A 109,483-nucleotide genomic window follows, 5' to 3' on the forward strand; every position below is an offset into this window, starting at 1 on the left:
TCAGAAAACTTTTCTTAATAATTTGTTGTTGCGGTTTAACATGAGTGATTGCAAATCAGTTGCAACTCCTATCGAATGTAATTTGAATTTAGAGAAAGGCAAAGAGAACGAACGAATTGATAAACCGTATCGGGAATTGATAGGCTGTCTAATGTATGTGGCACTAACATCCCGTCCAGACCTATGCGCAGCAACGATTTATTTTAGCCAGTTCCAAAGTTGCCCTAATGAAGAACATTGGGTACATTTGAAAAGAATACTGAGATATATTAAGGGAACGTTAGATTTAAAATTGATATACGATGGAAATATGGATAGGGAGATATTAAAAGCATTTGCTGATGCCGATTGGGCTAGCAACAAGTTAGATAGAAAATCGTTATCAGGATATATTTTCAAGGTCTATGGAGCAACAGTTTGTTGGCTCACAAGGAAACAATCAACAATAGCATTGTCGTCCACAGAAGCAGAATTAATTTCTCTTACTAATGCAGTATGTCACGGAGCTTGGTTGGAACGATTGCTTGAAGACTTAGGTTGCAAGCTAAGTAGTCCAGTTCCTTATTATGAGGATAATCAGTCCACAATACGTGTAGCTGAAGATGAACGAAACTTAGGTCGGCTGAAGCATATGAGTGTGAAGCATCTTTTTATAAGAGATAGAATCCAGAGCGGAAAGATCGTTTTAAAGTACATTGCTTCAGCAGAACAACAGGCTGACATAATGACGAAAGGTTTGCCTAGACAAAGTTTCACTATGCAAAGAATGAACTTAGGATTGTTAGGGATATTGAATTGAGGGGGAGTGTTGAGATACCAATTCAATACGTGGAAACCGTGCTTAATGTATTCACATATACAACTGTACACTTGTAAATATCTTGAACTAGAATGTAGAATAAAAACCTCAGTTGAGCATTGGCAATCGACAGCAACGGTTGTGTTTACTGCGCTCGTTCAATACGCTCAATAGATACCCACGTATCTGACCACACGACCATTCATATAGATTTTTGCTCGGAAAGTTAGAAGGCTTTATAGGTCATAACTAAGATAAGATGAAACTTGTCGAAACACATTGCAAGAAAAGGATAGCAATATATTGATGAGTTGTAATACGCCATCTATTGATCAAACCACCCTACCAGCATTAAACGGCTTTGAAGGCATTCAGAAGGCATTTAAAGCCTTAGTCGCCTTAGAAGGCGAATAAAGATTTCAACCGAAACTTTCACGGCTGAAACGGGATCTCTTCGAAATCTTTCAACTTTTTGATTCAACTAGAACAGATAACTTGCCACCATCTTAGCTTGTTTATATGCTGGTTTTGCACCCTCACTAATGTAACTGCCAACTAGAGTAGTGACAACGCTTTTGGTTCCAAACCGAGAAAGCGTGTGTTCAAATCCTAATTTTTATGATCTTTTTTTGTGTTCATTTCTTTTTAAATTAATATTTTCTTGCTATAATTAGAACAAACCAAATTTATGTAAAGCGAAATTTTAAAAACACCTTTTAAAAAACATAATAATGACTATGTTTACCCTTCATAATCAGGATGGGAGAAATATGTATCTCATTTCTCCTTTTACTAAAGTTATCGAAATAAGTTTGATATATTAATACCTTTCAACGAGTTGGTCTTTAACAACCGAATAATGCAGACCATATTTAATAAAGTGAAATAGCTCAGAGCTTAACGCAAGAGAACATAACACGTAAATCGTGCTATCGAATCTCACGCTCATATCTAGGAACTCTACATCAGTGGAGTGCTGAAGAAGCTTGTAAGGTTTTTTTTTGACGGTTGCAATTTCAAATTTCAAATGAAAAGCGAAATTTTTCATTGACATATTTCAAAGGCATTTAATTACTGCTAAATGCACTGCTGATCGCCTTCAATTCGCCGGCGATTACAAGGCGATTAGAAGGCATTTAACGGAAATTTGCGGGTAGGGCAATGAAGCTGTGTAGCTTTCATTTTTTTTCTATGGATATTCAATTTTCCAGCCGTTTAAGCTTAATCTGTGGCGCTTGGGTTAATTTCCATCACAATATTTTTTAATTTCTTCAGCATGATTTTCAACACGACTCATGCTGGATGGAGAAAACCATGTGTTTAAATGGAAATTTCATTTTGAAGCAAATAAACTATTTGACAGCTGTTGAAAAACATCTTGGATGCGGTAAATAATTATTTGCAAATTCAAAAGTGAATTAGAAAACCCTGCATCAACAGATGGCAAAATCTTCCTTTTTCAACATTATAAAACGTATACGTTTAAATACCGTTAAACGGCAGCCATTAAGATTCCATTCAGATGGAATCCTTTTGTACAAACGACTTTGTGAAGGATGCGCTTTAGATGTTTATCATACCTAGCAGATTAAAATATTAGCCGAAATGACGGGTAATTACTTCGCTACCTTCCTTTCCTGGATATTATTCTGGTTGGAAAACCACGGAATGGATTGAACAATCGAATACATAGTTGATGTATCAGAATGTCGAGTTTTATTATTAGTGGTAAGAACGCTATCAAGCGCAAGCTTATAAAATGAGCAAAATAATTGAAAAGAAAAACAGTCATCCCAAGCGCCACAGATTAAGCTTAAACGACTGGAAAATTGAATATCCATAGAAAAAAAATGAAAGCCCCACAGCTTCATTGGTTTGATCAATAGATGGCGTATTACAACTCATCATTATATTGCTATCCTATTCTTGCAATGTGTTTCGACAAGTTTCATCTAATCATGACCTATATAGCCTTCTCACTTTCTGAGCAAAAACCCATATGAATGGTCGTGTGGTCAGATACGTGGGTATCAACACCAACGACCATTACTCAAATCTCACTTGCTTCAGGTGCTGGTGGTTTCGGTTGGAGTTTAGTATTTAAACAATCGTATCGCCGTTCTAGTTCTAGCGATGTATTACAGGCGGTCCCCGAGATACACGGTACCTCTTATACGCGGATTCGGAGATACGCGGTTTTCTAAATTTGACAGTTCTTTGAGCAAATTGTACTGATTTGACACATCAATTGTAAATTGCCAAATAATTTCCGTTTCGATCGAATGTTAAAAACTATTTCAAAAGGTTTAAAACTGTTATATTCAGTCAGAATCAAATCAAATAATTCATAAAGTGACTGAAACCGCCCCCTACTTGCAAAATTACACAAAAATTAGTGATATTTTAGCTGGAAATCACGAGATTCGACTTACGCGGAAATTCGAGATACGCGGTATTTTGCGGCCGTTTTCGGTCCCCATTAACCGTGTATCTCGGGGACCGCCTGTATAACTTCAATGAGAAACCATACAACAGTATAGAGGAAATGAGAAAGCTCTCCTCCAAGCGATGAAGCTCAACTGGTTGGGGTATCCCACCAACAGAGAGCGCCACCAGCTTTTTCGCTATTTTTAGAATGCATGAGTCGTTTGCCGTCTGCTAAACGAAGTCTTTCTATATTCCGTTTAGGTAGAGAACTTGAGTCGTTTAGAAGCCGTTTAGTGGTCGTTTAGTGGATTTGTGGCACTTGGGATATAAACGCTTCTATATGACGGCTTAGCGCACAACCTAAAAATTTATTATTTGGGATGCGGCGAGAAATGTGCTAAAATGTCGATAGTATTTTGTTACTTGGGCAAATGCTAACAGCGAGAAAAGCAGACAACAGTATATCTCCAAACTATTCTTCTCTTTCTAGACAACAAAAACGATCTGTAGATTGTCGCAATGTGAGAGAGCGAGAGAGGCGACCAGAGCTGTCCAACTGGCAACTGTCATGCTAGTGTTTGTTCCCTTCAAATGCAAACCAGCGTCCGAAGAGAGCGTACGTTGCGTGTGCAGTGCAGGAACGGATTGTGAAAAGTAGTTGTAAATGAAAACTTTGAATCAAAAGAAACAAAAGAAGGTAAACGAATCGTTAGTGGACAGTTCCGTTTGTAGCAATCAATTGCACTGTGTACAAGAATATACAAAGAGCCTTGCTTGGTGTTCGAATGGAAGTGAGCAAGCTGGAAGGGGAAGACTAAGCATCTCAAGACCCCCTCAAGCCGCTACCATTCCAGTTCTGTAGCAGAATTATATGTGCATGCGAGCGTGTGTGTGTGTGTGTGCGTAACCTTTTGTGGTGGCTTTGCAGAGGCACGGAAAACAAGTTTGCGATTGTATTTCCTTCGCCCGTTTTGCAACCACAAGAGTCTTAAAAATGATCCTAAAAATTCGTGCGTGAGTTCTGTGCATAGGTGTGTAAAATGTTACTTCACCCCGTCGACGGTTAGAAACTCCCGGCAATGACAAAAATCCCGTTCCGCGAAAGGAGTGTCCCGGTGCCCTTTTCCCAGCCAAACGCAAAATCCTAGTGAGACGCCGACGGCTTGGCTCTCTTTCGATGCCTCTCTCTCTCTCTCTCTCTCTCTCTCTCTCTCTCTCTCTCTCTCTCTCTCTCTCTCTCTCTCTCTCTGTCTCTCACATCTCGTTTGCTCTCAATGTAGGCGTGTGTGCTGTTTTTGAGTCTCGCGATAGTGTTGTTTGCTCTCAGGACAACAAAATTAATTCTGCCCGAAGGGCGTCCAGGGGGGTTGGAGGCATTTTTGCGCAAGTACCGCACCCCTTCTAACACACTGCAATCCTCCACCGGTGTGTGTGTGTGTGTGTATACGTTTATGCTGTGAAGCAGAAGAAGAAGAGGCAAGGGCACAACTGAAGTGCGTCGGTGTGTGCGTGCGGCTTTTGTTTACACGGTGTTTCGCCGCCGGGACAACGTCCGCGCGAAGGGAACCGCCGCGTACTAGCAGCGTGCGAGCGGCTGGTAGTGTGAAAGAGACACAAACAAAGAGGCGCGCACGAGTGAGAGAGGGCGAGTTGTGCTCGGCTCTTGTCAAAATCGGGATCGGGAACACGGCACAACCACTCGCACACTGTTTACCTCTCAGCCAGCGGTAGAAGGCTGTGCGTTCGCTTGTTGTGTGCATTCGTGAAGAAACAGTGCCGTGTGCTGAACTGCTGGAGTTGTGCACTGGATGTTGGTTGTGTTGAAAAGGGAAGAAAAACGTGAATTCAAATTGCATTTCAGGGCTGCATTGTGGATGCATTTCCCTCCGAATCAATGTGTGTGTGTGAGTGTGGGAAATGAAACGCTGCAATTGAACGCACTCTTTCACGTCCTTTTCCTTCTAAGCCGACGCCACCGGGTTCCCCTTCACTCATCCCGGGGACCGTGGTGCGCTGATAAAGTGTGAAGCAGCAGCTCCTCTTCTCAAGTGCTGTGTGGGCACCCTTGTTGGTTGTGCAGCAGAATCGCGGCATCGAATCGCGATATGTTGTTGATGATGCAGCCGTGGATATGATGTACTGGGTGCGTGTGTAAGTGGGTAATTTTGAAGGGTGTGTGTGTGTGTGACGAATAATCGTATGTGCCCGAAGGAAAAGGAAAAGATAGATCCCACACCACCACTCCATTCTTGTTGTGCGCTGTATAATTTCGAATGTATGTGTGTGTGTGTGCGCGTTAGTGTGTGCTCTGGTGTGGAAGGTTTAAAGGGCATCTTGTAAGTTAAGCGGGGCTCAAAGAAGGTATTTAATAGTCGTGGCTCGAAACCCGAAAAACCACTCCAGAAGTTTTCACTCCGTGTTACGCCCGAGTGTGAATTGATGTGTGTATGTGTGCCTATTTATTTAATGTGTGTGTGTCCCTTTTCCCTACCCAACAGTAATAAGGATGATACGGTGCAGTGTGTCTTAGCCAGGAAGTGAAGATCGAAAGGTTTTGTGCAACGTTTCGATCGAATTCAGTGAGGGATCGGTTGGAAAGTGTATGTTACAGCCATTTTCACATCCTGTGTGAAGTGAGAAGAAGCAGAAAAAGCTGTTAGCTGCGCTGCCTTCACAGGTAATGGGATAAACATTTTTATTATTATTTATATTTTTATGTACAATACATCATTTAAAATAATTTTAACGAACTGCTACTAAGCCAAATCACTTTTATGTAAAAAAAAAAATATAAAAGGGCGGAACTGACAGTTTTTTTCTTCTTGCATTTCTTGCCGAGAGAAGTAGTGTCCCCCTTTCTCACTCTCTGTCTCTCTCGGGGAGCACACAGTGCCCACATCCTGCACTGATGTCGGTTTACGCACTACTACACCCATGCCTGTACGCACACGCAGCCGCACTCACACGGGAGCACGGCACCGCGGAGAGTATCCTTCCTTCCGTTTCTGTTGCTGTGGTGATGGTGGTGTGCGCCCACACACACACGTACGCAGCATCCTTTGGATCGTTGGCTGTATGGCTCCTCTATTGACGAAGGGCGCAGTGTGATGGAATCTCCATCGCAACCGTGTGAGCAGTATGGAAACGGACCGTAGTAGCACTTGTCTTTGTGCACGGGAAACCCTTTCCGCACGCTCCAGCCTAAATAGAAACTCAAAAGTCATCCTTCTGGGCCGCTCCCACTCCCCCCCTCTACCAACCCGTATTGAATTTCCTGTACGGGCTGTGATTTTCCAGCCTTTTTCTTCTTCTTTTTCCACGCTCTCCTTTTTGGGGAGGAAAACCCGGGGAGCTATTTTACCGGAAGGTTCTCGCCGTCGTCGCCCTGGCGCATGCGAAAATCTTCAAACATTTCTTCTCGGCACCGAGATGGGAGGTGGTTTTTGGGTGTGCAAATGCGTGTGTTTGTGTCAGGATGAAGATTTTTTCTATTTGTATAAAATTAGTGGTTGGAAAGATGAAAAAAAAAAACAGTTTTTTGGTTGGATAGAAAATACCGCCCAATCTGCTTGCCGGCACCACCATCTGTGATTTATCGTCTAACTCAATAGTTGAATAAAAATGACTCTCTCTTCTTCAAGAGTGCTTCTCCATCCGATATTAGATCCCTAGAGTGACGTGTTGCCAAGCGCATACGAATGTACTAACAGGCCGGGTCAGAATAATCGACTACCATTATTGACATGGAATCGTAATGATAAAGCAATTTAAAATGAGGCTATTAAGGTGTCAATGAGGGATAGTTAATAAATTAAAATTTAATGTAACAGTACTGCAGAATTTTGAGAAAAAACAACAAAATTTATCGATTTAATATTTGGTTTATTCTTAGCACTTCCTATTGTAGGTTCAGCAGCAGTTATAAAACGGACTTATCAGTCAATCATTTTTCATTTTTTACCTGTCCAACTCTAGAGAATGGTCCAACAGCATAAATAAAGTGTTCTATTAGTTCTGTGTCACAATGTTGCTTCAATTTCCACTGTTTTGCACAAAAACCCCTTGCTTGTGTGTTTGGGGTTTTAAACCGAACCGAAGAATGAATTTGAACATTAAACATTTACACCTAACACCAAGGTCGTCGTGGCAAGCCCTTGTATTAGAGGCTTTATTAGGGGTGTCTGCAAGCTACCATAAACTAACTAACTCTATGGCACGTTAAAAGAAACCTTCCGGTGGTCGTAGTAGCCCGGTTTGCGCCAAGGGCCTATCGCAGCAACGTCTCATTCCGTGTAGTAGTTTATGATGTTTGCTCATGGATTCTTAGCCACAACACAGTCGCGTTCCGTGCAATTGGGCCGCGCGAACCATCATCGTTTGGCCCTTCTTGGGGCTGGCATTGAAAATCCAGGGGCGTCACCCTTGTGTGTGTGTGTGTGTGTAGCTGTGGCAACTCGGAGGCCTAGTTTAATATAGAACGCACGTCTTGGTGTGTCGTTCTTTTTCCTGACCTCCAGCCCGAACGGGTGCCGAGTCCAGCCAGCAGGCCCGGCACGGCATTGCTGGTGGAGCTTATTTTTACCCGCCGCACAACCGAAGGGCTCTCTGTATCTGACGTAGTACCTTAATGTTCGTCATTGTCGGTGGGAGTGTGTGTGTGTATGTGCGGAAGCCACCTTTAGCTGGACGGTTGATCACGAAGCCGTACGAAAGTTGAAAGTCGACCTTGCCCAGCTATGGCCGGCTTCACCTGTTCTCTGCTCGGTCGATTGGTTGATCCAATGATCCGGTGGTCGATTTATAAACGTGGCGCATAATTCCACACCCTGGGTGCACGTGGACGTCCAAGGGGTTGGCGGGAGAGTGTGTGCCCGGTGAATGCGCAAGTGGTCCGAGGTGAACCGGAGCAGTAGTAATTATCGATGCGGTATCAAACCTTTTTTTTTCGTCCCTCGGGACGGTGTGGAGCTGACCTGCAATTTTGATGCGAATAAAAGGAGTGCCCAGAGGTCCGTTGCTATATGATGTCTACTTTAAATTGAGCAGCTCCCTCCCACCGTTCATTGAGGTATTATTTTGAAAATAGTTATTCTACATGGAACTGTAAAAGTGACGCAAAGAGGATGTGAAAGGATGTCAAACGAAACACTTAGTTTCTGACAATAAGTTGTATAATTTGCATATTACATGAATGTAAAAGACTCCGTCCTGGTGTGTGTAACGGTCTAGTCATTTACACATTTCGTGCCATGTTGGGTGTGTTCCGAATGTGGTTTGGGATTTGGGCAGCCCTTTCGGGGCTATGAATTTTAATCAATATCGTGTTTATTCTACTAAACTCTAGCAACATTTGGCAAGCAACAACAGTCAAATATCACTATCGACAGCTCACCTACCCATCTGCAAAAGGAAGAATTTAACGATTAATTTGCTAGAGAGTGTTAATTATGAGTGCCTCCCAAGGAGTGTTTTCCAAATTGGGGAGAGAAGGTGTAAAGTTTCAAAGCGTCATGGGGCGACGAGTAAGATTTTATAATTTCAAGGTGTATTGCAAGACAGAAATTAGCTATCGTTCATCTTTTTAAAAAAAATGACTCTTTGTTTGACATCGATCCAATTTAAAAACAAGGTTAATTGCAATTCGCCAATCTCCTTTATTAGATTGTTGGATTAAAAGTTACTAGTAGGGGGGGAGGTGCGAGGTTTTTCCCTCCTCTCTGGCCCATGTTAGTATCCAACTAGTGTGGCTTCCGATCGGTGCACTTCGGTTCTGTATCTCTCCATCTCCATTGCCAAGACACTCGGGCGAATGGCACCAACCAGTCAGTAATGTCAATATTTACCGACTTAAAAGTCGTACACGGACAGCAGTGGTCCGGAAATCATCGTATCCGCTCATGTTCGCCTCCCCTTTCGCTCTCAGTCGGTTTGTGCAACCGGTTTTGCAAATTGTGTGTGTGTGTGTGGTTCGGAAAGGGAGTAGCGAAAAGTGAGTTCGCCCCCCGATAACCCATAAGCGGATTAGACCGGCCCCGGCTAAAGCCGAGCCAGGATCGGATAAAACTAACGCCCCAGAAAGGAAAACTGCTTCCGAAGGTATAGCAAGTAAAACAAAAAAAAAAACTGGTGGAGCAACATCCACACGGTTGGGTCGGATTAGCCATGAAGCCAAAACGGTGAATCCTTCGGTGTCACATGAATCAAACTCGTCGAGGGAAGGAAACGTTTTGTGCGATGAGCTTTGTTTACCTTGTGCGGTTTAAGGTGAACTCTCCTCTCCACCGTGCTGGTGACCGTTAGGCTAGCGGAATTGGAAGAAGAGGTCACGTTGGAACGTTTGTCCCAAAACCTTTCCCCTGATTGATGGAAAAGATTAAGAGTTTTCAGTAAAGATCTGAAACCCTAATGTGCTAAATTTTGGACATCAGCGCTTTATTTTGGCACACCGGAAATCATGAGAAGTCTTCGTCTCCAGAGCGTCCTTGTCAAACGTTGGGATTCGAGGAATTGTGGGTATAAAAAAGCCCCTTCAAGTCTTCAATTTCATGGTCCCAATGCCCACACAAACTGCAGTGTAATACGATCGAGCGTGGTAGAGATGTGGTTTCCTCACACGCGCGCTGGCCACATTTAAAGGAATCAGTTTAAAGATCAAGGCCTTAAGAAGAAGTTGCCATTTACGATTTCCTGCGCTTGCTCCAAAAGCATTCGGTCAATCAATCACACTTTTTTTTGTTTGGTTTGGACGTTTAACTCCCCAGCTATACATCTTCGAACGTGGAAGTTGTTAGAGGTGATGGGAGTTGGCCAATAAACACCTGGACGTAAATCAGATTGCGCTTCCCGGGATGGGTAACTCGCTGGTACTCGATGCCTAACTAAACCTGCTGACGTCTCGATGGTTTGGAGGAGATGTGAAAACATAAAGCTATTCATGGTTCGTTTTCCGGCCTACCCTAGATGACCCTCGTTGCTCAGACGTGCTAGAAGCGGGTCAGTAATTTCTCGCGGCAACTTAATGCAAGCCTAAAGACATGGTTCACAGAGCGCCGACGGGGTAGGACCGTAAGTGCTATTAAGCTCTGGTGTGCATCTGTGTTTATGTTGAGTGATGATGGGCATAAAGCCTCGGATGAAAACGGAAGACCACACAGGTTCCGGTCAGCGGAAAACCTCTCGGAAGAGGGTGTTTCTGGGCTCTGTGTTCAATTTCATCGTGTCACTTATCAAACCGCCAGTGGCCAGTGAAGACCAGTGCGGCCAACTGAAACTGAAAAACAAAAGCCCCACACAAACCGTTCGGATGCGTTCGCTTTCCTGGTCCACTGGTTTGGTGGTTCAAGGCTTGGCCATGCTGGTGGTGATCTTCCTGGGGAGTGGTGAAGAAGTTGAGAGCAGAAGAGACCAAGAGAGAAAGTGTTTCGCCTGACCGCCGGGTTCCGCGGCAAAAGGTGGCACAAGCAGCGGTATTCGTGGTGGTTCGACTTTCGTGTCGATTAAGTTTCGGTACTGGTGTGTGTGTGTGTGTGTGTGTGTGTGTGTGTGTGTGTGTGTGTGTGTGTGTGTGTGTGTTTATGCGAGCTGGCCGCAACATGTTTAACATTTTATTTCTTCCTTCTTCGGCGAGAGAAGGTGGCTGGAATTTAGATAGCCTTATTTTATGCCCACCTGCCTCCTCGGCGCTTCCTGCCTCCAATGATTGGCATGGCTTGGCGATGGTGTGCATTTTTCGGCGGTAGAAAATGTTCATTGAATTTAACTATGCGGAGCAATTTCACAGTTCCATACCGGTGCAGGGGAATTGTTGATGGAGGCTTTTTACACACAACTGTTCGAAATCGAAAGTTATACACATTCCCATGCTCCAAAGCCTGCTATCAGTGATAAATGTTGGGGAAACAACGAGGAACTCTGATATCTTCTGGCAATGCTCGAACTTCTTGGACATTGATCAACGGCATGAATCCACTTTCTTTCTACGCTGAGTGCCAGTAGATGCTAGCAGATATGTAAAGACGACGCGATAGCAGTAAAATTTGGAGCCTAAACCAGTTCAGCCTCTTCAGACCGTCACCTGCCGGTATGGCGGGGGACTGGGACGTTACTGTCCGGGAACTGGTCTGAAAGTTGTGTCGGCCTTTTGTGGCGTCCCGAGTGAATCCATCAAAATTTGCCCTTTTTCTAGTGCTGAAATTAAACCGACGCGCTCGCAAGTAGTTAAGAGAGCGTGTAAATGAGAAGAAAGTTTTATAATGTTGTTAAAGTAGGGAAACTGTGAAAAAAACGGACGATGAAGTATCCTTCATAATGCACACGGCACGGGTAGATTGCATGAGGGAGAGAGAGTCAACACTGTTGAGTGTTTGTTGAAATGTGAACACAATCCTTGGGCACAGAGAGCCGACACCGACCGAGCGAGTTGACGTCAAAAGTAACTCCACAGACAGTGCAAAGTACATCATTAGTGGAAGAAGAGGGTTTTCGGCGAATTGAGACTTGCTCTTAGTTGCGCGCTGCGTTCGCATTGGTATCAATCTTGAACTGAGCTGAGGGTAAACTACACAACAGATACCACTTGACAGTTTCAACGGTGGTGGTGTGTCCCGTTGGAAGTATGGAGACACGAGGCATGATTCCTAATAAGAACATTCCGTGGTCGTCCCACGCGTCATTTTTTGTTTTGTTGGCACAAATCTGTAAAGTTTGTGATGAAAATATATATTTCACCAGCTATAAGCATGGTAGGCACATTGCAGACAAATTGGTGTGATTTATCATTCGTTTATGGAATGTACCAGGTTGGATCGAGGACTGTTCTCCCGGTATAGAGTGGAGTTAGGAGAAGGAGAAGAAGTGGTCCTAATACCCTAGAATAAGATATTGGCCGTGTGTCGTGTTGCAAAGTAAAGAATGACTCGTCGCTGATGATAAGAAGATCTTTCGCAAACAGTTTTGCCACCAAATGAAACGGTGCCACAAAGAAATACAGCGAAGATTATCATACTTATCTTATCGAGCGTGTGGTGTAAAACAACGGCCGTACCTAGCAGCGCGGTGATTGATGCGTTCCGGCATTGAGTATTGAGCATCTTGGTCCTGCAATGTGACTCAAAGACACGACATCTTCGATGTGATGAGTCAAACTTTTGCAGCGTTTAATTTGCCTCATTGTTTCGATTTTCATTTTAATTGGGCCACGTAATCCGTGTGCGTGTGTGTGCATTGAAATAAACTTAATTTAAACAATGGTAACGCAGAAATGTTCGGTTAGAGCCTCGCAAATGATCTTGCAGAGCCTTACAGCCTTACGACTGTGTTATGACACGCGGTATTAAGTTACCAATTTGTCATTACTTATTGCAAGTCACACACACATCTCCAGCCGCCCTATGTTGCTGTGGGCGATGTTGCCCCCCAAAATGGTTTCCATTTTCCCGTGCACGTTTTCCAGCGCACATATGGCAATGGTGCACTGGGTCGGCAAAATTTGATTGATGGATCAATTTCTATCAATTTTATCGTTGATCAAAGTCGCTATTTTATTCCATTTCGATTTCAAACATAAAAGCGCCCGTGCGAGTGACGCTGGCTTAACACAAACTGGGGGAAGTGATTTTCTTTCCCTCCTTCTCTGTGTGTACCTAAAAAAAGCAAATAGTTTCACTGTTCGGAATGATGAAATGGAAATCGCGTCATAAATGTTTTCCAATATCCAATATGATGACATTCGTTTTCACCATTCCAAGCAGTGGAGACGCGGATGTATGTGTAGTCGTAACGTTTTGAAGCCATTCGGCTGAAGCATATTGCGAGGTTGATTAGTACGTATGATGAGCTGCCAATGTGAGGCTCATGGCCGATGGTGTGGTATCCATGTAGGGCAAAGGCAGTGTGGGCTAAAAGCTTCCAGATGAACTCCAGACTAGTTTTATAGTTCGGTCTCATCAGTGTGGATTGAACGCTGCAATAGCAATGAAGCAATTCGGATCTTTGGCTCTGGGAGGGTTTGCTTAAAAGCTCTCCGTACAATTTATAGTCATCCCTAACGTCCACGTGGGATACTTTTTATTTATGGCTTACCGAGAATAGAGCCGCCTCCCGTCTCTGCATCTCGATGCTTAATTGATCAGTCATTAGTTTGTGGGTTTTAATCCTGCTGAGCGATGGTGATCGTTCTTCGTATAATCACACCTTTTTCCCCAATCGAAGAAGGGACGGCAAATTAAATTGAAAGCACAAATAAAATAGAACGTGGAAAGAAAGACAGATAAAGGCAGAACGTTGATTGGAGGCCACGGTAGAAATCGGGCTATTAGTTCGATTTAGTTTGAACATTAATACCAGTGTTAGACGATCCGAGATTTCCGAAAATAAGTGTCACTGAACTATTTTATGGAGGATGTAGTAAGCGTAAACACATAAAGCAATAGAAAAGCAATTTTCGTTCCTTCCTTTTCGTTGCACTGTGCATTGTATGTTGTACCGTTAAAGATCAACAATCTTATCTTTTCGTCTTTCGTCCAATAAACGAACTGCTCCTGCTGCTGCTGGTGGTGGCTTTCAAGTGCAAACGACGGCAGGCGAGCGATTTGCCATTTGCCAAAAAATCATTCACCATGATGTTGATAATCAACCGGCACAGGGCAGAAACAGGTTTGCTCAAACGAATACGTTGTTGTTGCTCTCCTCTCTGGCGTTTTTCGTCCATTTTCGCGTCGTCGCGTTTCACGTTGACTGACCTCGCGAGAGGCTCACAACTGGTCGCGCGCCTGGTCATCGTCCTCTGCAGCACCACACAGCGGCTCTGGGGTGTAAAACAGCGAGCGCGCCTGTGTGTATCTTGAATGGGTCAAACGGAACGGTAGATATCCGTTTTTTACCGTTAAAAAAAGAGGAGAGGGTCAATCGCGCAGGAGGAGAAGGATCGAAGAGGAAACGTAACACGAAATGCTGTACGGAGTCAGGAGAGAAGCTGTGCGGAGCAATCTTAAGAACTGGAACTCTAGAACCTAAACGAAAGGCGGTGAATAGATAGGAATGTCATCAGCTAATGAACAACGGACCTGTGGGTTGGAGGATAAGCTTGCCTTTTCGGAGGATTTCTCTTATCTTGCGAGGTTTCCATTTTGCGAATATCTATTTCGCTTTGCACTGTAGATTTAAGTTTTTGTTTTGATGTTGGATACTTCTTGGCAAAAGCACAATGGTAATGGAGAGGATGACCAATGAGTCGGAATAGTTGTATAACTTTTGAGTTTTTTTTTCCCAGAGGTCATTTGGTCTTTAAAAACAGATTGAAATTAGTTTGTTTGAGCAAAACGAGCCTGCTAACGGTTCTCCACTCAGCGGTACGTCTTGTAAATCCCTTGACGCGTAACCTACAACAATACCAAACACGGAGGTTCAGCTTGACTGATGTGGTTTGTATTCTACCTCGCTGCGTTCGGTTTCCGCTGCATACATGCACCTAATGGGCGATGTTTTGCTGGGAAATGTAGCAGCTGATGTACTGTTTCATGCTGTTCTGTAGATTGATTCGTATGCATGTTGATGAGTCTTAATGAATAGAGCGCTATGCGATCGGAACTATGCTTCACATCTGCCGCGCACTGGATGTAATAATTGCAAAAAGTTCTGAACTCTGAACGTAGAGTTTGTTCAGAGGATCTAGCACCGTTGGATAAGACGCTGACTGGAATTCATCTTTGTTGTTTAACAAAATGTTTTCGTATTCGTTGAAGTACGACACGGGTTTGCCGACTGCTGACAATCGTTCAGCAGTATAATTACTTATTTCTGATCTGCTGTAACCCTGAGACCGCAGAGAGAAGTGTGCGTTTGTCAATGACGCGTGCCACGTGGAGATGAAAGCAACGGGGCTCAGTTGCCTCTTTTCCCGTTCGTACAAAGAGCATCCCAGACCAGTACTTTTTGCATCATAACATCTGCCGACAGTGCGGTGCTGGTGGTCATTTGCATCCAACACCATCCTGCGGGTGCTGTTTCGGTGCGAGCGAAGAGCGAAAGTTAATGGAACGTCTGGACGATTCATCCACGCACTCTCGTGGTGCACTCGACACATACGCCAACGGGATGGGTGTCATCGTCTTTGTTTCGCAGCAGCGACGAGTGGCCCATCCATCGTGAATTGTGGTAATAGCGCCGCCGGCGGGAAGCCACGACAGTGAAACAAATTCTTTATCAGCTCATTTGCATTCGAGTGCAGCAAACTGCATCGCGCGACGACACGTATGGGTCTAGATGGGTGGAAGAGGAGTAGATCCTGGTGTGCGCAAGAGGTAGAAAGGTTCTTCGCTCGTTCCCACTATCTCTGCTCGGGGACAACTTCTAGACTTAGTAATCAGCTTGTGTTGAGCGCGACTTCCTTTTACCCCACCACACGAGCGGTGCAGTGAAGCTACGAGATGTAATGGTGTCTATTGCCCACACCCTCGCCAGCTTTATTACCGTTGCCTCCGTCTGTACTTCTGTCCACAAGGCACACGACATGGTCGAAGCTCCTTCGCTGTGATTTTGATCGATTAGCGATGATCATCAGTACTGCTGACTACGCGCTGGTATGTGTGATGTACGCCGGCACAAAGTCCACATCGCGGCCAGAGCGACCCGAGCTCATTGACATCCACCGGTCCCTCCCGGGAGCGACGACCATTAGTGTGGATGACTCTCGGGAATTCATGTGCGGAGGAACCGATGTTGATGTTTTGGGAGAGTTGAACGTGTGTGTGTGTTTTTTTTTTGTCGATCACTTTGCCCTACATTGACCCTGTCCGGCGGCTGGCGATACGTGTGCACGTGTGTGAATAGATAATCTTGAAACATGATACTGGGCATCTAGGAAGAAAGTGTCTGCGCTGTGATCGGTGAGGAGAACAGGTTTTTTCGTTGGAATTTATAAGTAAAAAAGAGAGTTGTTTTTTGTTGTACAATTTAAAGTTTAATTATTCGTTATTTTTTGTAGAAAAAATCTGATATCGCTTACTACAGCGTGTAACGAATGAAATTAGCGAACCTATGCGATGCTGACTTGCTTGTTTTTGCAGCTTTTATTAGCAATGTATAACGCTAGTTCTGAGACGACCGCATAGCTCCTATGCTAAACCGTCGGGCCAATACGGCATAGGTTGTGCGATCGAATCTCAAAATGGCGAGGACTGACTTTGAGAATTATTCAAGTGTGTGTATGATACAATAAAAGAAGTGCGATCGGCAATTGTTAAATAGAAAAGAACATTATTATAATATTTATATCTATTTTCATACATAAAGAAGAAAAAGAAAAAGCTTCCGCAGGGAAGAAGAACAAACAACACAAATGAATGAAACGCTTTCTTTGCTTGTGCGATTGAATTCTGCTGACGAACACCTCATCACAAGAGAGAGAGCAGGAGGAGAGAAGCACAGCGCTAATAATTTATTCCATTTGCAATTTATTAATGGGAATTTCAACAAATCTGACCAGCAGAGTGCATCCATGCAATTCTCCCCGTATGCTTGGGAAACGGGACGCGTCAGTTTGTGGGATGTTTATGAACCTTTGTTTTGTGTGTCGGGCTTGCACCAAGTGGCCGCCAAGTTGCAGTTGCAGTGGCACTTTTTATTAACACTTCAGCGTATTATTCATAGGAAACACGATGCCTTTTTGCGAATAAATTACGATGCAAGAGCTTCGGACAGCTTGCATTTTGTATTGCAAATCTGATTTTTTTTCAGGTTTAGTAGTAATTTTTATGATACTGTTTTATGGTATTTAATTTTTGCGAAAATAAGCTGTTTGCATCAGAATACAATGCTAATGGTGATTCAACTAAAATATTCGGTGGGATGTGTGTTTGACACGTTGCAGATCGTTTTGTTTTATGGCTTATGAGAAATGCATCTTAGACTCCCAACCATCTTGGTGGTCCGCATGATCCGGAAACTTGTTTCCACAACAAAAGAGATTATTTTTCGAAGGTGTAAACATTTACGATGCTGTCTATCATTGCAGTAGAAATGGCAAACTTTATTTGATTAATGCTCTATTGCAAACCCACTTCTTCACACATGCACACACCATTCACACCTAACGCTCATTATTTGGCCGATGCTCTCTCCCGCGCCCGTAGCCGACTGGATGCAGCATAATAATCATCATCTGTTGATTGTTTAAATTCGTTGCATCATTAGTCGTGGCGGCGCTCGATGCACGCGTGAAAGGGAAATCGCACCAGCAGGCTCCACATATTTGCAACAAATTTTTGATCGCTTTGCAAGAAACAAAGCGAGAAATGAAAACAAATCAAACCAACAAACATAAAACGGGCAGGCTAAAGTCGAATACGAAAAAGGCATTAAATATGGTGGCGCGCTGCCGCCCTGGTGCATGCACACACTTTGTCCAATTATTTATGCGCCCCTCTTCATTCCCCTTCCTTCTCCTTGCATTCGCACTGGGTTGGGTGAAAGTTCGCATTCGAAAACAACGCATCGTGCCCGGGAAGCTTTTCTGATTGTTTTTCGTTCGCAGTGCAAAACAATTTCCACCGAGCAAGACGCGGATATGTGTGTGAGAGAGTGTCTTATTGATATTGTGATTTGTTGATGCGATGATAGGAACGCCACAATCGGTTTGTTTAATGTGCCCATTGCCTCGGAGCATGTCTTTGCTTTTCCGTGTTTGTACACAACCTTTGCGTTGCAAACAAAGCAAAACTCCCCACGAGGCACGAAAAAGAAAGGCAAATAAATAAATTATCCAATAAAAATAAATCATAATTAGCGCCTACGGAGATATCATCGCACCTTTTTGGAGGGGGCGCGAAACTTAGCAAACGGGAAAAGCACACGGGCGCCCAACGCAGGCGACAACGAGGCCAAACAGGCTTTTGGGGGCCAGCTATGCAAACATGCTGGGCAGAGAGCTTTCCTTATATGGAGCAAATAACAACCGGGGCCGTCGGGTCAAAGGGGCCGATGAGCGGGCCGCCCGGCGCCCTGTGTGTGGCGTTGATTTATGGGACGGAATTTGTGCTTCTTCGGACGCAGTGACGGGTTTCACCCACCATTCAACCTTGAAGCCTATGTCAGACGCAGTTTGTGGCTGTTGGTTTTGAAAAATGATATAAGTTAAGGGTTTAGTTACCCAAAAAAAGTCAAGTGAATTGTTACTTGCTTGCCCATGAAATTCCCACGCTCCTTCCCAGCTTAAAGCTTGGTGGCAGGATGAGAAGTTGCACATGCGGTGCGGACTGATCTGGTCTAGCGAGAACGGCCCGACTAAAAAAGACACACTTTTGTGAACGGTAATAATAATATGTTTGACACATGTTGTTGCAGGAGCTCATGGTCGTCGGCTCGTTGTCACATGACGTTTTTTCGTTGGCGTTCGTCTACCGGTTGCGTAGCAGTGCAGCAGCGCGAACGTTCATCGTTAAGATTTATTCCGTCGCGGAAGAAGTGTAATGTCAAGTCTTGTTTTTCGGGAAACTCCCGCCTGCCCCGCGCTTCGTGCAAGTCAATATCAACCCCCCTATTTTGCTTGAATTAGACGCGTCGTGTGCCAACGAGCCGGTTGTTTGGCGGCCGTAAACAGGTGCTTGCAAAATTGCCCATTTCGCCAAACCCCCGCCTTAACCGTTGTTGTTCCTCACTTTAGCACACGCGACTAGACCCGACCCCGACCAGACAGACAGGGAAATGGTGGAAATTCCGTTCATATCCGTCGATTGAACCCCGTCCTCTCTGTGCAGTGCGCTCTGGGGTTGGGAAATGGGTTATTTATCGCTCACTCGCTACCGATTCCGTGGTCGCCCGAGTCTACCCTATCTACGGTAAACAGTAGTGAAATCAATCAAATTGGATCATTTACTGCATTCTCCCCCCCTATCCTTTAGTTTAGTTTGGTTTACACTGATGGGCAGGAAATCGGTTCCCTTTTTCGGTCGGTGCTCCTACCGTCTAACGATGCCATTTGTGCGGGGGGTAGGCTTGTGAAGGTTTTATGTGCGCGGGAGAAATTGCTGTAACCTTCACGAACGCCGGGCACGAAAGAAAGCACGTTATAGATTCCTAATTTGGTAAGCGAACGCGACAGTAGCACGTGATGGTGCAGCGTGTGGTGTGTGTTTGCCGGGAGGCGAAACTCAAGTCACAGACTAATTAATGGTTGTTGTCCTATTTTATGCGCTTCTTCATTCCCGTTTTGTCCGGTGTGTGGAGTAGAAGCAGTAGGTTGACAAAATCGCGTCACGTCCACGCTCAAGTGATTACTCGCTAAATGGCGGTTGGGGACTCATTGACAATGTCTAAGAGCAACGAGCTGCTGGTTGTAATAGTTGAGGTGAAGCAATGACTGCCCCGGGGGGGGGGGGGGGGGGGGGGCTATATCCCGAGACCCAAGTGGGCCAGTGGAAAGCCGGATGGGAAACAACTATTCACTTTTATTCTGTGTGTGTATGGTATGCGGTGAAAAGTGAAATTTCAGCCTGTCAAATGCAAATTTCTTGTCCCATGCTGTGTCCAGTGGTTTCGCGGTTGCAGAGTTGAATGAACTTTAGGCAGTATTTAACCAGCTTCGCAGTGGGGTTTGGGATTGTCGGGCTTTTGGGATTAGTATCTGGTTTTCATTTTTGTCATAAATTTTCACAAGCTGACATTTGTTTTGATAAGTGGGACGCTTTTCTTGTTATCAGAGTTTTGACATCACGCTGTGTAGGTGTATTAAATTGGAGATTGGGAGTCAAAAGATAAATGATAAGGTAAAAGCCAACAAAAAGGCAATGTTATCATGAATTGTGAATGTATGATTGGATTGGACAAAAAATATACAAGACAGATGATGTCTCGCTTTTATGCCTGAACCATCGCTTATTATGGATTCGAGAAAGTGTGACAAGTGCTTCGAATGGTTTCATCCACCTTTTAAACACATTATCTTCGGCGTAAATAGTTTTAAAGCTCAGTAAATTTAAAGAACAGCATTTTGAAAACAGTAAAAACTCCATTGCTTACCTTAATAAAGCCTTTAAAAACACATTGGCTGTGAGAATGTGTAGCCTCATTAGGTTAAAATGCTGCCAGCTATTGCCCTAAATGGCGACACATACTTATTGCCACCAATAAATTCTAACCGAGACCATGCGGATGCATCCTCCCCTCGTATCTGCTGCGGGGAATCTTGCTCAGCGCCTTTCTCCCAAATGGGGGAACAAAATTGCATCAGATGTTTACACAACATTTTCCCGTGTTTTTGCTTCACTTGTGTGTGTGGTGTCGTTCAGTGTCTTTCACCGTGTTGGGTTCTGTAATCAAATGCAATGCCGCATCGGTGCCGAGGAGCGCTTTGCTAGAGCGGAACCGGCAATGCAACGGTTCCTGGGAGTTCCCTTTGGCCGGAGAAGATTGTCATCGGTGGCCCGCCATTGTCTAATTTTAGAGAGCGCTTAGCCGGGGTCGTGTGCCGCTAAGGTACCGTCTTGACAATTCCGGAGCGGGTGGTACAATTCGTGGTGCACGAGATTTACAGCTGTCAGCATGGTAATGGCCTTCCGTATGTTGTCACTACTGTTGCAACTGGGAGACGACGATCGACCAGTGGAACGATTTCCGTCCCTCGGGTGACAATAGAAATGTGTGTTTGTGTGTGTATTCCAGTGTGACGTAAACACGTTGGAAAAACTGCAACCATCATCACCTTACGCTGTGGAGGATGCATGCTTTCTATTGAAAGATCTATTTACTATGAGAATGTTGTTTACATTTTACATTGAAACACACACACACATGCGCCAGTATGGTGATGAAAAATGACGTACGCAAACACAATGCAAGGTCGGATTGCGTAAGGAAATTATGTACGCACGAGTGCATTGCATCGACGATTGTTTGTAAGAAGGGCACAGAGAAGCCACACGAAAGGAAGCGGATTTCGTCGCTACCATTGTCAAACGCCAAAGCTTCGGAGCGCCCTTCCCCGACACAGGTGTAAAAGAAAGTTTGTCGGCTGATGGACCATTTTCTGCATAAAGATGTCAAAATCGGCTCCACGGGACGGCCAATTAAGTTGTCTAAGTGCCTGTTTTCACTACCGCGCGCAGCTAAGGGCAAATTATGTTGCAAGATGTTTCTTTCAAGCCAAGTCGGTTCCCACTTTCCTCCTCATTCTCCTCCTGTCTTGGCCACTTGGCAACGTACCGGAAGATGTTGAAGCTTGTATCCTGTGTGTCTGTGTGCTTGCTGCGCGCCGTTAGTGACAAGTGACAGCCTGGCGGCGACGGTAACTATGGAGCCGCGACGCGTCACGGGTCTGCTGATTGATCTGCGCGAAGCGTCCGTGAGAAAATGTCGACTGGGCTCGATCTCTGTTTTTGTGTTTTGTGCCCCGTTCCCAGTGCTATTAATTCCACGCAGCTCCTCCAGTGTGTGTGTGTGTGTTATTTTCATTCGCCACAGGAAAGAAAAAGGCACACGATTAGAATACTGATTAGAATACGATTAGGTAGGAATCGAATTCGAATTCTTCGCTGTCGGAGAAGTTATAGTTTCCTTTTAGAATTTTAAACGCTAAGAACTTTAAGAGCGCGCAGAAACACGAACCTGACATGGACATGGACGAAATTCTGAAACCCTCTTTACTTTCGAAAAAGCCGTTGAAAATCCGTTCAGTTAGTGTTTGTCTGCCGTTGATGGAATAATTTATCGAGTTCGACCGTTTGAATGGGGCGTGCGAAGAGTGTCGTCTACAGCTGAAAAGCATCGAAAGAAGCTGTTGAAAGTACACCAATATTTACAGCAAACCCACGGAGAAGAGCGTTAGGATTATCGGATTTACTGCCACAAATTGTGCAGCATTCGGCTGTGAGAGTAGGTTTTTGGGAAGCAGAGGGGTGGAGACAGGCTAAGCAGCGTCTCGACTGACGAAAGCAGACGATTTAATATTGATTTCTGATCAAATATTCTGCCAAGGGGTTGGGGTCTTTGAGGGTGTTTTTTTCGTCTATTACAGACACACGACCAGGTATATAACGCCCTCCGGTGAGTACTTTAGGCGGGCGCAAAAAATCAACTTCCGCCCTCGTTTTTGAAGGGTTGGGTTCCGGCATAAGGATGCCATTTTCGCCATCGAGTGAAATTGCGCTTACGCTTGGTGCGGTGTAAAATATTCGTACTGGTATTTGCGCCTCCTGGGTGGATCGTGTCGACGGATATTTGGCTTTGCGTTACCTTTTCGTTCTCTTTTGCCGGGAACGGAAACTTTGGGTTGGAGTTTTCACCGCCGGTTGCATATTTCCTTTTGCAGCCCGTCGGCAAGGTGTATTTACTGAAGGATAGCTTCACCGTAGCAGGAAGGCAGGAAGATTTAAACCTACATTTAAACGCCTGTCGTTCCAATCCGTGTAATGGTTGTTGGCAAGTCAACTTTAGGTTCAAATTTCGTAAGATTATTGGCTGTTAGTTAACCACAAATGTTAAGCCGGCAATTGGCTTGTTCGGGCTGCCTTTTTTGCTATTTTCAAGGCAATACAAATACATGAAATATAGAGAATTTATAGAGAGAGAGCTTACATAAGTCGGTTACTAAACAAATAGTAGATAACTAAGACTGTCTTTCGCAGCGATACGATTTCATCCGATAGCATCTTGAAAGGGAGTTGGTAAACATTTCCTTTTGGGGCAAAATTGAATTTAAAACCTGAAGCTCTTCGGCGCTGCTAAAACCCATTTCTCCAACTTTGTTTTCCCACATCCGGAACACAAACAAACGCACACACACATACTGTTCGTTGACATTCGAAGCGATATTTTTAGCTAAGGACGCGCAAGCGGAACGTTTATTAATAGTGAACCTTCGTCTCGCGAGCGAGCAAGAGATGCGGCACAACTCCACTTTCTTTTAATGTTTATGGAGCGAGCCATGCTCTCCAGTGAAGGGAGTGGGCGCCCTGGTCAGATTGGACCCTGGTGGGGCAGTGCAATGGCGGGGCGAGCGAACTGGCGAGATTAATCCAATTTTGATTATTGCACCGGGAGAAGAATTGTAAATTAAGCGGCTATTGTGACACACGGCCGGACACAAGACAAGGTTTCGGGAAGGCTACAATCACGTGGAAATGGTGGGTCTCTCAGCAGCGTTTTCACTTTCCTTTATTGTTATAATGGAACGAAATCGAGATGATGATGGGCGTGCTTTTGCTTTTTTTGTTGTTTGTTGATTGGGAAGTGTAATATAAGTTTATTGGGTTAGCCTTTATACAAGCTCCAAAATACTGTTTGTTGATCGGTTTTATAGCATTGTTAGGAGTGGAGATTCACGACACTTGTTTCGTAGAAAGAAGCCTCACAAGCTTTTACTTTGATATAAACTATAATATGCGAATGATTTGATCTTACTCCCGCTTGGCAACGTGCAATTCATCATCCGCGGGCAAGCTGTGTCCCCGTAATCTGTCGCAACGGTTTTCATTACCTACGGGTGATGTGAAAATGCCCTTAAAATATCTCTGCAGCGTGTAACAAACCATAGCCGCATAGCGATGGATGGCCCTCTGGCGAGCATGCTCCTCCTGTATATGGGTTCATTTGAGAATGAAAATTCGCGTGACGACGCAAAGCCACCAGACACACAGTCAGGGTGGAAAATTATACACAGCTTGAATGAGTCCAAAAAAGCATCCCTCGAAACGAAAGAGAGGAATTCTACCCCCTTTTCGAGTGTGAAAGCCACGACGCGTGGAGCGACAAATTGGCGCATCTGGATGTAATTAAATATGGCGCACTCACGTACAAAACAAACATACACTACTCACCCGATGTTAGCATGCCGTTGGCAACATTAACGAGAAGGATGATGGGAGAAAAGCTGAAGTAATGTGTGAGGTCGTGCCACCCAAAGCAGCATTATTTTAAAAGCAACCCGAACTATATTGGTTGCTTTCTAAGCGAATCAGCGTCAAGTGACTCTGTGGAACACAGTGATTTGCTTTGGTTTATACTGTGAGTGTGTGTGTGTGTGTGTCTGGTTTTGGTCATCGTGCGATACGGTTGATTGCATATGATTTCATGACCCAGTCGTACTCGGTAAGCCTGCATTTCCGGCTGGGAGCAGCGATATGGGCGAGGCTGATAAGCGGTACCGAAAGGTGCTGAAGAATGGACGACCAAGACGACACCGTCTGACCGTTGTGTACTTGATGATGATAATGCTTTCGAATATTGTTACGTTGTAACTGTGCACAAGAAGGGGACCTGCTGCTCCTTCTACCAGAGATTGCTGTAATGAAATTCAAATCAAAGTCTCAATGAAACTCTTGTACCATAAGCTGATATAAAACTGAGTTATTGGCCTTGACAGAGTACCCAGATTCAATTGGAGGCTATCTAGTGTCGTTTTGTTTTTTTTTCTGGTAGCCGCGCTTGCTAACCATTTTCGTCGTACAAACCATACTTCCATCTATACAAGGCACTCCATTCTAGGTCACGGTGGCAATGCTCTCGTAAAAGCATCAAAACTGCAAACTTGGCAACGTGATGGCGAACGATAAGATACGGTTTCGGATCATTCAGATTGACAGCGTCGTTTGTCAGAAGATCTCGGCTTCAAACCCTTTCCAAAAAAAAAAAAAAAAAAACACAACAAAACCACAAACAACCCATAGGTGCAGTGCACAGTGCAACCGCAACTTCTCATCCAACTTGGGCTTGCTGCATTTGGTAGCGGCGGCACGTGATTTTTCCTTCCATCACTACTAAGCAACCGCTGCGGTCGACGGTTAAACGTGTGCTCCAAACCTGCGCTGCCGTGTGGGGCCCTACTTTTGGAAGGAGACGTTGCATTGGGTAATCTCGCGTGAAGCCAATTGCAGCAGCAACAGCACAACGATTGCGGCTACTACTACTACTAGCTGCAGAGCTGTGCTTGCGACAGGGTTGCATTTTCTTAAGTCACCAATTTGGAGGTGAAGATGAGGGAGCGTGGCAACTTGGGCGCTGTTTCGTGTATATCAAGCATCAGGTTCGTGATTTTAAGCGTCTTTTTTCACACCGATTTCGTGTGCGAGGAAGCGAACAAACCTTCGAGTTATGTCACGCGCGCTTCAGCAGTTTCTTGTGATGGGGGAAAAAGGGCCGGCTTGGGGCGCTTTTGTTTTTCGGTGGATTGTTTCTGCTTTGTCTGCTCTGTGTGTTGTGATACATGTTTACCGATCTCTGGAGCCGCCATCGGAATGCTTAATCGATTTTTCTCACCCACAAAAGCTCTGTTTTGTGGCCAGTTATAATCCGATTTTTCCGGTAAGGCTTCTCTATTAATAGAGGCTGCCTGGGTTGTGGTATCGATTGAATAGAGTCGTTGTTGTATTCTTCTGTGGTCCATCTCCTGGCCTCGTAATAACTAATTAGCTCACACAAGCTGCTTAAAGGGATGGGAACTCCACGACTACTTTAATGAGCGTAGTGTGCGCGCGCACTATAAGATCAATATCAAATTGGCCAAAAGCAGCATAGCGGTTACGCTTTTTGTCATACACGCGCCCACCGTAATAAACTACCGGGTATAAAGCACGGTGATTTCATGCGCCACTTCACATCGCTGGTGCTACGGTATTTCAACAGCCCAATTTATTGGGTGTAGAGAAGAATTGGCATCGGTGCTACATCATCAATCTTTGCAGGAAGACTGCGGAGGTGTGTGTGTGGTGCGTGTTTGGTATCCAATCCCGCTAGGTCCTAAGGTTAGGGGGCGTCACGGCGGCAATCTAACGATCAGTTTTGTCGAGCATTCGATTAATGTCGACACTTATCACTTGATCAAATTATAAATATGGATAGTGGATTGTTTTTTGTGCGGTTTGGTGTTTAGCTTTGGTACGGATTCTCACATCCGCAGACGTAAGCAAGTACCACACCTTCAATGTACAGTTTGTCGGAGGACCTTCTTCACGAATGGAAAGACGGGGAATTGTACGCCGGGCGGGTGTTGTTGCACTGATTCTTTATGCCGTGAATGCGAAACGATTGCCGTCCGCTTGTGTGACTCTGCGTTGCCGTGACAGGCAGGCAGGAACCAAATTAGAGTGCGTCTTGGTCAATTAAGCACGGTAATTTGTAGGTTCTTGAATTGGAAACCGTCACCTCGGGCTTGAAGTTAACCCCGCTGAAGAAGGTGCACATTTAGGGGATCGGCTTGCTCGAGACGCGGTGCGTTTGGGGCATGGAAATTAAACATGAAGATGAAGTTTTCCATTTTTTTATCAGCTGCGTAATTTTATTAACATTGTAGATCATCCTGTTTTGGGGATGTGGAACCGAGTGAGAAGAATTTCTTTACCACGCTCAATTAACTTCTCGTCTGGCAACTCCACACAACTCCTCCAAGAAGCTCTCCGAAGTCTCAAAGATGTCTCTTTGTACACAACTAGTGAGAGCAAACGTTCGGAGCGGGATTGTTTATTAAGTAAGTCTTCATCTTCAACGGCATTAGTTCATTGGATGCACATTAATGATACGCTGTGTACCCTTGTCCCTACCAGGCACAAGTACATCGGAGCATAAAATCTATGTACCATGGTCTAATGCTGATGTACTTCATAACTGTGTTCATAAGCAGACACAGCCACCTATCGCTAATTTCATTATGTGATGGGAAGTCATTAATTTCTTCCCTCACCCGTGCATTTGCTGTATTTGCGTCCACGTGATGAGAGTGTTGATAGCTCGAATGAACTATTAGGGTGGTAGATTCCCAACAATTACCTCGATGTACTCTCGCTACTTGCTCTCTTTCTCTCTGCATCCAAACGTTGTTAACCAAGATATTTGATGGATTCGCGGTATAGCACCCGCGACACGTGTAGAGAACATCTGTAGATTACCTTTATAGTGACAAACTGTATATGCAAGAGAGCACGACTAGTGAGACTGAGAAACACCTGGACGAGTTTTGTTTAGATGCAAAGTCCAAACAATTATCCAGAGTCACTCACTCGATGCAGTAGCTGCCAAGGGTTACGTTGACGGGGTGGCAGTATTCTCACGTTGTGTAATCGACAAGATCTCTGTACGGTTTGTGCTGTGTCGTGTGTCGGCATATGTTATGTTGTCATTTCCGGTACAGTACGTTTGTTTGGTCGCCGCTTTGCGAGCGAATGTCTCATTGTAATGGCTTTAATATTTCCGGAGACATGGGATCTTCTTGAGAAAGTTAATCTTACCAGAGTTTCATTCTCCAGGAATACTTGAGCTATTTTCGTACTTTGAGCCTTCAATTGCCCACTTAAGAATTCAATAAAACCTTAATGTAAACGCACGTTCCAACGTTTTTATCCATCTTTTCGTAGTTGTTCGGCATAAATGCTCGTATCCTCGATTAAATTCGTCTGAGACGAACACATTCCGGCATTTGGTTATGAACAAACTTCCTTCCGGTAGGGCAAACAGAAAAGCCACCCGGTAGCAGGAAACTGCTCCTCACGGTGAGTGTTCCAATTTCGTACCGCAAACGGAACTGTTTTCACGACTTCAGATCTCTTATGACATCGTACCGAACGACCGAAAGATTTGTCGTTTTTTGTCCGCCTTAAGTCCTGCGTGTCTTGATAAAACTTTGTTCGGCAAGTATTCTGCTGTACCGCAGGGGGCATCTTAGGCGAAACGAGCTCTATATCTACATAACGGTTAAAAGTTAAACAAACGTACAGCAAACGACAAAACTGTGCGAAACTAAACCGCTAGCACTGTGTGTCTCGGAGCCGGAGGGCATTTTAGAAGGTTGACTTTGCGCGCTGTGCGATGTCGTCTACCTTTTTGGTTCAGGCCGTGCTGCTTTAATTTCGCTCAGTTAAACCGGAAGAGTTGTTTACTAGCGGAGGCAATGACACTAGATGGAGTGAGGCAGTATTATTCCAAGCTTTTTGTGGAGCTGCATTGAATATGATGCAGTAGCGAAGCTTTTTTGCCATTACTACACCTAGCATCTTGATGATTCCTCTCTAAACCGCCAACTCGACTTCGAGAGGGCAAAAAGAATCACTTTATGTGGGTGAACGGCCAGAAGATGAGTTCTCGAGTAATTGTGCAACGTACCCGATGATGGCGACCGATATTCTGGGTAATGGTGATGAACCTGGAACTGTGTGTGTGTTTTTTTTTTGCATTCCCTAACGATGTGATCTCCTCTCCTTTTGAAGCTGATACATTTACGAAAGGAGTGGTGAAGCTACTAGGGGCAGGAAAATCGATAACCAGACGGCTGGAACGATAGCTTACAACGAATGGGCCTTCATTAGCCCCCTCCTGACGTCAGATTTGGACTTGACATACGTGAGGGTCGGCCACATGCTTGCGTTGCCCTCCAGTTCGGTCGTTCTCCTTTGGAACTGGTCGTCGAGGTTCACTAACAACCGAGCTGTGGCCTGGAGCTACGGCTGTTTGTTTAGCAAACCGTTGGGAGTGTCATCAGACACATGGGCCAGCTTTGGGCTGCTGCTGCTAGGCTTCCGCTTTTCCCATTTGTTTTTTTTTCTGATGCTGCTGCTGCTGGTGAATTGAACGTTCCAGCACAATGGCGTACGGTGCGGATTTTATGCTTTCAATGGCGTCGCAGTCGATTCATTGCGGAGATGAATGGAGTACCGTTCGTTCCCTTGCATCTAGCCCTTCTCCTTCTTCTGCTACTCCTCCTCCACCTCCAGTGGAATGTTTTCAGATCATCGTACGATCCGCAACTAGAACAGGTGGCATATGTGTGTGTGTGTGTGTGCCGCTTTTGTGGGGATCGTATTTGCTCATGAAAAATTCAATCTCTCATGACGTTGTTTTGCTTTTGCCATTAAGGTCTCCTCTTTCTATCTCTCGCTCTGTGTATGTGTGTACATTGTGACGTAAAGAAGTGGACAGGTCGGCATTCGGGTCGTCTGAAATTGAAATCCCAAACTATCTGACCAACCACTGGGCTGAGCCCCGGGTCGTATTCATCGTTCCTGGTAGGCGCGCACGTTGCGCCCGCTGTGTAGGCTCTCTCTAATAGGCCCCTGTCATTATTTTTAGATGAGAAACAGGCTGCTGCTGTACCGAGGCACTTGAACGTGAACCTCAGGTGTAATTGCAATCATCAGTCGGCTCGAACTTGGCTGTATTTCCTCGTCCTCCCCCTACGTCCACACACCGTCTTCACTTGTCGGTCGTCCTAGTAGTCGTCTGGGCAACCTAATTCTTTCCCCTCCGTGCGTGCTTTCGGGGACAACATTCGATATCTGGCTTTGGTTTTTGCAATTTGCACTGCCGGTGGCCTTGTACAGGCGCATTGAACCGGTACTCGGAATTCCAGCACGCGCTGATGTAGTAACACTTCTGATGATTCCCTCCATCGTCGTTGGGCATAATTGGGCATAAAGGGAGGGCGAAAAACGACCGAGGGAAAGCGCATATTTTGAAATGGAAATACTGAAGAAGAGAGAGAGAGAGAGATAGATAGAGAGATGGTCTCAAAGGTTCGCAGAATGGATGCTGTGCTATTATGGGTTGGTTTACCTCTGGGGTGGTACCGACCATTGAATCCTCTGACAGAAGCAACAAAAAGGAGGTCAATAATGTATGCTCATGAATATATGGGTAGCTTCAATGGTTGATAAGTTGAAATTGAAATGCATATTGATGATAGTGTAGAGCGCCATCGGTCGTACTCTCTGAGCCAAGTCCTGAGCTCTGGTACTGTCGTGCCGTGTACGTGCGAGAGATATGATATCGATGATACACCATTGCTCCAGTGTACGCACACACACAAACACACTCACAGCATCGAGAAATTCACATCAGTCCCGGAAGAGGTATGAAAAATTGAGGAGAGAAACAGGCCGTTACCGATGGAAATGGAAAAGCCCAAAGCCTCGAACCAGCAGCGATCGAGAGGCAACAGCTTGCTGCGCGACCCAGTCAACAGGTTTTAAATGGCACGATTTGTGCTACTTATCGCTCTTGGCAGCTGCCGTTGCCAAACAGGCGTGGCTTTGATTATGAAAGCATAATACTAATGCTGCTAGTACTGGTAGTAGTAGTAGTGGTAGCAGTGCTTCACGAAAGTGAAGGCTTCGCTTGATTTATGATGCTGACGGACGTGGAGAAGTTGAACGATTTCTTTGGCGTGATTTATTTTGGGCCTGTTTTGCTGTGGAAGCTTGATGTACGTTTGATATTGTGATGATTAAAATTTTGAGGAGCTATTCGTGCATCACTAACATGTATCATCCTTCACAGAGCTTGATGAAGATTGAAGGATTTAATGTGCTGTGCAATCGATCGAACATACCAAAAATCTTAATTTCAACCTTTGTGGGAAATTGAACGATACTCTATCGTCTTATTTTCACTTCCACATTCCATCAGAAGCGCAACCGACGCCGGGATTATGCCAAATAGGTGCAACTTTATCTCTCCCAGCTTCCTGCTCAATATCTAAAGAGCTGGTCACGCGTTTGGCCTTGAGTACCGTTAGAAATGCAGTGCCCTCAATGTGTGCAGACCTTGTTGCTGGCGGGGAATTTTCTTCCTCTCCAGAAAAGGCGACAAACATGAAAACGAGTTGGAGGTGCAAAAAAGCTGTGGAAAAGTAAGTGGATTTACCGGTCACTCCCATTTCTTGCAGCTCGGAGGGATTAGAGAAGGAAGCCGGATGGAGAAATACCTACTATTTGTGCAGCACAAGTTTTGTGGCATTAAGCGCACGTGTCTTTGGTATGCAGAAAATTACGCGTACGTATTGTGAGTGTGAGCAGAAGAGTCTGTTATGCGTCCTTCGTTTCTTTACGCATCGCGATTGTAAGTAAACATTGTTGAAGAATATGAAATATAGCGCATTGGAAGTAGGACATTGATACATTCACGTCTACAGTTAAGGGCAAAGAGAGTCTAGCAGGTGCAATCATTCATCCATTGGTCGGGATTTTGTTATCGTTTTGAATAATATCTAAGACCGTCACGCAAATTATGGGTTCCAGATAGCAGGAAACGCCTCAGCTCGTCTTTCCAAAACAATTATTTTGCCCTAACCAGCAAATATATCGAAATCAACGTCTATGGTTGACCTTAAGCGTTTGCTATTCAATTGTTTGTGCTGAAATTAACTCTTGGCGGGCTAATTATCGGTTACTTTGCGATGTGCATACAGCTTAATTCCATATCGATCGACCATTTGGTCACGTTTGCTTGGTAGAGCTTGGCAAAGTACGGGGAACGTCCAAGAGGCGAATCCAATCGATAGCGAACGAGATGAAATCCATTTTAATTACGATAATGATCATTCTGCTTTGCGAAAGGTGACTTCTTGCGTGCGTTTCGGTTGGTCGTGTTCGTAAACGCCTTCTGGCAAACGTTCCGTTTCGTTACCAGAAATTATCGTATGGGAATAGTTCTCCCTTTTAGCTATCGTTAGGGAATAGCTGCTTGAACACGAAGCTATAGAAACCATTTCGCAGACAGCGCATCGTTCGAATTCTGTGCTCTGGACAGCACTTCGCTGGTAAGTGAGGAGAGTAGCTAAATCGAACATGATATAATTAGGTGTCGAAAATGGGCATTCTGTGTTTGCTTAATGGACGTTTATCGGCATCGATGGGCTTTTAGTTACATTTATAGAGAGAGAGAGAGTAGATTTACTTCTCTAGCGTATTCGGTACTCTGTACGAATGCTACATTTTTTACACAGATTAAAAATTTTGTTGTCTGATGACTGACCGCTACTCACGAAAAAAAAGTTGTTCTTGTTTCCAAGAACGATGACTCACAGAACTTCGCAAACACTTCTCATTCTAACAGGCTGTAAAGTTGCACCAATTCGTCACCCCATACCTTATACAGAACAAGTAGTGCAGTCTTAAATTTCGTGTGTCGATTGATACAACCATCTTAGGAGAGCTTAAAATTAATGGAATAAATTACAGGTTGGTTCCGCTGACGGTTAGTTCTGCTTGCACGTTGTATAATGCTACACAACTACCATTTATAGTTGCAAGTAAACTACATCAAAGCTTGTTATTTTTTGCTGGAAAATGACAATGTATTTTTTCTAGAAATGAATGTTATATTTACAAGAGGGTTGTATTTCGTTTTTTTTTTAATTTTCATAACGTGTGCCAACAGTGTTTGAGAATTAATTTTTGGATAAAGTTAATCCCCGGGACGTAACGAAAAAAAAAACTCCGAATCACAAAACGATTGATAGCGCGAACGAGATTAGCGGACAGTGTCATAAATATGCAATCGTTTGTGTGCGACGATGGGGGGGGGGGGACAAATGATGGGATCTAGCAGAAGGGGGACCAGTTATATTTCCGAACAAGATACATCTATATTTGCGGCCTGCAACGATACGGCGACCGTACGGTCGAAGTTAAGAAGAAATGGTCGTAAATCCATTTTGAGTCATTTGCATTATTCAGCAGCAAACAGTAGACGCTAGCGGCTATAAAGAGGGTCTATCAGGGAATTTTTGAGATAGGCTTCGTTGATGTGTGTGTGTGTATGTGACATAAACGATGAAATGTAATGTTTAAATAATTTACTAACGAATTTTCTAACGAACATTGTTTTATTTGTCGTAAACATGCAAAATAAAAACACAAAAAGCGAATTGTAAGCGCAAAGGTCAAGATTGATCGTTTGTTGGAGGATCTATTACAAAAAATTGAGGTTTGAAATGAAAAAAAAAACAACTACAACGGCCAAAAATATGCCAAGGATGAAGAAAATTTCATTTCTTAATTTTTTTCCATGGTTAGTACACACATACAAGCCGTTTAATGTTGCGGCTTCTTTTATACAGCTCAACCACCCTTCTGGTGCGTGTGTTTTTCTTTGCTTTGTTCTCGTTCCGGGTGGCTTCTCGCGTGGCTGGCTACTGGCCCCGGCCGGAGGTCATGGTGAAACAGAATTTTCTCCATTTTCAAAACAAAGAAAAAGCGATCGGAGGAGGAGGCGTACGGCTCGGTTTGTAGAAGGTTTGTTATAGCTTTGCGTCTAATTGCATCTTTTGAGGGTTGAGGGTTGAGGGTTGAGGGTTTTTTTAAAGCGCTTTACAAGAAGTTAAAGTTAGACACATCATGGCATCGCAGCTTATCGCATCTTGTACACTATCTCTTCGCGCTGTTGTGTGCCGCTGACGTATAAGTTCGCATCTACATAATCTTGTCCCCGCGAAAGAACATGTCATGGTCAGTGGGCACGTGATGCGGAAAAATGGTGTGCACCTTGAAATGAAATACTCTGTTGAAAGGTAATCTACCAAACCAGTAAGGCTGATGATGAAGGTAGAAGGAGAAGCCACGTTGATGTTTCAAACGATTTCATTCCGCAAATAATATTGTTCATTCGCCGATTTCTTCAAATACTGCCCTACCTTAGTAGCGCAAATGTTTTTCTTTTATTATTATTCTCCAAATTCGCCATATTTTCTACCCCCAGTTTTGATTATTAATCGCCAAAAACATCGCCTTTTCGTGCGTTTACGTGCTGGCTGCTGCTGAATATTTGTGTGTGTGTCCATAACAATAAATAAATAAACAAGCGTGTGCGCTGCAAACACTTTGAAGCGTAAATTGTGCCTCAAACACTTATCTCTGCCGGTTGCGGGCAGGGAGTGGATAGGCAAGGAGCAGGATGGTAAGGAGAACAAGTATAGAAAAGCACGGGGGGAAGGAATTGTGTTTCACGCTTCACCACGTGCGAAACACAACAGCAAAAGCTATCGAATTGGGGGAGAAAAATCAAACGAACCACTCGAAAGCAGAAGTGTATTCCCATGTTAAAAAGAGTTTAGTAGTTAGACGATCTGGTAGAAGGAAAAAAATGGGGAAAGAAAAAACGATAATAATGACTATCGTCGAAATAAATAGTGCAGATTAACGCTTACCACCACCCAACTGAATAGATCGTGAGTTTAATCGATGAAAAGCCTAGTTGATGACAGATGGGAAAATAAACTGGAGGGCGATAGAGAAAGCGAAGAATCATTAGACTCTTGGAGCTTAAAGAAGTTGTATTTGTGTTTGAAAGAAGCTGTAATTATTTGATTGAAATTTTATTGTACAAATTCAAACAAGAAGTCAATGCATTTGTGAACGGCAATATTTTAAATGTATTGTAAGACATTATATTTTATTTTCTGCACAAAGCTACAGCATACCGCACAAGTCCTATCTTGCCGACTTCTAAACATCGTCTATCTGCCCGTCTGACGTTTTCACCAGTGTCAAAAGTGACACACAAACTAAGGTTATTAAAGTGTGACGTGTGTAGCGAGGTTTATATAACTAGCGAGCTAAATTCAATGTTTACAGCTCGGCCGTTCCTGACAGTAAATTGTCCTCAATTTGTTTCTATAGTGTTGCTGGGGGTTTCAGTTAAAGGGTCAGAATTCACCGCAATCCACGACCTCAACTTGTCTGACTCTAAAACGCTATCATATGGTATCTGACTTTGTTTAAAACCATCGACATCACGGATTACGTAGCGATCATGTGGCAATCGTTTATGTATGACATATGGTCCTTTAAATTTAGCTACAAGTTTTTTATTTGTATTGGGAGTATTATCTATGTTACGGATGGCTACTAAGTCTCCTTCTTCAAACTCTAGAGCAGGGCGATGTTTCTTACAAAACTGGTTCATGTTTACTTGTTGTGACTTGATTATGTTTTCTGAGGCCTCAGAACGTATTTTTTCAAAATTTCTAGGGTATTCAATACTTCCATCAAGATATTCTGTCAACTCATCAATGACGGTGCCGCGCTGTTCAACACCAAACAAAAGAATGGATGGAACATTTTTTGTTGACGAGTGCACAGTGTTATTCAATGAATATTCTACCATTTGTAATTTTGAGCTCCAATCAGTATGATCTAAAGGATCAGAAATTTTGCTTAAAATTGGTCTTATTACTCTATTTACTCTTTCCACTTGACCATTTGCTTGAGGAGAAGAAACAGCAGTAAGAATGTGAGAAATATTATTATTTTCGAGAAATTTTTTAAATTCATTCGACGTAAAACACGTAGCACGATCACTCACTAGTCGTTTTGGCCGACTGTAATAGGCAAAATATTGTTTTAATGCATTACATACTTCTTTACTACTTGTGGACGTGGCTGAGTATAGTTTTGTGAATTTTGTAAATGAATCGATGACTACAAGTAGAAACTTTTTCTTTGATTGCAGGGAAGGTAGTGGTCCTAGATGATCTATATGAACTGTATCAAAAGGAATTGGAGCTTTGTATATATTGTGTAAATTACGCTGATCTTTCCGTGGTGGTGCGGAGTAAATTATGCATTTGAGGCAATTTTTTATGTAATTCTGCACATAGTTTTTCATTCCAGCAAACCAATAGAACTTACTCAGTTGGGCACAACATTTATCAACACCAAGATGGCCAATTTTTTCGTGAATGTTACGAATTAAGTTGGTTATCATGCCTTTAGGAACAAGCAGTTGCAATTTTCCTTGGGAAGGTTGACGGTACACAGTCCCATTCATTAATAAATATCCTTGTACCGTATTATTTTCAAGCCTAGTTTTTAGTGTTTGTATTTCGGGATCCTGTGACTGGGCAATTTGTAACTGGAAGTTGATGTCAATGTCGTCGACTGCTGCAGCTACATTGCTACGGCTGAGGGCATCAGCATGACTCATTACATTGCCGGGGCGATATTGCATTGAGTAATCGTAATCCTCCAAAAATAGAGACCATCTGGCAATTTTTGCCGAACAATTGCGATTCTTTAGGGTCTCTACTAGTGAATTGCAATCCGTGACTATTTTGATATGGATACCGTGCACGTAGGAATGGAAACGCTTAAGGGCATAAATTACCGAAAGAGTCTCCAGTTCGTAACTATGCAGGTTTGCTTCACTTGCAGAAGCAGTTTTGGAGAAATAAGCCACCGGGTGGAATTTTCCATCATCTTGCTTCTGTAGGAGAATCGACCCAAATCCTATTGAACTCGCATCACAATGCAATTCAGTCTCTCTGTTGGGATCATATATCGCTAGGACCGGAGCATTTAACAATTTTGTTTTTAATTTATTAAAAGCGTCTAAACAAGTTTCATCGAAAACGAATTTTGTGTTCTCCTTCAACAAGTTACTCAAAGGTTTAGCAATATTAGAAAAGGATGGTACAAAGCGTCTAAAATATGAAAAAAGACCCAAACAGCGTTGCACTTCTTTAGCTGTTGCGGGCAATGGATAGTTCTGGATTGCTTTTAAATGATAGTCACTTGGATGTATTCCCTTAGAATTCACATGGTACCCTAAATATTCCAGATCACTATGACCAAATTTGCATTTATCCAAACGCAGTTCAAGCCCGTTTTTCTTTATCGTTCGCAAAACGCTATTAAGTGTTGCTACGTGTTCGTCTATATTTTTTGACGCAATAATTATGTCGTCCAAATAAACTACAAGTTTCCTTTCATCTATATACTCTCGCAAAACTGAATTAATAAACCGTTGGAATTGTGAAGGAGCATTTTTCAATCCAAACGGCATTCTCACATACTCATATTGTCCATCTGGTGTAACAAAAGACGTATATTTAATGGAGTCCTCATGCATTCTAACTTGATGGAATCCGCTCTTTAAATCCAAGAGAGTAAAAACCTTCTTATTGCTGAGATGTTCAAGACACGTGTCGATTAATGGTAAAGGGTAGTTATCCCGTATCGTGATTTTGTTTAGAGGCCGGTAATCGACACACATACGAGTCTCACCGTTCTTTTTGCGAACTAATACTAACGCAGAGGCATATGGGGAACTGCTAGGGCGGATTATCTGTTTTTGTAAAAGATCTTGAACTATGTCTCGAATTTTATTTCGTTCAGCATAAGATAATCGCCTTGGTTTACAATAGATGGGAGTACTATTTGTGACACTAATGGTCATTGAATGAACGGGCTCCGTAATTGACTCTGTTGACACTCGCAAATAATGATTAAATACCCCAGAAATTATTTCCTGTGACTGTTCGTGGTTTAAATTGGAGCCTACATCTATTTTTGCCTCCTCGGAACTAATGTCGATCGCACATAACTCGCTAAATGTCGTGGTTATATTTTCAGAGACAGCATTATTATTATCATCAACCGAACCAATGGACTGCGAATGAATATCCTCCCCATTCTTACAAAAACCCCGCAAAATCTCTAAATGTTCAAGACGCGCTCTCATGTGTGGTTGAAGTTCGTTTTTATTTATGGTTTTGTAATTCATTAAACTTTGTTTGGAATAACGGTAACGTATGTAATGCAAATGAATATTAAATTTTTTTAACAAATCCCGTCCAATGATAATAGACCATGCCATTTGTTTCTTTGGAATGATGATAAATGAATGGTTAACATAAGTGTCACGAAAACGAATTCTTCCTTCTGCATACCCTAGCGATGTCAAAGGTTGATTTCCTAATCCGCGGAATCCAGAAAAACACGGATATTGGGCAAGAGTCGGGACAAGCTCTTCGCTGACAAAACTCCTAGGGCTACCCGTATCAAACAAAGAAAGTACACGTGAGGGCAAAATCTTGAACTCATTAGAGACTTTGAAAGCAACACTTACCTCCTGAATAGCTTCTATCTGAACTGCGCTTTCATTATAGTTCGGTTCGTGGATAACATTGTTTTGATTTGCTTCACTATGGTAGATGGCAGCCGACGTCGATTGAGTACGATGAGTGCAATCTCGAGCAACGTGTCCCATATTTCCACATAGGAAGCAAGACCCATTTCGCCGTCGTGGTTGCTGGCAGTCCCGTTGATGATGCCCGTAGTTCGAACAATTGTAGCATTTTATACCTCCAACATTGTCAGGTCTGGTCATTATCCTTGGTTTGAATGAAACTGACACCGGTTGTAAACGTATCGATTCGTATTTTTGCAGGGCTGTCTTAAGTTCGGTCAAAGAGTTTGCAGAAAAACGAATCGCAGCAGCATTCACAGGATCTCCAATTCCATCGATTATTATTGAAACTAGTTCTTGTTCTGATATTGTGGCGTTTTTAGCAATATTTTCCATTTCTAGCACATATCTTATGGTGCTTTCTTGAGGAAGAAGCTGTCTACGGCGAAGCTGATGATATACACTCTCCGGTGAAGGTTTAGTTGAGAAATTTTCCAGAATTTGTTGTTTTAACTCGTCGTAGCTTGTAAACACTATATATTTTGTCAGCATTGCAGCGGTACCATTCAAAAGTCGGCGCGTGATAATAATTTTTTCTAGTTCATTAACATTGAACAATTGAAAAGTTTGTTCAAGTTGCTTAATCCAACATTCGGCATTCTCATTCTTTTCGCCACTAAAACTATCAACTAGCCCTTCGATGCATTTGATTGTGTCCAACGGCAGTGGTTGTTGTATTTGCTTCATGTTGGCCATTTCTTGTTTAAGAAGCGAAACTTCTTTTTCCAGCTTCAATTGTTTTAATTTTGCAGTCAATGTCTCAATTGTACTCGCCGAAGCTTCTGTATTGCCTGACGCTGCTTCGGCACATGTTTCAAATTCCAGAGAAGATGGCGTGGTCTGGATAGTCGCCATTTTGCTTTCGGTGTGTGTTGCATCAAATAGCCGCCTGACTTGGGAGATGGAAGCTGATTCAGGCACGGTTTCGCCAACTTCTTTAAGAACACCCATCATTTTATCCTTCGAAATAGATGGCTCCATTGTTTTCTCGTTCGATATCCCACTTCTGAGGTTGTAAGACATTATATTTTATTTTCTGCACAAAGCTACAGCATACCGCACAAGTCCTATCTTGCCGACTTCTAAACATCGTCTATCTGCCCGTCTGACGTTTTCACCAGTGTCAAAAGTGACACACAAACTAAGGTTATTAAAGTGTGACGTGTGTAGCGAGGTTTATATAACTAGCGAGCTAAATTCAATGTTTACAGTATTCTTATTTCTTTTTCACTAATCAAATATTTCTTATCAAATTTTCATTCCAGATGTTATGAAAGACAAACAAAACATATACACAACGAGCGAAACGGTTGGAACAGTTGTAAGGTAACGTCATAGAAGGATGTAAACTACACGCAGCAGCAGCAGCAGCATAAACGACTGGTTATTCTCGCCATAATAAAATGGATCATATATTTAAAATCAACTAAACAAGGCCCGGAACATCGCAACGGAACGGTAGAAACGGAACCACGTGTTCCGTGTAAGCAAAGCATATCCGGTGTTAGCCGGCCTGTACGTGATTGATAAAGCACGGCCACGGACTTGGCAAGCTTGAATGGAGAAACACAGCAGCAGCAAGTAAAAGCAGCGTGAGTGTGTGTGTGTGTGTGTCAGTGTGAAGTGCTGCCCCACTAGAGATACCACTAGAACCTCCGGGGCCATTGTACCGGAGAAAACGAAACTGAGCTAAAGGGAGAAGAAGCTGTCGCTGCTGATTTATTTCCTGCGAGGTAAGTAGTATCCCCCCCCCCCCCCGCGTTTGGGGTGGAAAGGGAAAAGTACCTTTTATTGGGGATGGTGTCATCGGCACCAACCTGCCCCTTCGGTTGAGGTTGCAGCACTGTACTCTCCACCAAACCCCTGCTACAGTAGGTGACCGCTAACTGGATGTGTTTTAACTGGAGTGCTTTTTAACTGGATGTTCGCTAACTGGAGTGATTCTCAGTTAACGAACACTTAAACGTCAAAACATGAAACATCCGGAATCTCATGAAGATAAATTTGTCGCAAATGTGCATTTTTCAAACAAATTTAGGGTCTCTTGCCTACGTTTGCTATTAATTTATGTTATTACACGAATTACTATACTTTATATCAACATAAATGAGAAAAAAGTTTGGTATGTTTATTCCAGTCAACGCCAATCAAAACAATCAATCCATAGAAACGTCACTCCAGTTAGCGAACATTGTTCGTTAACTGGAGCTTGTTTACCTCTCAGTTAGCGGTCACCTACTGTATAAATCTGGACATAGCTTGTGTGAGTCGGTCGATGTGTCTCGGGTGCGCCGGACAAGATGACAAGAAGTTGTAATACAATGTAATTATGTCGTGGCTGCGGCTAGCCGTCGTCATACTCTGGTCGTGATTTAGTGGCTAAAATTAAATGTGTCACAAGTTCTCGGTACGAAGTGTGTACGCGCGCGAAGGTGAGGACGTTCTATTGTACCCGGCCATGTAGGGCGTGTTTGTTTTTCTGATTAGGCAATAAAGCATGGTATGGGTATGAGTGAAGGTGGAGAAAATTTCTCCAAAGGCAATAGAAAAGACGAAGCTTTTGTGTTGAGGATAGATAGTAGTTGTTGTGTTCTAGTCTTATTTACCGTTAAATTAAATTGTGCTTGTCATTGGAGACAAGAATCATCTTGTCTAGAGCTTATATTGAAGTCCACGCCTTTACAACTTCAATGACCCAATTAAACTAGTTGTATGTTGCTGCTCTATTTTTAGCCTCACAAAAAGGTGCAAAAATCCCCATTGAATGTCCTGCTCGGTAAACGGATTTGCGATGTAAAACATGCTTTCCAACATGTGACACGCTAACCGTAACCTTTCCGACACATTCTTGGCGCAAATATTGAACTCCCAGGCTACCGTTTCCACACTTTTGCTTCGATTGCACCATTCAGAGGGACAAGTTCCTTGAATGGTTTACTCCATTTTCTTTTGTGCCAAATGCAGTGAGCTGCAAAACTGGAACAGGTTTGCTTGAGCAGTGCCCCGATACCGCGTGTATTGGAAAGGTCAGGCGTGTTTGCCACCTAGCGGTCCGGTGGAATGTATCGAACGCTTGGACCACTGGGCGTCACTGGAAGCGAAAGCCTTTACTGCTTTAGTAGAACGAACCAACAGTAGACATGTGTGCTACAGAGTGGTGTGGTGTAGAGTTACCCAAATCATAACATATCGACCAACTAATGCGAGATGTGGTTCAGTGTTATGGGAAGGATACACTTACCCCTATCCCCTCCCGGTTAATGCATTGCCGCACCTTCACATCGCGCTAAGCGGCGGGTTCGGTTTCCAATGTCATCAACGGGATTTAGATTCTTTCGGTTTCGGGCTTGATTGTTCACCTGAGAATATGGGTGAGAACTAGCGTGTAAACAAACAACAATCGTAAGACGTAGGCTATTTTCTTGCGGCGGCATACACGATGATGTATCACGTATCAAACACAAACACATGCCGCATACGATTCATTTTTTCCAACGAACGTTTTAGATGTTTGTTGCGGGAGATACGGCGCTGGGGAAGCGAGCCAAGGCGGAAACCACCTCCACCACCACCACAGCAATCAGTCCTCGTCGTAGAAAGCGGAGTTGTAGATGAACTTATCGCATGACTCATTCGGTGCGACCTCCGTCGTTACCACGAACCCGTCGCTGTCGACGCAAAACAGTTGCCCGTTCTGGTCCTGGGAGTACTCGTAGTTCCCGTTGCCGCCGCAGGCCAGCGTGAACGGTATGCCCGCCTCCCGGTAGATGATCGTATCACGTGCACAATCTGGCGAGGCGAAAGATGAAATGATATTTGTGTGGACACCCATTGCCGCTTGCGCTACTTACAGCAGTTCACCGACGAGAGCATGCTGGAGCGTATCTGAAACGAGCCAATCTTCTTTCCGTCACGCCAAGTGCAATAGACGCTGTAAAAAAACGGGGGTTTGGTGGAGGTGGGTGAGTAAGAAACCATGACCGTGAACCGTTTGGACAGAAAGGCGCGCACCGACAGTGCTGCCACACCACCAAAACCGACCGCGTATCGGGTGAAAGTCATAAGTCACCTCAAGCACACAGCCAAAGTGCTCTTACGCGTCGAGGTGTGGTGCCACAAGTTTTTTTGCTGTTGTGACTGTGAAGGGCTTACTTACACTCCATTTTCCACCTTGTACCGGCCGTACGCGCCGTCGTAGTCGCACGGAATCTCGTTGAAGGTGACGCCAACGGTACCGCGCGCGTAAAACTTCTTCAGGATCAGCTTCTGCGCCTGGGCCGCACTTTCGCACTGGCGCAGGTACGACTCACCGTGCAGCGTGCTGTTATCTGTGCCAGAGGGAGCACGCCGGAAGATCAGAGATGATGGTCAGGCTCGGTAAAAGCGCAAGCATACTCACAGCAGGGCAGCAGCTCCCACAAGCTTTCGTGCACGACGGTCGTGCCCAGCTGGACACTGCCGGTCAGCTCGTCCGCACACCAGCACAGTCCCGAATCGCACTGCAGCTCCTCGTAGTTGCCGTTTTGCGTACAGTGCAGCGTGACATCGAACCGGCCCTCCTTCTCCAGCTTATCGCGGCGTCTGCTGCAGGCTGGCAAGAGAGAGTGGCAAGTGGCAATCTCAAACTTTTCATTTCCGTATACACTGACGCTGGTGTGTCCTTACCGCAAGTCATCCGCTCGGTGTTGCGGTACCAGTCCCAGCCGAAGATCCGTTTGCCGTCCTCGCTGTAGCAGAAGCAGCGACCGGACAGCCGATCTCCCCGGCACTGCTTGGCCGCGTACGTCCCGTCCAGGTTGCACTTCGGGATCCAGCCGACCAGATCCTTATCCAGATGCATCGTGTGCAGACAGGTGGCTGCGGAATGCAAACCGCAACTTCAACTAATGTCTTCAAAATCGTTTCCTGAAAGGACCCAACGGTAACTCACAGCGATCGTAGATACACTTGCGCCCAACACACTTCAGGCCGGGCGCACAGAGCCGGTCGGGAATGTTCAGGTTGCACACGGCCAGGTAGGTTCGACCGCCGCGGCAACCCGGACAGCAACCGTTGAGCGAACCGCCCGAGATCAGTATCTCGCCCTTGGCACAGTCCTCCTGCCGGATGGAGGAGATGCATCCGTAGGATGAATCACAGGTCGGTGGATCCACCGCAGTGGTGGCGGTGATGATGAAGCAGCAGCAGTACAAAATAAGCACCGGAATACGCGGGAACGTGAAGCAATGACCCATCGTGTTTGGTGGGGACTCGGGCGGAAGTTTCTTTCCTACTAAAAGAGGTGACAGTAACTACACGCTTGCCTAGCCTAACCGTCACTGGTAGGTGACTTCATATCAGTGTGATTTTTTTTGGGGAAAATTGACTTTCGATGTTAGTCACGATAAGATCTCACGACTCAGTGATATCGTTTCGAGAAGCGTACGCTTTCGTGGAGGGAAATCAGTAAACCATTTGCTGTGATCGATTGAAGATGATGGGCACGGTGGAGAATTCTCATCACCGTTCGCGACACTTATACTAAGCTTATACAGTTTATTTTCCTAATTCGATCACATCAGGCTTGCCCCGAAAATGTACTGCTCACAGTTGGTCTGTTCCGACACGTTCTCGGCCACCACGTACCCGTCCGGGTCGACGCAGAACAGCTCCCCGTTGCGGGACTGTAGCGGCACATAGTTCCCGTTGCCCTCGCAGGCCAGTGCCATTTCCCGGCCCGCCAGCATGAAAAGCTTTTCGTCGCGTGCGCAATCTGTGAACGGAAGGAGAAGAAAGACGCACGGTGGTAGTAAAGTGCGAAATAGCATGCGCTTTTAAATGAGCTCTGGTGCGGGAGGGCCAGGCTGGTTGGTTGAAACAATGTGTTGTCGGTTGTGTGTTGCCATCAATTTCCGTGCCATGGGGAGAGGGAGTGTGGCAAGCGGCCAAGCGGTTGTTGCGTGTGGAATGGTGTGTGGTTAGTCTCGTTAAGTAACCCACGTTAACGGGCAATTTGTTTCGCCGGGCATGATGAAAGCGAACTGCATCCTGTTGTGGCGGGTGTTGGGGTGGTGGTGGTGGTGGTGTGTGAATTGCTTGCTGTTGGCGCATTCTTGTGCCGTTTAGCTTTTGTTTGAAGCGAGCGCGCCTCAAAAAAGTCGTGAAAGCACTTGCGGTGTAGAGCAGATTGCATAGCGTTAGGCGCTTACAACGCAAAGCGTTTTAGAAAGCGTATCTAAGCGTTGCGCCTGAAGGGTATGCAATGTGATGTGTTTTTAAGTCGTGCTATTTCCACAGCAATGCCGAAAAGTATTTACTATGGAATGTCTGAGTTTTGACTGCGATAATTCAATTTGTATATCTAGAAACTATTAATACTTACTACAGTTCATCGCCGACAGTGTTCGGAGCGAAGTTTTATAAGGATTAAGCTTCGTCCCGTCATGCCACGTGCATGCAGCTCTGGGGGTGGTTTAAAAAATAAAGATCAAGTTTTGGAAATAATACTAAACCACTAAATTAAGCTCTGTCCATTCGGACCAACGTACTCTTGCCCCTCGATGATGTACCGACCATGGCTGCCATCGTACTCGCACAGTGTATCGGTGAACGTTACGTCCCTGTGCCCGCGGATGATGAATTGTTTGCGCTGAAGTATCTGCGAGAATGCAACACTTTCGCAACGCCTCAGATACTGTACGCCATGAAGTGTTTCGTTATCTGGAAGGGAACAGAGAGATAGACAGAGAGCGAGAGTGGAAAAAGTCAATTTCAAGCCCGTTGAATCATCCATCAAAATGGGGACTTTGGTTGTCTTGACACAGCTACTAACAGCACGGGAGCAAACTCCACAGCTCCTCCGGGACGGCCCGAGTTCCGGCGGTTTGCGTTCCAGTTTCCGAATCGGCACACCAACAGACACCCTGGTCGCACTGCAGCTGCTCGTAGTTGCCATCCGGTGTGCAGTGCAGCGTCACGTCAAACCTTCCTTCCGCTTCCAGGTCGGCGCGTCGTCGGCTGCAGGCTGCAAGGCCAAACACACGGCACACTATAGTTATCACACCACGTGACGCGATAGAGAGGCTTCCTTAGCCTCTAACACTAACCGCAGGTCATGCGCTGCGCCCGATTACGCCAGCTCCAGCCAAAGATGCGTTTGCCCTCGGCGGAATAGCAGAAGCAGCGGCCGTTGATTTGGTCGCCCCGGCATTGTTTGGGTGCGTACCGGCCCCGGCTATCGCACTGCGGAACCCACTGGATGCTATCGGGGACGTGATGCGTCGCTAAACAGTCGCCTGCCCAGACGGGGCGGTACGTGCGAGTGAAAGTAAAAAGTTAATAACGCTTCCACGTGCGTGTGAGTGTCTTTGTTTTTTAAACCACACTCTCACCCGTATTCAGCCGGCAAACACTACCAACACCACAGACTAGCCCGGGTGCACAGGTGGCCGGTGTTTCAGTTGCATCGGTGGTTGTTTCGGTCGTCGTACTAGTGCCGCACGGTGTCCCAAGGGCAAGACCTCGAACACAGCCCGGACAACAGCCACCGAGGACGGCCGTCGGTGACCAGAACTCGTCCGGACTGGGACAGGAAGTGATCGCGGGAAACGAGAAACATCCGAGTGTACTGGCACAGTTGGGCACTTTCTGCGCTGAGATGATAGGTCCTATCAGCACTAAAGTTGCTACAAAAGCTTGAAATGTCCACGACTTGATTCTTGCTGGTGTCATCATTGGATTGTGTCTCGCCCAGAACTGAATCCATCGATCGGTCTGAACCGTTCCATAGTGTCTTTAGCCCTCTTGAGAACACGCTATATCTGGTTTATGATGAGGATTGGCCTGTGAAGTGCCTAACCTAACCAGTGTTTGTTTTGGTGCAGTCGCTGCCTTCGCTGCCCTGTGTTGTGAGAAGGCTAGTGGTAGTGTTTTTTACCCACCCGGTGTACTTATCACGGCAGTGTCCGACAGCTTCGTGTTTTGGACTAAACAAGACTTCCGAACTGCTACGACGGAGCCCTCGGCACCACCACCTCTCGTGACGGTGTTATCAGTTGCGCCTTGATGTTTGTGTGTCTGATCAGTGTGGCCGGTCGCGCAAAACACAACACACAGTCGCATTCGGTTGTTTGGACGTTCTAATGTATTACGCGCGGGGCTGATTAGTTGTTTCACCGGCAGCGGTTGAATCGGAAGTGTTCCAATTTTTGTGAAGTAACAAGTGAATGTAAAGACTTACAAACGGAGAAATTAAAGACGCAGAAGAGAAGGAGTAATTTAGTTTTCCAATTGAGATTTCATCTGATTCTTATCAAAATGGATGTGAGTATTGTGTTACTTTTACGAAGAATTGGAGGAATTAGACAACATTTATTGAACGCTATCAGTTCCCTTGAGTCGTAATAGATTTCTCATTGATTTGGAAGGCTTTAGGGATATTCGTTTCCTCCAACATTCTACGATTTATCGAACCCGGAAAAAGGCTTTACCAATAGAAATTAAAACCACTTCCCCCGGACGATATCTATGTAAGCTGCACCTGTGATTGGAATGTGCTACAAATCTCGCTCGTAACCGAGTGTTCCCCCTTCTGCGTGTGTTTATGACATCACAGTACAGGCACAGGCCCGCACAGTATCGAGCATTAAAGAGCGCACAAACGTCTGATAAGACACTTGTAATGTGTGTTTCTTATCGCAAGCAACGGCACCGGTGCAAAACCCTCCTCCAACACAGTGGAGAGCTCCGTTGGCTGCTTGTTTTATTTACTGTCCTGTCGCTTTGCCTCTGTGATGACCATCTTGAGGTGTCTTGCTTTTTCTTTCTTCCCGACAAAGCAAGCAACATTTGCGCTACGTCGGACATTACAGCGATGCGCATGGTTTCGGAAGCGCTGCGCTCAAGATTGTATCAGTTTGATTGGCTCGACATTAGTTAGAATGTTATTGCACACTGAACTGGCACAGCGCTTGAGTGGAAGTTTCCTCGATATTCCTTGTGGTTGTGAGTGTGTTTGTGAGCACGATGGGGAGTATCTCTGCCGTCGGGAGAGGCATTGCCTTGCATCACCAGCAACACTATCACTCAATGGTGGCCAGTATCTTGCCTTTGAAGCCGTACGGTGTGCTAATCCGCGAATCGGTAGTGCTACTTTTCGCAAGATGATGTCCTCTAATTGTTGAATGCAGTTTTTAGCATAACAGACCGATTGGGAGTGCCTCCTTACATACCCATAGACTGAAGCATGCATTGTCTGGTAGTGGGGAACAATGTGATTGCCATTTCAATGACATCTTCTAATGCCAACTTTCCTTTTTATTGTCCCCCTTTCAGAATCAGCACCTTCACCATGGACAAATCGACGGCCACCGCCGCCCATCCGTCAGCGGCAACGGCCGCCGCCGGGCCTAAGGTATCGCAGATAGCGAACCTCTTCCAGCGCAAACCGGTCGAGCTCGCGCAGGACGTACAGACGCGCAGCGGCGATCGGCCAGCGGCGGACAGTGCCACCGCCGCAACCCATTCCCCCACGGCAACGGTCGTGCGGACCGAGTCACACGCCGCCCGCTTCAACAACGCGCGCGCCCTGTTTGAAAAGCTGGGCGAAGGGCGCGTCAACCGTCCGCCACCGTTCAGCATCAAGATGTCGCACTCGAGCAGCCGGGAGGACAATCTGTCCGACATCGGTTCCGGGCCGGACCGGTCACCGTCGCCAAAGAGAAAGCAACTGCAGCAGCCGCCGCCGCCGACGGCCATCAGCAACGGCATCGGCAAGCTCGACTCGAACCGCATCCTCAACCAGTCCCGGTTGAAGTCCGAGAAGCCGGAAAAGCCCGAAAAGCCGGAGCGCAAGTTTAACTCGCGCGAGCTGATCGAGAAGCAGAAGAACTGGACGTCCCATTTTTCCAAGACGCGCACAACGAAGGGCAGCGATTTCAACCGGTGCGATATCATTCGGACCGTACCGGGGACGGGCATTATAGCGGGAGCGGGTGCGAATGCGGCCACCGCAGCTGCAACCCCACCGGTCAACACTGCGCCGACCACCAACGGGAACTATTCAGCCATTCCAAATGGAAGCGCAAAGGAGCCGCTTCCACCTCCGCCGTTCGCAGCGGAACGAAATGGGCATGGGGTGCACCATCGGCTACCGTCCCCGAGTGAGCCACCGCCAAGTCCGCCGAAGCGACAGACGCCACCACCGCCCCCGCCGGAGAAGGGTCCGCGGACGGCCAACTTGCGCCAGAACTCGTTCCCGAGCCCCACAAAGACACCGCCAGCAGTGCCGCCGCACGCCACCGATCCGAGCTCGCTCAGTCCCACCAAGCTGAGCCCGGAAAAGCTGAAACCTCCACCGCGGCAGGCGGAACCGCCTCCAGCGGTTACAGCGCCGCACGCTAACTTGCCCCCGGTTGCACCGGTGCGAAGCAGTACCACCGTACTTACGACGGTCCATCACCAACAGCAGCAGCAGCAGCAACTAGTCGAACAACAGGTGCCACCGCCTCCACCGGAGAAAGCAATTCGCAAAAAATCGCTGGAGGGCAACCTGGACGAACGGCTGCCGGCGGTACCGGCGCCGCCGACAGGTAACGGGGGCTTCAAGTATCCCGAGCTCGGACCGCTTGCCCGACGGCAATCGTCCGAAAAGGACACCGGCTCGGGTGGACTGACCTCACCGGCACACGCCATCAGCTCGTCGCCGTCGCCGGGCGCGAGCGCTTCGTCCGGTCCGTCGTCGCCGATCCACACCGAGGACGAGAAGCAGGAAAACGAGTCGACGGAAAAGCTGATGAAAGCAGGCAGCAGCATCGAGCGGGACGATTCGTCCAGGGCCGAAGACTCACCGCCGGCGCACGAAGCGAAACCGGTCGAGGAACTAAATGGTGAGTGTTACAACACGTGTTGGAATAGTAGAAGCGTTCCTAGAAGGTAGTCACATACATGTAGGGGAAGACTTAAACAGAAAAAAACGTCATCTCGCATGCACCAAATTTCGAAAAGCCATTGTTTCTAGTCACGGAATCTTCGCTCATTAGGACTCTTCATTCTGCCAGCGCCCAAGCACACTTCACGAAGGAAGGTTTTCCGATCTCGTGCACATCCGTCTGGGGGACAGCAAGAGCGTGTGGCTGGCTAGACAAAAGCGTTGTTCATTTTCAAAGGGTGAACCACTCTTTTTGTGTATGTGTGTTTGTCGCAGGAAGTCGCAAAACGTGCACTTCAAATGCTGTCCCGTTCTTAGACGATAGGAGAAGTGTACGAAATATTTTATAAAAAAGCCACTTCTTACCGACTTCCGATTGGGCACAAAACGTGACCAAGCATACAAACGCTTGAAGAGAGCTGAGGCATAATTCTTTAACCCTTTTGCTGCAAGGCACGAGCGAAAAAGGGAGCCAAAACTCGACACAAAACGAATCTGAGAAGGGGAAGGAAGTGCCCGATATAATAATAACTTTTCACCATAATGTAACGCTGTGGCTGATGAGACTGCTGCACGAGGTTTAGGCTAATTTTCACTGCGTTAGGGAAAATGTTTTGCGCTTTGGTTGTGGTTGGTTGCTTTCGGAGGTTGAACCTTAAATCATGTATACCGTAAGCAAAGATTTTGTCACAGTTACAGGGAAGTCATCAGCAAAAGGGAACTCAACGTTTGGTAAAATACGGGTAGATGCGTGTGTGTGTGAATGTAGGCAACGCCACTTGTCACGTTTCGCTACGGAAGCTGGTCTTAGTTCCGGTACGCGACGAGCGTAACGTAAATTTGCTAACGAGTCGTATTTCTGCTAAAAAATAACCCATAAGGAAAATCATGTAGCCAAGCGTCGTAAATGTCATCAGCAGTTGTTTTAACGCGTTCTTCAAAGCAATATTCTGAAAGTAAATGTAAAGACCTGAATCATCATGGCCCACCTAGCTCAGAGAGTGTAGTAAACCGCTTGCATTAGCTATTGGCACACCTTCACACAGCACGAAAAGTGGCAAACTGCTTCCAGATGCTGCCCCGATTGATGGTGCTTGTAGAGTTTGTGGGCGCGAAATGGAACATAAATTTCCCGATCGAAAATCTTCCCCGGAGCGTCTGGGGCTGGTCGGTTGAAGTTGGGAATAATATTTTGTTTTCCAATTCCGCCCGAGCGGACACATGGGGGCGAAGCGTAACCAACAACACCACCGGCTCGCTAGCGGACGTGCAAAATTGGCCTATTTTTACCACCACATTGGTGCCGCTCCCGAACACAAAACCGACCGCGGGGGCATCGTTTGTGCACCGCGACCGCCCAGTAGAGCGCAATGCACTGCGAGTCCATTGGTAGGTTTATCGAGGGCGTACATACCACCCATTAGTGAGTCGGTGCGGCACCGAGAAATGCAAACAGTTGCTGGAGCCGTAGTGCCATCGTCTCGTGAGGGATGATGCTACGCTCTGCACCATCTCCCCTCTAGAGCGGTTAATTCGGGAATGGTTGCGATGCAAAATGGGACAAGCATAATGACGTTGGCTGGTGCACTCTAGCAACCATTTTTCATCCCGGGGCTCGAGGGGTTTTAATCCGCTCAGTTGCATGTTGCAAAACAGTGCTCTGGGCGTGTGGTCTATATGGGGAATTTTTCGAACAAATGCAAATTTTTCCTGCTAAAGATGAGATTAGTAGTGTTGTATGCTCATTCCAATAGATGGTAATAACGAGCGACTGCTATTAGTTATGGTCCGGCTTTTCCGACCGCTGCTTGTTAATGATACGCTAAGTATCGTCACATTTCATCGATCAAATCAGGAACTATGTTTTTCTTACTTGAAACGACCATTGACATATGGAGTGCCACTTAGTGTGCTGCACATTCTCGCCCCTCCCCACTGTCGCTGGATGTAGTTAAAATGGGAAAGAATTAGCTGACACTGACGATTCCAGCAAAGATCAACAAAAATCCGGTCAGTGTGAAGTCCCAACGTCGATGATGGAGAAAGTGCACAAATCCCACCCTCAGTGCACCAGAAGTTTGTTGTGCATTTTCCATCACACTTTCTGTGTGGTGTGTGTGGTGTTGTGTATGCACAGTCCCTCCCTCTCCGTAATACACCATTCCTCTCCAGCGCGTCCACTTGCTTCGTAGGGCAGCGTCGCACTCAGAGGAGCGAAGGCGCTGAGGATACGTTTTTATAAATAGAATCTCAATCCCTGGACGTGGAGAGCAGAGGAGATTTGTGAATGCAATACGACGCAGAAGAGCAGATGGGGGAAAGTGCAGCTTACGGTTTTCCGGCGTGTGTACTGTCGATCTTTCACACGCTGAATGCTGCAGCTGGGGTGAATGCGGGCAATAAGGTTTCTCTGGAAAATCCATAATATGGCATATGGCCGGTTGCAAGTGAAGAGCAAACGCTGAAGTGAACTACATTTCACTGCACAATCAAAACCTTTCACTGTTTGTTCTTTACATTTTCGAGTTGTGTGAGTTCTTGGTTGTGGTACCGATTCGGTAGTGTTTTTGTTGAGTTGATGAGAGCGAGTTTTTGGAGCAATATGTGACACATAGAAGCCTCTTAAAAGTCGGTACTACATTTTTATTGCACTGAACCAGTTCTAGGCATAACATAAACACATTGACTTTAGTTTGCATTTTATTTGATGCAGAGAGTTACAGCTCTCGGTTCGTTTGTGTGGTTAGCAAAAGTTAAAGTGGTGACTCTCATGCCAAAGTCATCGCAAACATAAAATTTCCCCATAAACATAAAACGCAGCGACCAAAGAGCCTTTACAGCTTCTCAAGCGTTTGATTTCAGAACACTTCAGAGCGGTAGAGATCGACCCTTAAGAAACAGGCACAAATCGGCATCCAAAAATAGTCAAAAACTACACATCCCCGACGCCGTTTGTGTGAATCGCATCTTGGAAAAGCATCGTGCATCTCTCCTCTATACATGCTGTCAGTTCGATCATTATACTCGATCTCCTCCCAAGCCACTTAGAAGCAGGAGGGTTTAGATGATTGCCGCCTCAGTACATCACAAAACCCCTTGGCTAGTAGTTTGCGTGTAGCGCGCACAGCACAAAAGTGAGAATGGGGAGAGAAAGAACGTGTCTCGGGAGTGATCTCGAGTCTCGGCGCTCCGTTAATGTTGCGTGGCGTCAAGCCGTCGCCCTCGCAGAGACCCGCAGAGGATGATCGTCGGGGCCGCTGTATGCTGTGGACGATCGCTCGAGCTGTCTCTCCCGCTCTCAGAGTGGGGGCGAGAGAACGTCGTCGTGAATTTTGTCGCGCACACGATCCTCCTCGCATCATCCGCGCGAGAGTGACGACGATCGACACCCGCAACCCGGGGTTCAGTGTTTTCACGTTCGTGTCCCCAGTCTCAGGCATCCCGGGCGGACGGTGTGTGCGCGCGTTTGTGCTGTGCCCTGTTGGCTGCTGCTTCGCGTTTGAATCCGCCATCCCTCGTGCGTTGTTTTGTGCCAATTTAGGGCAGTACAGTGTTCCTTGTACTACCTCTCCAGAGTGCGCAGTCGGCCAAGGATGTGTTGTGTGGGCGTTTGAGTGTAATTTTCCATTCCTAAAACGTGCTCAATTGAACACGACAGCTAGCATCAGATAGTGTTGAGCGGTATTTTTTGTCGTTTGGTAATATTCGAAAGTGAAATGAATGAATCTGTGGCCTTGTGTGAAGCGTCAGACCAGGCGACACAAGACAGTCACTCCGTGGTTCGACGGTGGTGGTCAGGCCCCTTGATGTGCAACTCATCTGTGATATGCAAATTCATTAGTCGCTTTGAGTGCGCCCCCGTGTGTTTATTTTTCACGTTTAATGCTTTCCGACACAATACTGTGTTGAATGTACGACCTCCTGCCGGTGGCGCCCCGAAGGTCCCGAAAGTTGACGCAATTTATGTGTATCCACGTGAATATCCCGGTGTGGAGACGACGGATGGTGGTGTGGTGGTCGGCCGTTCGTGTCGGTGATTATATTTAAACCGCACGCCACTGCAAGGCTGCTGTGAAAAATATCATAACCTATTAGCCACAGTGAAAGTGTTTTGCCAGAAGAGAAGAAACAAGAGTGGCAAAGAAGCAAATTCTTGTGTTCGGAAAAGGAGGTGTTAAGAATCTGTGTGCGATGTGTTTTCTGCTTTCTCCCGCTTGGTTTTCGGTTGCGTTAAAATGACCCGTCAACTACATTTCCCTATTGGGGGGTTTGTTCTGTTTTCCATTCCCGCTGCTCTCTGGTGGTCGTGCTGTGATGCAAAAACGGTGCGCGAAAAATTGCGTTTGCTCATGGCAAACGAGCAGAAGAAGAAACCCTAGGGAGCAAAGATCCCAGGAGGAGTGAAAAGTGGTGCTGAATAATTTTATTGCGTGAAAGATATAATTCTTCTGCCGGTTTTCGTAGAATCAAATGCGCGTTGCGCGCGTGTGTGCGTTATGGTTGCGCGCGCGTGTCTTTGTGTCTGTTTGCCCAGTGGTGGTCAAGTGAAACATGAAAGCCAAGAAGATGTGTTATGCTGCAAATTTGCAATCTGCTCACTGTTGCACATTTTGCTTCTGTGTGTACGTTACGATCTGCCAATGAAAGCATTCAGTCTGCGAATGAGGGAGTCAGGCTGGCCAAGCCTGTATGCTGCCTGCTGGTGGTACATTTTAATTGGAGAAAATGATCTTAACTTCTCAACTCTGAGGGGTCCGGAGCGAGCGCGGGGTCGGGTTGTTGATGAATTTACATTGAAATTGTTTAAGCCCCAATCAGTCAAAAAACTTTGGCATGGTCTAATGGCAAAATGGAGTTCGAGAGAGTAGCAATTGATGTACGCGAATGTTTGTAATGCTTTTGGAAAGAAGTTTGCAATTGTTAAGCGTTTTGCGAAATGATGCTTACGAGAAGATGTCTAACTGGAATTCATCTTCTTGGAAAATACATATCTCGCCTTCTTCTTTTTCTATTTGGCGTAACGTCCTACGCGGACATACCGGCCTATACAGGCTTTCGAGACTTAATTCATTACCACGCAGCTGGATAGTCAATCCTTGCTACGACGGTCTGTTCTAGGCTTGAACCCATGACGGGCATGTTATTGAGTCGTTCGAGTTGACAACTGTACCAATGGACCGTCGACATATCTTGCGTAGGTTCTTCAATTTTAATTCTTCATTTTCTTGTACACATCTTGTGACAAGGATTTAAACACACTCATTGACATAAATAGTATTTTGATAGTACGACCTACCGACTTCTATTTACGTATATGCCTGTTTTATTACCGCTTATCTCACAAGCCTTGATTTAAGCGGTTTTTGAGTGGCTTGGAGGGGCAGGTGTGTCTATCAATTTGACCATCATCCGGTCTGCTATAACTCCATCACAACAACGTGAATCGAACACCGCGCTTAATGCTATCACCATCGTTGATAAAGAGAGCAACCTGGCTAAACGATTGAAGTTGCTAAAAATAGTATTTACAGCGACTTTGACCTTAAACATGGCCGTACTTTGTGCGACGGACGCCACTGGGACCTGCTGCTGCTGAGTGGGCGGGTGGGGGAGTGTTTTAAATTTAATTTCCCTTGCTGTTTTTACAACCCAGAGAGTACAGACGAGAGATCGTGATTGGTGACGCCACGCGACAGTACGCTGGTGGCGCTAGCGTGTTATCGTGGGGCCGGTTTGAATAACACAAAGTTGTGCCATGATTTACTCAATTGCAGCTACCAACTTGGATTGCTATCCGTTTGAATGGCACATTAACGTTGAACCTGACAAGTGCGTGCGCGTGACCTTGCCTTCTCCCACACAAATGGGCTTTTTACGTAGAGAATAGTATGAATCGATGTGATGAACCGATCGCTGCTTCATGTGTGTTTGGTCCAGTGTAAACAATGATCTAGATGGAACGAAAAATGTGGGATGATGGTAACCGCACATGTACACCACCAGAGGTCGCAAGTGCACAGCAAATTCCACCAAACATTGTTAGACGAAACAAATAGCAAACAGACAAACAAACAAACAAACAAAACTAGAGGGGGGAGCTAGGAAGAGCAACGAACAACACAAATCTATCATAAAAAACGGCCTCATCAAGCACGCTGAACATTGTTTGGCCGCCTGGGTGGGGACGTTGCCCAATAAACCATTTTTAAAAAAAGGCGCACATACACACACGAAACGACTTATTCGCAAAACTTGTATGTGTGAAAATGTCAACAGACGAGACGAGTCGGGAGGTCGTTTGAAATTTTTATAAATATAAACGCTTTTTTAGTCAGTTTTTTTGTTGTTTTTGTGCAGTCTTAGAGTTGTTGTCTACAAACAACATTTTCCCCCGACTTCTTCTTGTCGTTGGTGTTGTGATCATTCGCCACAACAGCACTAGACAACGAGTTTGTCAAAAGGTTGTTATATGATGGGGTCCGGAGTCCGGCTGTGGAAGAAGGCACAAAGAAAGCGCTTGTCAAAGACGACATCGATGCCTTTTGGGTCGCAAAACCGATGACGGATGACGCTCCAACCCCCCGTCCCACTACAGCTGGGCGGCAAAAGCGAAAGATCAAAAGTTGCGATGAAAAAAAGAATCCTCTACCAAAGTGGATCCAATATACTGATCATCCAATTTCAGCTGGCCACAACTGACCATGTGTTTATGTGTGTTTTTCACCGCTCAATACGTGTATGACACACATATGATTGGGTGAGATGGGTTCGGACTGTCAAACACACAGCTGCGAACGGTGTTTGGTAGAGGATTGATTTAATTTTTATTTCAACCCATCGTAACCATATCCCATGTGGGTGATCTCTGTCTCTCTTGCTGAGTGAATCACCTCATTTCGTGGTGTGATAGAAAAATTGGGAAATTAAAAATGAGGAAAACATGTCGGCTTGGTTCTATTAATTTCTGTTGGGCTGCTTGACGCAAGTGTGCAATGACGTCAGGGACTTGTCCTTTCATCATCGGCGGTAGATTTATCGGAAAGTTGATGAAAGTTGGATGTCAAGGTTTGAGAGGCGAGATCAGGATGTTTTTTTAAGTTCTTACTCAATGTTTTAAAGGTATGCAAGGTTTACTGTTTATGCTTTTCGGCGCCAGTTCAATTGATATTACAAACATTCCATTGATGAAACCGTTCCTCGCTAATCGTTTTCGGAGGTTCGATCACGAGTTGGTGGAATTTTTGAAGAAACGATAGTCACCAGCTTCACCAACCAATGGAACCGAGAGACAACGACCGACCACATTTCTACACCAACGCAACAGCTTCCAATTTGGCTCCCGCCAATTGCAATCCATGCTCTCTGTGGTCTCTGTCACGCGCGTAGTAGTAGTATCTCCCTGTGCGACCGCAGCTGTCCACCTTCGCCCAACCATCATCAACATTCTTTGTCGACATTCCATTTGCCTTGAGCGCGATCGATAGCAAGTGTCATTTAGCTGCTGCACGATGGCGTCGCAATATTTTTACCGAAACCAAAGTCAACCGAAAAAAAGACACTCAGTCGATCCTCGGCTTCCTCTCCTAGTGCTATCTACTGACTCCATCTTGTGGTTCGTGACGATCACACGACACCGAACATGTGTTTTGGGTCAACCATGATGCAGATGTTTGAGGAGGGAAATCAGCCCAATCAGACTATTTCCTCTTCTTGTTTTGCCGGTGTCTCAAGTTCCAAAAGAAAATATCGAAAAGAGTAACTCAACTCCCCTTTTCTGAACCATTCTCTAGGTGGTATGGAACTCCTTCCACAAAAGCAAACAATTTCATAATTAATTATTTGTTGGTTTTATTTCCTTGGGACCGCGTGCCTCAGCTCGTTGCAATCTATCTGAAGATTACATGATACTTCCCTCGTCTGAAATATGGTGTTACGTGGGTGGAAGCGTAGATGTGTTCGTGTGTGTGTGTGTGTGTTTGCCGTGGCGACACATAAATCAAGATTACATTCTTGAAATAGGAGCAACATTCTTGGCGGTTTTTACTACCAACGGAATGGTTCATGTGGGCGGCTGGTTGGTTCATGGAAGAAAGATGCTAAAGATATGCTCTAGTATCTTGCGCTGGAATCATTGAAGTGTGTAATAGCCACACTGGCGGTGGTTATGATTTGGTCGCTTAACGCAAGGGTCTTAGCTATGGAATTTGGGAACGCTTCACCGGTTCTTATGACATCAAAACGATAAGATGAGCGATTTAACCCTTTTGTGTGTTGGAAAAAATAGTAAAACAAAGCATAATATTTGCAAATTTGGTAGCCCTCTGATTTGCTCTCAGAGATACAGCTTAAACCTATAAAATACAAAATGCAGTACGATGCTCTACAAGTTGTAGACAAAATGCTTCTCTTTGTAGTGATGCTCTCTCGCCGTTACCGAAGCGTGTGTCTCCCATGGTGTCATCCATTACGGAGTGGCGCGGTATGTCCATTTAATTCGTGAAGATAAAGTAAATAAACATTTAGTGTTTTGCAATAGGCAGCGACAGCGTCTTCCAGCGTGACGACGAAAGTGCCGAACGCTAATTCATTAACACATAATAGCTTTTTGGCAACTGTGAGTAGAAAAATCTGCTTTTTTTGGAAACAACTGACATGGGCCCGGTGGGAGTCGTTGCTAGTGATGAACTCATAAACGAAAAGTGAAATTATATAGCTTGCCTTTTGTGTATACTTCTTACACCAGTCCATTTGCAACGCTAATCTTTAACGGCCACAGCACCGGTGACGACACGACAAGACAAGCGAACGATGTGATGTGATATATGTTGCCTTTTGTTGTGAAAAAGTGAACCGAAAAGTAGAATGAATGTCCACGATGTGCATGATGCAGATTTAGTTGGATCAAGAGTTGGGCCACACGGTCGGTCGGTTAATTGAGAGGGATTGACAATTGCCCGAAGAAGATAGTCAGCCAGCCTGTGTGAGGTACGGGAGACCGCTGTGGAGGGTTTGCCGGTTTTTTAAAGATGCTGGTTTGTGAGTGAGGATAAAAGGAAGGGCGTCGCGAATTCGCGCAGAGTTGACCGACATCACATTGACACAATCCACAAGCAGTAGTTGCAGCAGTAGAGACGAGATGTGTCTCAGCATTCGCCGTTTTTGCATCGACTGCAAAGGTGAGTGGTGATTGTTGAGGTGCGGGCCGATCCCTTCCACTTGCATTAGGGTAGGGGCAGGTTGGATGGATGGTCACTTGAGGTGATCCCAGTATTTGCCGACACATCAGACGAAGATGTCACGCTTCAGTGGTGAACATTATAATATATCTTTTTAAAGGCTTCAGCGTACGTTTTTCGAATTTTCTAACATATTATTCGATTGTTCCTCTCTCTCTCTAGGAAAATCCTCACGTACAGACGATGAACATTCCGGTGAACAGCAGCAGCAGCCGCCGCAGCAACAAGGCGGCGTCACCCGCCGCACCAAGGTGTCGAGCATCTGTTTCGACGTTCCTGCCGCCGGGCTTGGCAACCGTCCGCCGAGCATCATCAGCAGCTCCACCACTACGGACGAGGGCGGGTTCAACGAACCGTCGCCCGAAATCAAAGCCAAGCTAAAGCCCGCCTACGAGTTTGATCTGCCGCTGCCGGCGTCCCCGCCCCGCAAGGTACCGATCGGGGAGGATCGCTCACCGGTCGGCAGCCCGGCCGAAGCGAAGCTAACCTACGCCGATCTGGGCTATCGGGTGCGACCCGACGGTACGGAGTGTGACGAAATCTATGGCGAGGTGGACGTGTATCGGAGTGCCAAACAGCCGGCGGTCGGTGTGCCACTTGCTCGATCTCAACCATCCGGTGCGGCGGCAAGTGCCGGCGTACCGAACGGTGGCCAAGCTGCCGCCCAGCTAGCTGAGCCGCAGGTTGTTGCTGGCCCCGCTACCCTTGCCAACGGTCGGTCCGGGCCCACCGAACGGGTAGTTTACGCATCGATTCTGCCGTCCTCGCTCGGTGACAACGGCTCCACCACCACGATGGCCACCGACAGTGAGCTCGCCTTCATGGACGGCGAGCGGGACGAGGCGAAGATACTGGACTTTGACGAGCTGAGCGAGATGGGCGAAAAGGGCTACCACAGTGCGCAGATACTGCTCGATCCGACGCGAACGACGCTCAGCCAGCCGGCGGACGATGACTACAGCACGAAAACGCTGCCCGAGCCACCGTCGCTCGCGTCGCTGCGGCCACCGCCGATCCCGGAAGGGCCCCCGCTGGATCTGCAGGACACGCTCAAGTTTGCGGACGCGAGCGACAACGAGCAGGACAGCCTGCTGCCCGACGAGATGACGGCGGATGAGGCGGAACGGCTACTTAGCTCCAGGTACGGTATCGGCTGGCGAATGCGTGATCCAAGTGTTTGTCTGGTGTGTGTGTGTTTGAAGTGCTAACGGAAAGCCTCAGTGGGTAAAAAGTCATAAGTAGAACCTGGTTAGGATAATCAAGCCTTTCGTTTTGGCTGACTTGGCTGCGATTTTGAAGAAAATGATGGAAACGGTTTCGACATTACTTTTGGCACCTAGAATTCCCATTAGTGCATTAGTTGCATTAGTGAGGCAATCTTGCCAAGGCGTTTCTCTTTCACGCTCACTGTTTTTGTGTCCCACATGGTTGGACTGAGCTCAGCGGTAGTTTCCGTTGCATCCGCCTCTGTGTGATGTCTCGTAAACATACACAACCCGACCACGGATCATCCGCGCTGACCCAGATCTAGTTTTTCCCTAGTGGGGAGTTTCTTTGTGAGTTATGTTCTTTTGTGAGCAGCAGTAGGGCAGTGTGTAGTGTAAAATTGTATATCCGTGTAGTGTAAATGGTTGTTTACAAGAAGCAAACACCGACACACACACACAAACATATTTCAATTCCTTTGCATCACGCCCAGAAAGGGCGGCACACACGATTTCGCTACCCGAGAATGTAAGTCCATCGATCAGAATGACGTATTCTCGTCGCGGTTCCCTGTTTGTGGGAGAACAGTCGCATGCGGGGGGCTCTTCAGGGGAGGTGGGCTGTTGCATATTTTGCATCGCAAATGTGTGTCCCCTATCGCAGCGCGCGATGTGTAATGGATCGTTATTGGCATACTCTTGGGTTGCGCGGGCTTATGAGAGATATGATTGAAATTCATTGAATAAGCAAGCAGCGGGCAATTACTTATACCCAGCTTCACATAGCCAGGGATGGGATCGGTGTGGGTGATTGCATTATAATTGTAGCAACCGCTTGTCAATCACAGCCGATGTACGTACGCCAGCTGATGCCCTATGGTGTAGAATAAGGGTTTAATAAACCGGTACAGAGTAACTCGGGAGCTTGCTGTGTGCGAAGATGATGGGAGGAAATGTTTACTGTAATGCTGATTAAACCCGTTGGCAGTTTGCCCGCCTCTATACAGGCTCCAATTAGCTAACGATAATAATGAACGGAGGTGATTAAAAGGAAGGCAGGAAAAAATATAATTAAAAAATGAAGAAGTTTTGTGTGAACTATGCGCCTCCATCTGTTTCCAGAGTTTTAAATTGTTTCAAGTCAACACAGAGTACAGTTCGTTTTTAGACCCTTTCTGCTAGGGTTCACTGGGTGCAGCTTAGCGATTAGCTACTCCACGGGTTGAGAGTAATTTCACGAATGAGTTCGATGCTATCTGAAGTTGCCACTTCACCTAATTTCCCACAGAGTACGGCCGTTTTTACTGCATGTTGCCTTCAAACCCGGCATCAACTTCACGTGTTATCTTTATGGGTGTACAATTTAGATACCATGCGCGTGTGTATGTGCATGTGCTTCCAGAAACAGAGACATTAGCCAGTAGAGCAACCAATGCCTCCTTCACTTCTATTTTAAATTGATCTCTATTTTCCTCTCTTTCTTTTTTTCTTTTTATTTCACCCATTTGTTTCGGACCTCGCAACGTGCCTGTGTGCTATAAATATGTGTTTTTTTTCGTTTCCTTATTTCTGAAATGTTGGATTTATGTTACAAAATGCATCAACATCACACACTACAAACAAAATCCATCATCATCACTACAACACGCTACGCCGCACGAATACGCATCTTCATCACATACGCACACGCTACATATTATCATCGCCATCGTCACCATACACACGCACACACCACGACCACCACCACCACCACCACCGCCATGCCAAATTGGTTGGGTCCACGATTCTTCGCTTGTGTACTTGTGTTCGCTTTCGGTGGTTCCATGTTGAATGCATTGGAATGTAGAATTTTGGAGAACAAGATCAGGTAATGTGCAGATTGCGTTTTCTTTTTTTCCCTCTGATTCGCTAACTTTTAGATAAGTAAGATAGAATGCGGCTAATCTATGTGTGATCTTCGCCCACCGGCAGGGAGGATCTTGCTTCGTTGATTAATTAAAAAGAAAAATACATTAAAACTTCGGTACGCAAGCATTCTAACGTTTGTTTTCTTTCTTACCTCGCCCGTAGACAACGACCGCTACTCTCGGACGAACAGGCACGCGAAGTGGAGCAAATTCTGCTCAACAATCAAGCCAAAGCGGAAGCGGAAGAACCACCCGCAGTACGGGTAGTGGCAGGGCCCCGCCAGCAAGTACCGTCCGTTCCGGAGCCGGCCGCCAAACCTCAGCAACTGCCACCGAAACAAGCACCGCCAACCACCACCACTGCCGCCGTCTCATCGACAGCGCCCACGGCGGACGAGCCGGACTGGCTGAAGGATGTGCTGGAGGCACCGAAGAACGCTACCTCCTCCTCGTCCACGGCCGGCTCGTCGATGCGCGATAAGCCACCACCGCCACCGCCGCCTACCAGCGCTAGCAGAAACAATTCCACCACTAGTCATCCGGAGGATACGAGCATCGGCAACAACACGACGTGCGATCTGCTCAACCAAACCATCCTGCTCGACTCGTCCTCCATGCTGGCCGATTCGTACGTCGATACGGGCGACTCGATACCGAGCGTCACCACCACCACCTCGGACAGCATCAATCTGAGCAAGCTGGAGGAGTCGGCGGCCGAAACGACCGGTGCACTGGAGGACGAGGGCGAAGCGACACAGGAAGAGGAAGGTCAGGAGGAGGAGCAACAGCAGCAGCAGCAGCAGCAGCAGCTAGCTAGCGGTCGGTGTGTTGCGGCACACCGACAACAGCAGCAGCCCCAGGCACTGGCTGAGGGCAGTGTTAGCGAGGCGGACGTGTCGGCCGACGATGAGTCGAACAACTCGGCCGCCGGCTTCTACATTCCCGAGTATCCGCCCGTGCGCTGCAAGGAGGTGTACGTCAACCCGGACGGGGTGCACTTCTTCGAGGACGGCAACTTCTGGATGGAGGTGCCGGGCCTGATCGAGGCGGAGCGCGAGCTGGACGATGACGATCTGCGCGGGTACGTGAAGAAAACCACGAAGGTAAAGTTCAGCTGCAACCCGATGCAGGTGTTCTCGACGTTCTCGGTCAACGATTACGATCGGCGCAACGAGGACGTCGACCCGGTGGCGGCCTCCGCCGAGTACGAGCTGGAGAAGCGGGTCGAAAAGATGGACGTCTTCCCGGTGGAGCTAATGAAGGGACCTGAGGGTTTGGGATTGAGCATAATAGGTAAGAAGACTCTAGAGAGAGAGAGAGAGAGAGAGAGAGAGAGAGAGAGGGATTGTAAATTTGTAGAAATCTAATATATTGCTTTTTTGGTGATTTTCTTCCAAAGGTATGGGTGTTGGCGCGGACGCTGGGTTGGAAAAGTTGGGCATATTCGTAAAAACCATTACGGACAATGGTGCCGCTGCCCGTGACGGAAGAATACAGGTATGAAGAAGAACCAATCCTTCGTTGCTGAGCTGTAATACTAACATAGAAAATGCGTTTTATTTTTAGGTGAACGATCAAATCATTGAAGTCGATGGCAAAAGTCTAGTCGGTGTTACGCAAGCGTACGCTGCATCCGTGCTGCGCAACACCTCCGGTCTGGTGCGGTTCCAGATTGGGCGCGAACGCGACCCGGAAAACTCGGAGGTCGCGCAACTGATCCGCCAAAGCCTGCAGGCCGATCGGGAGAAGGAGGAACGCGTTAAGCGGCAGCTCGAGGACTACATCCGGCGGAATGCAGAAATCTCGGAAGACAGCACGCTGCCTGTGTCGGCAAACTCGAGCGTTTCCGAGGGCCCAGTCAGTCCTACGACGAATGCAGCCGAATCGCTGTTCGAAACGGAAGCTGCCAGGAGCAGCGACGTGGAGTCGTTGCGCCGCATCCTGCAGGAGGTAAGAATGGTCGTTGTTGCTTGTGTGTCACCTCGTTGTGCTTCGATCATTATCATTATCGTTTTCATCCAGTCCTATGTTTATTTTTGTTTACGTCCTCATACGCAAACATCATCAGGTTGTATTGTTTTGAAACCACATCCGTTCGTGTCGATTGGTAACCGATGCTCGTTGTTGAGACTTTCATGTTAGGCTTTTCGGAATGAAACACTTCTGAGTTGCTTTAAGTGTGGAAAATTGAAGAACAAAGCAAGCGAAACTTGCACCTTCTTCCATCTTCTATTTCCTGTCGTTGTTTTACGTTTCACTGTATTCGAGTTAATGATTTAACCAACAGAAAATGTTAGTTTTGATTACTCATTTTTCCAACTGCGTGAAATTTCGAGATTGACTTACTTAATTTTTGCTAGTACTTTAAAACCAACATAAAGATAACATATGAATGGCTATGGTTTGAGTTTTGTTTTCGTTCTTTTCTACTAATACTGCTTCTTATAGTTTTCGTTTACCCAAATCCGTTCCGCATTTTACTACTAACAGCACACCAATGATAGGAGATTTTTCTTTGCCAATTTGTTCCTTTTCTCGATTTCGAGTTTCGAACTGTTGCGATTCATGTTCGCGTTTGTACACTTTAACCGGTTTGTTTTTTCTTGTCTATTCCATTTCGTTCCACAATTTTCTTTAATACTGTGCAACCACACACACACACTCCTACCTTCTAACCATTGTTGGGAATGGCCATATGTTCTGTGCAGCATAAAGCGGTAAAGTTTCGTTCCATAGTGCTTCAAGCGTTTTATTCTGTATCTTTTCTATCCTTACGTGGCAATGTGTTTATAGTGATGTTGTGTAATCCTATTTGGGTTAGAAACATCGACAGTTGTAGTCACTTTCTCTCATTCTCTATCGCACATACTCACCTAGTCACAGCGCAAAATTTATGTTGCCTTATGTTTCGTGCTTCTTTACACGGTGCTTTAGCAGTGTCGTTGTGTTTTAGCGTTAGCTTTTTCTTCCTTTTGTTGCCTTTTTTGGTTTTACGGCTTTTTTTCTGTGTCCGTGCCGCTTCGGTGCAAATATGTTTTGCTTTTTATCTGTTGTTGTTTGGGGTTTACTCTGCCCTCTGCCTGGAAACCGAAACCTCCCACGGAACGCGGAGATCGGAATGCGCTGTGGATACACTGTGGGCTTTGCAAAGGGGGCTGTGCATATGATACAGTAATGTGTTTCCTACTCTTTCCATTGAGACGGTAAGACTACAATATTCTGCATGTCGTCGCGCCTTGTGCGCAAAAACTGAGCCGAATGCATGCATGCACGTTGCCTTGCCTTGGTCCTGTTAGCACTAGCACTACTAGCACAGCGATGCACAGCGGTAGATCTCTTGGTATTGAGTTATTGCAAGCTTTCGTTCTCTTGAAAGCTGGATTTGATTCAAATAGTGTAGAAATTGTAGAGCGTAGCAATAGTTTCTCTTCCATCCTGACGATGATACGGAAAGCGACAATCGGTGAAACCTCACACAATCTGAATACCCATCGATTGACCGTTTCTTGATTCCCTTTTGGCATTTAGTCTTTACTTTCTGCGTTACTCAATAGTATATCAAAAAAGCAAAACATCAAACCAAACATTTGTTCATTGGAATATTTTCCCAATTTCTTTTCTTTCTTTCCAATCCGCCACACGAATATGCATCTGTATCTTTGTCACTGCCAATCAACTGAACCAACCAACCACAACCACCTACCACCGCCCACCACAACCCTTTCCACTCGCTCAAAATTATGCAAAAAAACAATAACAACAATTCCCTTTATTTTACAACACGTGCAACCCACAAATTTCATTTATTCCACCACCAACACCCATGTTTTCCCTTCTCTTACTTTGACTGTACAATGTTCACACCTACTCTTACTCACACCTTACCTGCTCTTTTTTTTCTGTCGGTGTCGAAATTATGTTGTAATTTATGCGAATCCCAACCTCATCATACACCCTCGTCTCGTCTCGAACCCCGCCCCGAAACCGGAACCCCCATGCGCCCTGTGTGGAATGTTTGCATTGCAATGAAACGAATTTCCCACACGTGTGTTCCCCCCCCCCCCCTTTATAAATAACACGAAAATCGAATATTAATCATAATCAATGATAATATGTCCAGAACCTTAAAACCATTGCACTGCATGAGGGCGACATACTGAACCTGAAGCAACAGGTAAGTTTACGTTTACGATTTTTATGTTTTGGTTTTGGTTTTTGGTCTGTTTTTTTTTCTCAAATCCTTTATAATGTGGGTGGGAGCGGAAAGGCAGCAAGTGGAAGCTACTAACCTCAAAAGCAATGTGTGTGTGTATATATGTGCGAGTGTCCGTGTCCGTGTGTGTGCGGTGTGCGTGCGTGTGATTGATCTATTCGTACTGTGTGCAACAATCTATGTGCGTGTGCGTGTGTGATTTCATTTTCTATGTCCTGCTGCAAAGCTATCTTCATTGCTCTCTCTCTCTCTCTCTCTCTCTCGGTCCTTGTCGCCTCTATCATAAAGCCACGCATAATAAATGTCTTCATCTTATAAATTTAAATATTTCCCCAATACACATTTGCTGCAAAAAAAGCACAACAGATTGCAAATTTAAAAACAACACGTTTTTCTGCAAAATAATAATAATAATGAACACAAAAATTTTAAACTAAAAGCTTGCCAACCCACACACACACACACACCCACATCCCACAAGGATGTTTGATTGCCTGCAGCAACGAATTGAACTAAAATTTCACTACACAATTAGATTGCCCGTCTTGCCGGAAGCGAAGTGTATAGTAAAGCCTCTCATCTTTTGGAACCTGTTAGAGTGAACGCAATATTAATATTATGTTTTCGATTCTCTCCTCCCTGCATCTCGACGCCACCATTCCTGGCGTGGTTCCGTCCCCAAAAACCTGTCCCCGACCGTGTTAATTACTACTAGCTCATTAAATACCAGCAGACCTGCAACGAGGCAGAGCTGTTGAATGAGCGCGTGAAGCAGACGGAGCGGGAGCTGGCCAACATCAAGAAGGAGGCAAACAACTACCAGAACATGCTGCAGCAGTCCCAGGCACAGTACCTGGTGCTGGAAAAGAAGTACAGTCGGGTGAAGAAGATACTGCGCGATTATCAGCACCGGGAGCGAGATATGGTAAGTGATGGGCGGTCACCAGCTCGACGGTACACTTGTTTTCACCGCCCTGCTTTCGTTTGCAGATCCAGTTCCAGGAGTATTACCTGCAGCACTTGCAGGAGAAGGACACCGAGTACAACGCGCTGGTGAAGAAGCTGAAGGATCGCGTCATCAGCCTCGAGCAGGAGCTGCAGGAAACGCAACGGAAGGCCGGCTTTCCGGTCATCCTGCCGTACGACAGTGCCAGCCTGAAGCTGACGCCCCAGATGTCCCGCCGGCAGCCCCCGAAGCCCGTCTTCCAGAAGCTCGAGACGGATCTGTCCGACACGGAGTTTAGCGACCTCTCGCCGGACGGTGAGGGAGAGGACGGCAAGACGGCAACGGTGGAGCGGAAGGTGCCGGCGACGACCAAGGACGACGATCTGGATGTGGCCGTCCCGCAGCACGAGCTGCTGGACAATTCGCTCAACAAGGGCAAAAGCGATCTGGTGGCGCGGGGCGGCTTGGCCAAGCGCAATCTGCCCGGCAAGCGAAGCCACAGTAACAGCGGCTCCGACTGTGCGCTGGACGAAAGCGACGACGACGAGGGACAGCTGACGCGAAACGCGACCGGTACGGAGGGTTCGCACGAGTACAGTGGGCTGTACAGTACGCCCCAGATCGTGAACCGCAAGGTGGCCACGCTGAAGGGCGAAGACTCCGGGCTGCCCGTGTACGCACAGGTGAACAAAGAGCGTAGCTCCGGTGGAGGACATGCGGACCATCACCAGCAGCAGCAGCAGCAGCAGCAGCATACGACGATTCCGAACATTTACCGTGCGGCGGTAGGGTCGGACAATGGCAAGCTGAACTCGAGCTACGGGTCGGATCTGAACGCGTCCTCGTACGACAGTGATCTCGGCTCGTCCACGGACAAGCTGAAGGATAGTGGGCTGTCCAGCGACAGCTGGATGTACCCGAGCCGAAGGCCAAAGGGGCTGAAGGGTATAACGCCGCCGCTGCTAGCGGAACAGCTGAAGGAACGGCTGGCGGAGCGGGAAGGCCGCCGTGGCTCGGGCGGTGGTTTGATCGACGACGGGTCGTCGCGCGACTCGAGCGACGACTACTCGGAAATTAACCAGCAGCAGCGACACATCAGCCCGGCCGCCTCACTGTCGCAGAACCTGCTGGTGGAAATCAAGAAGGCTGTCAACGAAGCGCAACCGAAAGGTAATACTCAGGTTGAGATGTAATGGCTTTGTCTGTCCCGTTTGGTGGTGGCTGCCAGAATTTTGCATGTGAGCCACTTGTGTGTTGTGTTGTTTGAACCGTTTTATGGCTTGTTCCATCTGAGCAAGCATTGTTCTCTTTCGTTTCGTGTGTTCTTGTGTCTGTGTGTTTATGTATGTGTAGTCAAAAACCAAAAGGTAACTGTAGCTTCTTTTGGTTTTTTTCTCTTTTTTTCTTGGCTTTCTCTCTCTTTTCTCAACCCCGTTTCATCCGCAGTGAAAAACATACTTCCACAAAATTTATCTCCTCCAGGCGGTAACGGTCCATGGCAGCAGCAGCAGCAGCAGCAGCAGCAGCAGGGTGCGCAATCGACAAGCGGCGGTACGACGGCAGGCAGCTCCCAGGGACCCCCGTCACCGTCGAGCGTCTCGAGCGGATCGACGTCACCGGGCGCTTACTCCCCCAGCCGTACGCTCGATCTGTCCGGGTCCACGTCCAGCTTCTCGAGCGATCGGATCCGTGATACGCACCAGTGGAAAAATGGCCCCGTCGAGGAGTGGTCTAACGAACAGGTAGGTGTGTCTTGTGGGGGGGAATGCCAAATTGGGCAACGATTCAATTCGTTACATTTTCCGCGTCTGCCTCCCAACCTAAACGCAGGTCTGCCAGTGGTTGCTCGGTATCGGGCTGGATCATCACATACCGGCCTTCATGCAGCATTCGGTCGAGGGCGGTGCGTTGCTGCAGCTGGACAAGCCCGACTTCAAGATACTGAACGTGGGCGGCGATGATAAGAAGCTGCTCAAGCGCAACATTAAGGAGCTGCGGCGACTGAACGAGAAGGAGCGCAAGCAGAACGAGAAGGAGCGGCGCGAGCGGGAAAAGCTGTTCAAGAAGCAGGAAAAGAAAGCGGAAAAGGAGCAAAAGAAACGATACCAGAAGTAAAGGGAGCGGGGGGTATCCGAAGGAGAGGGCTGTTGCATTTAGTAGGAGAATGAGCTGTTCTCGAACCCGAGGGCTTGGCGCCTTTTGCACTCTGTTCCATTGGATTCGGATTGGAAGGAGAGATTGCAAGGAGCAACGAAAGACAGCTGTTACATGTCGGACATAAAATTACCTTATGATGACGCCTACATATTGATGTACGTGTGTACGTGTGTATGGATGAGTGTCTACGAATGGGACGTGTAATTGTACAATTACAAAACAAAACGAAAGGAAAAAAAGGTAGTGCTGTATTACGGTTGGCTACAAGTTAAACTGCAAAAGATCTACTGTGCCACTCCCGTTGGTGTGGTGGTCCGTTTTTTCCACACATACACACACACACACAAACACACTCAGCCGAAGAAAGGGTTCCCTTTTTCCGCGTGTAAACTGTATTTAGTTAATTATAGGAGTTATTGTGTTACATTTTTTTTGTGAATATTTACAACAAAATTAGAAGAGGAGATTAAAAGGTATTATGATCGTTTACCTTGCCCAAATAAACGCGATAGTAGGGCGTTATACTTTAGTTAGGGGGTTTTTTTTGCTGTTTGTTTGCTGTATTTCAACCGTGTGCAGTTTCTGATATAGGTTTATTAATTTAAGTATTCTCGATTCATGATGATTTTGAATGATGCGTGTTTTTTTTTTTGTTTGCTTTCGTGTGTTGGCTATAATTTATTTATTTAAAAATCGATAATTGCATGCTATTGCCGGAAGTGCAGGAGACTTGTAGTAGCTATGATGATCAAATAATAATAATATCTTTATACGTGGAAACCACATTTGTCAGCAGGACTCGTTACTGCTGGGTCCAAAACTAGACAAGAAAAGAACAAAAAAACAGGCCTTTTTTACCGGTTCCACCATGAAAAGGTGCACTATCTAAGTTTAATTAAGTAGTGAACCGTGAGCTACGCAAAGGATAATGTATGCAATAGATATTACGAAAGCAGCATAGGAGTACAGCAGCCGTCAAGGTGTGCGATAAGAACGAACACACACACGAAATACACGACGGTGTAAGATGTAATCAGTATATCGATAGAGCGAAACGATTAATGTGTGTGGCATAAAAAGCACACCCGCGGGCATGTAAGGTAACGATTGAAACCAAACCATTCATCATCATCATTATTGCACACCACCACCATCACCGTCGTTACTGCAACTACTACATCCTTCCATCCGTTCTCGGCCACCCCCCAAAAAAAAAAAAAGAAGGGGTACGAGAGAGATGATCCCTTTCTATCGTTTGTAGTGAATTAGAATAGGTGAAACAAGTGAATTGTAGTGAAAGGATAGTTTTAAATTAAACCCCAGCTGTAAGTAACATAGAAAACGGACACGACGCAACATTACACACATTAGTGGCAAACGGTTAACGCAATTGATTAAGTTATGCATCCGTTTTGCCAAAAAAAAAAACGCGCAGTGAAATCGAACAAGTGGTGAACAAGAATCACACAATAAATTGTGACAGTCAAAGATGTTTATTAGTTTTTGTTTCTTATCTTTTTCGTTCTTTTGCTTTTTCTTCTATATTATCTTTTTCTTTCGTGTGTGTATTTTTCTACTTTACACTATTCTGTAACTGTTTTTTCTTTTATTTTAAAAGTTTTCTATTTTTTAGCTGCTTCTGTTCTTTCCTTATCCTCTCTTCACTGCCCGGGCAGGTTTTCCCATCATCGATGGCAAATAATTGCGCAAATGAGTGTTACTATTTTACGAGCCTGATACGTGCTGTGTGCGTGTGTGGTTTCCGTTCTGAAGCCACATCACATTGCGAAGAGAGGGCTTGCCGCCACCGACCCTATCGAATCGCGCCACGATGCAAACCCATTAACCTTTCACCTCTGCTGCGGATTCGAGGGTGAGGATGACGATGTTCTCGGTTCCGACATGTGTGTTTTTTTTGCGACCGCTTTTCGAAAACAAAATTGTTGTAGGACTGTGGAACTGTTGTTGGACCGATTCCATCGCATGCCGTCTGGTCGCGGTTGCTGCCGCTGCTGACGAATCACATTTGACCTGGCCGGCTGTCGATCGTCGTCGTCGTCGTCGGTGAAGTAATGATTAGAAAATAATCAGCCGCTTTTGAGCAGAACCAACCAGGGTACGGCGACGACACGCCAGCACAGTTATGACATTGTTCGTGCGTCGTAAGAACGGGCAAGCGCTCAACGGCCTTAGCATAATTTGCGCCCGCTCGTTGGACTTATTTTGCGTATTACATCAATTACAGTGGGCGGAGGCGGCAGGTTCGCTTCAGCATTTCAAACCTTGCGTGACATGTTTGGAAAGCAAAAGTCATCTCATCTTAGTCATTGACAGTGTTATGATTTAGTGCGATAATGGAGGACGCAGAGAATCGATTCAAATAAAAAAGAAATGAACTGTACGCAAAACTCATAGAAAAAGCCGTTAAATCTCAAAGTAGATCCAACAAATCCACCGCCAAATTATAAACCAATGATGATAAATGTGAAAACACTCACAAACACACACAACTGCGGAAGACAGGGATAGTGAAGTAAATGGAAAGTAAACCAGGAGAACCAAACCCCGGTACCAAGCTGTATTACGATATACATACCCAGTGTAGTCCCAGGAACTTCCTCGCCCCCTCAAAACTCAACATTGTCCAATTTTTGTATTAAATCTTTTGATCCAAGTTTTGCTCCCAACTATAACACACACACATTAACTAATCACGTGTACGACGATCTTTCCCGTATGTTTGATGATGAATGAAAAATGAACGCCAAAAAAAAAAGAAGAGGAAGAAGGAACCACTTAAAAGACGGAATTAATACCCCAGAACCAATATCTACAAAACGGCAACAAGATAAAACCAAACTGCTCATTTGATATTAAGTGAATTTATGGATTTTGCCATCGAAGCATATGATAAAACGAAATGAAATAATTAAGCAAACATACATTACACACGGAAACACACGGGGAAACATAAAGGAAGATCTCTTTGAGAAAAAAAGAAAACAACACACAATTTTAAGATAAAACAACACTTTTATCCCCCTTTTTCTTACCTCAATTCTATGATAACGCTATCTCTAGGAAAGAAAAAGTTTGAAATATTTAGCCACAAAAAAAAACCGAAATTTAATGTCAAGAAGCTGAAACATGAAACCTAAAAATGATTTAGACGAATCATACAAGTCCGCCTCAAGGAACTCGCTTTTGAAACGGACTTTGAGTTCCCCCCCTGTAGAATGTGCATGATATTATTTTTTTGTTCATGCACTTTTTTTGGATTTTGGAGCAAACGAAAGCATTGATAGGAACAAAAGTTATGAAACTACAGTCACTTTCCTCTAATTAAACAGAACTGGCACCAAATCGATGAACGAAACTATACTGCATACTGGACACAGCTATACTTGAGATATTAAAACTGGAGAAGAGAGAGAAAGAGAGAGTTAGAGTAAATGATTAGTGTACAAGTACAATGTTTTTGCTCAAATCGATGCAAGTGGCTGGAGCGATTGGGAAGTACAAGAACAACTCCAACCAATTCGCTCGATAAAGTTGACAAGACATGAAAACACTAAAAGTATTACTATGCGTTTGAAAAGGACACAAGAAAAGGTTAAAAAAAGGAAAAGTGCATAAGATACATTTACTCGTAAAGAAAGCGTCGAATAATCTAAGAACATAATAAACTAATTGGAAAAGCGAAACGAAAGCAGAGAAACCAGCTAATATAAACAACAAAAAACATGATAAAATAACTGAAAGCGTAAAACATCCACACAACAGAAAAGCAAAACAACAACACATATAAAGAACGGCAACAATAAACAAACAAACGATGGTAGTTAAATGGGTTAACAAAGTGAAACATTTATTGTTTGATGTGATGTTTGATCTCTAATGCGCCGCATTTGTCCACGTGGTCACGTAGGTCACGCCACTATGCGTGATAGTTTGTTGTGCGATGTGCACTACTCTTTATGTCCGTTTGCACCCACTGCAGGAAGCGTGCTGACGACTCGCGTCACCAGATCGCAGATACGTTGCTCCAGCTGCCGGCCAACGTCCACGAACGTCTCGTGGCAGTGTTCCTCCTCCTCCTCGTAGCTCATCGTGCACATGTTGGTGATCAGGCTGAAGGCGAAGCAGGTCATGCCGCAGTGCCGGGCCGTAATGATCTCGTGCACGGTCGACATGCCGATCGCGTCCACGCCGAGCAGCGCCATCAGCCGACCCTCGGCCACGGTTTCAAAGTTGGGACCGCCGACACAACAGTACACACCCTCGCGCAACACACTCTGCAGCCCGGGCACGTGGGTGGCCGCCTCTTTGGCCGCCTGCAGCAGGGCCGGTTCGTACGCTTTGGCCATGCCGAGAAACCGGGGCCCGAAGCGCTCATCGTTCGGGCCGAGCAGTGGACAGTTGCCAGCGAAGCCCATCAGATTGACGTGATCCTTGATGAGCATGATGTCGCCGACGCGGTAGCTGCTGTTGATGGCACCGGCCGCATTCGTAGCGATCAGGTGCGTACAGCCGACCAGGCGCATCACACGCACCGGCATGGAACACTGCCGAAGGGAAGGAAGAGAGGGTAAGTGTTTTTTTTTTATGATTTGAATAAATCTACAAAGATTTAGTTCATTTACAAAGGAAACCGAAATGGTTACTAAATTGCCTTTGTTTAACTGTCATTTTGAATGTGGATTTGACAGAAGAAAAACAACAACAAAAACCGCTTGTGAAATCACATCAACTGTGGCCTTTTTCTGTTCCGCAACTGTCAAACAGTTGTTGGCGGTGTAGAAAAGCTGTAGTTTTCCGCGGCGTGTGTAGTTTAGAAGAAGATAGACCTGTTTTTATGATAATAGAAATCAAGAATTTGTTCGTTCTGGAATCGCGTGTTAGTTAGCATTCTATTCGATTCATAACAAGCGAAGAAGCAATGTTTTGTCCCCGAAACAAAAGGCTGTGCTGCTCCTTTGTGTACACGCGCGTCCATCTTACCTTCGCCAGCGAGTATCCCTCGTAGTAGTGGAAGCGTCCCTGCATGCAGAGCACGGGCACACCGGCCAGATAGCCAAACACCAGCCGTCCCAGATGGCCGGCCACGGTCGAGACGGGAAAGTGCGGGATCGTCTCGTAGTCGAAGCAGTCCACCTCGGTCAGCTGTTCGGCCAGGCAGCCGAGCCCCGAGCCGCAGATGATCCCGCACAGGGGACGGATGCGCGTGCGGTCCAGCAGATAAGTGGCGATTTCCTGCACCATCTCGTAGCTGCCATAGCTGGACAGAGAACGGGGCCGAAAAAGAGAGGGAGAGGTGAGAAAACAGAAATAGAACATAAATTCTGAGCCCCCGCGATTGCATCGTAAATGTTGTAATTGCGACAATGACACGTCCCGCACGAATCGTTTGGCAGTTTTTGCGTACAATCAGGGGGGACGATGGAGATCTCCAGCAACAAAAAAACGGGGGTGAGTACATTCAGGTGTGGATAGATAGCATTCCTACTTATAGATTCCCGTTTTACAGCATTTGCCAGAGATGATACAAAAGCTCATCGCAAGAATATTGCAACAAGACTTATCGTGCTGCCATTGCTAGATAACGATTTATCGCCACCATGTTCACGGTAATCTAAATCACTATGCACCGCCAGCTCGCCAGACGAGAAAGGTGCTACTTCTGGTCGATTCTGATCATGTTATGTTAATGAGGTTCGACCTTGCCCTACCGCACCGATCTTTTCTAATCCAGCTAAGGCGGCTTGTTATGGATGTTTGACGGTGTGTGTGTGTGTGTGTAGGTTTTCTCAATCAGTGAGATAATTTAAACCGTTACAGCACGCATTTCCATCAATCAAATATGGTCGTTACCAAGACCGTTAACGTCAGCTGTGGAGTGTCGTTGCTTTGTCGCTGTTGTGACGTTGGTGGTGGCGACCGTTTTCTGCAGCTGGAATGCACTCTGGCTGTCTTTTCTAGAACAGCATATGCTTCCCACACACACACACACACACACAGAGGGTGGCACTGGGTACAGAAAATGATAACGTGTAGTGCAACACTTAATTTACCTTGCATTTTCCTGCACGGGATTGTACAATCCGTTGGTCCGTTTGGCTGACGGCTTTGTGCTGCTGGTGGTGTGCTGCTCTCCATTGGTAACTTCATTTAAATTCGTTCGATTCATCTTTCAAAAAAAGCTTTGGTTTTATATGTACAATTGTCCTTTTTCTTTTGTTGATGTTTTTGCACTCAGGCACTCTTTTTAGTTATACTTTTGGCACTATTATTTACAACCTTCCCTCAAAGATACACTTCACTGTATGCACGAACAGTGGAAGAGAGACAGAGGTGTCCGTTTAAATCACGCCACGCTCTCGCACTCGGTTCACACGCCGCGTCTTCCAAAGCAAACCCGTTCGCGATGACCGCTCGACTGCAAGTGACCGGACAGTGGAGATCCGGACGCTAATGACAATGAAGCTGCAAGTCAACCGCTCTGGGGCTGTGTGTGGATTTCCAAACTGATTCCACCGATGTGCGCTAGTGTTGGTGGCAATGCGGGATGACAATCGCTGACTTTGTTTCTACAACATTGCTCTGGTGGACGCGTGGAATGTGTGTTATGGCTTTTCGAGGCAGGCGTGGCGCAGCTCCGAATGATAACGAATTTACGAGAAACGCGTTCTCGCGCCAAGAATAGGGTTTTGAAAAAAACACTGTTCACTGGGAATTTCCGTTTCGTTTTTTTGTTACATTTATCGCACAGATGATGGTAACATTTGTTTCTAAAATTACGCTTTAATTATTCATAACAATACCTTGCAATGTACGTCCCATCAACAAATAATTCAAATTTCTTCCCTTAGCATTGCTATAATTAGTTTATAGCATCGGCAAGATTTTATAGCTTGCTTATAGAACGATGCACCATAAACACGTTGATAAGTTCCTATGCAGGGACTGCGTCCCACCCTTTGCTTGCGTATTCCGGAACGTGCTTTCCCTTGCTGCATTTATGGGACTTTACTTTCCTCCAGTGCAAATGGCTTAATTTAATAGCATCATCACGGCCAATTGCTTTCGACGATAATGTGGTATGATCAAAGGATAGCGAGCAGCAACAGCAGCAGCAGCAAAGGTCAGTGCGCGGTTCTGCCAACAATGATTTCCATCCACCATTAGCGAGTTACAGCTGGATTTGGCGGGTGTTAAACCGTATTTTGGGAATACCGTTTTAGCGTCCGCCACCTTTCCCAATCATCCAAACACCCCACCCGAGGGGTCACGCTGGGGACACGCTGGAATTGAATTAGCGTCACTCGGGGCGTATCAATTGCGTGCGAAACCGGATTGAAACTGCAGCACGAGGGGTCGCCAAAAGGTTCTTTCTTTCCGCCCTGGGACAATCACTGTGCAGGGTTGGATTTTAATTAAAATTGTTTTATTTTAAGCATTTTTCACAGATTTTTTGGTTGCTTTTTTTTACATAAAAGGAATGTGTTTTGTTGTTGCAATTCACACGCGAATGTAAAAGGATTTGCTGTGTCGTTTAAATCACTCTAAAAAGCACTTATAAGATTGTTAACAAAAATCATACCTATCTATACTACATGGTTACAATTACGCTTAACGCTTACCTAATGTCTAGCTAAATAGTCGATTTTACCTAATTAAAAGTGACGCATCGAACGCTTGGTCTGAGATAAGGGATCAACCCTTACCACACGCTCTCACACGGCTAAGAACGGTCACTCGGTTGTCTGTTTTGTGTGTTTCCTCAACTTTCTATCAAAATTTGCTTCTCCCCACCCTACTTCTTCGCCTCGTAGTGGATATGCTTGACGATGCGGCTGACAAACTCGCCGAGCGTCTTCTCCCGGTTCTTGCCCACACCGACGATACTGTCGTGGCAGTGTTCCTCCTCCTCCTCGTAGCTCATCGTGCACATGTTGGTGATCAGGCTGAAGGCGAAGCAGGTCATGCCGCAGTGCCGGGCCGTAATGATCTCGTGCACGGTCGACATGCCGATCGCGTCCACGCCGAGCATCGACAGCATCTTCACCTCGGCCACCGTCTCGAAGTTCGGCCCGCCGAGACAGGTGTAGACGCCCTCGCGCAGCTCGTTCTCGATGCCGATCTGGCGCGCGATCACCTTCGCCTGCTGGTTCAGCTTCGGATCGTACGTGTTGGCCATGCCGAAGAACCGCGGCCCGAACCGCTCATCGTTCGGCCCCTGGAGCGGATTGTTCCCGGCAAAGCCCATCAGATTGATGTGATCCTTGATCAGCATGATGTCGCCGACCCGGTACTTGGGGTTGGCGCCGCCGGCCGCATTCGTAGCGATCAGGTGCGTACAGCCGATCAGGTGCATCACACGCACCGGCATTGCGCACTGAAGGAAAAGGTAAAGATATTTTAGTTAGATATTGATTTGTGTTGGTTGATTTTAATACAATGCTTCTTACCTTTGCCAGCGGATAGCCCTCGTAGTGGTGGAAGCGGCCCTGCATGCACATGACCGGCACGCCAGCAAGGTACCCGAACACCAGCCGTCCGACATGGCCGGCCACGGTCGAGACGGGAAAGTGCGGGATCGTCTCGTAGTCGAAGCTGTCCACATCGGTCAGCTGCTCGGCCAGCGTGCCCAGGCCGGACCCGCAGATGATGCCAACCTTCGGGCGTAGCTCGGTGCGCTCCAGGAGATAGGTGGCAATTTCCTGCAGCGTGTCGTACGTGTACCTGAAGTGGGAAAAACAGAGAGAAAGGAAACGTTAATTTCAAGGTTTTGAGATTGTCAAGTTGGCACCCCGAGGCGGATGAATGAACCTGTCACGCTCACCCTATTCAAACGTAAATGCCTTGGAAGGATGCTCTTTGTGGTGGCCTGCGAGAGCAACACTTTCCCACACCCGGCGCAGCGTGAAGAAAGTAGCGTGAACAAGCGCAAATAGCCGCATCACCTCCTGTGTATCACCTGCGCCTTCACTCGCCCGCAGGCAGGACAAGTCAACAAGCCACAAACTGTGCAACACCCGTCGCTTATCAGTGGGAGCGTTCTCTCTCCCCCTCCTAACCATACTGACGACGCCATCAACCAGCCAGAGTGCCGGAGAGTGCCCTTGCTGACCCTGGGCTGATCGTTTCGCGGGGGCACGATCGGCGTCATCCGCTCGCTCCCCGCCTGTAGTCAATCGGCAACAATAAGCGGCGAGGGGGCGACGCGGAGACACAGCAGAAAGATTTGGTTTGGCCGATCGCGGACGATGACGACGATGCCTTTAACATGAGAGTTAGGGAAACGCTGGATGCTGGACCCGTTTTAGTTGTTTTTCCCTCCGCCTCCAAGCACGAACCTTCTCGATGGCACCACTGATAAGGGGCAGGGGACGGGAGGGAGGGGGGGGGGGGGAGAAGAGGTGACGATTAATTCGGAGCACCGCGATCATGTATTTTGCCAATGTCGCATCGCCTGTTTTTTTTTTTGTTTTGTCGCTCTCTGTTGCCATGATAAGGGCAATGATGAGGAGAGGAGGAACTGACCTGAGAGGTCACATGCGGGACCTACAGATCTTAAGTACCGACATGGTGGCGGTTGTTTTCGAGTGGAACCAAATTGAATTTTACGCGTCCGCGTCTCGTTCACAGGCATCTTTCGATAAGACGTTTGGACGCACTCCGCAACACTGTTTGCTGCGAAGGTATGAAGCACATGCACCTTCACTACGGAGCCGCCTGCTACCACTGCACTTGCATGTTTTCCAACGCACATATACACACACACACGCGCCGATCCATACTGGGTTCATCTTTCCCGGTGGTTCCGGTTTCCCAGAAGCCCCAGCCGTGCCGTGAAACCAAACCAAACTTACCCAACGTGCTCGGTGCGGGGCATATGGAACGGGCCGCTCGTGGCCGCCTTCTGCTGGTAAGCTACCGGCAGCGTGTCCGTGGCAGTACCACCATTCCGGGCCACCCCATTCGAATGACCGTTTTGGTGCTGCTGATGGTGCCCGTTCGCGTGTGGCACACCGTTCGTCGATGCTTTGCCGTTTTGAAGGTAGCTAAATTTGCTCATCTTTCCAACCGAGTTTATGTGGCACTTAGCGGCAAATTAAATCACTTTTCCCCGTGTAATAGCGTCCGTGATGTTTTTGAAGAATTTGAGCTCGAACTTCGCTTCGCTAATTCGCAGCACCCTTGAAAAGCACCGACGCGCACGTGCCACCGCTGAACAACTTTCAAACACGCCAAAAACCGAAAAGGACTTCCGCCACAGTACGAAGACGGGTAGTGAGTGTGTGTGTGGTGTCGTATTAACCGGGGGTGTTGTGATGTGTTCGCGTGCTTCCTGTTACTTGAACCGTACACTGTCGCACCTCGATCGTGAGTGACGGTACGCAGCGGCGAGCGATAGCATAAAACCTTAGGCCCCCGGTAATGGTGATGATGATGATGGGGTGCTGCAACACGAGGTGGTAGAGGGGATGGTGTATTTGAGAGAAAGAAAGAGAGAGAGCAAAAAGAGCGAGAGAGATGTTTGCGCCTGATTGCAACGGTAGAAAGGCTCGGTTCGTTCGTCAGGCCGGAAAGACGGTGCAAAAGGGAAAGACACGACACGCGCCGGGGGGGTTGGTAATTATGAAAAGACGATGACGCTCTTTTCTTAAGTAATGGTGTGGTGCGCAGTGGATGTTGTTGTTTCTCCCAATCATCTGGGGAACAACCGCGAGGTGGTGCATGCAGCTGCTGCACTTTAGATGGACTGCAGCACAAAATCAACAACAACAGGTAGCTTTTAGGGGGTGTGGGCCATGTTCCATGTTTACGATTGATGACGATACGTACGCACCATTTACGGTACAGTTGAGGCGGCATAGGAGCGAAGGATGGACATTGATTTCTGTCTGTTTTTTTTTTTTGTTTGCTCGCCAGTGGCACGCGCTTGGCAGGAAATGTGGCACGAACTGGAGGCTTGTCTGCGTTTAAGCCCGGGCTCTCTGGTTGAACGAGTTTCTACGCTTAAGGAATCCATTCACCACCATCAGGTGTGTGTGTATATGTGTGTGTATAAAACGCGCGATTTAATAGTTGCGAATTTTAATACACTTTGTTTTGCTGTCGCAGCCGGCCGGAGCCGGGTTGGTTGGAGAATGCCACCCATTCCTAGCTCTACGGCGTGATTCCTTTGTCTCGCTGGTTGCCTTTTCTGTTTCCTTATTTTTGCTACAATAACACACACACCGGCACGCGGAAACGACCGCAAAGCATCAACTTTAAGTGAATCTTTTGTTAAAATGCCAACAATTAGGTTGTTTTCCTCGCACTACCAGTGTGTGTCTTCGAGTGTGTTTGTGTTTGAGTGTTTTTTTGCTCCTAGAACAACAAGATTAGCACAATTTCCTGGTTAAAGAGCCTAGTAGCGAGCAGCAGCAGCAGCAAAAACAACACGCTTGTTTTTGTTGTTGTGAAGAAGGATGCAGACGTCACGCGAGCAACACACTTTTAACATGGGAGCAGCCCACATTGATAAGGACGCGCCTGACCGGACCGGATGCTCTCCTCTTGCTCTTCACCCGTACTTGCACAAGTCAGTGCAGGAAAGGGGTCAAGGTTAAGGAAATTGTGGTTACTTGTTAGGAATATCGCTTTCAAAAAGGATATGCGAATTAGAGCGCAAAGGAGTTTAAAGTGGCGCTCGATCCATAATGTTATGACTGATCAAATGATCCCTTTAAAGGCCCTTATCGAAGAAGCGATCGATCGTGTGGTATGACTTGCTCTCGGGTAAACATCGATCCTAACGATCCAGGGGGTGATCATGCTGCCACAAATGTGAAAACATGACACGATTGCAAATCAAAACACGATCGTCAACACACTCGATCGTTCGAGCTTGATCAGGACAAGCAAACAAAATGATGCAATCAATGGGCCTGTTTTTCAAGCTTTCTTTGGAGCGCTTACATCTATTTCTCTCCCTCTTTCTCAAACAAATACAGGCGTGTGAAGAAATGCTCTTGAAGAAAGTTGAACCATCTAGATGGTTTGTAGTACCACCCGTCTAGAACCCTTTCTTTTGCGGCACGTTTTTGGGCACCCAAAAACTGATAACGCATAATCCCGTGCATGTCAAAACATGTCCTTTCCCCCCTCGCCCCCCCGGGCGACAGTACGCCATTTTCCACCCCAGGCAGAGGAATGTCCAGACTGTTCCAGAGCCAAAACAAACCGCCGCGATAATGGCCGCGATCGAAGAAGAAGTGGTGCTGGGAATGGTTTTGTTTACAACGCTCTGTTTACTGTTTTGCCTCACGGAAGATCACCACACACACACACAATCACACAGTCACACTTAACGGCAAACAACGGGAGAGGGCGGACAGCAGTGGAAAGTATCCACATTCCAGGAAGCAATATCCGCAAGGCACCAATTGAGTGCAAACGGCATCTTCCCCGCGCTGGTCGCTGGACGCCCGTAATGCTGTGTGGTGGTGTGTAATGGCACACTTCGCAACCACGCCGCACGCCAGTAGTACACACCTAGCAACGGACGAGCGCGACAAATGACCATGATTGGGCCGTGGACGATGATGATGATTGCCCATCGAAACAGGGCGCGCTGCAATTCGAAGCCGAAGCACCACACGATCACTCGCGCTCTCGACAGTCGTTGCCAGTCGGGGGACACTAACGGGCCGCTTGGTTGCAAGGGATGATTGATAACACACCATGCAGTGCTAGTTCACAGTTGGCGGACTGCACACTACTGTGTGTGTGTGTGTGTGTGTGTGTGTGTGTGTTTTTGCAAGCCCTTGGCCTCCTGTTGGCACTTTAATGGACACTCCATTCGAAACCTTGATTCGAAAGACACCCTTTTCTGGACAGTAATTACAACAACCGCCAGCGCCCCCAACCATTTCAATCAAAACATGTTCACTTGACACTTTTGGGTTGGTGGACACATTCACAACTCTCCATGCCCCAACTGCTTCTCTTCGTTGTTATTGGTTATTAACAGATAGACCGAAGCCCTCGCTTTGCCACTTTCTCGTACACGGATACTTACATTCTGCTCGAACCACCACCGCTCTGCTTGCTTTCGATGAAGGCTGCCATTTCTTTGCGGAAGGAAGGAAGTTCTTTGAGACACACTTTTTGGGAGAATTCTGGTGGGACCTAATGCGCGCGCACTTGTTGGTGTGATCGGTTCGATTATCTACTGCTTAGTGCAATCACTTTCCCAACTGCGATCGTATATTTATAAGCCGCAGCTCGAGTGCAATCATTTACTTGATCAAGTTTACAAAACTCGCTATTTGTTTGACTTTTTTTGCGTGTGTGTGTGTGTGTGTGTGTTGAACCACAGTACCGACCCCTGGCTCTATGCTGCCTCTGTGAGTTGCAATTATAGACGGTGCTCGGTGATCGTTCGGATGCAGCTAACAGGGGGAAGGGTGTACACAGTCAGGGGGGGGGGGGGCAATTCTTGTTACACTCCCTTTCAGACACTACAGACACTTGAGCGCTATGGAGCTATGCTTGGAGCTGTTGCCGTAGACAGTAAAAAACGTTTGAGAGACAACGGCGAGGTCTTCTAGCCCTAGGAGATGGCTATAGGAGATCAATTTAAAAACACTCGCCAGTGTGTGTGTGTGTGTGTGTGTGTGTTTGTCGGAGTTAGCACAGAAATGCCCCAGCATGGTTACCAGTAAACTGTCTTAGCTGATCGTACGACTGCGAGAGGGGCAACACCACCAAGCACATGGTCGTCTCGATAGGCAACACATACGTCAGCGGAGACCATCCCCAAACGTCGCTGTGTGTGGATGGTTGCTTCCCGGCAAGAGCACCGTCTTAGTCGGCTGATAAGCAATCGTCATGGAGAGTTCAGCCCAGCCAATGCGACCCCCTGATCCACTCCTCACCTCGCGTTGAGGAGGTGAGAACGTGAGATCTTACGAGTGGCAGAATAAAGGGGGAGTAGGAGAATTTGGAGTTGGCCAGGACGGACAGAAACACGTTACAAGTCTCGCGACTTTTTACTGATATACACACACGCACACACCGCTTCTTCTGCCACACTATCAGCCTGCCCAAAGCCGATAGTGGTGGTGGTGGGATGAGATGAAAAAAAACGGCGCCGCCCAGCCACTACACTGGGCCGCGTATTCTTCCTTTTGTTCTGATGTGTGGATGATATTTCTGCTACAAATTCGCGAACACGAATTACAGTTCAGATTGCATGCTGCCCATCTTCACGGCTCATTAAACTTTGCGCGAGTGCATTGGGCACCTTCTTCCCCCAGGGACAACCGAGAGATGAGGAGATGTTGTAAACGGTTTTGCAGCTGGAAACAGCAAACAGCAACGTTTAAGCAACAGTCCTATTAGAGGCTTATCAAAAAGACACCCCAAATAATGGATCGCTCGAAACGTCTGGGCGGGTGTTTGGCAAGGAGGAGAAGGACACTGAAATGGAGGCCACTGATTGACTTCTTTGAAGACAAATACTTCAAAAAGAAGCTTTGTAACAACAGAAAAAGAAGGATAGTTTTTATGCCTCCTTTCAATCACGCGTGGCTCACGAGTTTACGATAGGAGCCGTGGATCGCTTGGGACGCGATCATCAAAACACGCCAGAATCGTGTTGTGTCCGTTGTGTATCATAATTCTAAATCTTAGCCCATCGGTTCAACCTTATCGGACATAAATGGCCAAGATCCGATTGATGTGATGCTGCTCCTCTCCTCGCTACGCGCGATCGTTGACACCGGGAAAAACATGCAACATTTTAAAGTGAGGATCGCTTGCAGAAGAAGCGGAAAAACCTCTCACAAACACGCACAAAAACACGCACAAGACTTCGTAGTGAGTGCCAAAAACAATCACTGGCGCAGCATTCCTATCAGGACTATCAGGGGTACTAAGTGGGGAGGGAATACTGTACTCTAGAGGGTAATAGAGAGGCGGCGGCAAACATACATTTTGTCGTAAACAACTCGCGGCTATGTTGCCACTGCGTCTCAGTGACGTCGGTTGGCGTCAAGAGTGGATTCGCACCGCAACTAAAAAAGAAAAGGAAAACGGGGGCAATACGCAGTATTTAGAGAGGAGAGTTTTGTTTTCAAAAAATACTTCCTACAAAGTTTCAAAGCTTATGGAAATGAATCATGTTTGGAAAGGCACAACCCTACACAGCAAATTTTCTTATCCTGCTTCAGTAAAGTTTTTTTACTGAAACGTTCAGTAATAGAATATTTTACTGATTTTCAGCATGAATGTCATGTTTTTACTGACTTTCAGCAAAATAATTTACTGAATTCATTTCAGTAATACGCATTTTACTGAAAATCAGTAAAATAAGTGTCAAATTAGTCGTTTCACTGGATACCAGTAAAACAAATTACTGAAAATGCAGCAATTCATTCTGTCAAATCGACCTGTCAGTCAGAACATCAAAACAAAACAATGCGGTTCCCACTTGCTCGTGATGTGCAAAAAGTTGATTTTGTAGGCGCTTACAGGCACCCTGGTGAAATTCCAGGTTATATTTCGGCTTACGGGATTTATTTCACACAATTGGCAGCCGTGTTGGTGTGTAAAATATTTGCTACAATCCACTGTGCGTGCTGAAATTGCGTGGTGTCTGTGAGCGCTTACTGAACCATCTACAATTGCGGCGGCAAAATACAGTATAAAAACTGTATAAAACAACACAAAACATGTGTGAATATGAACTGAGGGACTGGCAATATCTGCGCATCAATAAAAACTCAATTTAAAATAAATATTTCGTTATTTTTTAATCGCTACCAACTACTGAAAAATCAGTAATATGAGAATGGCTTTACTGGGATTTCAGTAAACGAGCTGTCATTTTGGTGAGCACCGGACATTACTGAATGATTCAGTAAACATTCATTTACTGAAAGGATTACTGAAACTTCAGTTAAAAAAATTTCAGTAAAATTTTACTGAAGTTCAGTAAAAAAAGTTTTCTGTGTAGAGAAATGATCGCTGATCTGTTCCAGAGGAAAGAGGATAAGTCTTGGGAAATACTTGCTTATCGGGTGTTATAACCATTCATTCGGTATTTGATAAGAATGTTCGGGACTACTCAGGATCCAGCACAGTGATGTCCCGTAATAAGGTCCTTGAGTTAAAATCATGAATATACCAAGGGGGATCCCGTGGTACAGTCGTCAACTCGAACGACTCAATAACATGGTGGTAATGAGTTAAGACTCGAAAGCCTGTATAGGCCGACATGTCCGCGTAGGACTCTACGCCTAATAGAAGAAGATACCAAGTACTCGCCATACGTCAGACTTATTATCATGCTACAGGTAAATTCCAATTTGGCCCTGTCAGGTCATTAGACATCTCTGTTATCCAAGAGGAAGGGGTCTAAGAGATTTTACTGGAGACTTGGCCTTTTTGTACTATGTTTTAATTAGAAATGTACTAGACTGTATTAGAACTATACAAATACGTTATATTCCCGTCTTTCACGATGTCCAATTTCCCAAGTATGTGACTATGTGGAATTAATGCCTAAGTGCAAGTTGAAAAATCCATGATTTAAGACATTCAATCGGTAACAGGTGTAGTTTTCCAAAAGACCGCTTTCAAAAAGCGAATTCAAGGTCTTCGGCCATCTATAACTCCTTTGGTGATGCGAACCAACAATGTCTATAACATCAGTTTATTCCAATATCTGCTATGACTTCATCCTTGGAGTTAAGGATAACCTACTTCCGTCTCCCTGGAACAAAAGTCTTCAAGTTTCTTCAGCTTCAGCTCTTCTGATTTAGCTTTAGTTAGAATTCTCAATTACAGGCATACATGATCCTGATCCTGATCTATCAATGGTATTTCTGAGAATCCTTGAAACAGTGCTAGAATCTCCACATCATCTTCCGAGTATTTTGTTGATCAGATCCAACGAATGTATAATGATTTCTTTCCGAATAATTCTTTCGCGGCATTAAAACACAAACAACCCCGTGTACGTATCATAACTTACTAGTAGCTATTTTGTTTACATCTCTACCGAACCCTTAGGGCCATGCAGGATTTGCATTCAACATGTCTCTTTTCAACATCTTTTTCACTGAAACGAAGTACTCTTCTATGATGTATTTTGAATTGCTTCATGCTGCACAAAATGCGAGCGTGCGCTTTGGTAGGTGTGCCGTGTGCGCAGGATGGTCATACAAGGACATGAAGATCGGTGCAAACAGTGCAGAGGTGGAATAATAACTATACTCGTGTTGATGATGATGATGATGATGATGAAGGGTTGATGAAAATGACAGAGTTTTCCCCGGGCAATACGAAACAGCAGGAAAAATCTTCCCACATTCACTATTCCCCGCCAAATTCTTCCCCCCCCTTTTCGTTGGTCACTGCTTGATACAATCTTCCAAATTGCATACCTCTTTATCGGAATGTTTCACTTCAAACCCCGTCCCCTCAGACAATAGACTATCATTATCGTAAAGCGTGTGTTGCGAATGAGTGTGCGAGTATCTGTGGTTTTCTATTAACTAGCTAGTACAGTGACATCATTGGATCAAAAAGGAGGTTCAAAAACAAAGATCAACAACATTCATCACTAAGACTGGAATGGAATTACTGCAGGTCAATATGAGATCACAAAATCACAAGAGTTCTGTTGGAATCAGGGGGACACGGGTGGGTCATCGCCAAATGTTTAACGATGCTTGCCTGCCTCCGATCCAGCCTCCTCACCCGCCGCCGGCGGACTGTAAAGTTTCGGCAGCTCGGACTCGAGTCGCAGCAGCTGCACGTACGTCTTCAGCTTCATCGTTGCGCCCGGTCCAACGCCAACACCCGCCCCCATCCCGTCCGCCTCGTTGGTGGCCGTCTTCACGAACGTCGAGTAGTACGACACGAGCTCCTGCGACCCATCGTCGTCCAGGTCCGCGATCAGGAGCGAATTTTCCTGATAGTTCAGATCGGGCTGGCAAAGCACTTCGGCCGCCGGATCGCCGCTGATCGTTTCGCGACAGAACTGAATCACGTTGCTTTGGCTGGTGTTTTCGATCTTGATGTAGGTCGAGTTGAACACGATCAGCTTGATCGTTTCCTTCAGGAAGCGCATGCGCGTCCGAAACACACCGGCCGGCCGACCCGATGACGAGGACGATGCAGATGACGATGACGTTTGGTTTTGGCCCCTCGCAGAAGAGGACGTCTTCGAGATGGCATCCAGTCCCGGAGGTCCAATCCACGGCTGCTGGTGGATGAAGCGCTGCCTGCTCGCGTCATCATCGTGCCATCGGATCAGTGCGCGCTTGAACCGCGAGCTACGGTTGTCCGGATCGCGCTGACTCCACTCCCAAAACTTGATCACAAACCCGTACATGGTGGACCGGTTGTCCGACCCAAAGTTGGAGAAGCTCAGCCGCACCGGTTGCATACCGTACAGCTGCCTTCCCGACACATTCCACAGCAACTCCCCGGTCGACTCCTCCGTCAGCAGCACCGAGGTGGAACAGTTCTCCGGACATTTGCCCCGATTCTCCACCACCAGCTGCTTCCCACCGACGTTCGTGATCGTGCGCTGCTTCTCCGTGTTGCGCCGCTGGCCGAAGAACTTGTGCTGGGGCAGATCGGTCGGCATCCGGCGCACCACGCGCATATCGAGCGCCTTCCGGTGGATCAGCTTGTACAGCTCGGGCAGCGATTTTGCCTTCTGCTGTTCGGACTTTTCCTTCACGCAGTTAAACTTCACGTTCAGCTCCTCGTCCAGCATCAGCTTGTGCACGTACAGGCACTCCTTGACGGCGTACGAGTCCCCGATCGTGATGCCCTTCCGGCCCGATATCATCACCAGCCGGTTGTGCTTGGTTTCGCTCGAGCTCGTCACAAACAGCAGATCGTACACCTTGTCCCCGTCGACGTCCGGAATCAGGAGCGGAAAGTCGAGCATATCGTTCTGCTTGCTGCCACCGCTGTTGCTGCGCTTGTTGTAGCCCTCCGCATGCCACAGCCACTCGCCGGACAGGGGATCGATACACTCCAGCTGGCCGTACTCGTCCAGCACGAGGCAGTCGGGCGCACCGCTCCGGTCCGCATCGAGCAGCGTGCAGTCGATGCTTTTCGGCTCGTTTATCATCTGATCGTACCACGCGACCTTGCCAGAACTGCCGACCAGCGAGATGATGCCGTTCCGCCGCCGGTACGACTCGTCAAACTCCGGGAACAGCTTATCCCCCCGGTACATGAAGACGAGATTTTTGCTCTTGCCGTGCACGCCTTCCACCACGTTGATGACCCCTTTCAGTTCGATTTTTTCGTAGTTGCGTATCCAGTTTTGGGTTTTAACGCGTTCCGCTCTAGACCGTGATAGGAAGGGAAATAATCCATGAATATGGGCTCCCGAGCAGGGACAACTTGAACGGGTCTTACCTTGCCGGACAGGACAGCTCATCTGAGCAGGGAATGATCCACAGAAACACCACCACCGCCAGGAAGCAGACGACCAGCGACGCCACGAAGCAGCACTTCCGCGGGAAGGACATCTTCCGGTCCGGGATCGAGCCGGCCTCGTGCAGGATGGCCACATTGTCCGCATGGAACACACCGCTCGCATCCTCCACATCGCTCGGGCTCGGCGGATACCCGCCATTGTACAGGGCGGCTCCTCCATTTTCCGTCCCTCCTGCGCTGCCGACGGTGGCGCGAACTTCCGCCACCGGTCGTCCCTTCATGCCGTTCATCATAATTGCGGTCGGGATGCCGCCTCTTGCACCACTGCTGCTTCCGCCGCCGCCGCCGCCAAGGGTTCCGCCTCCGCCGCGTTCCGCCGTGATCCGCCGTACCGTGATCGTCGTGGTGCGCCGCAGCAGCTCTTCTTCACTCTCCGAATCGGTCAGTGTCGTCTGTGGAAGAGGGGAGTATATACCACCGGACGAATCACTATTGGGCATGCTATGGTAAGACACTGCGCCGAGGGGTGAGTGTGTGTGTAAATTGGAAGAAAAGTAATCGAGATAGTACATTAGTAACACCCTATTTCCGGTTGTATTTATCCCCTTCAATATTACCGCTTGAAGACGTGTGGCGTTTTGCGGGCTGGGGTTTTGTGGAGCCTTGTGCACTCCAAACTGCAAAACCCGTGTGATGCTTTGCGAGGTGGGCTACAGATTTACGACCAGCGACAACAACGTGGCGGCTGCTCCGTTGGGCGCTTGCTACTAACTAACGCCCTGCACGCCATCCCGACCCGGTGCATCGTTTTTAATCCGATCGAATCTAATTAAGTTTAAGCTTTCTTGTTTATTATTCACTACGCTGAAGGTTTGCAGCGCCGATGTGATTGGGAAGTTGTGTTGTGCTAAATATTTCTTTTCTTTTCTAATTTCGTCCCCTGCTGGATGTTTTGCGCACATGCGTACAAGCAAAAGTTTAAATGTCTTCTTCTTTTTCTCCTTCCTAGAAGGAATTTCATCACCGGACGTTTCAAGAAATGGTGCAGAGTTCAATGTAACTGTTTGTTTATGTAAAAATGTACTTTTTTACGTAAAAGAGCATGTTCCACGAACAAAACAATTTTAATTTTTTTGTTCAACTTGTCCCCATTTGAAAATAACGAACACGCTAAAAGCCTTTTGGTCGAGCGCCCTCTATCCGTGAGTATGCAAAGTAGATTATGAGCGCGCGAACAGACCTTGCATCTTTTTTGTATTTTTATCTTTTGACTGCTTATATTAGGTAATGTAATATTATTTCACACCATTTTTATTAACTTTTTATGTATTGAGAGCATAAATACAATAAAACATAAAAATTCTGGTAAACATTCCGAAGCCGGTTGACATTTTTTTGACGTTCAATGCGTTTATATTAGTAAGTAACGGACTTCGGTCAATTATCGACGGTCAACCAATTCCCGTAAATAATTGCAGCATTTTCATCACTTAAATACATCTACAATAGCTTTATTCGAATTATTATATAATTTTAAAGCTTTCACAAATTAGTTTTCTCGAATGAAAAGTCCGCATCAATCATGTTTCCGCACGGATGTTCAGACTGCTTTCACGCGCCATGTCCTGCACCGCTCGCCCACAGTGCAAGGGGGAACCGTGCCGTGTCATGAGTTGACGTCTTCCTCCATCTTTCTTTTTGTCAAACTCTCGGTGAACTAAACACGCGGTGCGAAAGCACGAATAAAAATATCGAAAAATGGGTCGTATGCACGCTCCTGGTAAGGGTATTTCCAAATCCGCGCTACCGTACCGTCGTTCCGTGCCGTCGTGGCTCAAGTTGAGCGCCGAGGATGTGAAGGAGCAGATCAAGAAGCTCGGCAAGAAGGGCATGACTCCGTCGCAGATCGGCATCATCCTCCGGGACTCGCACGGTGTCGCCCAAGTGCGCTTCGTCAATGGCAACAAGGTTAGTTCGGTTTCCGGCTCCTCCTGCTGGTGGGGAGTGGAGCGGCTTCGATGGTCCGTGCGCCAGAACCGTACGGCTACCGAGTTGTGGAAAGTGGAGATTAATGCCCCGACTGCCGGGTGCCCTTTGTTGTTTGCTTGTTGTAGGTGCTGCGTATCATGAAAGCCGTTGGCCTGAAGCCCGACATTCCGGAGGATCTGTACTTCCTGATCAAGAAGGCCGTGTCGATCCGCAAGCACTTGGAGCGTAACCGCAAGGACATCGACAGCAAGTTCCGTCTGATTCTGATCGAGTCCCGCATCCACCGTCTGGCCCGGTACTACAAGATCAAGGCAGTCCTGCCGCCGAACTGGAAGTACGAATCGAGCACTGCCTCGGCTCTGGTTGCCTAAGCGCGCAGCAAGAGGAGGGAAAGGAGTTAAACCGCGAGGAAGGGAGGCCGACAGACCGGAAAGTGAAAAGAAGGATCGTATGCCTAACAATGGTCTGACGATGTTCAACTTCATACGTGGGATGTTGAGAATTTAAGAATACACAGCAGCTGGCGTCTGGTTGGGGTCAGTTTCTCTACAAAAAACACGGTGTTGATTGTTGGTTGCGCGCGAGACCGAAGAAAGAACTTGCATTTCTGCCTGCATGTTGTTGTATGTTCCGTTCAAAGGTTGGTAAACAAAGGTTGAGTAAGATGCGTCGGGTTGTTAGGCTAATTGAATGATGTCGGAACTGTGGTTGTTACTTTGGGTATTTAAAATTAACCGACGGGTAAACCGGTTTTAGGTAAACAGTTCAATGAGCTTTAGGATCTCATCGAACAATAGTTAGGATGAGGAACGTCTTCAATAGAATAGGGAATGGTGGATATAGATCCCCATATAAAATTTTAAGCATTTATCCTTACCGAAAGTTCTTGCTTTCGTGGACGTGGATATGGTGATATTGCCAACTGTTCGACAAAACTTTTCGATCGATAATGAATGATGATCGGTAATTAACATGAATTGTAGGAGTATCATATTTTGTAGAATTTCGCATTAAAATTTATTCTAATCAGATTACAGAAAACTAGAGACAATGTAAAATTACAATATTTTACACGCTTTACTGTTGAATGCATATGTTTTCGGATCGATCCAGCGGATCTATTCGGCAATCGTTGTGTCTTTTTAGGCTGAATTTGGACCATGCAGTAAACCATATAAGCATTGTTTTATATACTTCATGCTTCTTTTGCCTACAAAGTTCGATAGGAACCCTTCTTTCGGGGGTAGTGCTTCGTGATAATCAATTTTAAACAGCTCCCAATCTCTTTATGAGTTTTCTTCAATTTTTACATATTTTTCCTTCAAATTTGAGCAATTTGAATAAGCCACTTGATTTGTTTTTTAATGCCTTCAATATGCTATTAATCCATCATTTAAAGGATATATTTTCTTGTGAAATTTTATACTGTTATCAGATCATCTTTTAAAAGCAAACAAACCCCGAAACCTGATCGATGTCACATAAAGCATTGCGTGTGTTTGCGATAAGATCAATCGCATCGGGATCAACAGCACGTCATACACACCCATCGGTAGATCATCTCGGAAGCAGTGAGTGAACCGAAATCTATTGCCAATGTTGCAAACAAAACGGCAGCATACTTTAACTGATAACGGAAAGCAGCATTTTCAAACGCCACAACGTATTCCGATGTCGTTCGCACAGTCGGTACAGTAGTGTAGTTTGATGAGTAAGCAAAGCATCGATGATAAGCGGTAGCAACGATCCACGGTTGTAATTTCGTGTCTGCATCACGTCTAGTGTGCGCCAGTCTGGAATGTACAGAAATTGCAGTCTCCGTGGCTCCATTATCACCACGACGATATCATCCCGTAGCATTACACCTATTCTCAGAATCTACCCCACGGGTTTGTCCGTTTAATTACAACCAAACAAACAGAAGATTTGATGCAGCGAACATTAAACATTTGGAGCCACCTTTACGCGAACTACACACAACAGCCTACTGTTGTATCCATGTCCAAACGCTTGCGACAGGCAAACAGCATGCAGTCGGTAGCACATTGCGCTCGAGCGCGCGCGCGCGCTCGCGTCACAGCTTTACTGCATGGTCATATTTAGCAAAGCCCGCGTTCTTCACGGTAATCTTGGCTAAGATTTAATTGTGAGAGGTTTATTTACAGCTGCGCGCGCTTGTCAACCATAAGCCGAACTCTCTGGGATGGAAGTTTCTCGCTTTTGTTTGTGGATTAAGTAGCTTTTTTTATTTTAAAAGAGCAGACACTTTTTCTGCGTTCAAATTACTGTTAATATTTGGCTGAAATACTGCAAAACAAATTCAATTAAATACTAATTAAATGAAATCAGCTTAAACCATGTGCCAAACTAGAACATTCGCTACCACGAGCCAAAAGTAAAAACACTCCACATTGCATTGATAGGAATCAACGGGGACCGCGTGCCTTACTAGACCAACTTGGGTTTAATTAACTTCCAACAATTATTGTAGCACACACACATAAACAAAACAAAAAACTAAATCTTAACATTATCACTTATGTTTCGCATTAAAAAATGACAAAGAGCCGCTTCCTCTCCTAAGCATTCGGAAACGGAGTTAGTATTATTCTTTCCCTTTTTTTTTGTTTTGTTAGAGGGATAATAAGATCAGCATACCATACCATTAGAAACCTTTTTAAGTGGCGAGGGAGCCCGTTGGCTTTGGCGTCGTATTACCACGCACAAATACACAAATAGATTGACTATTAGAGAAAAGAGGGGACAAAAACTATTTGAAGAAATGTGATAACGTTGCCTCCGCGCGAAAGCTTTTTGTTGGCCTACTGAGGCGAAACAACAGAGAGTATGTGCGCGCGCGCGCAAGAGATAGAGAGAGATAGCGATGGGACGGCAGGACGAACGAGACACAGCCACACACAGACACGCAGCACGTACCGGTTCATGTCTCGTCCGAAGGCTTTTTCTGTGGCCGTAGACCCTACGCTGGGCTCAATTCCGTTCGAACGCTTGGCCGTGCCGGTTCTCTGCGGAAACAGACGCTGGATCTCACGCGTACACGTGTTTTAGTGTAGCCGCTTAAGTTCCTATTTATTATTTCTCCGTATCGGTCGTCGTGCCCTTTGTTTTGTGTGAAGTGTGCGTGTTTTGGTTTGTGCTAAGGCTCTTATAGTTAAGGATAAAAAGTAACAAAAAACACAGCACACAAAAATGGCAACGGCAAGCGACAGCAAGTACAAGCGCACCAACACGAACGGCATGCAGCATCAGCCGCTGGATGTGGCCATCGTTGGTGGTGGTTTGGTAAGTTGGGTTGCCCCGGTTCTAGCCAAACGAGTGATCAAGCAGTGAAGGGTGATTTGTTGGGCGCGCGCGCGTGTGTATGTTAATCCTGCGTGTGTAGGCACTTGTACTTTCGCCTAGAGTGGAGAGAAAGTTGTTGTATTTCTGTTGGAAATGTACTCATTCCACCGTAGTCGATTATGTTGTTCTTACTCCTCATTAAATCTCGAACGTAAATCAGACATTTTAATTACTTCCTTATGCATTTTTTTTACCATCTATCTTCCTGTCTTATCAATAATACTGATTGTTTTTTCGGCAGTTGTTGATTGTTCTGGAAGCAATCTCATCTATTTCGCAACATAATGTTATTCCTGCTCTCTGGTTTTTTTGCACTGACCGCGGTTAATACGTTGTATGGTCTCCCTTCTCCGGTTTGTGGTCTTCATTACCAAATTGAGCATTGCAACAGGACTCAAAAAGGGTTTACCAAAATAAATAAGCAGCTTGCTACGATTAAAATGCATACGAACGAACGCAGCTGTCAAACAAACACTCACGGCTCACTGTGATGGATTTCCACAAATCATGGACCGAACATTCATTTGTATTCTTTCACCCTCCATAGGTTGGCTCACTGTTGGCGCTTCACCTGGGCAAGAAGGGCCACGAAGTGAATCTGTACGAATACCGTGAAGGTACGCCTCCCGTCTATTTCCCGGCCTCTTTTCCAACGAACAGCGCGCGCGTAATTGATACGTTTCCGTATTCCTTACCTTTCTTCCCTTCCTTCTACAGACATCCGCACGGCCGAGCTGGTGATTGGGCGCAGTATTAACCTAGCCCTGTCCGCGCGTGGCCGCCGGGCACTGGCCGAGGTGGGGTTGGAGGATGCCCTGCTCAACCACGGCATACCGATGTCCGGCCGTATGCTGCACGACGTCAACGGCAAGTGCAAAATCGTCCCGTACGATGCAAACACCAACCAGTGCATCTACTCGGTTGGCCGAAAGCATCTGAACGAGGTGCTGCTCAACGGTAGGTAGTAGGGGATGGCTGCCCTGTAGAGCGTATTGAGTTACACCAACACCTTCCCCTCCCCCATATCCCGCTGTACAGGGCTTTTTACTAAGGCTTCTCCCGTGTGTATGTTTTCTTGCAGCGGCCGAGAAATACCCGAACATCCACCTGCACTTCAACCACAAGCTGGTCAGCGCCAACCTGGACGAGGGCAACCTGTCGATGGTTGAGTAAGTATAGCCAACGTTCCAGATCGTTCCAGACACGCGGCAGTGGTTGCCTTGATGTTTTTTTGGCAAAGAGCAGGGAAGAGACGATTCGCTGAATCGTTTTTTTGACAAAGTTTTCGCGACATCTCGCGATATGGGAGACAGACAGAGAACGATATCAACAGCACAAAAGCAATGCCCTCAGGTCCTATGGACAGTTCTCGATAGTTTATGGTTTTATGAATGCAATCTAATCTCCCGGTCTCTTCCCACCCGCGATGCCCGCCTTCATGTCTGTTTCATTGATTGCAAAAACTCACAGGCGCGCACGTTCCCTTATCTCTGTGTGTGTGTGTCTAGCAGATTGTGTCTGAGCACTATCGAAAAACACGGTCCCAAATCCCTCTGTCTACAGAGGCTTCACATTCTACAGACCAGCAGGAAGATGCCAGTCGTTATCTTCAAGTGGGCATTAAATCTGGGAGTTTTCCCGCTCGTTTGACTCATCCGTCTCAAGCCGGTTAAGCGGTGGGAATGTTTGGAGTGCGCGGATTACGGACAACGTGCCCAGCCACGGGCACCTCCATCCCCTTGCTCTTCCAACAATGCTAAAAACCACTCTTCTTCTCCCGCCTCTGCAGCCCCGTCACGAAAGATGTCAAGAGCGCCCGGGCGGACCTGATCGTCGGCTGCGACGGGGCGTACAGTGCGGTGCGGAAGGAAATCGTCAAGCGGCCGCGGTACGACTTCAGCCAGACGTACATCGAGCACGGCTACCTGGAGCTCTGCATACCACCGACCGCCGCCGGGGAATTCGCGATGCCCCACAACTATCTGCACATCTGGCCGCGCGGCCAGTTCATGATGATCGCGCTGCCGAACCAGGACCGCACCTGGACGGTGACGCTGTTCATGCCGTTCACGCAGTTCCACAGCATTACCGACCAGGGCCTGCTGCTCGACTTCTTCCGCCAGCACTTCCCGGACGCGATCGAGCTGATTGGGCGCGAGCGGCTGGTGAAGGATTTCTTCAAAACGAAGGCCCAACCGCTGGTGATGATCAAGTGCCGGCCGTACCACATCGGCGCGAAGGCACTGATCATTGGCGATGCGGCGCACGCGATGGTCCCGTTCTATGGGCAGGGCATGAACGCGGGCTTCGAGGACTGCAGCGTGCTGACGGAGCTGTTCAACCAGTACGGGACGGATCTGGCGCGCATACTGCCCGAGTTTAGCGAGAAGCGCTGGGAGGATGCCCACGCCATCTGTGATCTGGCAATGTACAACTACATCGAGGTAGGCGCGGTGGTGGTGCAAGAAGATGGTGGAGGAAGGGGGACCGTTTATTAACCCCCTTTTTTCCTGTGTTGCTTCGATTGACAGATGCGCGACTTGGTTACCAAACGGTCGTACCTGCTGCGCAAGAAGCTGGACGAGCTGCTGTTCTGGATGATGCCGAACACGTGGGTCCCGCTGTACAACTCCGTCTCGTTCTCGCACATGCGCTACAGCAAGTGCATCGCCAACCGGGCCTGGCAGGATAAGGTGCGTTCGTTGCGATCCCTATTTCTTTACAATTCTACCCATAAACGATCATTCCAGAGCGATCGAATAAGGTTAAAGGGAGGTGGGCTCTCTGGCCCTCTACCTTTATCGCTTGCAATGCTCGTCGATAGCGATAGCTATTTAAATGCAAACTGACCATAAAAACACAACCTCTCCCTCATACTGATAACCCACATTTTCTCCTCTCTCTCGCTCTCGTTTTGTCCTGCTCAGATTCTCACACGCGTACTGTACGGTGCGTCGATTGCGTCGGTTGCCGCTATCGGCGGTCTCTGCTACCGGCACGTGACTATGGGCCATCTCGAGCGGCTGTCGTCGCGCATCCTATCCACCTTCCAGCTGCTGAAACCGAAAGCAAGCGTCTAACTGTGCCCCCCCGTACCATTCGTTTATTGCTAAAAAATAAAACTTATATACTCATTCAACATGTTAACGTTTGCGATGTTTTAACGTGTTTTATATTTATTTGCTTTGTGTGTTTGGTTTGTTTCTACAAAAAACAACGTGTTTTCTTCTACACCTGTTTTTTATGTTTATAGTCGCATGCAACTAGATTTAATTGTACAATTGGGATGGCAAGAGAAGAAAAAAAATAATAACGAGAATACTTTTGTCCCATATTTGTTGTAGTGTAACAACGCAAGTTTGTACAGACACCGGAAAAAGAAAATTACAAAAGAACCTTCAAAATTTACCTAACTAAACACCCAAAAAAAAAAATAACAAAAAATAAGTAACAAAACACCCAGAAAAAATGTTACACAATTACACTTACACGAGAATTTAAATGCTAAACACTCCCAATGTAGTGTGTCCTCTCTTACGCAGCTAGTAATTGACTCCCTCTCGCAGAGCTGTATAACAATATCACCTGTTGGCACCGCACAATGGTTGGATCTTAGGTATGAAAAGAGTTGGTTTTGATCGTTCGTTTTTTTTTGTTTTTGGTACAGTCTCAATCCTTTCGATGCGAATTATAACACAATTTCCACGGGTTGCGTAGGATATCGTGATGATAGTGTGTTTCTGTGTCTCTTGTGCGTGATTTTGCCCCGTTTTCCCACCGCTATACACCGATCGTTTGTGTGTAAAGATGGCGGGAAGTACGGGGATCAGCATTTTTCTATTCCATAACAAGCTTCACATTCTTGTAGTCGGCAATGAAGCGCGATTTGTACGTTTCGAACAGATTGTCCAGCGCGCGGCAGAACCGCTCGTGCACCTCATCCACCTGTTCCTGCGTCGGGTTGTCTATTTGCGTCACTTCCACCGGGGCACCGACTGAAAAGGTTCATTTAAAAACATCGTCGTGAGCATTCCAGTTGTGCAGTTACACCACACAGCACGCCACACTTACCGACTGTGTTCAGTGGCTTCCGGCGCGGGATCAACCCGTAGCTGTACTGGAAGAAGCCCCGCCCGACGAAGGCGGCCGGCGCGATGCCGGTCGTGTTTTTCACAAACTCCTGGAACCGGCGCAACCGCGAGCCGGGCGGATTCGGCGGCTGATCGAACAGGTCGACCTCGCCGAACGTCATCACCGGCACCAGCGGGGTGCCCGCCTTGATCGCCAGCTTGCAGAAGCCCTTCCGCTTGCGCAGCACCAGCGTGTAGTTGTTCGGCCGGCAGTGCAGCGATTCGGCCGCACCGCCCACCACTATCACGACCGCGTTGGCCGTGTAGCCGTCGTCGTTCAGCGGGTGGTCCGGTTTGTTCGGCGCCTTCAGCAGGCTCAGGATGCTGTTCGGGTTGGCCGACACGAGGCCCCAGCTGAGCAGCAGCTCGCGGAAGAACGGTATCACAAAGTGGAAGTTTAGCGTCACCGGGCGGGAACGGATTTTGGGAAACTTGTCGTGAAAGCCGGTCGCATTGGTGGCAAAGTTGATGAAGGCTCCGAGGCTGGAAAGGAAGGAGGGTAAAGTTTTAATCAATTGAGAGGTACTAAGGAGGGTTGGAAACGTTGTTCAAAACGTGAGCTTGAAAAGGCCTTCTTGAGTGGCCATGGCAACGCACGTGGAAATCCTTCAAGAGCACGTGGCATTTAAAGAGGGAAAATGTAACCGCCGCCATTAATTTAAATGTTTTTTTCAAGGAAAGGACCAAGAAGAAGAAGAAAAAAAGTAAGAAGAAGAAGAAGAGGAAGAAGGAAAAAGATAAAAGGAAGAAGAAGGAAAAAGAGAAAGAGAAGAAGAAGAAGAAGAAGAAGAAGAATAAGAAGGAGAAAGATAAATGTAAGAAGAAGAAGAAAGAAAAAAAGGAAGAAGAAAAAGAAGACAAAGAATAAGGAGAAAGAGAAAAGGAAGAAGAAGAAGAAAAAGGAGATAGAGACATGTAAGAAGAAGAAGGAGAAAGAGAAAAAAGGAAGAAGAGAAAGAAGACAAAGAAGAAGGAGAAATCGAAAAGGAAGAAGAAGAAGAAGAAGAAGAAGAAGAAGAAGAAGAAATGCTTCTTTATGTCGCTCAGCATGTAGTATTTTAACTCCTGTTAATTAATAATCTAACCTAATCAAACGAGCTTATGAAGCTGTGATAACAAGGCGTTAAGCAATCCAAAGGATTTTTTCCCCACATAACCCACCCGACCGCACACAATCCCTGCCACGTACAATTAACATTACGCTGCAACATCTTGCTGCCCGTCTGTAATCTGCTGGTCGTGGGGATTAGTACCAAGGTGGCCACAAGAAACAAGCCAATCGATAAAATCACTTCTTCCCGGCTGATACGATTCGTTCGCAATTGCGCACGACGCCCACAGCAGAAGGTTGAAAAGACGGTGGTTGTTATCTTGCAATTAAAATCTCTCCAAAAAGTAGTAGTAGTAGTCGTCGTGATCGTTCGTCGCGTGTAGTAAACAAAGTTAAACTGGACGATTTACACTTTGGACCCTTTTGGGGGGGTTTTGGGGGCGACGCCGTCCTCCCTATAGTCAAAAACACTCCGAAACGATAGGCCCAGAGTTTCTATGCACGGTCCCAAAGAGCCGGTCGTATCTTATCAGCTGGTTCGATAGACGATTGCTCGCCTGCTGCTGCTGCGTGCGTGCTCAATCATCTCCGAAAAGGCTCCAAAGAATTTGAGTAATTATTTTCGGCGCAATAAACACCACAGCACCTCCTGACCTCCTCCCTTTGTGGGGTGAATTGCGGCTTCCAGAATGTTTCACCGGTTGTGATGCGGATCTACTGTAGCTACTACTTACCCAAGCACGCCGTGCGGGAAGGCGGCAAACAGGTAGTTCCGGTTAGGGTCGAGATCAACCGTTTTGTGCAGCTTCGCCGGGAAGTAGCTCTGGTAGAGCTTCCACCAGAACAGCTCTCGCCACCATGTTACACTATTACAGAGAGAGAGGGAGAGATAGAATAAGTGTGGCGTTCTTTTTTTGTGTGGATGCTGCACATTACCCCTGTCCTCGGCCCCCGTTCAAAGTCACTTTTCGATCAGTGTAGATGAAGTATCCGTAGATGACGCACAGCGATTTAATAAACAAGTTGCCATAGATCTGGAAGAGTAGGCATGGAGACCGTAAGCTAGGTTAGACACGCGGTTGCACACTTCAGACAAGCCTCCGCCTCCTCTACTTACCAGCAGCAGGAAGTACGATATTAGCATGCCCAGCTCGCCGAACAGTATCAGCCACATCCACAGGGCAGTGGACAGGGTTTCGATCCGCCGCCTCATCGGCACATTCAGTGGGGCCCATTCGATTTTACCCATCTTAGGTTTTGGTGAGCGCGTCTAGAACCGGTACCGGGGGATGTTTCACCACTACGACTCGCCCTCTGTGGGTATGTGATTAAGCAAAACCATGTGATTAGATCGAAAGTAATGACAGTTGATTGGATGCTGCAGCAACCCCGGCAGCAACACTTACTAATACATCTAAAATAACAAGAAAAGAATACACTACACACTAGGGAGTTCACAGTGGAGCGCGCACTGGTCTCCCCTGGGGTTCAGCACGGGCGTAAGGTTAGAATGTGACTGCACACGCACCTCTTCGACGAGTCAGCACACGCGAGCCGAGCAGCAGCAGTAGGCTCTGGACGTGTGGTGGTTACTAACAACTACACACGCTAGCAACGTTTACTCTGATCGGTGTACCCGGCTGTACTGTCCCGCCTCTTCTATTCTTCCCGTGCAGTATGGCCGAAGGCTTTCGGTGGCCGTTTCGGTTTGTGTCGGCGACCGACAGACGCACACAGTTGCGTTATCAGAAGGACGGCAAAAGCACACTGTGCGTCCCGCCGTTCTCAATTGTATGGGGGAAGGGAGGAGGGAGCCGAAAATTGATAGTAGTGTGCACAGCAGGTGAACCCTCAATCGTGATAAGCTTCTCCCTTATTCCCTTTACGGTTGCAACGGAGCAATGTCGTTGTGATGACGATTACGGGGAGGGGGTTGTTGTTGAGTTCGAAATGCAACTGTCGTTGGCATTCTGTAACATTTTTGGTGTTTTTTTGAGGGGGGGTGGACAATTATTCTGGAAAAATGCAACATCATGCAATTCCTTGCCATCAAGCACCCGTCAAGTATCCACTTGAGAGTTTGACCCCCGACAACAGCGGCCGACGGTCCGATACGATTGCAAACGAGATATAGAGCTGATTTGATAAGAATCCAATCAGCATACAATGGTATTGTCGTAATCGCCGCTTTTTTTCTTACACGATTTGTTGTGCGGGTGGTAGATGAGGAAAGGGTTTAAAGCGGGTTTCTCGCTCCAAAGATAAAATGCACCGATTTTATGCATTACATGATCCTTTTTAATCTTAACATCGTAGCAATAAAAAGTAATGGCAAATAATATTATTTTTTTTTCTACAAATCAACCGTTACACCATCTAAAGCATTTAGCAGAGAAAAAGTTAATTACTGTGATTTTAGATTGCAGAAATAAAAACTCTTAATCATAGCAATGACAAAAGAGATAGAAAAACAAAGACACAAACGACCGGTACGTTGATAAGCGCCTCCTCTCTCATCACCTTCGATAGCTCAGTTGGTAGAGCGGTGGACTGTAGAGAGTGAACACACGCACACGATAGAGAGAAATCCATAGGTCGCTGGTTCAAATCCGGCTCGAAGGAGGCGCTAGAAAATCTTTTTGTTTCTTTTTTGTTCTCCCCACACACTTCAAACTGTGAAACATTTATTCCATAATTTACCTTTCAAATGCAAATTTTACGCCGACTTCACATTGATTGCCTATGGCGCATTGCAGCAGTTGACGTCAAAGTGTTCGCTCTCGTTCGCACGTGCTTCTCGTGTCGTCTAGTTAATAGAGGTTTCTTTTTATGTGCGTTTCTTTTTGTTTGTTTGTTGCGATACTTCAGCAAAAATGCAAAATTTGTTTACTGTGTGCTCAACAATATCGTCGTGGGTGGGAGCGTGATGATTTTCCGCTAACGTCAACACTTTCATCCACCCGATGTTATGATGATACGAACGAATAACAAATCTTCGTCAATCTCACTCTCGAGCGCGGGCAGGTTCTTAAAAACCGCCCAAGAACACTGCGACGAGCGCCTTAAGTCGATAAACGATCACACACAAGGGACGGGGTGGGCACAGTAAATTTGTATATTATTTCACCCCCTGCTGCACAGCTCACCGGTTAATCTACCCCGAGCGAGCCGACAAGTATATCACAGTGTTTGTGTGCTGGCCCTTTACGCTCCGTGCGCTGAATGGGTACTGATCGCGTGTGGAGGGCTTTGTCGCGTACCGTTTTGTCGCGCAAAAACGGTGCTCTTTCTCTACTGGCGTGTTTGACGCCGCATGCGCATGCGTCTGTCTATTAGAGAGAGGGAAGCAGTTGACTCTTGGAACATGATACCTTCCGTCGGCTGTTGTTTGATAGTTTGATCAGCTCTTAGCAGCAGCAGCAGCCGGTTATACACGATAGCTTATCTTTAGCGTTCCTTTCATCAGCACACACACACACTATTCATGCACACGCACTGATAAGGGAAAGGCCCTTTTCCTGGATACGCCGGCACAAACATACCCCAAAATCTATCACCACAAACGATGTACCACTTGATGCGTTTTCCTTCCCGCAGCTCGAGATCTTATCAGCATTTATGCCGATGATGCAATTACGTTATCATTTATCAGTCATTGCTTCTTGCTGAGCAAACAACGTTCGGTTTAGCAATGAATCAACGAATACTCACTAGTACTGGTTTTGCCTGTCCCTTAATCTTGAACCGAATGGCTTCACCAAATGCCGTTGCGGAATCACTTTCACTGGGGCATGATGCAAACTGAGACGATAAAAACACGCCCGCAGACCAACGTCCGCACCCAATGAATCAGCTTTTCTTCCACCCTCTGTGCTTTCTTCTGACCACCGGCCAAACATGACTAATGATGCCGGGTCCGTTTGTCATTGTAGAATGCGATCTAACAATGACGCTTATACTGGGAGCTTGTCGCGTATAATAACTGAGTGGCCAACTTTTCTCCTCATGCGCACGCTAACAACGATTGCTTACGATGATCATGTGCTGATCTCTCTCTCTCTCTCTCTTTCTCTGTGCTCATGCTATTTTCTCGGGTGCTCTACTGGGGAGGAAATATAGTGGAAAAATACAATGACGAGAGCGATGATGATGTCACGATGATAATTTTCTCGAACACAAGCGACCCTCATCCCCATTGATAGTGGAGGACGGGTCAATGTGCGGGTTGTGTCTGTGTAGGATTTGTCTAATGCATGCGTCTTGTTCTTCAATTGCTACGCATAATTGGCGACGATGTACACTTATTAAGGACAATGCACCTTGATATATCTTTGTGATGAGTTTGAGTAGAGGTTAGAACTTTAAAACAAGCGGAAGTAATCAAACAGCATTATGAGCTAGCATGTGCTGTTAGCTGGCTCTGAGCTGAGGATCGTGATTAGGAAATTGCAGAGCGCTTTTAATGCTTTTTTCGATTTCTCTTTCTTCTATTGTTTAAGATGAATGTTTTAAATCACTTTTTGAATTTGAATAACAAACAACGCATACAGTTGTAGCAACTTTTATGGCGACCAGTTATACCGTTGGCATTTTAAAAGCAAAAACAAAACTAAACATTGCATTGCATACATTTAGGCGCTTGAGCAAAATGTACCTCCGGGATGTGATTTGCTTAGTTGCACCGAAAGCTGGGTAGAACGTAGAATGAATGCATTATCGGCAACAGATTTAAAATCGCCTTTTTAACATTGAATAAACTGCGTGTTTTTAACATATAGTTAATTTAAAAAAAAAGTTGAAAAATTAGAAAAAAGTATTTTAGAAAAATAATCGTTCTAATGAACACATCTGAAAATATGAGGTAACAAGAAGCCCTTATTCTGTAATTCATGTAAACCTTACATTAGAATACAAACAAACATGAAACATTAGATACCAACACCTTACTTATACACACCTTGCTCCCAGACATTCAAACACATCGAAAGGTGTTCATTCCAACGGCGGCGTGTTCATGCACGCTTGCCGGCTTTGCGTGATTTGTTTTGATGCCGTCTTTCGCGGCTGTAATGATCCCTCCTCCGATGATCACCCTCCCCACTGTCACCATATCTTCGACTCTCCCTTCTTCGTACACGTCCATTACAACGTACCGCACATGTAAACAAATCGCATCGCATGCAAAATAGCATGATTTGATAGACATTTAATAAATTGCGGAAGAACTTAATTCAGTAAAAATCAGGCTTACTATAAGAAAAAGAATAACTCTTAAAACAACCATCATGACGAAATACAAAACCCGGACGTAAGAAAATGTCAACGATAAATATTACAAACCTTCGCTACGATCGTTAGAGTTGCCATTTGGAAGTTATTCTTCTTTTAATCCAGCTTTCCTGCACGCAAACGCAATAAAGATAATTAGAGCTGATTCCATTCTCCACCGCGCTCTGGTTGTAATAAAATAATAGTAATTAGCAGTAAATGGTCGTGTAATGTACATAAAAAGAAGAAGAAGAAAAAAAAAGAATAAATCAAACGCACTCTTCTGCTGTTGACATTCTCACGTCAGCGGCCAGACTTGCCCAAATGCGATATTGATTAAGTCGTGCAGTGACAGTAATAACAATTTACCTCCGCTCTGCCACTCCACCAACGCTGCATGATCCACCGCGTAAGGTTAATTTCCTTCCCAACCCTTTCAGACCCCTCCAAGGGTTATGCTAACGCGCGGAAAAGGTTACGGACAGAGAGCAGCACGCGGACGGGATCGGCGCGTGATTGGCGCGTACACATCTCGTTTCGATTAGTGGAAGCAGCGCTGTGGATGTAATTAAACAAAGTCCGGGTCCGTGCGGAAGCAGCGAAGGAACTGGCCAACAGAAAGTAGTAAGAAAACCGGTTGCGGCGGTATGATGTAATTAGATGTGCTGTATTTGAACGCTTTTTTACAGGGTTTCCCACGATTTATTGGTTGGTTCCCACGATTTATTGGTGCGTTCCCACGATTTTTTGGTCATTTCCCATAATTTTTTGGTAGCAACCCACGATTTATTGGTCGGTTCCCAAATATTATTGGTCGGTTCCCAAATATTATTGGTCGTTTCCCAAATATTATTGGTCGGTTCCCAAATATAATATAATATAATACCGACCAATAATATTTGGGAAACGACCAATAATATTTGGGAACCGACCAATAATATTTGGGAACCGACCAATAAATCGTGGGTTGCTACCAAAAAATTATGGGAAATGACCAAAAAATCGTGGGAACGCACCAATAAATCGTGGGAACCAACCAATAAATCGTGGGAAACCCTGTAAGAAGATCAGAATATGAAATCTATTTGAAAACGAACTGCACACATTCTTCGCCAGTTTGTAAAGAAATCAGAGTGACAAATAATTGACATTAGAGAAGGCTGTATTGTGCGTTGCGAAGCTGTGCCCACGCTTCGCTGCTCTAGAATGTGCGTCCCAATGTCTGGCTCGAAACGTTTGCGACAGTCTGCGCAGAAGGTGTTGGCGACGATGGGCATGATCGCTTTACGAACCCTCCCAAAAGTATTCGTATTCTGCCTTTGCACACCCGCACACAGCAGTGTCTGTCTTTCTGCTGTGCTAATATTGATAAATGACAGTGAATATGAATGTGAAAATGTCACCCATTCTGTTTCGCAGCGTGCGATCTGCCATTTCTGTTGCGCCACCGAGCGAACGCGATCGAGTGACACAGCGCTACGCAAGGGGTTACTACTGCAAACAGGGGAAATATTTGGTGCATGCTATCATAAAAGCAAGAGCGCAAGCTTCCTCTTCTAAACCTGCCCAGACTGGGCAATGTTTTCCGAATGGTTTGAAAAATATTGGACCTCAACCTCTCCCCGCACCCGGGATGTCATCGGATGCGAAATTTGAATAATCAAATTCTTCGCTTCGAATAGCACCAAATTAGCTAGCCAAACATGATTATGGGTGGGAAGAGCAGCCACCGCCAAACAGCCATGAAAACGCCGAATCTCTAATGGATCGTGCAAATTCTGCGACCTCTCGACACCAATCGTTCACACTTCCTGGTGGGTTTGGCTGTGAACGAGTTGAAGAATACGCGCAGTACCTGTTTTTGGAAGCGGTTGTTGTTGTGGTTTTGAGAAGAAGGCAGACTGCCTGCACAACCTTCGACCTCGTGACGTTCGGTGCAGGCATAAGTGACAAACCGACATTACCGATACGGGTGCGTCTAGTGTCGGTGCAGTGATTGAAAAGTGGCGGTAAGTGAATACAAGATTTGATGTAGATTTTATGCTTCAGATCCGGTTTAAACCACACCCCGGACAGCATCAGAACTTCTCAAATCATTAGTTCATTGGTCAGCCTTCACATTTTCTTCTCATTTTTTTTCTGCACTCTTCACTCCCTCTAGCAATGCTAACAACATCATCCACTTCACGGTAACCTCACGATCACTTCTCCGAAGCACCTGATGCTACCACAAACACAAAACTTACATCTGATTGCACTAGGTCCGGGAACTGCGAGAACATCTCCCCCGCTCGGATATTCAATGGAAGTCTATTTTTGGGAATTCTAAGGAATTCCCCAGTCGCCTGAGACATCTCCAACGCGCGTATGGCGGATCTACCAGTGTCGGACAATGTGATATCGTCGCCTCACGCTTCTCGCCTTACCATTCTTAGAAGCTTCATTGCTTCATTATCTCACAACGCGGTGTCGAATGCTGCAAAGCAAGACACAGGTACACGCTCATTCATCCTCACCCTCGTGGTGGTTCGTGTCATACTCCCCCCGGCCCGGGGTGTATCGAATATCACCTCCACCACCTCAACGTATGATGCAATTTGTTTAATTAATCAACTTTACGGTGTGCTGGGGTGACTGCCGTAGGTTCTTACAACGGACAAGCTCACCAGTTCCGTGTGATCGCGAGGACCGACGACGTTGATCTTCATCATCGTCGAGAGTGCTGGGAGAGACGGCTCACGACTGATTGATCGACCGACTGATCTTTGACGTCGCACCACAAGACCACATGACACGGATGTGTGTGTGTGAGCATGTGGTAAAGGATCTTGATCTGGCGTGTCCTAACCAGAATTAAAGGGGTCAAGTTGAAGAGGTCACACCACATCATGTGCTGGGATGGGTTTACCCATGGTCCCCAAAACGTGTCAGGTGCTCCGCTGGAACACGCTAGAAATAAAGAATTTGATATTTTTAGATGAGACAAGACGAGGATCTCACAAGGAGATGATTATCTCCGGAAGATATTTCATATTGAACACATTTATTTTTGCACAGAATTCCTTTTGTGTTTGAGCGGCAACTTCAAGCGACAGGGCAAAGTATGTTCGTTATTGCTCAATTTTGGATCCCTTCCGTAGGTGTAGATGGGCATTTGGCACACATTAGCATTGTCGTTGGCTGGTCATTTTACTGGCAAACTTAATTCAACGCAGTCCTTCACCTTTTACCAAGCACATAATACATATTCAATTGTCATACCATTGCCTACCAGCAATTGTTCACACACACACAATTATTAGATTCCAACAAAGCGCAGAAGGTAATCATCGTTCAAAAGGATTGCCCAGTGACGAGATCGTTGAATTGGCTATTAGAGTGATCATTTGTACTGGTGTAGAGCACCTCGGGTTGGACAGGAAAGGAGATCGTTCTAAGTGATGATGTTGTATACTCAATTTCGCAAAAGGAATAAGGTTGTTAAGAACAATGACCATAAGGATGACATTTTCCTGTACCTCAAGTTCAAGACATACCAGCAGAGTAGCAACATTGTTGGGATAGCATCTGTGTCCAATTGGTTCCATTGGTGCTCTCAACCAAATGTCGTATGATTGCGCTGATTGCACATCCAAAACAGTGGCCCACCATCAATGGCTGATTGACTCAATCTGTAAGGTGTTGTTTTGTGCTGGGGATACATTTAATAAGTCTTTTGGTTGCCTTAAGGGGGATGAAGGTGATGACAATGCATGCCACCTCTTTTCGGATGATGAATTCCACGAGAGGGTGGCTATTGCACACCAATTTACTAAGGTGACCCATTGACATTTGACGACACCAAACGCGCACACAAACACCTGGCTCAACAATCTGTCATATTGAATTGTCAACGAAATTTTGTGCGTCGCTTCCAAACTCACCATCGCGTGTCCCGTTTTCCCTTCCCGTCTCTAGGCTCGACCGATTTATTTAAACGTTTCAGTAGCGCGCTTGTGTGCGCGTGAAACAACAAACCAGGCTGTATAACCTCCAAATCGGAGGAGTAGCTTACCCGCTTATAAGCCACACAAACAAACATTTAGGTAATCAAACGCACTGTGTACACAGACAGAGCCCACCGAAACGATATTTTCGGCGAGGGTTTGTGGTTTGATCGCTATCGTGCGAAGTCTTTACCCGTCGTTCGGCCAATGATTACGATCGAACGTCGATCGATCGTCATCTAACCCGGGCAGGGTGTCCTTCGCCCGAAATTACTCATTAAAAGCGCTGGTCAGGCTGCAAATCGGCAGCTTAATGCCGCCGTTGACCTCTGAACTGAGCAATGCGGACCCCCCGTAAACGGTGTTGTGTGCTCATCTGGGCTGGGAAGCTGCAATAAAATCGCAATCAAACAAGCTGAACACGATACGCCGGTGGTGAATCATTAGAGTGACGCGGGGTTTGGTACCGCCGCACGGGGAAGGAAGGTTTCAATCGATTTCATTTCCGGCGATCTTGTCCGATAAAACCCTGAGGTATCTTCGGAGGATGGTCTAAAAATATCTCACACTAATTTGTGCAAACGATCGCTAAGACTCAAAAAGGTTCTGTGTCGATTAGGTTTAATTCTGCAAAAAATTGATGCGAAAGATTGTATCTGATCAATTAAGACAATGCTTACTTAATCCTACTTTATAGCTAATTTCAATCATTAAGATAAGGTGTAGCTTTATGCCTCAGAAGCTACTACCGAACTGGACGCTTAATAAAATGTATACAAAGACAGATGACAAATAGCCCACCATCAAACAAAACGACGACACTTTGTGAGATAAAACAAAGCGTTAATTAAATATTATTCCCCATCAGCGAGCTAATCTTCCGTCGTGGCAGACCGTCCGATTGTTTATAATCCAACAAACCACCACCACCATCAACGTGGACCGTTTAGTGTGATGGATTTACGAGCTTGCGGCCGACCGTGGGGATGGGTCCCATCCACTTTTGACAGCTAATGATAGCACATTTGGGGCGCATTTCATTGGCCATATTTCACAGGCAGAGTGTCGAGAGGCTCGTCTCATCGGCTACGATCGACGTTGGGGGGTATTGTGGATCAATCGGTGATCGATGCGATTGATGGATGTGAAACCAATTATGGGCTGAGAGGATTAAACGGAAGCTCCAGCCAGTGTCGGGCGCTTTAGCGGAGCTGAGGAAGATGATTGGTGTACCGATTGATCGTAGCAAAGTGGAACCGTTTATTGGGTACGATTAAACAGTTAGGCATCTACCGTACTTACAAACTGAATGGATAAGTACACGCAGTAGTTTCAAAGTTTTACCCGAGAAGCTAGCCATATGAACCACCTGCAATTTATTATTCAACGCTCGGTGAAGAAATCAAGACATTAATAAAAGATACGCATCCAAACTATCCAAATATTTTAATCTGTCAAACAACGCACCGAAGCTGGGCGGTGCCGGGGACTTTTAATCCGATCGCTTCATTCGGCCGTTTGGGCCATTCCCAAAAGGGCGTCGTCGGCGGTGGTGGCTGGCGTTTGGCCTTTTCCAATCGATCGGTGAGTTGTTTGGAAACCGGCCACCTTCAAATGCCTTCAAATCCCTTTTTGCTGTAACCCAAGGAGGAAGGAGGTCGTGGCGAGCTAAACATCATTGACACCAATCCGAGGCTGGACTCAGCTCACTTCCCTCCCC

General features: G+C 46.3%; 9 protein-coding genes and 1 non-coding gene across 22 annotated transcripts; 4 read left to right on the plus strand and 6 right to left on the minus strand.

Moving 5' to 3' along the window:
- Positions 1 to 3,806: 3,806 nt before the first annotated feature.
- Positions 3,807 to 70,011, plus strand: LOC120961443 (neurabin-1). Of its 9 annotated transcripts, none has more exons than XM_049607311.1 (14): positions 3,807 to 3,923; positions 5,725 to 5,903; positions 39,211 to 39,678; positions 47,258 to 48,810; positions 58,250 to 59,228; positions 61,139 to 61,159; positions 61,363 to 62,492; positions 62,599 to 62,696; positions 62,766 to 63,149; positions 65,320 to 65,373; positions 66,128 to 66,337; positions 66,403 to 67,528; positions 67,805 to 68,100; positions 68,189 to 70,011. In XM_049607311.1, the coding sequence occupies exons 4-14, from the start codon at positions 47,274 to 47,276 to the stop codon at positions 68,471 to 68,473; spliced, it is 6,120 nt and encodes a 2,039-aa protein (XP_049463268.1). In that variant the 5' UTR covers positions 3,807 to 3,923; positions 5,725 to 5,903; positions 39,211 to 39,678; positions 47,258 to 47,273; the 3' UTR covers positions 68,474 to 70,011. The 9 variants fall into 9 exon arrangements, with proteins under 9 accessions (XP_049463268.1, XP_049463272.1, XP_049463273.1 ...); XM_049607315.1 differs by having other exon boundaries at positions 67,841 to 68,100; XM_049607312.1 differs by lacking the exon at positions 3,807 to 3,923 and adding an exon at positions 4,712 to 5,587.
- Positions 41,225 to 43,309, minus strand: LOC120961444 (uncharacterized). Its single transcript, XM_040385161.2, has 6 exons — positions 42,876 to 43,309; positions 42,611 to 42,802; positions 42,345 to 42,536; positions 42,102 to 42,273; positions 41,797 to 41,876; positions 41,225 to 41,734 (listed from the first exon to the last, which is right to left on the minus strand). Exons 1-6 carry the CDS (start codon positions 43,177 to 43,179, stop codon positions 41,526 to 41,528), a joined length of 1,149 nt encoding a protein of 382 aa, XP_040241095.2. The 5' UTR covers positions 43,180 to 43,309; the 3' UTR covers positions 41,225 to 41,525.
- Positions 43,413 to 45,839, minus strand: LOC120961097 (uncharacterized). Its single transcript, XM_040384762.2, has 6 exons — positions 45,316 to 45,839; positions 45,031 to 45,219; positions 44,757 to 44,948; positions 44,473 to 44,644; positions 44,307 to 44,386; positions 43,413 to 43,697 (listed from the first exon to the last, which is right to left on the minus strand). The coding sequence occupies exons 1-6, from the start codon at positions 45,656 to 45,658 to the stop codon at positions 43,498 to 43,500; spliced, it is 1,176 nt and encodes a 391-aa protein (XP_040240696.2). The 5' UTR covers positions 45,659 to 45,839; the 3' UTR covers positions 43,413 to 43,497.
- Positions 70,012 to 70,163: 152 nt separating the features above from the next.
- On the minus strand, positions 70,164 to 74,762 carry LOC120949003 (purine nucleoside phosphorylase-like). The gene is made up of 3 exons (XM_040365925.2): positions 74,587 to 74,762; positions 73,517 to 73,793; positions 70,164 to 73,080 (listed from the first exon to the last, which is right to left on the minus strand). Exons 1-3 carry the CDS (start codon positions 74,700 to 74,702, stop codon positions 72,484 to 72,486), a joined length of 990 nt encoding a protein of 329 aa, XP_040221859.1. The 5' UTR covers positions 74,703 to 74,762; the 3' UTR covers positions 70,164 to 72,483.
- A 1,175-nt stretch (positions 74,763 to 75,937) lies between these two features.
- On the minus strand, positions 75,938 to 81,757 carry LOC120949002 (purine nucleoside phosphorylase). 2 transcript variants are annotated; one of them, XM_040365924.2, is made up of 3 exons: positions 81,585 to 81,757; positions 76,984 to 77,257; positions 75,938 to 76,910 (listed from the first exon to the last, which is right to left on the minus strand). In XM_040365924.2, the coding sequence occupies exons 1-3, from the start codon at positions 81,632 to 81,634 to the stop codon at positions 76,329 to 76,331; spliced, it is 906 nt and encodes a 301-aa protein (XP_040221858.1). In that variant the 5' UTR covers positions 81,635 to 81,757; the 3' UTR covers positions 75,938 to 76,328. The 2 variants fall into 2 exon arrangements, with proteins under 2 accessions (XP_040221858.1, XP_040221857.1); XM_040365923.2 differs by lacking the exon at positions 81,585 to 81,757 and adding an exon at positions 78,388 to 78,674.
- Positions 81,758 to 85,527: 3,770 nt separating this feature from the next.
- Positions 85,528 to 88,921, minus strand: LOC120951443 (uncharacterized). The gene is made up of 3 exons (XM_040370183.2): positions 88,594 to 88,921; positions 87,956 to 88,490; positions 85,528 to 87,882 (listed from the first exon to the last, which is right to left on the minus strand). Exons 2-3 carry the CDS (start codon positions 88,474 to 88,476, stop codon positions 86,235 to 86,237), a joined length of 2,169 nt encoding a protein of 722 aa, XP_040226117.2. The 5' UTR covers positions 88,477 to 88,490; positions 88,594 to 88,921; the 3' UTR covers positions 85,528 to 86,234.
- Positions 88,922 to 89,651: 730 nt separating this feature from the next.
- Positions 89,652 to 90,424, plus strand: LOC120947934 (40S ribosomal protein S13). The gene is made up of 2 exons (XM_040363774.2): positions 89,652 to 89,944; positions 90,091 to 90,424. The coding sequence occupies exons 1-2, from the start codon at positions 89,735 to 89,737 to the stop codon at positions 90,334 to 90,336; spliced, it is 456 nt and encodes a 151-aa protein (XP_040219708.1). The 5' UTR covers positions 89,652 to 89,734; the 3' UTR covers positions 90,337 to 90,424.
- A 2,521-nt stretch (positions 90,425 to 92,945) lies between these two features.
- LOC120947932 (kynurenine 3-monooxygenase) lies at positions 92,946 to 96,467 on the plus strand. Its single transcript, XM_040363767.2, has 7 exons — positions 92,946 to 93,268; positions 93,876 to 93,945; positions 94,046 to 94,285; positions 94,410 to 94,497; positions 95,118 to 95,772; positions 95,860 to 96,021; positions 96,256 to 96,467. Exons 1-7 carry the CDS (start codon positions 93,176 to 93,178, stop codon positions 96,406 to 96,408), a joined length of 1,461 nt encoding a protein of 486 aa, XP_040219701.2. The 5' UTR covers positions 92,946 to 93,175; the 3' UTR covers positions 96,409 to 96,467.
- A 556-nt stretch (positions 96,468 to 97,023) lies between these two features.
- Positions 97,024 to 102,437, minus strand: LOC120947933 (2-acylglycerol O-acyltransferase 2-A-like). 4 transcript variants are annotated; one of them, XM_040363772.2, is made up of 6 exons: positions 102,221 to 102,437; positions 99,627 to 99,823; positions 99,446 to 99,543; positions 99,244 to 99,375; positions 97,400 to 97,941; positions 97,024 to 97,323 (listed from the first exon to the last, which is right to left on the minus strand). In XM_040363772.2, exons 2-6 carry the CDS (start codon positions 99,756 to 99,758, stop codon positions 97,166 to 97,168), a joined length of 1,062 nt encoding a protein of 353 aa, XP_040219706.2. In that variant the 5' UTR covers positions 99,759 to 99,823; positions 102,221 to 102,437; the 3' UTR covers positions 97,024 to 97,165. The 4 variants fall into 4 exon arrangements, with proteins under 4 accessions (XP_040219706.2, XP_040219703.2, XP_040219707.2 ...); XM_040363769.2 differs by lacking the exon at positions 102,221 to 102,437 and adding an exon at positions 101,210 to 102,192; XM_040363773.2 differs by lacking the exon at positions 102,221 to 102,437 and adding an exon at positions 100,038 to 100,186.
- Trnay-gua (transfer RNA tyrosine (anticodon GUA)) lies at positions 101,029 to 101,131 on the plus strand. The gene is made up of 2 exons: positions 101,029 to 101,065; positions 101,096 to 101,131. It is a non-coding gene; the product is annotated as a tRNA-Tyr (tRNA).
- Positions 102,438 to 109,483: the final 7,046 nt, after the last annotated feature.

The sequence above is a fragment of the Anopheles coluzzii genome, chromosome 2, assembly GCF_943734685.1.
Source record: "Anopheles coluzzii chromosome 2, AcolN3, whole genome shotgun sequence".
Taxonomy (NCBI): domain Eukaryota; kingdom Metazoa; phylum Arthropoda; class Insecta; order Diptera; family Culicidae; genus Anopheles; species Anopheles coluzzii.

What these genes read in the sequence shown, in the direction of transcription:
- LOC120947932 (XM_040363767.2), top strand. Translation starts at nt 93,176, where the DNA reads ATGGCAACGGCAAGCGACAGCAAGTACAAGCGCACCAACACGAACGGC. An exon ending in GAACGAGGTGCTGCTCAACG is followed by an intron (nt 94,286 to 94,409) that starts GTAGGTAGTAGG and finishes GTTTTCTTGCAG; the next exon opens with CGGCCGAGAAATACCCGAAC. An exon ending in GGCAACCTGTCGATGGTTGA is followed by an intron (nt 94,498 to 95,117) that starts GTAAGTATAGCC and finishes CCGCCTCTGCAG; the next exon opens with CCCCGTCACGAAAGATGTCA.
- LOC120951443 (XM_040370183.2), bottom strand. Translation starts at nt 88,476, where the DNA reads ATGCCCAATAGTGATTCGTCCGGTGGTATATACTCCCCTCTTCCACAG. An exon ending in GAGCTGTCCTGTCCGGCAAG is followed by an intron (nt 87,883 to 87,955) that starts GTAAGACCCGTT and finishes ATCACGGTCTAG; the next exon opens with AGCGGAACGCGTTAAAACCC.
- LOC120949002 (XM_040365923.2), bottom strand. Translation starts at nt 78,593, where the DNA reads ATGAGCAAATTTAGCTACCTTCAAAACGGCAAAGCATCGACGAACGGT. An exon ending in CCCCGCACCGAGCACGTTGG is followed by an intron (nt 77,258 to 78,387) that starts GTAAGTTTGGTT and finishes TTCCCACTTCAG; the next exon opens with GTACACGTACGACACGCTGC. An exon ending in AGGGCTATCCGCTGGCAAAG is followed by an intron (nt 76,911 to 76,983) that starts GTAAGAAGCATT and finishes CTTTTCCTTCAG; the next exon opens with TGCGCAATGCCGGTGCGTGT.
- LOC120947933 (XM_040363772.2), bottom strand. Translation starts at nt 99,758, where the DNA reads ATGGGTAAAATCGAATGGGCCCCACTGAATGTGCCGATGAGGCGGCGG. An exon ending in TTCCCGCACGGCGTGCTTGG is followed by an intron (nt 97,942 to 99,243) that starts GTAAGTAGTAGC and finishes CTTCCTTTCCAG; the next exon opens with CCTCGGAGCCTTCATCAACT. An exon ending in GAAGCCACTGAACACAGTCG is followed by an intron (nt 97,324 to 97,399) that starts GTAAGTGTGGCG and finishes GAACCTTTTCAG; the next exon opens with TCGGTGCCCCGGTGGAAGTG.
- LOC120961097 (XM_040384762.2), bottom strand. Translation starts at nt 45,658, where the DNA reads ATGATGACACCAGCAAGAATCAAGTCGTGGACATTTCAAGCTTTTGTA. An exon ending in GGCGCAGCGCATGACCTGCG is followed by an intron (nt 44,949 to 45,030) that starts GTTAGTGTTAGA and finishes TTGGCCTTGCAG; the next exon opens with CCTGCAGCCGACGACGCGCC. An exon ending in GTGGAGTTTGCTCCCGTGCT is followed by an intron (nt 44,645 to 44,756) that starts GTTAGTAGCTGT and finishes GTTCCCTTCCAG; the next exon opens with ATAACGAAACACTTCATGGC.
- LOC120947934 (XM_040363774.2), top strand. Translation starts at nt 89,735, where the DNA reads ATGGGTCGTATGCACGCTCCTGGTAAGGGTATTTCCAAATCCGCGCTA. An exon ending in GCTTCGTCAATGGCAACAAG is followed by an intron (nt 89,945 to 90,090) that starts GTTAGTTCGGTT and finishes TGCTTGTTGTAG; the next exon opens with GTGCTGCGTATCATGAAAGC.
- LOC120961444 (XM_040385161.2), bottom strand. Translation starts at nt 43,179, where the DNA reads ATGGGTCATTGCTTCACGTTCCCGCGTATTCCGGTGCTTATTTTGTAC. An exon ending in CAAGTGTATCTACGATCGCT is followed by an intron (nt 42,803 to 42,875) that starts GTGAGTTACCGT and finishes TGCATTCCGCAG; the next exon opens with CCACCTGTCTGCACACGATG. An exon ending in TACAAGGTGGAAAATGGAGT is followed by an intron (nt 41,877 to 42,101) that starts GTAAGTAAGCCC and finishes GTTTTTTTACAG; the next exon opens with CGTCTATTGCACTTGGCGTG.
- LOC120949003 (XM_040365925.2), bottom strand. Translation starts at nt 74,702, where the DNA reads ATGAATCGAACGAATTTAAATGAAGTTACCAATGGAGAGCAGCACACC. An exon ending in CCCGTGCAGGAAAATGCAAG is followed by an intron (nt 73,794 to 74,586) that starts GTAAATTAAGTG and finishes TTCTCTGTCCAG; the next exon opens with CTATGGCAGCTACGAGATGG. An exon ending in AGGGATACTCGCTGGCGAAG is followed by an intron (nt 73,081 to 73,516) that starts GTAAGATGGACG and finishes TCCCTTCGGCAG; the next exon opens with TGTTCCATGCCGGTGCGTGT.
- LOC120961443 (XM_049607311.1), top strand. Translation starts at nt 47,274, where the DNA reads ATGGACAAATCGACGGCCACCGCCGCCCATCCGTCAGCGGCAACGGCC. An exon ending in TTTGGGATTGAGCATAATAG is followed by an intron (nt 62,493 to 62,598) that starts GTAAGAAGACTC and finishes TTTCTTCCAAAG; the next exon opens with GTATGGGTGTTGGCGCGGAC. An exon ending in CAACGAAGCGCAACCGAAAG is followed by an intron (nt 67,529 to 67,804) that starts GTAATACTCAGG and finishes TTTCATCCGCAG; the next exon opens with TGAAAAACATACTTCCACAA.